Raw genomic sequence first — 110,751 nt, 5'->3', positions numbered from 1 at the left:
TGTGTGCTGAAGGTACACACACAAAGATGTGTGTACACACACAAAGAGAGTTTCAGGATTTTGTCCCAGTGATGCTGAAGCAACATTAATATATTCCCAAATCAGTGTGTAGCTTGGATGAAAATTGGGAGGTGATGATGTTCCCATGTGACGACTGCCCTTGTCCTTCTAGGAAGTGGATGTCCCGGGTTTGGGAGGTGCTGTCGAAGAACTCTTGGCAAGATGTTGCAATGCCCCCCAAATGTTCTGGTGAGGCTCTGCTGAAGTGAGGGTGGGGAGGTGAGCGGTAGCAGAAACTCACAGGATTCTCTTTGATGACAGGTATACAGCAGGTGTACTGCACTTGCGAGGCACCCAGTAGCATCCAGAGAGGAAAATCAGCCCTGTATGCTGTGGGTGAGTAAGTTTCGTAGCCACTACATCGGATTAGATCATATGAGAAATAACACAACAGCTGGATGTGTTCTGGCTTCACGACTGTTTACAATTAAACGATACTTTGAAAAAAAATCAACTTTGGAGTGAGAAAAATAGCAACAAGACACCCATCTATCAGTGTCAGCTTAAACCAGCTGCAAATCAAATTGATTCAAATCAATATTGTGACTGTAATTTGTACTTTCCGCCTCAGTGCATAATACAGTGTGTAGGTAAGAATGCAGGCCTACACATTCTGACACATGTAATACTTAAAGGAGAATTTACATATACACATTCCAGGAGGACCAGGTTCAGCTTGCCTCAGGCTGAGTTTGGTCTCTTAGGAATGGAAGTGTCAACAAACACAATAACTTACATTTAGATAGTGCCGTTGATGTCGCAAGGCAGTACATGTCACACAAGAAATATTAGGACAGTGATCATTAGCTTGGTTCAAGAAGTAGGTTTTAAGGAGCATCTTAAAAAAGAGGAGCTGGGTGGAGAGGCAGAGAGCTTTAGGGAGGGTGTTTCAGATCTCAGTGTCCAGGCAACTGAAAGCACGGCCACCAATGGTGGAGCAGTGAAAATCAGAGATGGATAAGATGGAGTTCTTATCAGGTTGTAGAGCCGGAGGAGGTTACAGAGATGGGAGGGGGCGAGGCAATGGAGAGATTTGAGAACAGGGATGAGAATTTAAAACTTTGCAGTGCTGCTGCACTTGTAAAGAGATAGATTAGATTCAACCATCTGACTTTGCTGCAAGTAGACTCAACACTGTGATGTGTGCAATCCAAAGAGACCATTTTTTTTTTACAGAGTTGAATGATTCCTTCTAGCAAATTTAACAATCTTTGTACACAGCACAGGAACACAGGAACAGGAATAGGCCATTCAGCCTCTCGCGCTTGATCCTTCATTTAGTTAAATCACGGCGGATCTGTATCTTAATTTCATCTACCCACCTTGGTTCCACAATCCTTAATACCCTTGCCTGACAAAAATGAAGCAGTTCTGATGAAGAGTCACCGATCTGAAACGTTAACTCTGCTTCTCTGTCCACAGATGCTGCCAAACCCACGGAATATTGCCGACATTTTCTGTTTTTATTTCGGGTTTCCAGCAACTGCAGTACTTTGATCTTGCAAACATTAATCGGTCTCCGGTTTAAATTTTCAACTGAACCCCAGGCTCAGCAGCTTTTTTGGGGAAGGGATTTCCAGATTTCCACTTGTACTTTATGCCAGCACTCACCAGAGTTAGCTGAAACCTAAGGAGGTTATTTTCTTTCAGCCAGTGTTGGGTTCTGCAGTGATAACGGCGATAAAGAACAAAATATTTTCCCCATTTTTGTCACCTAGAGATCGGCATCAAGAACTCAGATCAGATACAGCATGGCTAGATGGTTAGGATGAGGCTGCCTCAACTCAGACCCCAACCTATACAGGGTACCTCCCACTGCACCAACGAGAGATTTCCAATTAAGTGGCAAGTTCTACAACTGTTTTATGAGTCCAATGGTGCAGGGACAGTGCTAAGACATTTCTTGGAAGATAATCACAGCAAGAAAAGACGACTTTGACCACATTAATCGGAGCCTCATTTCAATAGCATGTCAGATTTGAAATGAATAAGGAAAGACTTGCATTTATATAGCGCCTTTCACAACCTTACAACATCCCAGAGTGCTTTACAGCCAATGAAGTACTTTTTGAAGTGTTGTCAGTGTTGTAATGTAGGAAAACGCAGCAGCCAATTTAAGCACAGCAAGCTCCCACACACAGCAACGTGATAATGACCAGATCATCTGTTTTTAGAGATGTTGTTACGATCAAGGTGGGAGGAGTGCACTGTTAATTCAGTCCCACTTCTCCACAAGTCACAACATATTCTTTAAAGCTTTCTCACTTGCTGGAACAGTTAATCAGATATACTATTTCCCCCCAGAATAGAACACACTAAACCAGGTTTCTTTACTGCATAACAAAATTATTAGAAAACAACTCTTAACTATTAATGAAGTAAAACAATAGCACATAGGTCACATTTTTAAATATCCAACATTAAATTTTAAAAAGTCCTCTTTTCTACCTTAACCAATTTTTAAAGTCCCTATTTACCTTAGTCCCTTCACACTCACACTCACACGCGCATATGTATATATTCCTTTACATAAATCAGTTAACCAGAAAAAATGAAAAAGGATTTTTAGATCAGAGCTCTGTTACAAACAAAAAGAGCTTGGGTAGATTAATTGCTCATTTTTGAAGTAAATAGCAGATGAGATATGTTGTTCCAAACTGGCATACAGTCCAACCTTCTGAGCACACAAATCTTTAGGATCTTTAGAATCTTCCAGAAATTAGTTCTCTTCAGGTGGCATTGAAAGTAATTTAGCAGGCCTTCTTGAAATACAGGAAACAAGATGAATTCACAGTGAACTTCATAGGATCCTTCAGAGATTTTGGAAAACAAAGCTGGCTTGTGGTGTTCTGTTCTTTCTTGACTTCTCCAGGTTTGACGCACGCACTGACTGACAACCAAACAGCTTGGCAGGTTTGCCCACCCAGATGTTCTATGCCTGCTACTGGGCTTGTCCAATCAAAGAAGAGGTATCAATTCTCTGTCCCTGTTACCATGGCTTCTGCCCTAAGCCTAGCCCGAGCCAGATGACAAACAGTAACACTGTTGTCAATCCAGCCCTCATTGGCCTCTTGATTTAAAAATGTTTATTTAGCTTAATTATAAATTCCTTCAAAAAAAATTATTTTCAACAAAACAGAATCACTTTCATAACAAGTTGATTGAAATGTAGCATTCAAAGTGAAGACCATGGATGTACAAGTGCTGTTTGTGACCCCACGATGTGGAACTTTAGGCATTACCGACAGGAATTAACCTCCTAGAAGTTAGGCTCAAGCTATGATTTACAAATGGATTTTCCAATGATTCCAATCATACTGTGTCACCCTTTTGCATGAATGTTTGTGCTATTCTACGCGAGATTGTTTATGGGTCAGTGTCATTACTGACAGCAAAACTAGAACCAAATTCAATGACTAAATGATATCTGCTTCGGCTTAACGTTTGTCGCCATTATCAAAACAAAATGGGGCTTCAAACTAATATACATATCGAAAATTAATTAAAACTGGATTCAGAAATAAATTGTCATTATTGATCTCTCAAGGACTTTGGCTAAGGTCCTGACGAATAGTTTAATAGTGACAATACCACCATAACATCACAAGATAGACATCTATGGCGATAATACATTGCACCCATTTTAGTTCCGCCATTCACTCCCTTCATTGTGGCATCCATCTTTTAATTAGATAATTGCAGGGTGTTTGCCTCTGCTATATTACCTGGAACTCCATTCTATGCGTTGTTTATTTTGTACGAAGGACATCCTAATGCCAGTCCTGAATTTGCCTTTTACTAGGTTGAATCCATATCCCTTTGGTGTCCTCTAACAGTTTGAAGTAATTTTCCAGATTTACCATTTCGATAAAGTATCTCTCAGTCATCGCCTTTTAATGTGACATACCAAAGTTTCTCCAGTCTTTTCTCATCTCTCAGGTCTCTGACATTAAGGATTAACCGTGCCTCTGAATTTCTTTCAGTGCTTGGATGTCTCCTTTGTGTCTCTGGGCTCAGAACTCAAGGTGTGCTCTGACCAGAGAACTATAGGCTGGAATTTTCCTCATGGCGGACGGGAGCCGTCCACCGACTGAAAAGTCAGTGATGATCCTACCTCTGCCGGGCCTGGGGATCCAGACTGGATTTTACAATCCTCAGGCCCTTAATTGGTTATAGGCGAGATTTCCACCTCATTGAGGCAGGAAGTCCCACCTAATGGAGCTGCTGGCCAATCAGTGGGCTGCCAGCTCTTAGTCCCAGCAGTGCGACTGGGAGCTTCCACATGAAGAGGAACGATGGTTCTGGAAAAAGGTAGGTTTTTGGGTCCTCGCCGGGAGTGATTGGTCAGGCCCCAGTAAGGCAAGGGAGGGTTATTGGGCAGGTGGGGGGCATGCTGGGTGTTGGAGGTGGTTGGGGCATCAGGCGCAGCCCTCCGGGTGCCCGATCAGGAGGCACCCCCCCCCCCCCCCCCCCCCAGGCCGTCAGAAACCCGCCTACTTTTGTCAGGCAGCTTTTCTCAGGGCTGGGCCACCCGCCTGCCAATGGTAAAGTCCCCGTGGCAGTGGGCAGAGGCCCTTAAGTGGCAGTTAATTGGCCACTTAGGGGCCTTGATTGGCCTGGGTGGGTGGGCCATTTCCTGCCACTGCCGCCTCACGTAAAATGGCGGTGGAGGCGGGAGTGGGTCAGAAAGGGTACCCCGGGCCTCCCACTCCATTTTATGTCTCCCCCCCTCACCACACCACCAGCGTAAAATCCCGACCATAAAGTTTCAGTATGACTTTCTCTGACATGCATTCCACTCACTTAGCCCAGAACCATTAGGCATGTGGCTGCTGTGTTAGCCTCTAATATTTGAAAGACAGTCACAAACTCCCTCTCTGCCAGATCTTGGGTGGGCTTTGGCCAAGGTCAATTTATTTTGCATTTATTGCTGTTAAATCATTTTAAATTGAGCATATTTACCCTGGCATATTAACTGGCTAATGGGATGTTGGCCTTCATCTTAATGGGGTTGGTATTCAAAAGTGAGGAAGTAATGCTTCAAATTGTACAAAGCCTTGGTCAGAACCCATCTGGAGTATTGTGTTCAATTTTGAGTGTTGTGGGACAACCTTAAGAGCAGACCACCTCAAGAAGCTGTAAGTGAATTTCACAGGAGGAAGTAATGTCATGTCACACATGACCAGGGAGTTGTGGGTGTAGGCCGATAGAGTGAGATGTGTTTAGATGTGGCTTATGCAGTAACTGTTTGTATATATATATATATATATGTTCGAAGTAAAGTATAATAAAAACCCACGTTTTCTTTGGCTACTATTTGTTGTTCTTTGGATCTTACAATACACCAAAGGAACAAGTAATATTACATTGGGCACAGCACCACAAGAAGGATATATTGAATTTAGAAAGGGTACAGGGCAGACTCACCATAATGGTGCCTGGGCTTAAAGGGTTGAATTATGAGGACAGGTTGCATAAACTTGGCTTTGTGTTCCTTTGAGCCTGGAACATTGAGGGATGCTCTGATCAAATGATTAAGGGATTCAGTAGGGGAGTTACAGAGAAATTATTTCCTTTGGTTGGAAATCCAGAAAACGGAGACATAGCCTTACAATTAGAGCTAGGCCATTTATGAGCAAGTGCTTTTTCACACAAAGTGCAGTGGAAGTCTGCAACACATCACCCCCGCACCCCCCAAAATGCTGTGCCTGCTCGGTCATTTGAATTTTTTAAGACTTAGGTAAGGGTATCAGGTGAGTTGGAGCAAAGGTGAGTAAATGGAGTTGAGATACAGATTCAGCCATGATCTAATTGAATGGGCTGAATGGCCTGTTCCAGTTTATATGGCAAATGTTTTCCATAAATCGGCAAGGAGAGGAAGGTGGGACCAGAAGTGGATGGCGTTCCTGCTCCTATTCCCGATCTCACCAGAATCTCGCGCCAACCAGGCAATTAATGGCCAGCAGGCGGTGGGCGGTGGGGGGGGGAGGAGAGGGGGGAGTCGTGGTGAGGGTGGGAGGAAGACGGGGGGGTGGGGCGGGCGGTGTGCAGACCATTCACTGGCCAGAGGCAGGGACTGAGGCAGTGGCCGCGTCATCAGCTGACTAGGTCAGATATGCTAGTGGCATCTTTAAAAGGCCGCCAGCATCGGAACGCTGCTTTAGACTTCCTGATCCACCTGCCACAGACCTGCTTCAGACCTTCCCCTTCAAGACCTCCAGCTAGGAATGGATCCCTGCCACTGGGAGAAGGGGAAGAGGTCAACGAGGCAGCATAATGAGGGCCTGAGTGGACGATGCCCATGGCACTTGGGCACTGCCAGTCTGAAGGGCCACTCTGCCAGTTACTTCCTCAACACACCCCACCCCACTGCCCTCTCATCCCCCTCTCAATGGACCCACGTGCCAGCAGCTGGATGGCACATGAACTCCCCATCCTTGACACAAATCCCTCTGGCCATGCTGCACCAGCCTTTTTGTGAGGGCAAACTGCCTGACCCCATGGCTGCCAAATGCAGCAATAAGCTCAGCTGCCACCCCGTTTCCGCCCTTAAATACCTGCCGGGACTCTGATGCCCCGTGGTTCCCGTGCACTCTCTGTAAAATTCGAATCGGCATGTAAAGTACACTTAACTGGATGTTTAATCACCTTATCTAGCTCTCAATTGCGGGTTTTCCAGAAGTGGACAGCATTCGCACTTCACTTGCTAAACCGCCGCTGGTGAAGTATGGGCTCCATTCTGTTGCCACCCCACGTGATTTTACGCCTCCCCACCACCTCCAAGGCCATCTGCAATAGGACCCAGAAACATGTTTCTGTAACATCACGTAAGCACAAATGCAACACAGAAATGTAAGCATAATCCATAAATTATTAAAAATCTGGTGAACGGTGCACAGATCCTGTTCTAAAACGTTATTCCCATTGTCCTGATTTTTGGTTAAGATTTTTCTATCATCATTATCCATTGTCAGTTGCTATGTCAACATTTCCCAAGTGTCACAATGTAGTTGCAGGGTCTAGCCACTAGGGCATTCTGTGCACATATATAAACTCATCAGCTGACCACGAATGCTTTACTAGCGATGGTAATAGATGGCTCATTTTATCAGCAGGGAACATTCCAAACATTTTTCAACGTTGTTGTTTCTACTCAAAAAAGACCTCGGAAACTAAACAACATCACATCAACTCATTTGTGTTTGTAAAATGATCAGGAACAGCTGCATGGGGCCAGACAGGAATGGTGTGGGGACCATTGATTTACTGACTTGTGAGATGTGAAAATGCAGAAGTGAAAATGGCCAATGTTCAAGGGGTGTAAATGGGAAAAGCAAATATGTGTCTGGCTTCTCTCACACTTCCTTGGGGGAAGGGTATGTGTGAGAAGAGCTGTTAACAGCTGACGTAGGGGACGTTTTTGAACACTCCTAATTGATAATCAAACTGTTCCAAACTGAAGCGATCTTCGTAAATAGTCTCAGTAGGTTTGCTCCACTGTCACTGAAAACTAAGAATAAATCTCTCCAATTAGGGAAGGACTGTTCATGCTGGCTGCCATTCCCCTTGTGCATGAAACTAAACACTTTCCATAAATAAATATTGATTGATCATGTCATTGCAAATGGCTCTCCCACTAAATACAGAGCAAGGATAACATTAAAGTCAGGCCATTCAGGGGTGATGTCAGGAAGCATCAGAAAGCATTTCTTCACACAAAGTGTAGTGAAAAACTGAAACTCTCTTCCCCAAAAGCTGTTGAGGCTGGGGGTCAATTGAAAATATGAAAACTGAGATTGATAGATTGCTGTTAGGTAAGGGTATTAATGAATATGGAACTGAGGTGGGTAAATGGAGTTAAGATACAGATCAGCCACAATCTAATTGAGCTCGAAGGGCTCCTGTTCCTATCGTCATAGAATCATAGAAAGTTTAAGGCACAGAAAGAGGCCACTTGGCCCATCATGTCTGTACCAGCCGAGAAACGATCCACCTATTCTAATCCCATCTTCCAGCATTTGGTCCGTAGCCCTGCCGACTATGGCACTTGAGGTGCATATCCAGACTCCTTTTGAATGAGTTGAGGGTCTCTGCTTCAACTACCCTTTCAGGCAGTGAGTTCTAGACCCCCACCACCCTCTGGATGAAAAGGTTTTTCCTCATCTCCCCTCTAATTTTTCTACCAATCACTTTAAATCTATGCCTCCTCATCACTGACCTTTCTGCTAAGATGAATAGAACTCTTCACTTCCACTCTATCCAGGCCCCTCAAAATTTTGTACATCTCAATCAAATCTCCCCTCAGCCTTCTCTGTTCCAAGGAGAACAACCCCAGCCTATCCAATCTTTCCTCACAGCTACATTTTTCCAATCCTGGCAACATCCTCGCAAATCTCCTCTGTACCCTCTCTAGTGCAATTACATCCTTTCTGTAATGAGGTGACCAGAACTGCACACACTACTCAAGTTGTGGCCTAACGAATGAGTTATACAGTTCCAGCATAACCTCCCTGCTCTTGTATTTTATACCTCGACTAATAAAGGAAAGAATTCCATATGCCTTCTTAACCACCTTACCTACCTGTCCTACTACACTTCTCAGTATTTTCCCATTAATCATGTATTCCTTTGCCTTGCTTGACCTCCCCAAATGCATCACCTCACACTTCTCCAGGTTGAATTCCATTTGCCACTTTTTTGCCCATCTGACCAGACCATCAATCGCTGCCTGCATCCTACAGCTATTCTCCTCATTATCTACCACATGGCCAATCTTTGTGTCGTCTGCAAACTTCTTGATAATGCTCCCTACGTTTACATCCAAATTGTTAATATATACCACAAAAAGCAGGGGACCCAGTACTGAGCCCTGCTGAATGCCACTGGAAACAGCTCTCTAGTCGGTAATACACCTGTCAACAATTACCCTTTGTTTCATGTCACTGCGACAATTTTGTATCCATCTTGCTGCATTTCCCTGGATCCCATGGGATTTTATCTTTTTAACCAGTCTGCCACATGGGACCTTGTCAAAAGCCTTGCTAAAATCCATGTAGACCACATCAGCTGCACTACCCTCATCTATCTTCTTTGTTATTTCTTCAAAAATTCGATGAAGTTGGTCAAACAAGATCTTCCCTTAACAAATCCATGCTGACTATACTTGATTAACCTATGCCTTTCTAAGCGACAGTTTATCCTGGCTCTCAGAATTGATTCCAATAATTTGCCCACTACTGAGGTTAGACTGACTGGCCTGTAATTATTCGGTCTATCCTTCACTCCCTTTTTAAACAAAAGTACAATGTTAGCAGTTCTCCAATCCTCCGGCTCCACACCTGTATCCAGTGAGGACTGGAAAATGATGGTCAGACCCTCTGCGATTTCCTCTCTTGCTTCTTTTAACAGCCTAGGGTACATTTCATCTGGCCCTGGTGATTTATCAACTTTCAAGGATGCTAGTCCCATTAATACTTCTTCTCTCCCTATGTTTATCACATTAAATACTTCACACTCCTCTTTAATTACAATATCAGCATCGTTCCTATCATATTGACAAAGGCAAAGTCTCTCCCCTTTGCAAACAGTACTGTTAATGGGAGATTATCTTCATCAGCAAAAAAAAGCAATGTCAGATCTTTCTTTACAGTTTATTGTTCTTTGTTCAAAGTTGCTTGACACAAATGGATCATTACAATTTTTTAGTGGAAAGCATAGCTTTGAATGATCAGGGATAGACTGTACTCTCTTTGTAAACACATGATGACGTGAATTCTTATGTCATTTGTGTTTGACCTCAGCATTGATGAAATGGTGTAATGCCTCTTCTTAATCCGACCTCCCACCCAAACCCCAACCAGGCTTGCAAAGGAAAAAGTACAGAACTGTAAATGCTGACAATACTCAGCAGATCCACCTCCAGAGGGAAAAAAATGACAAGTTAATGTTTTTGGGAATGTGCTTTTCCTCTGACTCAGCCTCTTGTGCAACCCATTCCCTTCACTCCACCATTTGCAGCTGTCTTTCAGCCTCCAAAGCTTCACTCCAAAGCCTCCCTAAACCTCTCTGCCTCCCCATCTCCCTCTCCTTCCCTAAACCTCTCTGCCTCTCCATCTCCCTCTCCTCCCTAAACCTCTCTGCCTCCCCATCTCTCACTCCTCCCTAAACCTCTCTAAACCTCTCTGCCTCCCCATCTCCCTCTCCTCCCTAAACCTCTCTGCCTCCCCATCCCTCTCTGCCTCCCCATCTCCCTCTCCTCCCTAAACCTCTCGGCCTCCCCATCTCCCTCTCCTCCCTAAACCTCTCTAAACCTCTCTGCCTCCCCATCTCCCTCACCTTCCCTAAACCTCTCTGCCTCCCCGACTCCCTCATCTCCCTAAACCTCTCTGCCTCCCCATCTCCCTCTCCTTCCCTAAACCTCTGCCTCCCCATCTCCCATTCCTCCCTAAACCTCTCTAAACCTCTCTGCCTCCCCATCTCCCTCTCCTCCCTAAACCTCTCTGCCTCCCCATCTCCCTCTCCTTCCCTAAACCTCTCTGCCTCCCCATCTCCCTCTCCTCCCTAAACCTCTCTGCCTCCCCATCTCCCTCTCCTCCCTAAACCTCTCTGCCTCCCCATCCCTCTCTGCCTCCCCATCTCCCTCTCCTCCCGAAACCTCTCTGCCTCCCCATCTCCCTCTCCTCCCTAAACCTCTCTAAACCTCTCTGCCTCCCCATCTCCCTCTCCTTCCCTAAACCTCTCTGCCTCTCCATCTCCCTCTCCTCCCTAAACCTATCTGCCTCCCCATCTCCCTCTCCTCCCTAAACCTCTCTGCCTCCCCATCTCCCTCTCCTCCCTAAACCTCTCTAAACCTCTCTGACTCCCCATCTCCCTCTCCTCCCTAAACCTCTCTGCCTCCCCATCTCCCTCTCCTTCCCTAAACCTCTCTGCCTCCACATCTCCCTCTCCTCCCTAAACCTCTCTGCCTCCCCATCTCCCTCTCCTCCCGAAACGTCTCTAAACCTCTCTGCCTCCCCATCTCCCTCTCCTCCCTAAACCTCTCTACCTCCCCATCTCCCTCTCCTCCCTAAACCTCTCTAAACCTCTCTGCCTCCCCATCTCCCTCCCCTCCCTAAACCTCTCTGCCTCCCCATCTCCCTCTCCTTCCCAGAACCTCTCTGCCTCCCCATCTCCCTCTCCTCCCTAAACCTCTCTGCCTCCCCATCTCCCTCTCCTCCCTAAACCTCTCTGCCTCCCCATCTCCCTCTCCTACCCTAAACCTCTCTGCCTCCCCATCTCCCTCTCCTTCCCTAAACCTCTCTGCCTCCCCATCTCCCTCTCCTCCCTAAACCTCTCTAAACCTCTCTGCCTCCCCATCTCCCTCTCCTCCCTAAACCTCTCTGCCTCCCCATCTCCCTCTCCTTCCCTGAACCTCTCTGCCTCCCCATCTCCCTCTCCTCCCTAAACCTCTCTGCCTCCCCATCTCCCTCTCCTCCCTAAACCTCTCTGCCTCCCCATCTCCCTCTCCTCTGTCTCCTCCCTAAACCTCTCTGCCTCCCCGACTCTCTCTCCTCGCTAAACCTCTCTGCCTCCCCATCTCCCTCTCCTCCCTAAACCTCTGCCTCCCCATCCCCCTCTCCTCCCTAAACCTCTCTGCCTCCCCATCCTCCTCTCCTCCCTAAACCTCTCTGCCTCCCCATCTCCCTCTCCTCCCTAAACCTCTCTGCCTCCCCATATCCCTCTCCTCCCTAAACATCTCTGCCTCCCCATCTCCCTCTCCTTCCCTAAACCTCTCTGCCTCCCCGACTCCCTCTTCTCCCTAAACCTCTCTGCCTCCCCATCTCCCTCTCCTCCCTAAACCTCTCTGCCTCCCCATCTCCCTCTCCTCCCTAAACCTCTCTGCCTCCCCATCTCCCTCTCCTCCCTAAACCTCTCTGCCTCCCCATCTCCCTCTCCTCCCTAAACCTCTCTGACTCCCCATCCCCCTCTCCTCCCTAAACCTCTCTGCCTCCCCATCCTCCTCTCCTCCCTAAACCTCTGCCTCTCCATCCCCCTCTCCACCCTAAACGTCTCTGCCTCCCCATCCTCCTCTCCTCCCTAAACCTCTCTGCCTCCCCATCTCCCTCTCCTCCCTAAACCTCTCTGCCTCCCCATCTCCCTCTCCTCCCTAAACCTCTCTGCCTCCCCATCTCCCTCTCCTTCCCTAAACCTCTCTGCCTCCCCATCTCCCTCTCCTCCCTAAACCTCTCTAAATCTCTCTGCCTCCCCATCTCCCTCTCCACCCAAAACCTCTCTGCCTCCCCATCTCCCTCTCCTCCCTAAACCTCTCTAAACCTCTCTGCCTCCCCATCTCCCTCTCCTTCCCTAAACCTCTCTGCCTCTCCATCTCCCTCTCCTCCCTAAACCTATCTGCCTCCCCATCTCCCTCTCCTCCCTAAACCTCTCTGCCTCCCCATCTCCCTCTCCTCCCTAAACCTCTCTAAACCTCTCTGCCTCCCCATCTCCCTCTCCTTCCCTGAACCTCTCTGCCTCCCCATCTCCCTCTCCTCCCTAAACCTCTCTGCCTCCCCATCTACCTCTCCTCCCTGAACCTCTCTGCCTCCCCATCTCCCTCTCCTCTGTCTCCTCCCTAAACCTCTCTGCCTCCCCGACTCTCTCTCCTCCCTAAACCTCTGCCTCCCCATCCCCCTCTCCTCCCTAAACCTCTCTGCCTCCCGATCTCCCTCTCCCCCCTAAACCTCTCTGCCTCCCCATCTCCCTCTCCTACCCTAAACCTCTCTGCCTCCCCATCTCCCTCTCCTTCCCTAAACCTCTCTGCCTCCCCATCTCCCTCTCCTCCCTAAACCTCACTGCCTCCCCATCTCCCTCTCCTTCCCTGAACCTCTCTGCCTCCCCATCTCCCTCTCCTCCCTAAACCTCTCTGCCTCCCCATCTCCCTCTCCTCCCTAAACCTCTCTGCCTCCCCATCTCCCTCTCCTCTGTCTCCTCCCTAAACCTCTCTGCCTCCCCGACTCTCTCTCCTCCCTAAACCTCTCTGCCTCCCCATCTCCCTCTCCTCCCTAAACCTCTGCCTCCCCATCCCCCTCTCCTCCCTGAACCTCTCTGCCTCCCCATCCTCCTCTCCTCCCTAAACCTCTCTGCCTCCCCATATCCCTCTCCTCCCTAAACATCTCTGCCTCCCCATCCCCCTCTCCACCCTAAACGTCTCTGCCTCCCCATCCTCCTCTCCTCCCTAAACCTCTCTGCCTCCCCATCTCCCTCTCCTCCCTAAACCTCTCTGCCTCCCCATCTCCCTCTCCTCCCGAAACCTCTCTGCCTCCCCATCTCCCTCTCCTTCCCTAAACCTCTCTGCCTCCCCATCTCCCTCTCCTCCCTAAACCTCTCTAAATCTCTCTGCCTCCCCATCTCCCTCTCCACCCAAAACCTCTCTGCCTCCCCATCTCCCTCTCCTCCCTAAACCTCTCTAAACCTCTCTGCCTCCCCATCTCCCTCTCCTTCCCTAAACCTCTCTGCCTCTCCATCTCCCTCTCCTCCCTAAACCTATCTGCCTCCCCATCTCCCTCTCCTCCCTAAACCTCTCTGCCTCCCCATCTCCCTCTCCTCCCTAAACCTCTCTAAACCTCTCTGCCTCCCCATCTCCCTCTCCTTCCCTGAACCTCTCTGCCTCCCCATCTCCCTCTCCTCCCTAAACCTCTCTGCCTCCCCATCTACCTCTCCTCCCTGAACCTCTCTGCCTCCCCATCTCCCTCTCCTCTGTCTCCTCCCTAAACCTCTCTGCCTCCCCGACTCTCTCTCCTCCCTAAACCTCTGCCTCCCCATCCCCCTCTCCTCCCTAAACCTCTCTGCCTCCCGATCTCCCTCTCCCCCCTAAACCTCTCTGCCTCCCCATCTCCCTCTCCTACCCTAAACCTCTCTGCCTCCCCATCTCCCTCTCCTTCCCTAAACCTCTCTGCCTCCCCATCTCCCTCTCCTCCCTAAACCTCACTGCCTCCCCATCTCCCTCTCCTTCCCTGAACCTCTCTGCCTCCCCATCTCCCTCTCCTCCCTAAACCTCTCTGCCTCCCCATCTCCCTCTCCTCTGTCTCCTCCCTAAACCTCTCTGCCTCCCCGACTCTCTCTCCTCCCTAAACCTCTCTGCCTCCCCATCTCCCTCTCCTCCCTAAACCTCTGCCTCCCCATCCCCCTCTCCTCCCTGAACCTCTCTGCCTCCCCATCCTCCTCTCCTCCCTAAACCTCTCTGCCTCCCCATATCCCTCTCCTCCCTAAACATCTCTGCCTCCCCATCTCCCTATCCTTCCCTAAACCTCTCTGCCTCCCCGACTCCCTCTTCTCCCTAAACCTCTCTGCCTCCCCATCTCCCTCTCCTCCCTAAACCTCTCTGCCTCCCCATCCTCCACTCCTCCCTAAACCTCTCTGCCTCCCCATCTCCCTCTCCTCCCTAAACCTCTCTGCCTCCCCATCTCCCTCTCCTCCCTAAACCTCTCTGCCTCCCCATCTCCCTCTCCTCCCTAAACCTCTCTGCCTCCCCATCTCCCACTCCTCCCTAAACCTCTCTGCCTCCCCATCTCCCTCTCCTCCCTAAACCTCTCTGCCTCCCCATCCCCCTCTCCTCCCTAAACCTCTCTGCCTCCCCATCCTCCTCTCCTCCCTAAACCTCTGCCTCTCCATCCCCCTCTCCACCCTAAACCTCTCTGCCTCCCCATCCTCCACTCCTCCCTAAACCTCTCTGCCTCCCCATCTCCCTCTCCTCCCTAAACCTCTCTGCCTCCCCATCTCCCTCTCCTCCCTAAACCTCTCTGCCTCCCCATCTCCCTCTCCTTCCCTAAACCTCTCTGCCTCCCCATCCCCCTCTCCTCCCTAAACCTCTCTGCGTCCCCATCTCCCTCTCCTCCCTAAACCTCTCTGCCTCCCCATCTCCCTCTCCTCCCTAAACCTCTCTGCCTCCCCATCTCCGTCTCCTCCCTAAACCTCTCTGCCTCCCCATCTCCCTCTCCTCCCTAAACCTCTCTGCCTCCCCATCTCCCTCTCCTCCCTAAACCTCTCTGCTTCCCCATCTCCCTCTCCTCCCTAAACCTCTCTGCCTCCCCATCCCTCTCTGCCTCCCCATCTCCCTCTCCTTCCCTAAACCTCTCTGCCTCTCCATCTCCCTCTCCTCCCTAAACCTCTGCCTCCCCATCTCCCTCTCCTCCCTAAACCTCTCTAAACCTCTGCCTCCCCATCTCCCTCTCCTTCCCTAAACCTCTCTGCCTCTCCATCTCCCTCTACTCCCTAAACCTGTCTGCCTCCCCATCTCCCTCTCCTCCCTAAACCTCTCTGCCTCCCCATCTCCCTCTCCTCCCTAAACCTCTCTGCCTCCCCATCTCCCTCTCCTCCCTAAACCTCTCTGCCTCCCCATCCCCCTCTCCTCCCTAAACCTCTCTGCCTCCCCATCCTCCTCTCCTCCCTAAACCTCTGCCTCTCCATCCCCCTCTCCACCCTAAACCTCTCTGCCTCCCCATGCTCCTCTCCTCCCTAAACCTCTCTGCCTCCCCATCTCCCTCTCCTCCCTAAACCTCTCTGCCTCCCCATCTCCCTCTCCTCCCTAAACCTCTCTGCCTCCCCATCTCCCTCTCCTTCCCTAAACCTCTCTGCCTCCCCATCTCCCTCTCCTCCCTAAACCTCTCTAAATCTCTCTGCCTCCCCAGCTCCCTCTCCACCCTAAACCTCTCTGCCTCCCCATCTCCCTCTCCTTCCCTAAACCTCTCTGCCTCTCCATCTCCCTCTCCTCCCTAAACCTCTCTGCCTCCCCATCTCCCACTCCTCCCTAAACCTCTCTAAACCTCTCTGCCTCCCCATCTCCCTCTCCTCCCTAAACCTCTCTGCCTCCCCATCCCTCTCTGCCTCCCCATCTCCCTCTCCTCCCTAAACCTCTCTGCCTCCCCATCTCCCTCTCCTCCCTAAACCTCTCTAAACCTCTCTGCCTCCCCATCTCCCTCTCCTCCCTAAACCTCTCTGCCTCCCCATCTCCCTCTCCTTCCCTAAACCTCTCTGCCTCCACATCTCCCTCTCCTACCTAAACCTCTCTGCCTCCCCATCTCCCTCTCCTCCCGAAACGTCTCTAAACCTCTCTGCCTCCCCATCTCCCTCTCCTCCCTAGCCTCTCTGCCTCCCCATCTCCCTCTCCTCCCTAAACCTCTCTAAACCTCTCTGCCTCCCCATCTCCCTCTCCTCCCTAAACCTCTCTGCCTCCCCATCTCCCTCTCCTTCCCTGAAACTCTCTGCCTCCCCATCTCCCTCTCCTCCCTCAACCTCTCTGCCTCCCCATCTCCCTCTCCTCCCTAAACCTCTCTGCCTCCCCATCTCCCTCACCTCTGTCTCCTCCCTAAACCTCTCTGCCTCCCCGACTCTCTCTCCTCCCTAAACCTCTCTGCCTCCCCATCTCCCTCTCCTCCCTAAACCTCTCTGCCTCCCCATCTCACTCTCCTCCCTAAACCTCTCTGCCTCCCCATCTCCCTCTCCTTCCCTAAACCTCTCTGCCTCCCCATCTCCCTCTCCTCCCTAAACCTCTCTTAACCTCTCTGCCTCCCCATCTCCCTCTCCTCCCTAAACCTCTCTGCCTCCCCATCTCCCTCTCCTTCCCTGAACCTCTCTGCCTCCCCATCTCCCTCTCCTCCCTAAACCTCTCTGCCTCCCCTTCTCCCTCTCCTCCCTAAACCTCTCTGCCTCCCCATCTCCCTCTCCTCTCTCTCCTCCCTAAACCTCTCTGCCTCCCCGACTCTCTCTCCTCCCTAAACCTCTGCCTCCCCATCCCCCTCTCCTCCCTAAACCTCTCTGCCTCCCCATCTCCCTCTCCTCCCTAAACCTCTCTGCCTCCCCATCTCCCTCTCCTCCCTAAACCTCTCTGCCTCCCCATCTCCGTCTCCTCCCTAAACCTCTGCCTCCCCATCTCCCTCTCCTCCCTAAACCTCTCTGCCTCCCCATCTCCCTCTCCTCCCTAAACCTCTCTGCTTCCCCATCTCCCTCTCCTCCCTAAACCTCTCTGCCTCCCCATCCCTCTCTGCCTCCCCATCTCCCTCTCCTTCCCTAAACCTCTCTGCCTCCCCATCTCCCTCTCCTCCCTAAACCTCTGCCTCCCCATCTCCCTCTCCTCCCTAAACCTCTCTAAACCTCTGCCTCCCCATCTCCCTCTCCTTCCCTAAACCTCTCTGCCTCTCCATCTCCCTCTCCTCCCTAAACCTGTCTGCCTCCCCATCTCCCTCTCCTCCCTAAACCTCTCTGCCTCCCCATCTCCCTCTCCTCCCTAAACCTCTCTGCCTCCCCATCTCCCTCTCCTCCCTAAACCTCTCTGCCTCCCCATCCCCCTCTCCTCCCTAAACCTCTCTGCCTCCCCATCCTCCTCTCCTCCCTAAACCTCTGCCTCTCCATCCCCCTCTCCACCCTAAACCTCTCTGCCTCCCCATGCTCCTCTCCTCCCTAAACCTCTCTGCCTCCCCATCTCCCTCTCCTCCCGAAACCTCTCTGCCTCCCCATCTCCCTCTCCTCCCTAAACCTCTCTGCCTCCCCATCTCCCTCTCCTTCCCTAAACCTCTCTGCCTCCCCATCTCCCTCTCCTCCCTAAACCTCTCTAAATCTCTCTGCCTCCCCATCTCCCTCTCCACCCTAAACCTCTCTGCCTCTCCATCTCCCTCTCCTCCCTAAACCTCTCTGCCTCCCCATCTCCCACTCCTCCCTAAACCTCTCTAAACCTCTCTGCCTCCCCATCTCCCTCTCCTCCCTAAACCTCTCTGCCTCCCCATCCCTCTCTGCCTCCCCATCTCCCTCTCCTCCCTAAACCTCTCTGCCTCCCCATCTCCCTCTCCTCCCTAAACCTCTCTAAACCTCTCTGCCTCCCCATCTCCCTCTCCTCCCTAAACCTCTCTGCCTCCCCATCTCCCTCTCCTTCCCTAAACCTCTCTGCCTCCACATCTCCCTCTCCTCCCTAAACCTCTCTGCCTCCCGATCTCCCTCTCCTCCCGAAACGTCTCTAAACCTCTCTGCCTCCCCATCTCCCTCTCCTCCCTAAACCTCTCTGCCTCCCCATCTCCCTCTCCTCCCTAAACCTCTCTGCCTCCCCATCTCCCTCTCCTTCCCTAAACCTCTCTGCCTCCCCATCTCCCTCTCCTCCCTAAACCTCTCTAAATCTCTCTGCCTCCCCATCTCCCTCTCCACACTAAACCTCTCTGCCTCCCCATCTCCCTCTCCTTCCCTAAACCACTCTGCCTCTCCATCTCCCTCTCCTCCCTAAACCTCTCTGCCTCCCCATCTCCCACTCCTCCCTAAACCTCTCTAAACCTCTCTGCCTCCCCATCTCCCTCTCCTCCCTAAACCTCTCTGCCTCCCCATCCCTCTCTGCCTCCCCATCTCCCTCTCCTCCCTAAACCTCTCTAAACCTCTCTGCCTCCCCATCTCCCTCTCCTCCCTAAACCTCTCTGCCTCCCCATCCCTCTCTGCCTCCCTTTCTCCCTCTCCTCCCTAAACCTCTCTAAACCTCTCTGCCTCCCCATCTCCCTCTCCTCCCTAAACCTCTCTGCCTCCCCATCTCCCTCTCCTTCCCTAAACCTCTCTGCCTCCACATCTCCCTCTCCTACCTAAACCTCTCTGCCTCCCCATCTCCCTCTCCTCCCGAAACGTCTCTAAACCTCTCTGCCTCCCCATCTCCCTTTCCTCCCTAGCGTCTCTGCCTCCCCATCTCCCTCTCCTTCCCTGAACCTCTCTGCCTCCCCATCTCCCTCTCCTCCCTCAACCTCTCTGCCTCCCCATCTCCCTCTCCTCCCTAAACCTCTCTGCCTCCCCATCTCCCTCACCTCTGTCTCCTCCCTAAACCTCTCTGCCTCCCCGACTCTCTCTCCTCCCTAAACCTCTGCCTCCCCATCCCCCTCTCCTCCCTAAACCTCTCTGCCTCCCCATCTCCCTCTCCCCACTAAACCTCTCTGCCTCCCCATCTCCCTCTCCTACCCTAAACCTCTCTGCCTCCCCATCCCCCTCTCCTCCCTAAACCTCTCTGCCTCCCCACCTCCGTCTCCTCCCTAAACCTCTCTGCCTCCCCATCTCCCTCTCCTCCCTAAACCTCTCTGCCTCCCCATCTCCCTCTCCTCCCTAAACCTCTCTGCCTCCCCATCTCACTCTCCTCCCTAAACCTCTCTGCCTCCCCATCTCCCTCTCCTTCCCTAAACCTCTCTGCCTCCCCATCTCCCTCTCCTCCCTAAACCTCTCTAAACCTCTCTGCCTCCCCATCTCCCTCTCCTCCCTAAACCTCTCTGCCTCCCCATCTCCCTCTCCTTCCCTGAACCTCTCTGCCTCCCCATCTCCCTCTCCTCCCTAAACCTCTCTGCCTCCCCTTCTCCCTCTCCTCCCTAAACCTCTCTGCCTCCCCATCTCCCTCTCCTCTCTCTCCTCCCTAAACCTCTCTGCCTCCCCGACTCTCTCTCCTCCCTAAACCTCTGCCTCCCCATCTCCCTCTCCTTCCCTAAACCTCTCTGCCTCCCCATCTCCCTCTCCTCCCTAAACCTCTCTAAACCTCTCTGCCTCCCCATCTCCCTCTCCTCCCTAAACCTCTCTGCCTCCCCATCTCCCTCTCCTTCCCTGAACCTCTCTGCCTCCCCATCTCCCTCTCCTCCCTAAACCTCTCTGCCTCCCCTTCTCCCTCTCCTCCCTAAACCTCTCTGCCTCCCCATCTCCCTCTCCTCTCTCTCCTCCCTAAACCTCTCTGCCTCCCCGACTCTCTCTCCTCCCTAAACCTCTGCCTCCCCATCTCCCTCTCCTCCCTAAACCTCTCTGCTTCCCCATCTCCCTCTCCTCCCTAAACCTCTCTGCCTCCCCATCCCTCTCTGCCTCCCCATCTCCCTCTCCTTCCCTAAACCTCTCTGCCTCCCCATCTCCCTCTCCTCCCTAAACCTCTGCCTCCCCATCTCCCTCTCCTCCCTAAACCTCTCTAAACCTCTGCCTCCCCATCTCCCTCTCCTTCCCTAAACCTCTCTGCCTCTCCATCTCCCTCTCCTCCCTAAACCTGTCTGCCTCCCCATCTCCCTCTCCTCCCTAAACCTCTCTGCCTCCCCATCTCCCTCTCCTCCCTAAACCTCTCTGCCTCCCCATCTCCCTCTCCTCCCTAAACCTCTCTGCCTCCCCATCTCCCACTCCTCCCTAAACCTCTCTAAACCTCTCTGCCTCCCCATCTCCCTCTCCTCCCTAAACCTCTCTGCCTCCCCATCCCTCTCTGCCTCCCCATCTCCCTCTCCTCCCTAAACCTCTCTAAACCTCTCTGCCTCCCCATCTCCCTCTCCTCCCTAAACCTCTCTGCCTCCCCATCCCTCTCTGCCTCCCTTTCTCCCTCTCCTCCCTAAACCTCTCTAAACCTCTCTGCCTCCCCATCTCCCTCTCCTCCCTAAACCTCTCTGCCTCCCCATCTCCCTCTCCTTCCCTAAACCTCTCTGCCTCCACATCTCCCTCTCCTACCTAAACCTCTCTGCCTCCCCATCTCCCTCTCCTCCCGAAACGTCTCTAAACCTCTCTGCCTCCCCATCTCCCTTTCCTCCCTAGCGTCTCTGCCTCCCCATCTCCCTCTCCTTCCCTGAACCTCTCTGCCTCCCCATCTCCCTCTCCTCCCTCAACCTCTCTGCCTCCCCATCTCCCTCTCCTCCCTAAACCTCTCTGCCTCCCCATCTCCCTCACCTCTGTCTCCTCCCTAAACCTCTCTGCCTCCCCGACTCTCTCTCCTCCCTAAACCTCTGCCTCCCCATCCCCCTCTCCTCCCTAAACCTCTCTGCCTCCCCATCTCCCTCTCCCCACTAAACCTCTCTGCCTCCCCATCTCCCTCTCCTACCCTAAACCTCTCTGCCTCCCCATCCCCCTCTCCTCCCTAAACCTCTCTGCCTCCCCACCTCCGTCTCCTCCCTAAACCTCTCTGCCTCCCCATCTCCCTCTCCTCCCTAAACCTCTCTGCCTCCCCATCTCCCTCTCCTCCCTAAACCTCTCTGCCTCCCCATCTCACTCTCCTCCCTAAACCTCTCTGCCTCCCCATCTCCCTCTCCTTCCCTAAACCTCTCTGCCTCCCCATCTCCCTCTCCTCCCTAAACCTCTCTAAACCTCTCTGCCTCCCCATCTCCCTCTCCTCCCTAAACCTCTCTGCCTCCCCATCTCCCTCTCCTTCCCTGAACCTCTCTGCCTCCCCATCTCCCTCTCCTCCCTAAACCTCTCTGCCTCCCCTTCTCCCTCTCCTCCCTAAACCTCTCTGCCTCCCCATCTCCCTCTCCTCTCTCTCCTCCCTAAACCTCTCTGCCTCCCCGACTCTCTCTCCTCCCTAAACCTCTGCCTCCCCATCTCCCTCTCCTTCCCTAAACCTCTCTGCCTCCCCAGCTCCCTCTCCTCCCTAAACCTCTCTAAACCTCTCTGCCTCCCCATCTCCCTCTCCTCCCTAAACCTCTCTGCCTCCCCATCTCCCTCTCCTTCCCTGAACCTCTCTGCCTCCCCATCTCCCTCTCCTCCCTAAACCTCTCTGCCTCCCCTTCTCCCTCTCCTCCCTAAACCTCTCTGCCTCCCCATCTCCCTCTCCTCTCTCTCCTCCCTAAACCTCTCTGCCTCCCCGACTCTCTCTCCTCCCTAAACCTCTGCCTCCCCATCTCCCTCTCCTCCCTAAACCTCTCTGCTTCCCCATCTCCCTCTCCTCCCTAAACCTCTCTGCCTCCCCATCCCTCTCTGCCTCCCCATCTCCCTCTCCTTCCCTAAACCTCTCTGCCTCCCCATCTCCCTCTCCTCCCTAAACCTCTGCCTCCCCATCTCCCTCTCCTCCCTAAACCTCTCTAAACCTCTGCCTCCCCATCTCCCTCTCCTTCCCTAAACCTCTCTGCCTCTCCATCTCCCTCTCCTCCCTAAACCTGTCTGCCTCCCCATCTCCCTCTCCTCCCTAAACCTCTCTGCCTCCCCATCTCCCTCTCCTCCCTAAACCTCTCTGCCTCCCCATCTCCCTCTCCTCCCTAAACCTCTCTGCCTCCCCATCCCCCTCTTCTCCCTAAACCTCTCTGCCTCCCCATCCTCCTCTCCTCCCTAAACCTCTGCCTCTCCATCCCCCTCTCCACCCTAAACCTCTCTGCCTCCCCATGCTCCTCTCCTCCCTAAACCTCTCTGCCTCCCCATCTCCCTCTCCTCCCGAAACCTCTCTGCCTCCCCATCTCCCTCTCCTCCCTAAACCTCTCTGCCTCCCCATCTCCCTCTCCTTCCCTAAACCTCTCTGCCTCCCCATCTCCCTCTCCTCCCTAAACCTCTCTAAATCTCTCTGCCTCCCCATCTCCCTCTCCACCCTAAACCTCTCTGCCTCTCCATCTCCCTCTCCTCCCTAAACCTCTCTGCCTCCCCATCTCCCACTCCTCCCTAAACCTCTCTAAACCTCTCTGCCTCCCCATCTCCCTCTCCTCCCTAAACCTCTCTGCCTTCCCATCCCTCTCTGCCTCCCCATCTCCCTCTCCTCCCTAAACCTCTCTGCCTCCCCATCTCCCTCTCCTCCCTAAACCTCTCTAAACCTCTCTGCCTCCCCATCTCCCTCTCCTCCCTAAACCTCTCTGCCTCCCCATCTCCCTCTCCTTCCCTAAACCTCTCTGCCTCCACATCTCCCTCTCCTCCCTAAACCTCTCTGCCTCCCGATCTCCCTCTCCTCCCGAAACGTCTCTAAACCTCTCTGCCTCCCCATCTCCCTCTCCTCCCTAAACCTCTCTGCCTCCCCATCTCCCTCTCCTCCCTAAACCTCTCTGCCTCCCCATCTCCCTCTCCTTCCCTAAACCTCTCTGCCTCCCCATCTCCCTCTCCTCCCTAAACCTCTCTAAATCTCTCTGCCTCCCCATCTCCCTCTCCACCCTAAACCTCTCTGCCTCCCCATCTCCCTCTCCTTCCCTAAACCTCTCTGCCTCTCCATCTCCCTCTCCTCCCTAAACCTCTCTGCCTCCCCATCTCCCACTCCTCCCTAAACCTCTCTAAACCTCGCTGCCTCCCCATCTCCCTCTCCTCCCTAAACCTCTCTGCCTCCCCATCCCTCTCTGCCTCCCCATCTCCCTCTCCTCCCTAAACCTCTCTAAACCTCTCTGCCTCCCCATCTCCCTCTCCTCCCTAAACCTCTCTGCCTCCCCATCCCTCTCTGCCTCCCTTTCTCCCTCTCCTCCCTAAACCTCTCTAAACCTCTCTGCCTCCCCATCTCCCTCTCCTCCCTAAACCTCTCTGCCTCCCCATCTCCCTCTCCTTCCCTAAACCTCTCTGCCTCCACATCTCCCTCTCCTACCTAAACCTCTCTGCCTCCCCATCTCCCTCTCCTCCCGAAACGTCTCTAAACCTCTCTGCCTCCCCATCTCCCTCTCCTCCCTAGCCTCTCTGCCTCCCCATCTCCCTCTCCTTCCCTGAACCTCTCTGCCTCCCCATCTCCCTCTCCTCCCTCAACCTCTCTGCCTCCCCATCTCCCTCTCCTCCCTAAACCTCTCTGCCTCCCCATCTCGCTCACCTCTGTCTCCTCCCTAAACCTCTCTGCCTCCCCGACTCTCTCTCCTCCCTAAACCTCTGCCTCCCCATCCCCCTCTCCTCCCTAAACCTCTCTGCCTCCCCATCTCCCTCTCCCCACTAAACCTCTCTGCCTCCCCATCTCCCTCTCCTACCCTAAACCTCTCTGCCTCCCCATCCCCCTCTCCTCCCTAAACCTCTCTGCCTCCCCATCTCCGTCTCCTCCCTAAACCTCTCTGCCTCCCCATCTCCCTCTCCTCCCTAAACCTCTCTGCCTCCCCATCTCCCTCTCCTCCCTAAACCTCTCTGCCTCCCCATCTCACTCTCCTCCCTAAACCTCTCTGCCTCCCCATCTCCCTCTCCTTCCCTAAACCTCTCTGCCTCCCCATCTCCCTCTCCTCCCTAAACCTCTCTAAACCTCTCTGCCTCCCCATCTCCCTCTCCTCCCTAAACCTCTCTGCCTCCCCATCTCCCTCTCCTTCCCTGAACCTCTCTGCCTCCCCATCTCCCTCTCCTCCCTAAACCTCTCTGCCTCCCCTTCTCCCTCTCCTCCCTAAACCTCTCTGCCTCCCCATCTCCCTCTCCTCTCTCTCCTCCCTAAACCTCTCTGCCTCCCCGACTCTCTCTCCTCCCTAAACCTCTGCCTCCCCATCCCCCTCTCCTCCCTAAACCTCTCTGCCTCCCCATCTCCCTCTCCTCCCTAAACCTCTCTGCCTCCCCATCTCCCTCTCCTCCCTAAACCTCTCTGCCTCCCCATCTCCGTCTCATCCCTAAACCTCTGCCTCCCCATCTCCCTCTCCTCCCTAAACCTCTCTGCCTCCCCATCTCCCTCTCCTCCCTAAACCTCTCTGCTTCCCCATCTCCCTCTCCTCCCTAAACCTCTTTGCCTCCCCGACTCCCTCTCCTTCCCTAAACCTCTCTGCCTCCCCATCTCCCTCTCCTCCCTAAACCTCTCTGCCTCTCCATCTCCCTCTCCTCCCTAAACCTCTCTGCCTCCCCATCTCCCTCTCCTCCCTAAACCTCTCGGCCTCTCCATCTCCCTCTCCTCCCTAAACCTCTCTGCCTCTCCATCTCCCTCTCCTCCCTAAACCTCTCTGCCTCTCCATCTCCCTCTCCTCCCTAAACCTCTCTGCCTCCCCATCTCCCTCTGCTCCCTAAACCTCTCTGCCTCTCCATCTCCCTCTCCTCCCTAAACCTGTCTGCCTCCCCATCTCCCTCTCCTCCCTAAACCTCTCTGCCTCCCCATCCCTCTCTGCCTCCCCATCTCCCTCTCCTTCCCTAAACCTCTCTGCCTCCCCATCTCCCTCTCCTCCCTAAACCTCTGCCTCCCCATCTCCCTCTCCTCCCTAAACCTCTCTAAACCTCTGCCTCCCCATCTCCCTCTCCTTCCCTAAACCTCTCTGCCTCTCCATCTCCCTCTCCTCCCTAAACCTGTCTGCCTCCCCATCTCCCTCTCCTCCCTAAACCTCTCTGCCTCCCCATCTCCCTCTCCTCCCTAAACCTCTGCCTCCCCATCTCCCTCTCCTCCCTAAACCTCTCTGCCTCCCCATCCCCCTCTCCTCCCTAAACCTCTCTGCCTCCCCATCCTCCTCTCCTCCCTAAACCTCTGCCTCTCCATCCCCCTCTCCACCCTAAACCTCTCTGCCTCCCCATGCTCCTCTCCTCCCTAAACCTCTCTGCCTCCCCATCTCCCTCTCCTCCCTAAACCTCTCTGCCTCCCCATCTCCCTCTCCTCCCTAAACCTCTCTGCCTCCCCATCTCCCTCTCCTCCCTAAACCTCTCTAAATCTCTCTGCCTCCCCATCTCCCTCTCCACCCTAAACCTCTCTGCCTCCCCATCTCCCTCTCCTTCCCTAAACCTCTCTGCCTCTCCATCTCCCTCTCCTCCCTAAACCTCTCTGCCTCCCCATCTCCCACTCCTCCCTAAACCTCTCTAAACCTCTCTGCCTCCCCATCTCCCTCTCCTCCCTAAACCTCTCTGCCTCCCCATCCCTCTCTGCCTCCCCATCTCCCTCTCCTCCCTAAACCTCTCTGCCTCCCCATCTCCCTCTCCTCCCTAAACCTCTCTAAACCTCTCTGCCTCCCCATCTCCCTCTCCTCCCTAAACCTCTCTGCCTCCCCATCTCCCTCTCCTTCCCTAAACCTCTCTGCCTCCACATCTCCCTCTCCTCCCTAAACCTCTCTGCCTCCCCATCTCCCTCTCCTCCCGAAACGTCTCTAAACCTCTCTGCCTCCCCATCTCCCTCTCCTCCCTAAACCTCTCTGCCTCCCCATCTCCCTCTCCTCCCTAAACCTCTCTAAACCTCTCTGCCTCCCCATCTCCCTCTCCTCCCTAAACCTCTCTGCCTCCCCATCTCCCTCTCCTTCCCTGAACCTCTCTGCCTCCCCATCTCCCTCTCCTCCCTAAACCTCTCTGCCTCCCCATCTCCCTCTCCTCCCTAAACCTCTCTGCCTCCCCATCTCCCTCTCCTCTGTCTCCTCCCTAAACCTCTCTGCCTCCCCGACTCTCTCTCCTCCCTAAACCTCTGCCTCCCCATCCCCCTCTCCTCCCTAAACCTCTCTGCCTCCCCATCTCCCTCTCCCCACTAAACCTCTCTGCCTCCCCATCTCCCTCTCCTACCCTAAACCTCTCTGCCTCCCCATCCCCCTCTCCTCCCTAAACCTCTCTGCCTCCCCATCTCCGTCTCCTCCCTAAACCTCTCTGCCTCCCCATCTCCCTCTCCTCCCTAAACCTCTCTGCCTCCCCATCTCCCTCTCCTCCCTAAACCTCTCTGCCTCCCCATCTCACTCTCCTCCCTAAACCTCTCTGCCTCCCCATCTCCCTCTCCTTCCCTAAACCTCTCTGCCTCCCCATCTCCCTCTCCTCCCTAAACCTCTCTAAACCTCTCTGCCTCCCCATCTCCCTCTCCTCCCTAAACCTCTCTGCCTCCCCATCTCCCTCTCCTTCCCTGAACCTCTCTGCCTCCCCATCTCCCTCTCCTCCCTAAACCTCTCTGCCTCCCCTTCTCCCTCTCCTCCCTAAACCTCTCTGCCTCCCCATCTCCCTCTCCTCTCTCTCCTCCCTAAACCTCTCTGCCTCCCCGACTCTCTCTCCTCCCTAAACCTCTGCCTCCCCATCCCCCTCTCCTCCCTAAACCTCTCTGCCTCCCCATCTCCCTCTCCTCCCTAAACCTCTCTGCCTCCCCATCTCCGTCTCCTCCCTAAACCTCTCTGCCTCCCCATCTCCCTCTCCTCCCTAAACCTCTCTGCCTCCCCATCTCCCTCTCCTCCCTAAACCTCTCTGCTTCCCCATCTCCCTCTCCTCCCTAAACCTCTCTGCCTCCCCATCCCTCTCTGCCTCCCCATCTCCCTCTCCTTCCCTAAACCTCTCTGCCTCCCCATCTCCCTCTCCTCCCTAAGCCTCTGCCTCCCCATCTCCCTCTCCTCCCTAAACCTCTCTAAACCTCTGCCTCCCCATCTCCCTCTCCTTCCCTAAACCTCTCTGCCTCCCCATCTCCCTCTCCTCCCTAAACCTCTCTGCCTCCCCATCTCACACTCCTCCCTAAACCTCTCTGCCTCCCCATCTCCCTCTCCTTCCCTAAACCTCTCTGCCTCCCCATCTCCCTCTCCTCCCTAAACCTCTCTAAACCTCTCTGCCTCCCCATCTCCCTCTCCTCCCTAAACCTCTCTGCCTCCCCATCTCCCTCTCCTTCCCTGAACCTCTCTGCCTCCCCATCTCCCTCTCCTCCCTAAACCTCTCTGCCTCCCCTTCTCCCTCTCCTCCCTAAACCTCTCTGCCTCCCCATCTCCCTCTCCTCTCTCTCCTCCCTAAACCTCTCTGCCTCCCCGACTCTCTCTCCTCCCTAAACCTCTGCCTCCCCATCCCCCTCTCCTCCCTAAACCTCTCTGCCTCCCCATCTCCCTCTCCTCCCTAAACCTCTCTGCCTCCCCATCTCCCTCTCCTCCCTAAACCTCTCTGCCTCCCCATCTCCGTCTCCTCCCTAAACCTCTCTGCCTCCCCATCTCCCTCTCCTCCCTAAACCTCTGCCTCCCCATCTCCCTCTCCTCCCTAAACCTCTCTAAACCTCTGCCTCCCCATCTCCCTCTCCTTCCCTAAACCTCTCTGCCTCTCCATCTCCCTCTCCTCCCTAAACCTGTCTGCCTCCCCATCTCCCTCTCCTCCCTAAACCTCTCTGCCTCCCCATCTCCCTCTCCTCCCTAAACCTCTCTGCCTCCCCATCTCCCTCTCCTCCCTAAACCTCTCTGCCTCCCCATCCCCCTCTCCTCCCTAAACCTCTCTGCCTCCCCATCCTCCTCTCCTCCCTAAACCTCTGCCTCTCCATCCCCCTCTCCACCCTAAACCTCTCTGCCTCCCCGACTCTCTCTCCTCCCTAAACCTCTGCCTCCCCATCCCCCTCTCCTCCCTAAACCTCTCTGCCTCCCCATCTCCCTCTCCTCCCTAAACCTCTCTGCCTCCCCATCTCCCTCTCCTCCCTAAACCTCTCTGCCTCCCCATCTCCGTCTCCTCCCTAAACCTCTCTGCCTCCCCATCTCCCTCTCCTCCCTAAACCTCTCTGCCTCCCCATCTCCCTCTCCTCCCTAAACCTCTCTGCTTCTCCATCTCCCTCTCCTCCCTAAACCTCTCTGCCTCCCCATCCCTCTCTGCCTCCCCATCTCCCTCTCCTTCCCTAAACCTCTGTGCCTCCCCATCTCCCTCCCCTCCCTAAACCTCTGCCTCCCCATCTCCCTCTCCTCCCTAAACCTCTCTAAACCTCTGCCTCCCCATCTCCCTCTCCTTCCCTAAACCTCTCTGCCTCTCCATCTCCCTCTCCTCCCTAAACCTGTCTGCCTCCCCATCTCCCTCTCCTCCCTAAACCTCTCTGCCTCCCCATCTCCCTCTCCTCCCTAAACCTCTCTGCCTCCCCATCTCCCTCTCCTCCCTAAACCTCTCTGCCTCCCCATCCCCCTCTCCTCCCTAAACCTCTCTGCCTCCCCATCCTCCTCTCCTCCCTAAACCTCTGCCTCTCCATCCCCCTCTCCACCCTAAACCTCTCTGCCTCCCCATGCTCCTCTCCTCCCTAAACCTCTCTGCCTCCCCATCTCCCTCTCCTCCCTAAACCTCTCTGCCTCCCCATCTCCCTCTCCTCCCTAAACCTCTCTGCCTCCCCATCTCCCTCTCCTTCCCTAAACCTCTCTGCCTCCCCATCTCCCTCTCCTCCCTAAACCTCTCTAAATCTCTCTGCCTCCCCATCTCCCTCTCCACCCTAAACCTCTCTGCCTCCCCATCTCCCTCTCCTTCCCTAAACCTCTCTGCCTCTCCATCTCCCTCTCCTCCCTAAACCTCTCTGCCTCCCCATCTCCCACTCCTCCCTAAACCTCTCTAAACCTCTCTGCCTTCCCATCTCCCTCTCCTCCCTAAACCTCTCTGCCTCCCCATCTCCCTCTCCTCCCTAAACCTCTCTGCCTCCCCATCTCCCTCTCCTCCCTAAACCTCTCTGCCTCCCCATCTCCCTCTCCTCCCTAAACCTCTCTAAACCTCTCTGCCTCCCCATCTCCCTCACCTTCCCTAAACCTCTCTGCCTCCCCGACTCCCTCTTCTCCCTAAACCTCTCTGCCTCCCCATCTCCCTCTCCTTCCCTAAACCTCTCTGCCTCCCCATCTCCCTCTCCTCCCTAAACCTCTCTAAACCTCTCTGCCTCCCCATCTCCCTCTCCTCCCTAAACCTCTCTGCCTCCCCATCTCCCTCTCCTTCCCTAAACCTCTCTGCCTCCCCCTCTCCCTCTCCTCCCTAAACCTCTCTGCCTCCCCATCTCCCTCTCCTCCCTAAACCTCTCTGCCTCCCCATCCCTCTCTGCCTCCCCATCTCCCTCTCCTCCCTAAACCTCTCTGCCTCCCCATCTCCCTCTCCTCCCTAAACCTCTCCAAACCTCTCTGCCTCCCCATCTCCCTCTCCTTCCCTAAACCTCTCTGCCTCTCCATCTCCCTCTCCTCCCTAAACCTCTCTGCCTCCCCATCTCCCTCTCCTCCCTAAACCTCTCTGACTCCCCATCTCCCTCTCCTCCCTAAGCCTCTCTAAACCTCTCTGCCTCCCCATCTCCCTCTCCTCCCTAAACCTCTCTAAACCTCTCTGCCTCCCCATCTCCCTCTCCTTCCCTAAACCTCTCTGCCTCCACATCTCCCTCTCCTCCCTAAACCTCTCTGCCTCCCCATCTCCCTCTTCTCCCTAAACCTCTCTAAACCTCTCTGCCTCCCCATCTCCCTCTCCTCCCTAAACCTCTCTGCCTCCCCATCTCCCTCTCCTCCCTAAACCTCTGCTTCCCCATCTCCCTCTCCTCCCTAAACCTCTCTGCCTCCCCATCCCTCTCTGCCTCCCCATCTCCCTCTCCTTCCCTGAACCTCTCTGCCTCCCCATCTCCCTCTCCTCCCTAAACCTCTCTGCCTCCCCATCCTCCTCTCCTCCCTAAACCTCTCTGCCTCCCCATCTCCCTCTCCTTCCCTAAACCTCTCTGCCTCCCCGACTCCCTCTCCTCCCTAAACCTCTCTAAATCTCTCTGCTCCCCCATCTCTCTCTCCTTCCCTAAACCTCTCTGCCTCTCCATCTCCCTCTTCTCCCTAAACCTCTCTGCCTCCCCATCTCCCTCTCCTCCCTAAACCTCTCTGCCTCCCCATCTCCTTCTCCTTCCCTAAACCACTCTGCCTCCCCATCTCCCTCTCCTTCCCTAAACCTCTCTGCCTCCCCGACTCCCTCTCCTCCCTAAACCTTTCTAAATCTCTCTGCTCCCCCATCTCCCTCTCCTTCCCTAAACCTCTCTGCCTCTCCATCTCCCTCTCCTTCCCTAAACCTCTGCCTCCCCATCTCCCTCTCCTCCCTAAACCTCTCTGCCTCCCCATCTCCCTCTCCTTCCCTAAACCTCTCTGCCTCCCCATCTGCCTCTCCTCCCTAAACCTCTCTGCCTCCCCATCTCCCTCTCCTCCCTAAACCTCTCTGCCTCCCCATCTCCCTCTCCTACCCTAAACCTCTCTAAACCTCTCTGCCTCCCCATCTCCCTCTCCTCCCTAAACCTCTCTGCCTCCCCGACTCCCTCTCCTCTCTATACCTCTGCCTCCCCGACTCCCTCTCCTCTCTAAACCTCTCTAAATCTCTCTGCTCCCCCATCTCCCTCTCCTTCCCTAAACCTCTCTGCCTCTCCATCTCCCTCTCCTCCCTAAACCTCTCTGCCTCCCCATCTCCCTCTCCTCCCTAAACCTCTCTGCCTCCCCATCTCCCTCTCCTTCCCATACCTCTCTGCCTCCCCATCTCCCTCTCCTCCCTAAACCTCTGCCTCCCCATCTCCCTCTCCTACCCTAAACCTCTCTAAACCTCTCTGCCTCCCCATCTCCCTCTCCTCCCTAAACCTCTCTGCCTCCCCGACTCCCTCTCCTCTCTAAACCTCTGCCTCCCCGACTCCCTCTCCTCTCTAAACCTCTGCCTCCCCATCCCCCTCTCCTCCCTCAACCTCTCTGCCTCCCCATCTCCCTCTCCTTCGCTAAGACACTCCTTAACGAGCACCCAACCTTCTCTTATATCTTCTTATTTGGTTTGACAACCACTAATTTTAAATATGCCTCTGTGACGCATTTTTGGACATATTTCTGTATTAAATGTGCTGTGTAAATGTACGTTGTTAGTTCTAATGAAGAGGCTTTTGGGTAATTTTTCAACTTTATGCTCCAGACAGGAAAAGCATGCCCTCTGTTCGGTGCAATATTGGAATGTCACTTGTATAATCTATTCCCTGACTCCCCCACCATAGGAAATAGCTTTCTCTCAATCTACCCGATCAAATCCTTTAATCATCGTAAATACGTCCATGAAATCACTCCTTAAACTTCTATACTCGAAGGAATGTAAGCCTCGTCTAAGCAATCTCACCTCATAATTTAATTCTATTAGCTCCGCTATTATCCTGGTGAATCTACACTCCATCCCCTTCAAGGCCAGTACATCCTTCCCAAGGTGCAGTACCCAGAACTTAACCCAGTACTCCAGATGTAGTCTAACCAAAGCTTAATATAACGGTAGCATAACCCCTTTGTATTCCAACCCCCTTGAGATGAAGTCCAACATTCCATCAGCCTCTTTAATTTTTTTTTTGTGCCTGTCCACTGGTTTTAAGTAATTTCTGCACTTGGGTCCCTAAATCTGACTGCTGCTGCACAGTTCTTAGATTCTCTCCTTTAGAAATACTCTGATCGATTTTCTTCATTCCAAAGTGGGCGATCTCATACTTCCCGACTTTAAACTCCATCTGTCACAGTGTTTCCCACTCACTTAATCTATCAATGTCCCTTTGCAACTGTCTGCTCCCATCTACACCCCTTATTTTGCCACCTAACTTACTGTCATTAGCAAGCTTGGATATGTGGCTCTCTGTTCCTTCCTTAAAGTCATTTATAAATATAATACAAAGCTGAGGTCCCAGTACAGATCCTTGAGGGACATCACTAGTTACAAAATGCCAATTGGAGTGCAAACCCATTGGGCAGGATTTTCCAGGCCCCGGGCAAGGGCTGGGAGATGGAGGGTGCCGGGAAAATAGCGGGAAGCCGTGTTGGGATGGCGCCCAGCTTTGTGCAGGTGGCCTCCTTGTGGCTGTCCAGACGGTGGGGGAGGGGCCATTGGCGCTGGAGGCTACATATGCCAAAGAGAGGGCCACGGGCAAGGAAGGTTGACCCTGTGGCCGCAGTGGGCCATCCGGGGGAGTCTGCCTGCTTGGCCCCTGTTATTTTCGTTTTGTTTTACTTACCGCTGCACCCTCATGTTCTCCTAGCTGCCTCAGCAACGCCCCCCTCTCCTAGTGAGGCTGCCGAGGCTTTAGAGCTGCCAAGCCTCTGATTGGGCTAACAGCATCGGGAGCCCGCCTTGACTTATTTTTTATTTCTTTTTTTTGGGGTGTGGAGAAGGCCACGTTTATTGCCAATCTCTAGTGGTGCTAATGGGGGTGCTGGGTCTTCTTGAGCTGCGATAGTCCCAGGTATCAGTTGTGGCTCAATGGTGGAATATTTGTCTCAGAATCATGAAGGTTGTTGGTTTAAGACCCACTCCAGAGATTTTGGTACAAAATCCCAGTTAACAGTCAAGTGCATTACCGAGGGAGTGCTCCACTGTTGAAGGTGATGCCTTTCAGGTGAGGCATTAAACTGAGATTCCCCTGCAGGTTAATGTAAAAGATCCCCTGGGTACTGTTTTGAAGAATAGCAGGGGAGTTCTCCCTCGTGTTCAGACCAATATTTATTCCTCAACCAATGTCACTGAAAAATATTATCTAGCTATTATATCTAGCTAGATAATAGCTATTATCTCACTGCTGTTTGTGGGAGCTTGCTGTGCACAAATTGGCTGCCATATTTCCTACATTACAACAGTGACTACATTTCCAAAGCACTTCGCTGGCTATAAAGCACTTTAGGACATCCTAAGATTGTGAAAGGTGCTATATAAATGCAAGTCTTTCCTGATAAAAAGGATTTGCCAAACAGCTTTTCACAAAGACTGCTGTCCCTTTAACTGCCAGTTGTGGTTCACTACTGATGATTAGGGTAAATGGACAATTTCGTCAGTCTGTATTAAATGATGTTTTGCAGAGGCGGGAAGCAATGCTCTTTTTAGGCTATGAACTTTAAATGTTTGAATACAGAATTGCATTGAAATGATCTCAACAGAGCAAAACATTTACACATGACATTTAATGCTAAATTTTCCCAGTCTGTTAAGTGATGGTCTAGCCAGAGTGTAATAAAAAGGACATTGTGCTTTGTGGATGCACTACTTGAATGTTTTAAATTACAACTGGGGTAAACTGATCCCAAATTAAACTGTCTTCTTAATGAAAACCACATTTTGTTAGTCAAAAGCATCCATGTTTCACTCCAAGCCCAGTTCCTTTGCAACACACACACTCTGAGCTGGGTCTGTCATCTCTGGAGTGAAAGCCATCAATCATAGTCAGGGTGTTTGATGATAAATGTCAAAGTTCGCAGGGACCTCGGCTGCAGATTGAAATGTTAGATAAAAGGGTGAAGCTGCTGGGTTTTGTCTGCATGGGGTGAAAGTTCACCGTGATGTTTCCTGTCACAGTGTTTCTAAAAAAAAAATGTATTTCAGTGCTGCAGCTAAAAAGGGCTGGGTAGATAAAGGTCAAGCGGGATTAATTTCTGGGGTCAAAGGTCAACTTTCAATTTTGTTTAAAGCAAAGCTTGTCAGAAAGGCTAGAAGTTTCTGAAACGGAGTAGGAAATTTCGACTCGGTTGTTATTTCTGGGAGAGGTTGCTATTTCTAGGATTATTTGCAGACATCAATTTGTTTGTGTTTGCAGATAAAGCCTCAGCCTTGATTCAGCAGTAACGTTCTTCTCTTTAGGTCAGAGCGAGTGCTTTTAGCCCAAGCGGCTGGACTGGGCAGACAGACAGAGTTTGGATCGGACAACCATTTGAAATTTCGTCCAAATACTTTGCATTAAAGATAAAGGTATATACAGACTGTCTCCAGCTTCCCCCCCCCTGGCAGTTTAAGTTAAAATCAGGGTGGGGAGGTTGTGGGGTTTAGGCTAACACAGGGTAATTCAGGTGAATCTGTGCTGCAACGCTTCAAGGTCAAGATAACTTTCCTGAGGTTTAAAAACTGAGTGCAGTACACCAGCATCTGACCAGGGCACTATAAAATTGAAGAATCACTGCCTCAGTTCGGCACTCCAAACCCCTTGAGATAACGACCAATATTCCATTAGCTTTCCTGATTGCTTTTATACTTGCACACTTTGTACATGGACACCTAAATCCCTTTGCACCTTCTGAGCTCCTAGTCTCTCAACATTAAAAGAAATATATTGCGATTTGTCTTTCTCACATCCAAAGTGGATACCTCACACTTCCACAAATTGAACTCTATCTGCTATGCTTTTTCTCACTCATTTAGTCTGTCCATGCCACTCTGTAGCTTTCTGCTCCTTTCTACATAACTTACTGTGCCTCCTAATTTAGTACAAACTTTTCCTTCCTCCAAGTCATTAATGTATTCTGTGAAAAACTGATGACCTATGTAAATCTTTGGAGATCACCACTTGTCACATCCCAACAATTAGGGTATGTTCCCTTTGTCCCAACTCCTGTCTCTTATCTCCCAAGCAATTATCAACCCAAGCCATAGGATTATCTTCAATTCCATGCACTTTCATTCTTGCTAATAATCTCTTGTGTGAAATCTTATAAAATGCTTCTGGAGTCCATATTGACAACATCAATACATTACCCTATCCATCATTCCAGTGAATACCTTAAAAATTCAACTAAGTTACTCAGACATTATTTATCCTTCACTAATCCATGCTGACTGATCAATTTGTGCTTGTCCAAGTGCTCAGCCACTTTGTCCCTGATGATAGATTCCAGTAACTTCCGCAGAACTGGTGTTAAGTAATTACCTGGTTTCTCCATCTTAAACAATTTTAAATTTTCCAACTGATAGACACAATACCTGAATCTAGGGAACTTTGGAAAATTATGACTAACACATGTACAATTTCTTCCCTTATTTCTTTTAATATCTCAGGTGGAAACCATCAGGCCCTGGAGATTTTCCTATCTTAAGTCCCATTATTTTCTCCATTATCTTTTATACTTATATTAAATCAGTCAGTTCCTCCCCCTGACATTTTTAGGTTCCCTTCTGTTGCTAGCATTTTTTGTCTCTTTTTCCTGTAAAAACGAATACAAAGCATTCATTTAACAAGTCTGCAAGTTTCTTATCGTCCAGTTTAGTCCTGTCTAGCACAAGAAAAATGGAGAAAACACTTGGACCAAAATTAATCTTTTCCATGATTTCAGATGTCTCAATCATATCCACTTAACATTTACTGAGGTGCTATCTTTCCAATGAGACGTTATACAGAGGTGCAATCTCCCCTCTCCAGTGGATGTGCAAAAGATACCACTATTTCAAAGAAGAGCAGAGGAGTTCTCCCTGGTGTCCTGGACAAAATTAATCACTCTTCCAACATCAGCAAAACAGTTGATGTGGCCGTTTTCACACTGCTTTTGTGGGAGTTTGCTGTGCACAAATTGACTGCTGCGTTTCCTAGAGCACAAAAGTGACTGCACTTCAAAAAAGGAGTTCATTGGCTGTAAAGAGATTTGGGACATGCTGAAGTCATGAAAGACGCTATATAAATGCAAGACTTCTTGTATCTTTCTTGAGTAACTGAAAATTCCCACTTAAGAATTAAAAAAAAGATTTGAAAGCAATAACAACTTTGACTCCAGTTCGGAGCAACCTTCTTCAGAGTTTCCTTAAGGATTCCTACACTTTTTGAGCCATTCAGTGCAGTTACTAAAAACCTACTCATTTCTCATGCACACAGAGATCTGCAGGAAATCAACCGCAGATTATTTCTTGATAGATTTATGGTTATCAAGATGCAGGCTTTAATTGTCAAATATGAATGTCCTCCTCAGATCGAGCACTGGGAGCACACTGACAATTGGCAGGCTATACTAAGTGCCGCTGAGTGCAGATCAGACCTCAAACCAAATAAAATCCCAAAGGAAATTAAAACCGTATATTTTATCATTTTAAAAATACAAGGAGTGATTTAGCTTGTAATCCAATCTTGTCGCTTCAGGTGACATTTATAAATCACTTGAAATGATGCCACATAAACCCCTCAAAATTAAGTTACTGCCCACACATCCATTGTTCTTTACTTGAATCTCATTCCATTTATTATCCGGTTGTAAAGTTTCAGTTACTCAATGCCTTGTACAGAGTCGTCTTATCAGACCACCATTGTTAGAGAAAATACTTTGAAGATAAAGCAATAAAAATTTGGCCACTTGTGCAAAGTTTCTGCAAGAGCTTCTCTCTTTTCTTTAATAACAATAGCTTGTATTTATATAGCCCATTTAACGTACCAAAACAACCCAAGGTGCTTCACAACAAAATCATTGACACCGAACCACCTAAGAAGATATTAAGACAGGCCAGATTTTCAATGCTTAGGGCCCTGGCAGCTGAATGGTGGTGCGATTAAAATTGGGGACGCTCAAGAGACTGGAATTAGATGAGCGCAGCTATCTGGTAGGGTTGTGAGACTGGGGAAGGTTACAGAGATAGGGAGGATCGAGGCCATGGAGGGATTTGAAAACAAGGATAAGAGTTTTAAAATCGAGGCATTGCTCAAGCAGGAGCTAATGTAGGTCAGCGAGTACAGGGGTGATGGGTGGACCGGACTTGGTGCGTGTTAGGACACAGGCAGCAGAGTTTTGAATGACCAAGTTTATGGAGGGTAGAATGTGGGAGACCAACCAGGAGTGTGTTGGAATAGTCAAATCTAGAGGTAACAAAGATGTAGATGAAGATTTCAGCACACATGAGCTGAGGCAGGGGAGAAGTTATGGAGGTGGCAGTCGGCAGTCTTCGTGATGGTGCAGGTATGTGGTCAAAAGCTTGTCTTGGGATCACATATGGCACCAAGGTTGTGAACAATCTAGCCTCTGATAGTGTGTGGGAGAGAGATGTCGTTGGTGGCTTAAAATACAATGATGTCTTCTGTATGATGACATGTCATACCATTGTTCAAACAAAAAACAAGGTCTATTATTCATCTGCGATTGGACAGCCCAATTTTTTGAGACGCTATAGGACAAGTTGCAAGTTGAGTGACTTACTTCCATTATTCCAATACATAAATCAGGCTGCCAAAACTCCTGTTTTTAAGACAGATGGCCTGTTTTCTAAGATCATTTCTGTCTGATTGCAGTTTATGTCATTTTGGGAATGTCCGGCTATCATGGTGTCACCCAGGAGACAGCTGAAAGTTTCACCTGATATGTGATGCCCTCTATAATCAACATTTGCACATTTGGAATTTGCGAGCTTTTAAACAATTCTTGTCGGCATCCAGTTATAGTCAGTGTCATTTATGGCACGGAACGAGGCCATTCGGCCCATCGACTCCTAACCAGTTCTCTGTCGAGAAATCCAGTCATTTCCCCGCTTTACCCCCGTTGCTCTGTAAGTTTCTTTCCCTCAAGTGCCCATTCAACTTCCTTCTGAAATCATTCATCGTCTCCACTTCCACCACCCTCACAGGCAGTGAGTTCTGGGTCATCACCACTCGCTGCACAAAAAGATTATCCCTCACATTCCCCCTGCATCTCTAGCCCAAAACCATAAGTCTGCATTCCCTAGTCCTTGTACGATCAGCCAATGGGAACAGTTTTGCTTTGTTTACCTTATCTAAACCCATCATAATCTTGTAAACTTCTATCAAATCTCCCCTCAGTCTCCTTTGCTCCAAGGAGAACAACCCCAGCTTTTCCAACCTAACCTTGTAGCTAAATTAAAAGTCCAGTATCTGCTGGGGCACCCCAATAACACAGTGTCGCAGAACATTATAGCATAGATACAGTAAAGTTGAAGCTAGATAAACGCATGAGGGAGAAAGGAATAGAAGGATATGTTGATAGGATTAGATGAAGTAGGATGGGGGAAGGCTCCTGTGGACCATTGACATTCTATGTAATTCTATACAAGGCAAAAACAATATGACATCATTCCCTCAGCCGAAACAGACAAACCTAGGAAAATGCCAGGCAGGAAAAGATGAGCTGGTCCATTAAGCATGCCCATTTGATAGAAAATCATGACAAGGCATTTCTAAAAAAAAAAGGAGAAAAACCAAGGCCAGTAAGGCAAAAAAATACTCTGGCAAATTCGTCTCAGGCAATCGAAACCAGGCCAGGAGATCACATGGGCAAAGCGTACCTGTAAAACCACTTCCTTTCTATATGATGCGATCTCTGCCCCAGTGAAGAATCCATCAAGTGCCCTCAAGGAATACATGCAGCCAGCTCTTACCACATCAACAGGCAATGTATTCTAGAGGCTTGCCACTTTCTGGGAAAAGGAGAACCATCCAGCAGTCAGTTTATTCCTAAGGACCCCGCCCCCCCACTTGGTCCTCCCCAATCTACCAAATTGTAATGATCTATCAATTGGCACACAATCCAGCCCTTTCATTATTTTAATAACCTCTAAGACTACAGTGCTCTAAAGCAAATGGTACAAACAGTGAGCATTCCCCCTTTAAAAAAAAAACTCCCTGGTTCAAATTCAAAATACTGCATCTTCTGATCCCGGCACCACATTGGCTCCTAATTGGTGCAAATCGTTTCTATGGAGGATCTTTCCAAAGGGTTTGTTCAATATGAAGCATTTTAAATCTGCCGCTGGACCACATCCTTGCTGGGAATTTTCTGCCCTCTCTCTGCCAATATTTTGGCAAAGCTAGGGTGAGCGGGGTTGGGAACTGCTTTGGGGGTACATTCCAAAGCATCCCTGCCTATTGTTATATTTGTGTCATTTTTCCATCAGCATAGAAGGCCATTCAACCCATCTAACCTGCTCTGCTATTCAATTAGATCATGGCTGATCTGTACCTCAACCTCATACAGATCATATCCCTTGATACCCTTAAGTAACCCTCTAAGCCCGGTATCATTCTGGTGAATCTGCGGCCAACATACCCTTCCAGTGCCCAGAACTGAACGCAGTATGGGATCTGACCAAGGCTGTGTACAACTAAAGCATCAGCTGGAATTTTATGCTCTCCCCTGCGGCAGGTTTGGAGGTGGGGAGAGCACAAAATCAGGTGGGATGGTGGCGGGTGGAGGCTCTACCACCATCCCGCCTCCGCCGAAATTTAGTTCGGGGCGGGAAGGCCTGTGAACGGCCTACCCGTCCCACTGCCAATTGAAGCCTTTAACTGGGTAATTAACCCCTATTTAAGGGCCTCTTCCCGCCATACCTGCAATGAGCCCACATGCAGGCAGCCCTGTCACCTCACGGGAAGCATGGCATTTAGTGCCTGATTGAGGGACCCGGCATTAGAGGAGGGATGGGCCTGCCGAGGGCCACCCTCCCGCCCTTGCTGCCGACCACCCCCCCCACCCCCCGCGATCCCCACCCCACGAGACCCTGCCCGCCCTGACCTACCTGAGGCCTAGCTCCAGCGACACTCGTCAGCCTCCAGTAGGTGCAGCTACAGCAATAGTCATGCCGATGGCAGGGTCCTAGGTTGTACGGAAGGCCCGCCACTGTCCAGTTAAGTGCCTGATTGGCGCTAAATCTGGTGGGCCTTCCCTACAAGAAGCGACGTGGGGATCTTGGTGTTGGTTTCCCCCGACGTTGAGACCCCTGCCATCAGCACAAAATGCCAACCATCATTTCCTCCCCTTTGTATTCCAGGCCACTGATACATTCCATTAGCCATTTTGATTGCTTTTTGTACCTGTCAAGGTAGGTTTAAATCCTTAACAATGTGACGTAGAATATTCTCGCCCGTATATGGTAATGATATTCAAATAATGGAAATAAGTCACCCAATGTATATTCTGTAATTTGCACCATAGCAACACCTGATGCCAAGGCAGGTCCAGCCATTCCTTTGTTGGTGGAGGGGTAGGTTATTTAAATTTTAAAATCCAGAACACCCTTGAAAACAATTGCTCAAGCTATTGTGCCAAGTTTGAAAATCTGAACATTTATTTCTGAACTTTTACAGAGACAGAGATCTCCAGTTGCTCCCAGGTCACAACCTCGGACCTACTTCAAAGGCAGACCTTCCCCAGTAGAGGCAGGGAACCTACAACAACAATACCTTGCAGTTATATAGCGCCTTTAACTTAGTAAAACATCCCAAAATGTTTCACAAGAGCATTGTCAGACAAAATCTGACGCTGAGCCAACATCAGGAGATGTTAAGACAAGTTATCAAAAGTTCGGTCAAAGAGGCAGGTTTTAAGGAGCAAGGAGAGAGAGGTAGATGTGGAGAGAGTGGTGGGAATCCCAAAGCTTAGGGTCGAGACAGCTGAAGACATGGCCACCAAAGTGGAGCAAAGGAAATTGGAGATCGACAAGACACCAGAGTTAGAGGAGTGCAGAGGGCTGTAGAGCTCGAGGAGGTTACAGAGATAGTGAGATCTGAAAACAAGGATGTAAATTTTAATATTGAGGCTTTGCCAGAGCCGGGGTCAACGTAGGTCAGTGAGCACTGGGGGTGACAGGTGAACGGGGTGATTTAGGACATAGGCAGCAGAGTTTTAGATGAGCTCAAGTTTATAGAAGGTGAAAGATGGGAGGCCTGCTGGGGAGCATTGGAATAGTCAAGTGTAGAACTAACAAAGACATGGATGAAGGTTGCAGCAGCAGATGGACTAAGGCAGGGGAGGGGAAAAGATGGCCAATGCTACTGAATGATATAAACAGACAAATCATACAAATAATTGAAAAATCAGCACAGGTTGGAGCCATATCAAGGCATCTCAATTCTAAAATAGCAGAAAGGGCGGGCCACATGTTCTTGAGAACAATTTATTCACTCTGCTCATTTTCGAACAGTAGGATGAAGCAAACATTTGTTTATTTGCTTTCCAGTCTTTAAGATGCTTTGTATTGAGTTCAGTGTATTTATCTGCACTAATTTGCATTTCCTGTATAAACAAGAGCTTGGAGACAGAACTTGCTATTAGACTTCAAAAGGTGCCACACATGACCATTTAGCGTCAATCTGTTTAACCTTCATTAACTGGGTAAGACTCATATTCATAAAGCAAGGCTTCTTAAATTTAATTAATTCATCTTTTATTTTGATGTGCCAAGCTATATCAAAACTTCCAAAAAAAAGAATTTATATCTGTCCTTTCAAAGTGACTTTATCTCCTCCCTCCCTATCTCTGTAAGCTCCTTCAGCCCTACAATCCTCGGAAATCTCTGCATTAGTTCTCTGTCTCCTGCTTCCTAACAGCATCTCATTATTGAGCTTAAAATGGAATTTGTCTAGAATGAAGTTGTCACTATTGGATTGTATCATTCATATATTCAAATGCTTCAAGATTCAAAAAACATTTAAGAACATAAGAAATAGGAGCAGGAGTAACCCAATCAGCCCTTCGAGCCTGCCCCGCCACTCAATGCGAACATGGCTGATCTTCTATTTCAAGACCATTTTCCTGCACTATCCCCGTATCCCTTGATGTTTTTAACATGTAGAAATCTATCGATCTCAGTCTTGAACATACTCAACGACTGAGCCTCCACAGCCCTCTGGGGCAGAGAATTCCAAAGATTCACCACCCTCTGAGTGAAGAAATTCCCCCTCATCTCAGTCCTAAATGGCCTGCCCCTTATTCTGAGACTGTGTCCCCTGGTTCTAGACTCTTCAGCCAGGGGAAACATCCTTCCTGCATCGACCCTGTCGAGCCCTGTAAGAGTTTTGTATGTTTGAATCTCACTCTTCTAAACTCCAGAGAATAAAGGCCCAGTCTATTGAATCTTTCCTCACAGGACAATCCCTCCATCCCAGGAATTAATTTGGTGAACCTTCATTGCACTCCCTCTATGACAAGTATATCATTCCTTGGGTAAGGAGACCAAAACTGCACACAATACTCCAGGTTTTCCACAGTATTACAAAAAGGGAAAGCTGGCAATTCAACTTCCAGCTCATCCCATAATTAGTATCAAATATTGACGTGGAACACTTTTTGTAAAGTGCCTGTTGAACGTGAGTTTACCTTAAGTGGTTTGACCTCGGAGCTCTTGAGTAAGCTGAGATCCTGAGAACATCATCGGGCCTGATCTGCATATTTGGAACAGGACTCCACTTCATTCCTGCAAGTATCCCGCTCACCTGCTCAAATGAGCGGGATCATACGGGGACATGGTGTGAAGGAAGTGGGATCAGAGGGATTAGCGACACACGTTATTTTATCTCCACATCCCCCCCCCCCCCTCCGATCCCACGCCCGTTTACCGCCAGGTGTGGGGTGGGGGGGGGGGGGGGGCGGGGGAAGTTAAAATCGGGACAATTAATTGTTCATATCGGAACGGAATTCCTAATTCTTCCCCTGGAACATTTTAACGGTAGGATATGTTTTCATTGCTTATACTTCCACTGCATTTTACTTTACCTCCAGTGGGAAAGCATTTCCCTCACAAAAGCCTGGGATTTGGGCCAAATTTACAGACAATTGTCTTTTAATGTCACCTCATAGATTCTGAGTTTAGTGACCGAAAGCGGGAGAAAATAAAATCTAACTGTGCTTTTGTTGAAAGTAGATTGATGAGTTAATATTAGTGAGCAGGGAGGTATTGGAGTCAGAATGGAATGTGCGCTTCTCTTCCCCCAGATATCTAATGTGAAGTTTCAACCATGTAGCTCCTTGGCATGAGCATCCGGAAAGTCCAAACTCTAAGCAACAACAAAATACTGAATAAAAACTTCAGTTTAATACCTTGCCGCACAATGAGGCGCAAATGCCCCCTTGACCTTTTCCCGACAAAATACAGCACAGATATTAATGACTTGTGCAGTGAAGGTGGTCGCGGGAGAGTTCTTCTGAATACCACACACTGAGCTTAAAGCAATGCAGGACTCATCAAAGCTTGGCAACGTTGCATAGTAACCAGCCACAGACTTTGCTCACATGACCTGACATCATCTGGTATGCCCGCCCCTCTGAAATCCAGAACTGGAAATGACTGTTAAACTGGTGGAATGTATCTCTGGATCTAATTGGCACGTTGCTGATCGGTTCTGAATTTCAAGCTCACACACCCATACAAGCAAAGAACATTAGTGTTTAAAACAAAGTTTGAGGTTAAAAAAATCTTTGGATTAGTGCACGAATAATTGTGCATCCCTGATTTTAATTGCTTCACCATTAGTGGCCGTGCCTTCAGCTGCCGGCTCCCGCAAACTCTGGAATTCCCTCCCTGAACCTCTCCGCCTCTCTACTTCGCTCTCTTCCTCGAAGGCACCCCTTAAAACCTAGTTCTCTGACCAAGCTTTTGGCCGCCTGCCCTAATATCTTCTTATGTGGCTGAGTGTCAAATTTTGTTTTACAATGCCAGCTCTCGCACCTTGCGACGTTTTATTACGCTAAAGGCGCTATATAAGTTGTTCTTGTTGAGGCTCACTTGCTGGCTTCGTAGATGTTCAGGAGGATGTAAAAATAAATCCCTTGACATGATTTGAAGAAGGACCCTCAGCAAGGGGCAACAGCTTCAGCAGCTAAGGGGAGGGAAGAAAATTGGAGAAACAATTTTATGTTGTCAGGTGGAAATGGCAAGAAATTGGTTCCTTTCGAAAAAAAAACTTGCTTGCGATTATATCCTCAGGACAGCCCAAAGACAGATGCACACCCAATGAATTATATTTTTTGAAGCATAACAGCAACCAAACTTATAATACATCTTTAACAGAGTAAAACATTCCAAGGTACTTTGCGGGAGTGTTATCAAACAAAATTTGACACTGGGCCACATAAGGTGATATTAGGATAGATGACCAAAAGCTTGGTCAAAGAAGTAGGTTTTAAGAATAGTCTTAAAAGAGGAAAGAGAGTTAAAAAGACATCCACTTATATATAGCACGATTTACAACCACAGGACGTCCCAAAGCGCTTCAAAGCCAATGAAATACTTTTGAAGTGTAGTTACCGTTGTACTGCAGGAAACTCGGCAGCCAATTTGCACACAGTAAGCTCCCACAAACAGCAATGTCATAATAACCAGATAATCTGTTTTGTGATTTTGATTGAGGGGTAAATATTGAGCAGGACACTGGGAATAATTCTCCTGTTATTCTTTGAAATAGTGCCATGGGATCTTTTTTGTCCACCTAAAAGGACAGATGGAGCCTTGGTTGAACGTCTCATCTGAAAGACAGCACCTCCCTCAGTACTGCACTGGAGTGCCAGCCTTGATTTGTTTTGCTCAAGTCCTGGAGTGGAACAGCGACCCACAACCTTCTGACTCAGGGGAGCCGGGGAGGTTTAGGGAGGGAATTCCAGAGATTAGGGCTTCGACAGCTGAAGGCACGGCCACCAATGCTGAAGCGATTAAAATCAGGGATGCGCAGGAAGCCAGAGTAAGAGGAGTGCAGTTATCCAGGAGGGTTGTGGGGCTGGAGGAGGTGACAGAGATAGGGGAGGGGCGAGGCCCTGGAGGGATTTGCAAACAAGGATGAGAATTTTAAAATCGTTGCCGAACGGGAAATCAGTGTAAGTCAGCAAGTACAGGGGCGATGGGGGAGCAGGACTTGGTGCGACTAAGGGTATGGGCAACAGAATTTTGGATGACCTTAAGTTTATGGAGCGCATCAGATGGGAGGTTGGCTAGGAGTACGTTGGAATAGACAAGTCTAGAGGCAAAAAGGAAATCATTCCAGGTTAGCTTAACGAAAATCTCATAAAAAATATAAAATGATCAGCCACATCACACGGTTTACGACCAAGGACTAGAACATTCTTTTTCCCAGATTAACAGTCTTAACCTGAAAATCTATCACTGAGCAGTGCCTCCACTCGCTAACCACTAACCTTTCTAGTTTCCTCAGCAACAGATTGCAGCCCCCTGTGCATTGAAAGTTTATGAGTTTAACAAAGAATGTTCCTGGTGTTACAGATAAAGCAGGCATATATCTTGCTCTTTGGGGTAGATATTTGCTCTTCCGACTTTCAGATGAGACGCTAAACCAATGTCCTGTCTGCCTTCTCGGGTGGATGTAAAAAACTCCGTGGCACTATTTTGAAGAAGAGCAGGGGAGTTCTGGCTGGTGTCTTGGCCAATGTTTCTCTTCAGTCAACATCACAAAACAGATTATCTGGTCATCATCAGTGGTTAGCACCGGAGCCTCACAGCTCCAGCGACCCGGGTTCAGTTCTGGGTACTGCCTGTGCGGAGTTTGCAAGTTCTCCCTGTGTCTGCGTGGGTTTCCTCCGGGTGCTCCGGTTTCCTCCCACAGCCAAAGACTTGCAGGTTGATAGGTAAATTGGCCATTGTAAATTGCCCCTAGTGTAGGTAGGTGGTAGGAGAATGGTGGGGATGTGGTAGAGAATATGGGATTAATGTAGGATTAGTGTAAATGGGTGGTTGATGGTCAGCACAGACTCGGTGGGCCGAAGGGCCTGTTTCAGTGCTGTATCTCTAAATAAAATAAATAAATCACATTGCTGTTTATGGGAGCTTGCTGTGTGCAAATTGGCTGTTGTGTCTTCTACATTAGAACAATGACAACACTGTCATTGGATGTAAAGCATTTCGGGATATCCTGAGGTTGTGAAAGACCCTATTATAAGTCTTCTGTTCTTTGATTTGCATCCAGTGAAGCACCCTGAAAAGGTGCAAATGATCAGCTTGACTTTCGGCAGAGTGGAATTCGCCTCAAGGTGGCTCCACTCTACCAGGCTGGCAAACATGGCCTCATCTTCTTCCCTTATTGCATTGATGTGGATTTGCTTTGCGCAAACAGCACACAGTGCACTTAATGCACACATGGGATATAGAATAAAACACATGCATAAATAATAGTAACAAAATTAGACACGTTCCTAATTCCAGAAGACAGCTGGCTCGTACTTGGGCCATTTGACCGTGATGGAACCTGACAGTTTGTGCAAAGTAACCGCACATATTTCATCAGGCATCTTAATTAGACAACCTTGTTCGAAAGGGAGGCTAAGAGTCAGCAAGCAGTGTTTCAGCTCCAGTGAGCAGGAATGTTTTTGAGTTGGAGAGGGCACTCAGTACCAGTCAGCACTCCATTAAAGTTGGGCGGTCATGCAATAAATATTGGAATGTTTAAATAATAATCAACCCCGAAAACATTTAATGATTAATTTTTGCTTGGATTGTCTGTGTCTGCATTTTGCTGCCCCTACACTGGTGTCTTTTAAACTATTGCCCTAGTGGTTTCGCATAAACATCCGAAATGGATAACAACCAGCTCCCTTTAAAAGTCGGCTTTTGGCAAGATTTATTTTTAAAGCTCGTGGCTCCTCATTAAGGATCATCTGTCAAGAAGGGTGACCATCCTGTGTAAGATTTTACTCAAAACTGCATTTGTGTTCGGGTTCAATGTCAGGTCTTCACAGAAGTGTCATTGAGTTGATATTGCCACAGGTGGAATTGTTCATGCTGTTGTGTAATTTATAATATATTAAATATCTTACCTGTTTGTGCAATTCCTGTTCACTTTCACCAATACAAATGTCTATTCTCACATTTATAATGAGAACTGGCTATGTAAACTTTCCATATTGCAATTACACCGTTTCCCCTAGTGGAGGCACTGCAGTTTATACAGGAATAGGACATAGGAATTCACAAGATAAATTTAAAAATAAGGACAGAATGCACGATTTTAAAGTGTCAACTAAATTACACCTGCGCCACTTAGTCCAAATATCCCTCTGTTTCAAACTCCTTGGCACCTGAAGATTATGTTTGATCTTGAATCCTTTTGTCTAATGCCATGGGTGATTGTCTAGTTTAATAGACAATTGAAGCAGACTTGGGTTCAGATATTATGCTGTATAAGGCACCTTTTACAGGGGTTATGTGGCCCATTAAGACCCCAAAATGGTGGGCACGGGGTGTGCACACACTTCCGGTGTGCTGACCACCATATTGGATCAGAGGTCTCCTATACCATGCATGAAATTGTGGTTGGGCTCTTTGCATATGCAAATAAGGAGACTAACAACTGTTGAGTTCCCCTCTTCAAGATTAGTTGGCTCTGAGGCAGCCAGGACCATCGGTGATTACACTCAGGGAAGCCAGCGAGCTCTAGGGATCTCCTGCAACAAAATAGGTAAGTAAGAGGGTAAGTACGCAAAGCCCCCCCTGACCGCTGGTCTCCGTCCTTGGCCTGACCCACGGCCCTGACCCCTGAGCCCCGACCCCTGATTCCTGACCTGACCTGCAGCCCTGACCCCCAAACTGACCAGCAGCCCTGCAAATTCGACCCCACCCACTCACCCATCCCTAATCTGACCCACTTACCTGAGTCTGATTTTTCTTTTCATTCCATTTAGCCATCCTTGGTTGGCATTTGTGGCATGATGCTTCTATTACAATCAGGTCCAAGATCCAATATCTTGGGGACCTTGAACCACATCATTCTGGCACAGGGTGTTTACCGTCTTGCCCCTCCTCCACAGTGAGTGCTCAAAAAATGGCCTCTCCTAAATTTCTAGGCCTTGATCTCTCCACTCTAAACACCAGTCAACACTAGAGAATCTACTAGCAAGTTTACATTCCTGATGTCTGTGAGTAAGTGTTTCTCATTTATTCATTAAATATTAGCAACTCCAGATATCCCTGGAAAAGGTCAAAAGCTTACTTACAATGGGCGCATGCCTGAGGGTGGCCTAACCGACACAACATTGTCCAGATTCAAAGTCAGATCGACATGTTACTGCATTTGACATTTGTGATGCTTTAGCTCAATGCTCCTGTTATTTTGCAATAACGTTTAATCTTTTGCTTAAAGTCTGTGAGGGCAGGCACTGATTGCACATTAACAGGGAATGGATTCAGCACATTCTAATATACCACTATAAAACTCTTCTTACTAGTTCTTTAACAACACGAATACTTAAACAAAAAGAAACTTGTTTCTTTTATCAGAAAGTTGCTCTCCACCAAAATCAACTGGCTGCTTAATTTACTCTTGCAAGGTGCTTTTAAGTAATTGGTAAAAGACAACGTATTGTTCCACACAATAAATGAAATGCTATCTGATCGACTTCAAATTAAACGTTAAACTGGTGAATTAATCTGGCACACAGTAATTGGCTTTTTTAAGAACAAGTTCTCGAACAATTTGGATTCCTTTGTAGCATGTGACTGCTGCTTGTTCCTTGGTGATTAGGGTGGAGCAAGTTAACAGGCGAAAATAGTCAGCTAGGTCACCTTTAAATCACATGTGTGTGCTTGAGCTGAAATTAAGAAGGAAAGGCATTTTAGTCTCAACAAACACAGCCATGCAATCAGGAAGATACATGCCAGAATTAAACTTGCTCTTAAAGGGACTTTGGGCCCTTCAATTTATTTTATCCTCCCCTTAGATTGAACAGGAAGATGAATTTGGCAGAGCACCCACAGACTGAAATTCAATCCAGTGTGTGTAAGATGGTTCAAATTTCTAAAGGTTGGCACTGTGCCTACACAAGTTAAGTACAGCTCGCATGGACCTTTCCCCGACACAGGTACTATTGTTACCCTCAGTTTCTGTAAATAGGCAGATGACAGACGAGTGATATGAATGGTATACCACTCATTCCAAACCCTCTACTAGGGGTCTGCGGAATGTCAACCACATCATGCCTCTCGATTGTGAACTCGAAGCACTGGCCACGGGCACCCCTATTTTGGGATATCCTTCCTTATCCTCTACCAGGTTAACACTGGTGTCTGTTTCATTTTGCATATCACATTGCAAATATGCTGTCGTTTATAAAATATCCCATTGTGATCTCACAGTGGAATGTCTCTTTAGATTACAATGAGCTACACAAAGTACGCTTGGGAGTGGATGCTTGTCTATTAGGTTGCATAAAAACATATTTACATCTAATTCAACCAGTAGAAAGATTAATTAGGGAATGTGATTTCGTCCTGCTCTATTTCCCATCGTCAGGTGTCTCGGGTTACTTTCCATTTCATCGCCCAGTTGGTAGCAGGAAGGACCCAGTTCCAGACAGCTTTCGGTGCCACTGTTGAGTTTCCCAACTGAGGATGGTTTAGACACAACCTGAGATAATTCACCAGCCAATCTTCCTCTCCTCTATCTGGAGAGGTATTTCCACCCGTTTCCTGAGATCAGGAATGCACCAGGACACACATCATTGCACTTTGCTGTGGTAGCATAGTGGTTATGTTAGTAGACTAGTAATCCAATAGGCCTGGCCTACTGATCAGGTGATTATAAGTTCATAATCCCACCACCACAGTAGCTGGGGAACCTAAATTCAATTCATTCAATAAAGCTGGCGTAGAAAGTGAGTATCAGTGAGCTGGTGACAGCTATGAAACGACCAGATGGTTGTAAAAACCCAATCTGCTTCACTAATGACCTTTCGGGAAGGAAATCTGCCCTCCTTACCTGGTCTGGCCTACATGTGATTTCAGACCCACAGCAATGTGGTTGGCTCTTAACTGCCCTCTGAAATGGCCTAGCAAGCCACTCAGTATACGAGAAGGCTGCTCACTGCCATCACCTTCTGGAGGGCAATTAGGGATGGGGAATAAATGCTGGCCTTGCTAGTGATCTTGTGAATGAATAAAAAGACACTCTAACACATAACACAAGCACATTCTGTTTCTATTTTTGTAAAGTCAAAACTGAAGTGAAGGCTGAAAATTGACAAGAGCTGGTTATGGACTGAGCATAGTTCCATGGTCACCATCACTGACAGTAGCTTTAAAAAAGTATAGCTTTATTTAAACAATTGAATTGTTAAACTCTTCAGCCACCATGGTGGGATTTGAACTCATGTCACTAGTCCAGGCCTCTGGATTACTAGTCTGGTAACATAATCACTGTAATACCATGCCCTATGTTGAAGGGCAGCGAATGATCTCCGATGGGTGGGATGTAACACGTGGTGTTCCCCAGGAATCTTTACTGGGGCCTTGGTTTTTAATCATATATCTCAAATACTTGGTAAGGAATGGAGAGATGTATATCTGAGTTTGCACATGACACCAAGTAGGAGGCAACAATAAGTTGTCGAGATGGGGGCAGGAAGTTTCAAAGGGACAATAGCAGATTAAATGAGTGGGCAAAATGGTAGCAGATGTTATTCCATGTTGGAAAGAAAATTGTAATATTTTCTATTTGGCAAGAGAATAGGAGATGTGGAGAAGCAAAGGGATTTGGGTGTCCATGTACACAAATCACTAAAAGCTAGCACACTGGGACAAAATATGTTCAAAAAGGCTCGTGAGATGTTGCTCATTATCTCAAGGGGACTGGAATAGCAAAGGGGAGGAATTGCTGCTTCAGGTTGTACAGAATTTTTATCAGACCCCATCTGGAGTGTTGCATTCAGTCTGGTCATCGCACCTCAGTGAGGATGTATTGGTCTTGGAAGGTGTACATTAGTGATACTGCGGCTTCAAGAGTTAATTTATGGGGATAAATTGAATAAACAAGAGTTTGAGTTTGGAAGGTTGTGGGGTGATCTAATTGTGATGCTTAAACGAATGAAGGGATTCTGGAGGGTAGATACAGAGGGGGGAATTTTATGCTCTCCCCCACGGCAGGTTTGGTGGCAGGGAGAGCATATAATTGGGTGGGATGGTTCCCGTCTCCACCCAAATTAAGTCCAGGGCGGGAATGCCTGTGAACAGTCTTCCCACCCTGCTGCCAATTGAGGTCCTTAAGTGGCCAATAACGCTCAGTTAAGGGCCTCATCCTGCCAGCACTGCAATTAGCCCAGGGGAAAGGGGGTGGGGGGCTTCATTAAAAGGCACTTAGTGCCTGAATGAGGGACCCGGTATTGGGAAGGGTGGCATGCTGAGACCCAGCCCCCTGCCCTTGCGTCCAACCTCCCTGCACCCCCTTCCTCTGCGACCCCACCCCACAGAGCCCCTCCTGCTGTGGCCTGGTTCCCGGGCCTTGGGTGAATGCTCTACCAGCAGCAGCCACTGCCTCCAGCCTCTGATTGGCCGTCAGCTCTCAGCAGGCGGGACTTTGGTGAGTGGGGTCCTTGATCCCGAGGAAGGCCTGCCGTTGCCCACTTAAGTGTCTAATTGGCACTTGTTATGGCGGACCTTTCCCAGAGGAAGCGACACAGAGCTCTTGCTGGAGCTTTCGCCAGTGGTCAAGACCCCCATCGACAAGACAAAATGGCGGCCAGAGAAAATATTTCCTCTGGTGGGGAAGTTTTTCCCACAAAGTGTAGTGGAAATTATTAATTCTCTTTGCCAAAAGGCTACGGATTCTGGGATTCAATTGAAATTTTCAAGACCGAGAGCATTAGCTTTTTGATGGGTAAGGTTATTAAGGGATTTGGAGCAAAGACGCGTAAATGGAGTTGAGGTAGCTTTGATGTGATTGAGTGGTAGAACAGGTTCGAGGAGCTGAACGGTCCTACTCCTATTCTAATGCAGATAATGTTACCTTTTGAAAGGTTGTACTGAGATTATAAAACAGACGGCAGTATCAAAGAATCTTTCATGAGTCATAGAAGCTTTTAGATCTCTCGTTCCTAATCAAGTACAATTTGGAATCATGGAAGCATAGAAAAAATAGCACATGACACCATTTGACCCATTGCAGCTGTAGCGATGGCTTGTTGGTAATTGCTTGTAAGACCCAACGTTGAGTAGATTATAGAATTCCTTAACTCAGAATAAGTTATCTTCAGTAGAGGTCAATGAGTGTCCACTAACCACAATAAATTTATTTAATTTGTAAAGTTCAATGCACATTTGAATTCCAGTTGTTTTCTTTCTCTAGATCACTAGGATAGGGGCATCCCATTATGACGCGTCAGTTCTCTCAATAATGCGTTTGTTTTTCAGGACCCTATGGGTTGAATTTTATCAGCCCCCGTGATATTACGCACGGGGGCTCATTTGAATGGAGGGGGTGGAGCTGCCGCCCCCAATGACGTAGAGGGGGCGGCCGCCGTACCCCTGGCAACGGCATCCGGCACCACCTCACCATTTCTAGAGGGCTTCAAGCCCTTCAGGATATATTAACATATTTAAAGGTGCTGGTGTGATTCAAAAAATTAATAAACATTTAATTTAACATCGAATCCCACTCCCCCCATCCCACCACCCCCCCCCCCCCCCCACTGAGTCCTCAACACATAAATTGACCTATTCCCCCAAAAATACATCGAGTCATAGAGTTATACAGCACAGAAACAGGCTCGTCTGTCCATTTTGAAATTCTGAACTCCCCCCCCCCAAACTTCAGCATCTTTGACCCTCTACCCCTTCCCACCATCCCCACAACCAATAGGAACAGTTTTCCCCGCTCCCCCCCCCCCACACCAATAATTTTATTCCTCGCCCCCTCCCCACCAGTGTCTCGCCTCGGAACTGAGTTCCGAAGGCACACGAGTTGCGGCTGGTTGGCCGTAAAATCGGCATGGGATGGCCGCCGCCGGCAGGTACGGTAGTTTGCATTTTAATTATCCTCATTTTAATATTTTAATGAAGGCTGTGCCACCAAGCGGCGGGGGTGATGGAGCACACTGAGGCCTTGCCACAGCTGCAAAGATCCGGCGGGGTCATCTCGGCGTAGTGGGTCACGGAGGGCCACTCCTGTTAGCATTTTACAGGTGTCCCCGCCACGACCCATGGCATCGAGGGGCTGGTAAAATTCAGCCCTAATGTTCCTGGAAGATAATTTCCTTTATTAACGAAAACGAACAGCAGGACTTCTGTTGCAATGGCTTTATATACAAGCTCTAACTCCGTGTACAAATCTCTTGGTCGACCCTAACTCACCTCTGCAGTCTCCTACCAATTTCTCTGCCTAATTGGACATCAATAGACTGAAGCCTGGTGGGCGGTGCAGATGGAACCGGCTTGCCTCCAACAACGACTTGCATTTATATAGCGCCATTAACACTCTGAAATGTTCCAAGGCGCTTCACAGGTTACAATTTGGAGTTGAGCCAAAGAAGGAGACATTAGGATAGGTGAGGAGATAGGCTCTAAGCAGCCTCTTAAAAGGAGGAGAGAGAGGTGGAGAGGTTGGGAGAGGGAATTCCAGAGCCTAGGGCTGAGACGGTTGAAAGGCACAGCCGCCAATAATGAGACAAAGGAAGTGGGCGATGCACAAGAGGCTAGAATTGGAGAGAATGTAGAGTTCTCGGAGGGGTGTAGAGCTGGATGAGGTTACAGTGATAGGAAGAGGTGAGGAGGGAGTTTCCATAGAAGAGAGGGCAGTTCATAACCTTAAGTCACATTGCAGTTAGAGAAGGACAAACTTGCTACATATTTATCGTTTGTCATTAACAGACAACAAGGCTAATCTTTGATGCAGTCAAAATGGACCAGTTAAAGTCATATGAAGTGAATATCCCCAGGCAGAACAGTGCCGGGAGAACTTGCACCTTGCTGTAGATCTGTGGACTGATGTTATAGGACTGTTTCCGTCAGCACTGGATAGTTCAGAAGGCAGTATTGCAAATTCTGGTGCTGATCCTTTCAAATCATAGAATCATAGATGAGATAACAGTGTTGGGGGTAATACATTGATAAAATGCCCCCCTGTTAGGCAGCTTTCTCAGCAATAGCTTAGGCTTTATTAATGGCAGCTTCAACCTATTACGTAATTGTTGTGACCTCTTCTCAAGGAGTAATCCTTCATGAATATGTAGACAGTGGCCTATAAATCATGTGAGCCATGTAGTTTTGTGAACATGAACCAGCCAACTAAACTCTCAATAAGATGGGTAGCAAGTGCGTGCGTAGTCGGAAGTGTGCGGCTCGCTATATAGATGTCTGCATCCCACGCCTGAAACAGCCGTTAAGATCTTTGTGTATGGAAAGAAGGTGAGGAAAGGGTCTAACCCCAATACAAGATTGGATTGCCCTGAGGGAGTTTGCACCAGTGTACTGGCTACACTTGGTAAAACCAGGCCTAGGGATCAACTGCAAAGGTCAATTTTGAAATTTACTCACCTGAACGTCAAACCAGATGATAGTGCTCCTGACCCCACGTTGAAAGTACGCAGATTGTCACTTTCCCTCCCAACCAGCGCCACTCCCCGATTCTCCCAGGCCTCCAAAGCTCTTTGCTCCCGGGCCTCCAATCCTCCTGACCTCCAGATTCACTGGCTGAACTTGATTTCCTCTTCACACTACACAATGAGGCCTGAGGCCCATTATCGGCAGCACCTCGGGCGTCAACATTCAGGCACAGGGAATGGACCCTGCATCCACCACCCCCCTATCATGTGCCCAAAAATGGGCATGCATTAGTTTTTACCCCATGTCTCTTCCACTGATTGATGGTTTAATTTGCCATGCTCCAAACTAGTTAGTTCATGCCCAAGGCCCAATCGACCCTCCAGTCTGACGTGTGTGTTGTCTGCAACAATACTGTTCAACCAGAACAATAAAGAATACTTCAAAAGCAGTCATTGTATCTGTGCTGTAATTATTCACCTGAATAATTCCTTAAACCTTCTCAATCTAGCCAATAGGTGAGCAAAGCATGTTTTGGTGCAGCATGCAATTTTAAAACATTTGCGTCCAGATTTTAAAAAGTAATTTATAGCACTACAAGGAAGTCATGGGTATTGGGTTTGTATCAGCGAATTTTATTATTGGCACTGTATTTACATACAATACAGTAAAGGAGAGAGCAGGGACCTCAATTCACACCAGCTTAATTCAACCCACTAGAAAAACAATTCATCATAGGCCCAATAGTCCTTATCTAGTGGATTAATTGGTATTAAGTAAAGAATTGCATTTATATAGTGCCCAAAGTGGTTTACAATGAATGAAATGCTTTTTTAAGTACAGTCATTGTCGGAATCGTGGAAGCTTTTAAAAAATTCATTCATGGGATTTGGGCATCGCTGGCTAGGCCAGCATTTATTGCCCATCCCTAATTGCCCTTGAGAAGGTGGTGGTGAGCTGCCTTCTTATGTGGGGTAGGTACACCCACAATGCTGTTAGGAAGGGAGTTCCAGGATTTTGACCCAGCAACAGTTGAGGAACGGTGATATAGTTCAAAGTCAGGATGGTGTGTGGCCTGGATGGGAACTTGCAGCTGGTGGTGTTCCCATGCTGTCACTGCCCTTGTCCTTCTAGGTGGTCGAGGTTGCGGGTTTGGAGGGTGCTGTATAAGGAGCCTTGGTGCATTGCTGCAGTGCATCTTGTAGATGGTACACACTGCTGCCACTGTGCGTTGGTGGTGGAGGGAGTGAATGTTTGTGGATGGTGTGCCAATCAAGCGGACTGTTTTGTCCAGGATGGTGTCAAGTTTCTTGAGTGTTGTTGGAGCTGCACCCATCCAGGCAAGTGGAGAGTATTCCATCACACTCCTGACTTGTGCCTTGTAGATGGTGGACAGGATTTGGGGAGTCAGAAGGTGAGTTATTCACCCCAGGATTCCCAGCTTCTGACCTGCTCTTGTAGCCATGGTATTTATATGGCTACTCCAGTTCAGTTTCTGGTCAATGGTAATGCCCAGGATGTTGACAGTGGGGAATTCAGTGATCGTAATGCCATTGAATGTCAAGGGGAGATGGTTAGATTCTCTCTTGTTGGAGATGGTCATTGCCTGGCACTTGTGTGGCACAAATGTTACTGGCACTTAGCAGCCCAAGTTTAGATATTGTCCAGGTCTTCCTGCATTTCTACACGGACTGCTTCAGTATCTGAGGAGTTGCGAATGGTGCTGAACATTTTGCAATCATTGGCGAATATCCCCACTTCTGACCTTATGATTCAAGGAAAGTTATTGATGAAGCAGCTGAAGGTGGTTGGGCCTAGGACACTACCCTGAGGAATGCCTGCAGTGATGTCATAGAGCTGAGATGATTGACCTCCAACAACCACAACCATCTTCCTTTGCTAGGTATGACTCCAATCAGCAGAGAGTTTTCCCCCTGATTCCCATTGACTCCAGTTTTGCTAGGACTCCTTGCTCCACACTCGGTAAAATGCTGCCTTGATGTCAAGGGCAGTCACTCCCACCTCACCTCTTGAGTTCAGCTCTTTTGTTCATGTTTGAACCAAGGCTGTAATGAGGTCAGGATCTGAGTGGCCCTGGCGGAACCCAAATTGAGCGTCACTAAGCAAGTTATTGCTAAGCAAGTGCCGCTTGATGGCACTGTCGATGACACCTTCCATCACTTTACTGATGATCGGGAGTAGACTGATGGGGCGGTAATTGGCCGGGTTGGACTTGTCCTGCTTTTTGTGTACAGAACATATCTGGGCAATTTTCCACATTGCCAGGTAGACGCCTGTGTTGTAGCTGTACTGGAACAACTTGGCTAGGGGCTTAGCAAGTTCTGGAGCACAGGTCTTCAGCACTATTGCTGGAATATTGTCACGGCCCATAGCCTTTGCAGTATCCAGTGCCTTCAGCTGTTTCTTGATATCACGCAGAGTGAATCGAATTGGCTGAAGACTGGCATCTGTGATGCTGGGGACTTCAGGAGGAGGCCGAGATGAATCATCAACTCGGCACTTCTGGCTGAAGAGGTCAACCTTTTGCCATCCATCAATCTTGACCTGTCACTTCTTCGTAAACAACTTCTCCAGGTGTCCAAATTTCTCTGTTGTTTATTGAGCTGGAAGTCAGGTGGTTTCCCTGAAAGGTTTGTTTTGCTGCTGCTGGAAGTCAGGTGATTTCCCGGAAAGGCTTGTTTTCCTCCTAAGACCTCTCAGTGCCCCTTTTAAAAAACATTTCCAGGGACTGTTTTTCAAAGTCAAGTGGCCTTTACATGACCCCCCCTTTGAAAACCCCAAAGTTTAACATTTCTTCATTCTTTCAAAAGTGAATCCTCAAAAAATATAGTTAACAAAACACTGAGGCACTTTTGTAATAAAATGCTAATCTTTCCTGGATCAGCTGTGTTTTTTTAAAAAAAAGACAGTAATCTTAAATCATTCGTTACAGCTTAACAATCCTGAAAATGAAATGAATTGGAATTCTGTCTTTTCCTTTTCATGACAATGGCAACCCATAGGATCTCTTACATGTTATCAGGATAATGGCAAACATATAACTGTAACTGTAATTAATCATGACTTGGGAATCAGGATCTCTCAAGACTTCCTGGAAGGAATAATGGATAAATTTGTAGTTCTTTATCACCAACATCAAAACTGAATCCAGAGCACTTTCTATCTCTGTCTCCAAGGGGGTTATTGTAACTTATAAATCTGGCAAGTATGTGCTTTTGCTGCTGCATTCTAGATCTGGAATTGCTTCCAGACTGTGTAAATACAGTAGCATCCTGCCCTTGAGGCTCAGAGTGTAAATTCACCGAGCCATGCAGAGCAGGTTTAGAGGGCAGCTAGAGTACTGCATTCAGCACTGCATTTCAGGAAGGTATATTGTCCTTGATGATTCACCAGAATGATACTGGGGCTAAAAGGGCTAATTTGGAGGATGGAGATTGCTTGTATTTCCACAAGTAGAAATGATTGAGGGGTGATTTAATTGAGGTTTTAAAGATTATTAAAGAATTGGATAAGGTAGATAGAGAGAGAAACTATTTTTTCTGCTGGGAGAGTCCAGAACAAGGGGGCCCGACATTAAATTTTGAGTTAGGCTGTTCAGGGGTGCACCTTTTCACCCAAAAGGTAGTTCAAATCTGGAACTCGCTTTCCCAAAAAGCTGTTGAGGCTGGGGGCCAACTGAAAATTTCAAACCTGAGATCGATAGATTGTTGCTGGATAAGGGTATCATGGGATACGAAGCAAAGGCGGGTAATTAGAGCTGGAATTCAGATCAGCCTTGATGGAATAGGCTCAAGGGGATGAATGGCCTCCTGCTGTGATCCTAGGTTTGCTGTGCTGTTGCCGAGCTCAGTTAAGATAGACCGGTAAAGGAGTTTCTGCGATTGGCTTCAGTAATCCTGGCTCAAGAAGAGAAAAATCAACCAGTGTTCAATCGCCCGAGGACCCTTTCTGTCAGATGATAGGATGAGGAGAGAGTCAAACCCAATTAGGACAGCTCCTCTGGAAAGGATATCTTGTCACCACTCGCTGTCTTGGGTTGCATCCAAAGAATGGTTATTTGGGTTCGGTGCTAGAGGGCTGTTGGTATAAAGGAAGCACAGAAGATTAGGAGTGGATGAATCCCTCACTCAAATTTGTTTTAACCATTTGCCAAGCAAGCTGAAGCTGGCCATGACTGCTTCATGGAGTTTGGACTCCACCGCAGGTCACAATATTGGACTGGCAATTCTGAAGGAAGAATAGAGGGAAAAGGTTTTTTTTTGTTCTCTTTTCAAGAGGGAAGTATAAATCACTGGAATTAACCACAACGTTAAAAATAAGCCCCTATAATCCATTTGGGAACTAGTTGGTCCATAAGATGGCAACAGTTCCTATGATGATGAGTGGGACATGATCCCATTTCCTGGGTTGAGTCAGAATTCAACATTCACTGGGATATTAATGCTCAGAATGAAATCTACCATCACTTTTGGGCAGGATGATTCCATGTCAATAAAACGAGCATTAAAAGGACAAAAAACATTATCCTTTTATATATTTTTTTAAAATGTCTGGCTTTAGCTCATTTTAAGAGGATTATTTTGTGGACAGCAGTTACTGAGAATTGTTAATGATTTGGGTTAGGTTCTCTTTTCAGTGAAATTCTTCATTGAGCCATAACCCACCCACTGGTAAATGAGAACTTGAATGGTGTGTCTGTTGGGAATCAGGCTACAACACCACTCCCTGTTCTTCAATCCTTCCTCCCTTTGAGTATGGGATCAGTGAAACTGGTCCTATCGAGGAAAGTAAGCCAGAGGTACACTAGATACTAACTGGAAGGGACAGGGGAAAGCCCAGACCATTACTCTGAATGGAGCCAGGAAATTAGGAGCAGCAGATTCAATTTCCAATCAGTGAGAAAAGAGTAGGACAGATTGAACTTGCATTTATATAGCACCTTTCACAACCTCAGGATGTCCCAAAGTGCTTTACAGTCAATGAAGTGCTTTTAAAGTGCGGTCACTGTTGTAATGTAGAAATGAGGCAGCCAAACTGCACACAACCAGCTCCCACACACAGCAATGTGATAATGAACAGATCATCTGTTTTAGTGACTTTGCTCGGGGGATAAATATTTACCAGGACCCTAGGGAGAGCTCCCTTGAGAATTTTTTTTAATACTGAAAGATTAATCTTTGGAATAATCTACTAGACAGAATTCTTTTGGGCCTCCTTATCTCGAGAGACAATGGATACGCGCCTGGAGGTGGTCAGTGGTTTGTGAAGCAGCGCCTGGAGTGGCTATAAAGGCCAATTCTGGAGTGACAGGCTCTTCCACAGGTGCTGCAGAGAAATTTGTTTGTTGGGGCTGTTGCACAGTTGGCTCTCCCCTTGCGCCTCTGTCTTTTTTCCTGCCAACTACTAAGTCTCTTCGACTCGCCACAATTTAGCCCTGTCTTTATGGCTGCCCGCCAGCTCTGGCGAATGCTGGCAACTGACTCCCACGACTTGTGATCAATGTCACACGATTTCATGTCGCGTTTGCAGACGTCTTTATAACGGAGACATGGACGGCCGGTGGGTCTGATACCAGTGGCGAGCTCGCTGTACAATGTGTCTTTGGGGATCCTGCCATCTTCCATGCGGCTCACATGGCCAAGCCATCTCAAGCGCCGCTGACTCAGTAGTGTGTATAAGCTGGGGATGTTGGCCGCTTCAAGGACTTCTGTGTTGGAGATATAGTCCTGCCACCTGATGCCAAGTATTCTCCGAAGGCAGCGAAGATGGAATGAATTGAGACGTCGCTCTTGGCTGGCATACGTTGTCCAGGCCTAGACAGAATAACAGGAAGAAAAGGTAGAGAGATGTTGAAGGTAAGGCTGAGGTACTGAAAGGATGAACTTTTATGGGTGAAACAGCCTTTTCTAATCACGGTGCTCCTTCTCGGTTCAGGTCAGTTTTGCTAACCATCCTTATTTAGTTGCTTATTATGGTCTGCTGGTCTGCAAATTCACAGTATACAAAGGAACACTGGCTCCGTTAAGACTTCAATATCGCCTAAGTATTTGTGGTGCCTTTTGTAACCTTATTAAACTGGGAAATGTCAGTGCAGGGAACACTTTTCTATTCACTTTCGACATTCCTTGGTTAGGTATCTCATGAGTTAGATATTGGTAGATCTATCTCAACAATGTGGGCTCTGTATGAAGCTGCCAATTCAGTATTGAATTAGTGCAGGTAATTTTGTACTATGGACTCATACCCACTGGAAGCAAATTGACATTGCTGCAAATTCCTTTCTTAGATTTGTGCAGTTATTGGAGAGAGGAGAGTTTCTTTCCCTTAGTTTGTGTTGGATTCAAACCAAGTCCTGAGAGATGAAAGGACAGTGGTAAAAATGTACAGCAATTCCAATTCACTCTCGCTGTCATAAAGTGAAATGAAAAGGCCTTAACTTTTTTTTGCAAGCATGGAAATTGACTTGGAAACACAAAATGTACTGTTAACCCCTCTCAACCCAACTCCTGAGCAATACTTTTCGGCGGCCATTTCTCACTGACACTAGCAGCTTTTTACTGATAGTGCTCTCTGTTCTAAATAGGCTGCCAGTCCAGCAATGTCTTGATTTTAAAATTCTCACCCTCGGCCCTCCCTATCTCTGTAACCTCCTCCCACCTTACAACCCTCCAAGATCTCAGGGCTGAACCAGTTCTACTGTCTTGCTCACCACGATTTTAATTGCTCCACCCTTGTCAGCCTCACCTTCTTCCACCTGAGCTCTAATGGCATTCCCTCCATAAAATTCTCTGTTTCTCTACCTCCCTTCTCCTTTAAGACGCTCTTTGTCCAGTCCTTTGGTCACTTGTCCTACTATCTCCTTATCGATTTTTGTAATGCTGCTGTGGAGCGCCTTGGGGCATTTTACTATGTTAAAGGTGCTACACAAAATGCAAGTTGTTGTTGTATCAGTGGATTTCCTTCTGCAGCAAGATTCAAAAGAGTTATCATATTGCTCCTTAAAAAGCATACCCTGGATCTCGCCATCCTCACCAACAGTGCCAACTCTCACACCATCCTTTCCTCTCTCAGGTATGTAAATGTGTAATTGACGCCTATCTTCATGGTCACTTCGTCCACTGCTCTCCGTTTGAAACCCTTTGGCCTGGTTTGCACCCTGTCCACAGGACCAAGGTCTCCACCGCCATTCTCTGTGTTGCATCTGTTGTGTGTTATGTCCCTTTGACCTCTGGACATGCTCAACGTCCATTCCTGCTCTCTCCCCTGCATGCATGGTCACTCTTCTCACATAGTTCCAATCCTCCCAATTCGTGCAACAGCCTCCTCCCACTCCCACCTTAGGAGTGCCGAGTTGCATCCCTTGCCTCTTCCTTTTTGTCTGCCCCGTTTGCGATATCACTTGGAGGTCGGCTTACACGCTTACGTTAACGAAACCCAAATCTACCTCTCCTGCACAGTCCCCAGTTCCACAACCACAAGAGTGCTGGCTAACTGCCGCGGGAGATCATTATCCTGAGGGACTTGATTGCCTCTAAGCAACACCAGGCACAGGGCAAGAGAAAATTCATCCTGATAATTCTAATGTACAATAAGGATGTGCATCCATCATACAAAAGGCCTGTTGAACTTGTTGTAAACCTTCCCAAGATATCAAGCCAAAAGTGAGCCCTCCTTATCTTTCTGTGCTTCCAAAGCTGCAATAGACAACCCTCAGATCTTGTTAAGACTTTGATGTTTCCCTTGGGTCGTCAGACACGGAAGTGCGCCTTTGATGTTCCTATGTGTCTCCAGGCAACAAAGGATGCTTGTCTGGTGATTAGAAGTGGTTGTTCTATTGTCATTTTACTTTGCTGGCATGATGGGATTCAGCAGGACTGTAAAGCAATGGTTTTGGATTCAGTTCAATGCTGTTATAGACATTGGGGTAGAGGAAGGCCAAATACAGGGAACAAATGTGTTTAAAACCATAAGCAGATTTCATAGGGTAGATAGAGAGGTGGGCAAGTGAATCTGAAGTGCAGGTTAGCAATGATATAATTAAATGGGGGAATAGGTTTGAAGGACTGTTCCTATGTTCCTGGAATTCTGTGGCAGTGATATTAAACACTCTAATGCTTGACGTATCCAACCATTGATAGCTAGTCTATTCAACCAGCAGTACTCCCAGATTGTAGGACTAAGAGGTTTGCATCCAAGACCAATTACTATACTGCATGGACTGAGTTATGATTCTTGCTTTTTTGCTGATGTACTTTACTGTGCTTCTTTGACAGCACCTCCCAAATCCGTGACCTTTACCATCTAGAAAGACATGGGCAGAAGATCCATGGGAATACCATCACCTCCAAGTTCCCCTCCTGACTTGGATACATATCGCTGTTCCTTCATTGGTGCTGGGTCAAAATCCAGGTACTCCCTACCTAACAGCACCGTGGGAGCACCTTCACCACACAGACTGCAGTGGTTCAAGAAGAAGACCCACCACCACCTTCTCATGGTCAACTAGGGATGGGCAAAAACGCCAGCTTTGCTAACGATGCCCACATCCCAAAAAATAACAGTGGATGACTGCTTCAGGCCAGTGTGCTTGTATTCATGCTGTGTTATCTATCTTTAAAAAGATCTGCAGTCATTCTGGAGTTCATTGTAAACCTTACTATCTGTGTGAACGAGGCCTTCAGTTCCTTGTAGTGCCCACCAGTGGTGGAAGTCCCCAGGTATGCTGGCGGGCACAGCATGTTTGCTCTGCAAGGTCACCTGGGCACGGAGTAAACCCGCAAAAGAGACAGATGGCTGGAGTGACTCTACTCGTGAGTTGAGCCCATCCTGAACATGTGAGTGATCATCTTCCGCAGTCCCAGAAGCAGACACAGGATAAGGTGCTCTGACTTGACTGCCCTTTCCCCTGCCCCACCCCTGCCCAACTCCAAACCTGGTGGCCAAAGATCAAAACGTGTTGGGCTAAAATACAACCAAAGGAAATATGCTACAATTACAAAACACTATTTAAAGGGGCACTATCTTTGCTGGAACGTATTTGGCAATTATGTTTTTTTTTGGCAAATGCTACAATTCTTATCAAACAACCTTGCAAAACTGCCTCAAGTCCACGATTGATCTTGGTGATATTCGTAGACGTAGACTTACAATATTTCTTTGTCTTCTATTTGAACAGATATTATTGACTGCTTTCAAGACAGAGGACTTCCCCATTTATATAGCAACATCAACACAGGACAACATCTCAAGGCCCGTCGCAAGTGTTACGATTTGAGACCGAGCCACGTAAGGAGATGTTAGGGTAGATGACCGAAAGCTTGGTCAAAGAAGTAAATTTTAAGAGGTGTCTTAAAGGAGGAGAGAGAGAAAGGTATAGAGGCGGAGAGCGTTAGGGAGGGAATTCTTTAGCTTAAGGCCGAGACGACTGAAGGCAGAGGCGCCAATGGTTGGCGAAGGAAACCACGGATGCACAACAGGCTAGAATTGGAGGAATGCAGAGTTTGCAACGGGTTGTAGGCAATGCTCCCACAAAGCTGCATGCATGCGTGGTCACACGTAGGCCTTATTATTCCGGGTTAACTACCCGGGACTGCGTGGCCACACAAAAAAAATTTAAAGGCAACATGCATTGAAAAACTGGCTGCCTGCAACAACAAAATTCTACAAGTAACATTGGCTGTAAGGCTGGCAGAGATTACAGAGATAGGGAGGGACGAGGCCCTGGAGAGATTTGCAGACAAAACACAACAACAGTCATTTGTCAGCTATTATGCCAGCTGGGCTTGACTTCATTATGACAAAAATTAGGTTCTTCCAACTTCTCTCCCTCTTCATGATACATCACTTTAATTTAGTGTTGCCAGAAAGACTGGGCTGCAGGCAAGAAATTTCTTCTCGACATTGAGAAAATTCATAGATGGCAGCAACACAGAGCGGGCTGCAGAGTAACATCAATGATTGTTTTGGACAGATCGAGTGCACGACAACGCTCTTGATGGATAGTTCAATAGCAGGTATTGATATGGATGTTTTCTGACTGATCATGCTGCTGGAATACTTGCAACATTACGTCAGCCCCATTCTATCTGCTACTAGGCTGATGTTCATAAATCGACAAAACCTACTGATCTTAATTTCCTGCTTGGAAGTAAGATTTTCTTCTGACAAATCTCATACTTTGAAGGCATATGTTTGTATTATGCGCTTGTATTAAGCCTCGTGAAAGCCAAGTTTTAAATAGGGAAAGAGAAGGCAGAGTACAGACTGCTGTCCTGATGGCTGAATCTGGGGACTCGACTAGACAAAACATACAGGAGGCTGATGCTCTTCCGGCCATTTCATCTTGAAAGACTACCTCCAGTCGGGGTTGCCAACTCTAGTCAGATGTATTCCTGGAGATGCTGTCACATGACCTCCTGCCTGCAACTGCCCCGCCCCCACGCTTCCACCATTGTTTTCCCAACATGCTCGCACTTGTTGTGCTTCGCCTGCTCCACAGCCAACTGGAAAGCAAACAGACTCTTAGGGCAGGATTTTGCCCTTTGGGTCAGGATCCCGGCGTCAGGGTCAAATGGGGGTCACAATACAGAACTTTGTAGAAACAATCACCTGGCAGTGATTTTCCCTGAATTGGTCAGTTAGAGACCAGAGGTCATGCTCGCCATCCAATTAAGGACACCGAGCGGGGCTCTCAAAGCTGGAGGGCCAATAGGAGGCCTTACATCTCAGAAGCAGATGCAGCCTGCAGTTCAGGTAAGAGATTGAGAAAGAGTGTCTCCATTTCGAGCTGCCCTCTCTGCACATTTTAAAACTTCTAACTCAAAAAATGGACTCAGCAGCCAGGCTACAATTATGGAGGGAGAAGTCTTTCAGAGGGCGGCCTGCGGCTCCAGTTGTGTCCAGGCAGGTGGGGAAGGCCTCAAAGCCCCCCTGGAGTGCTGCTCCCCACCCCCACCCCCCCCCCCCCTCCACTCCAGTCTGCCACCAGGAGGCCGCCTCCAGGCTTCTGGCCTAGTTCCCAACACTAGGGGAGGCCCGCAGGCTGATGGACAATTCTTCTATTAATTGGCACCAATTGGCCATTTATTTACCTTGATTGGCCACCCACTGCTTGTAGGTGGGTAGCCCTTTCGCCCCTGATTCCACTTCCGGGGAAAATAGCCTGGGGGCAGGATGGTGCCAGCAAACTGGCACACCAGCCGGTGGGCATGAATTTTCGTGCTGGCCCACCTCCATGTTCACCCCATATGGGGGCAAAAGTCCAGCTCTTCGTTACCCGATTGGATGAGTTTTGACTGTCAGTCAAATAGCCTTTATTTTCCACTGTTTGATATTTTTATAATTAATCAAGTACAGTGTCTGTCCTGCTTAGGATTCTTCTGAGGCCCATGCAGTTGCCAACAAAATATAAGTCATTTAGTTTTTAAAAATGGACATTGTTGCCAGTGGGACAGGAGTGCAGGTGTGCTCTCCCGACAGCCCAGCACGCACAATTTATTATCCCTCCTATCTTCCTCACCATTCCACTTCCTCCTGGGAGTAGGATCAGGATGGAGCAAGGGGGAGTCCAGGGAGGAAAATCATGTCAACAGATGGGTTTCACTTCCCAGCCACCTACTCCCAGTTAGAGTGAACCAAACAGCAAAGGAGCCCTACCCAAGGCATATGGCACTGTTGGACTGTCATCGAGAGGAACATCTGGGTCTTAAAGGCATGATTTCACTGCCTGGACAAGTCAGGAGGGGCTCTGCAGTACGTGTGTCATGCATAGTTACTGCCTGCAGCACTTTGCTGTTCTAAAAGAGCTGGACTTTGACATTGCTGACAAGGAGGCCCTGGCTCCGTTGGGACCACAACCAAATGGAGGAAAGCGTCATGATGACCTGCACTCAGATCCCTTCCTTTCCCAATCGCCACCACTGTCACCACCCGCCCCCCCACCCTGGACTTACCTGCGGTCAATCGTGCAGTCCAAAAGTGGGTAGACTCTGACACACATGTTGCATCAGGGCTCCTCATTGGGTCCCGCAGCTCACCTGAATTATCACGGTGAGGCCCAGGAACTAACTTAGAACAGGCCTTGGGCCTGTCAGAAATGTCTGGCAAAAGGTCATTGACCTGAAACGTTAATTCTGCTTCTCTTTCCAAAGATGCTTCCAGTCCTGCTGAGTATTTCTAGCATTTTCTACTTTTATTTCAGATTTGCGGCTTCCACAGTATTTTGCATTTTTGTTATATTAACAGCCCCTAGTTTTGGATTCCCTCACATTTGGAAACATCCATTCTACAAACACCCTCATAACCAGAAAGACCTTTATTAGGTCACCCCTCAGCTTTAAGAGCCACAGCCTGTTCAGTCTTTCCTGATTGGATACAGTTGCTTGTAAACCTTTCTTGCATATTCCACAGTGCCTTTATATCGTTCGAATAATATGGAGACCCAGGGGCTTGATTTTCAATTTGGGATCGGGAACCCGATGCCTGGGTAATTTCCGGGTCCTGACCCCATGCCGCATCTCTGTCGCTCACGCGACGCAACCCTCAAATGTAAATGCTCTAATTGGGCTAGAGGCGAGCTCGGTGCCCAATCAATGACACCGAGCGTTACTAGGAGGCGGGAGCTGTCTGCAGAGCGTGAACGGCAAAGGCAGATGGCAGCCATGATGGGGCCTGCTACTACCGCACAGAAGAGAGGAGGCCGCACAGCAGGGGGGCCAGCAGCCTCACCGGGCACGAAGGTGGGCAAAAGGCCAACTGAAAGGCGCTGTGTCCAATCCGAAGCAGGATTCCCCCAGCTCCCAAAAGTTTAAGGAATAGAGAAAAGTCCTTCGTTTCTGCCCGCAATGAACCTGTCAGATGTGCACTAACGTGCACCAGACTGCTGGGCTTCGGCGATTTACAAATAGAAAAACCACCTTCTCGCCTTCCCCCGCCCGTTGACAACCTTCTCAAATAGCTTAACATGCTGTTAATTGTGGCAAGGGGGTTCCTGATTTACCTCCGCCCCTCTGTGCTCTCACTTTGAAAATTGGAGCATTGGAACTGACACACCATCCGCCAGCGCTTCTTTCAAAGCACGCCCACTCCCATTCCTGCACCCGTTGATGATTGAAAATGCCAGTCTATAACTGTGCACAGCTCTCAAGTGTGGTCTAACCAAGGTTCTATAAAGGACAATTTCTCTACTTTTCAATTCTATTCCTCTAGAAATGAATTACATTTTCGTGGCCTTATTAACCTGCTACTTTTAATCTGTGATCTGTGATCTAGATTCCTTTGCTCCTAAGTATGTGCTTCCTTATTCCTCCTACCAAAATGTATTACCTCACAGTTCCTTATCCTGTGACAGCGAGACATTAGTTATCAAGGTTATTAATATTTTCAATTAATTTTCAGCTTCAGCTCATAAGAAGTCATTTGGAATATTTTTTTTAATTGGTGCAGTTCATGTACAAATGTAACACGCGCATATTACATTCCCCTCTATCATTATGTCTCTGTATTAGAACTATCTTGTTTGCTAATTTTGTACTTATGACTGATAGCAACAACTCATAATGATCTCGTGCCTTTAACCAGTAGAAATAGAGGCATAGATTGCAAAAGCAATGAAGTTATTATGAACTTTTATAAAACACTGGTTCAGCCTCAACTACAGTGCTGCGTCCAATTCTGGGCACCACACTTTAGGAAGGATGTGAAGGCTTTAGAGAGGGGGCAGAAAAAAATTATGAAAATGGTTCCAGGGATGTGGGACTTCTGTTACTTGGATAGATTGGAGAAGCTGGGATAGTTCTCTTTAGAGAAGGTTGAGAAAAGGTTTGGTAGAGGTGTTGAAAATCATGTGGGGTCTGGACAGATAGGGAGAAGCTGTTCCCATTGGGAGAGGATCGAGAACCAGAGGACACTGATTTAAGGTGAATGGCAAAAGAACCAAAGGCGGCATGAGGAATTTTTTTTTTAACACAGCGAGTGGTTAGGATCTGGAATGCACTGTCTGACCTTGTGGTGGAGGCAGATTCAATCAGGGCTTTCAAAATGGAATTAAATTTGTGCTTGAAGGAAAGAAAATTGTAGGGCTATGGGAAAAATGCAGGGGCGTGGGACTAGCTGGATTGTTCTTGCAGCGAGCTAGTATGGACTCAGTAGGCTGAAGGGTCTCCTGTTCTGAAACCATTCTATGAATTATGGCCTGAATCTTCCGTCCCTGCCGCTGATGTTGGTAGCAGGTGAAAGAAATGGCGGCCCGCGCGTGTCGCGGAGCCGCCGCAATCTTCCCGTTTAGCGGCACATTTAAATAGCCAGGGTAGGCTGCCACCCCTGGCTCCCGCCCAATCACGTGGAGAGGGCAGGCTGTCCGTCCCCGGCAATGACACCATTTTTAAAGGGCTTTCAGCCCAACCGGGAAATTTAAATATTTAAAGGTGTCGTGAATCAAAAGAAATATAGGCACCACTTCTGCCCCTCTCCCACACCCCAAATAACAATAAAATTAATTATTTGCTCTCCCCCCCACCCCCAAAAAACACTTAACTTGTCCATCTGACCTGCAACCCCCCCAAAACTGCACAAACCGTAACCTCCAACCCTCCCCACCATCCCCGACACCCATGATGTTACTTTGACCCTGTTCCTCCCCTACCTCCCACACTGATAAACTTACCTCCTCCCCCCACTCCCCACCAGTATGGCACCTCGTTTCCCTGGACGGGGATCCGAAGGTGCGGGAGTGCCAGCCTCCCGGCTGAAGATCGCAGTGGGACATCAGGTGCCCACATAAGTATCATTAATTCATTCTCATGCAGTATAAGTTGTTGTTTTCCCTTACATTGGTTATTCTTGCGATTGTCCTGATGAGTGCAAGATGAAAAGCTTCGACGACATGTTTCTATTTTCAGCAATACTCACTCATTTAAATTAATTTAAATATTCAAATGGGGGGGTCAGGTCACCGAACGGCGGGGGAGTGCCACAAGGCCTCGCCGCTGCCAGTAATATCGAGCCGGGCCCTCCTGACGTCGGGGTACATTGCGGCCCTATCCTGGAGGCATCTTCATGCACCCCCCTCCCCACCCCGCCGTGAAACCCGATGCCTGGGGGAGAATAAAATCCACCCCTATGATTCTGAAGATCCCAAGGCGCCTCACAAACAATGGTAAGGAAAATGATGGCAAACTGGAGAGTGCTAGATTAGGAGAGGTCACAAAGATGGGTGTCAAGGGGTTTTTGAATGCGGAGAGGGAGGGAGGGAGGTTTGGGGGTAAGTTTCTTATAACCGGGCCCAAGATGGCTGAAGGTTGTGCAAACAACAATGAGGTGAAGAGGATGGGGGAGACGCATAGAGGGCCAAAGAACAGATTTTTAAGGGAGGTGGGGAGGCATATTGGGCACTAACAGTTTGCAGGGATAGGATAGGGCAAGGCTATGGGTGGTTTACACATTCGGAAAGTTATTTGAAATGAATTGGGGGGGGGGGTGCGGTAATGTAAACCTTTGTGCAATAGTGCAAAATGAGTGATAGTCATTCAGCAGCCAGTTTTACATCGCTCCCACTTTTTATTTCCACAGAAATGCACTGTCAATTCCATTGTCACCTAATTGCTATTCCTTAATTCCGTAGAATGATATAGCACAGAGGGAGGCCGTTCAACCCATCATGTCTGTGCTGGCTCTTTGAAAGAGCTATCCAATTAGCCCCACTCTCCTGGGACCTCCCCTTTTCTCCTAATCCTTTCAACCTTGTTGGGAGTCCTATGGTTCAGTACTTGGTTCGTCAGCTGAGGTTCCACAAACAAACAAAAACACCACATAGTTGTGACATAAACCACATCTGTCAAATGGAAGCATATTAATTTCAGCATATGGAACACTATTTGAACGTTTACTGGACATTGAACATAACTTGTTTAAAAGGACCACAGAGCAGTGGTTGAAAACATGGCTGCACATTTGCATTCTGAGAGACAGTTGCATAGAGAGACAATGGAAGTGCCCCTGATTCAATTAGCCAGATGGGTTTTGCCAATAGTGATGAACAAAAGATATTGAGAGTATTGTCTGCGAAAGTGCCAGCATTCCACACCCCACCCTCCTCCACCAACTGAGTGTGTCTAGTAAACTTTGAAGAATCAACAATCCTCACAGGCGATGCTGTGCCAAACAAAGAGCTGGTCACATGACTAACCTGTTGGCCGACTTGGGAATTGTTTGGATTGAGGATCACGGAAAAGTTTTGAGACAGACTGCAATTTTGAAGACCAAAGAGAAGCAAGGTCTCTCTCTCTCTCTGTCTCTCTCTCACACAAAGTTCCAGGGACCCACGGAGGTAACTTAAGCCTCAATACAGAAGACCCCTGCAGCTTTCTGGTGCCAGCGAAACAAGTTTGAAAGTGTGCACTGGGCCCCAACGAGAACTGCAAGACTTAACTTCAATCAAAGGCTTCACAGAAAAACTAAAAAACAGTAAATGAATTCCATCTACTACTTCAAACCTTCCCCCTTTAATTCTTTCTCCTCCTCTGTATCTATTTGTGTGTGCGTTTATCGCATATGCACGCCAGCATGGTTGCGTCGCGCATTTTTAGTAGTTTTAACTGAGTTTGAGTGTTAAGGTTCATAAACAAACACCTTGCTTGCTTAAACCTGAGAAAGCCTGTCTGATTGATTCCCTTACAATTACAATTAGAGAGCAGTGAACAAGGACTCACTGAGGGGAAACTAAAAACAGTGTTTTTAAAAGTTAAACCCTGTTACGGCCAAACCAGGAAAGGGGCCAGAGGGGAGCCCGAGACCCTTTCCTCAACTGGTCGTAACATAGTATTTACAGTACAGAAACAGAAGCATTCGGCCCAATAGATCTCTGCCAGTGTTTATGCCTCACATGAGCCCCTTCTCACACTAAGCTTCTACAGCACTGTCATTTGATGCAAACTGTTCTGTGATACTGAGTCAGTTTTAACTGCTCCGTAAACCAGGTAATGAATAGAAAAGATTATGAGAAACAGGTAATGGATTTCCAGGGTAGCAAGCGAACATTGTGCTGCTTGGTACCTTGCACGAAGAGGTGGATAAACATCTGGCTAGGAATAAGATTGAGGATAATTACAGTAAATACAGGTTAAGAGGATTGACAATCATATAGAACATGATGGTTCCTTAGCTACTGGAGGTGTAGAAATATGATATAAAGGAAGCAAACAATCCAAGAGGAATGGTATAGAACAGGTAAGATAACTAGATATTCTAGAGCTTTGTGTTCTTGAGGCACAAGGAAGAAACCTTGCAAAACCTTTCCTTAGGAGTCACTTGAAATTTCCAAGACTACCTGCACTATATTTTTAACGGGCGAAGGAGTCACCGGCATCAAAAATGAGTAAATGGAGTTGAGGTACAGTCCTCCCATGATCTAATTAAATGGCAGAACAGACTTGATGGGCTGAATGTCCCATCACCTTTCCTATGCTCAACAACAACTTGCATTTATATAGCACCTTTAATGTAGTAAAATGCCCCTAGGCACTACACTGCAATGTCATCAGACACAATTTGACAACCGAGCCACATAAGGAGATATAGGGCAGGAGATGGTATTCTGGCTGGCTTCTTTGATATTGCAGGATAAACAATGTTGACCCCAGAAAGAGGAGGAATACGCTGGATGGTCTATTATTCCCTCATTGTGTTCCCTCTGACTGCTGAGTCTACTATGAAGTAAACTGATGATAACAACACTATGATTTGCATTGTTTGCATCAAGCTCAATAAGTTCCAGATCAAACAGACTGCCAAAACACTCTATGATATTGATATAGCTAAAGCCAGTTCTCTTATTAGGCTTGACAGTGAGAAGAAAGCTTATGTCCTTCCAGCCCCAGACTATGATGCATTGGCTGTTGCTAATAAGATTGGCACCATTTAAAGTGGCTTTAGGAAGAACTGTATAAATATTGCACATCAAAGGCTACAAACACCGTCACACTATGTTTTCATTAAGTGCTTCTGCAGCCGTGTGAGAGAGGGGGAGGGTGTGCCTAGGAAGATGTAGCAAATGACTTATGGTCCAGTTGGGCATTTTTTTTTCATTCATGGGATGTTCAAGGGAGTTCCAGAATTTTGACCCAGCGATTGTGAATGAACGGCGATATAGTTCCAAGTCAGGATGGTGTGTGGCTTGGAGGGGAATTACTATGAAGTAAATTGACGATCACAACACTATGATTTGCATTGTTTGCAAGGGTGGTGTTCTCATGCATCTGCTGCCCTTGCCCTTCTCGGTGGTAGAGGTCGCAGGTTTGGAAGGTGCTGTCTGAGGAGCCTTGGTGAGTTTCTGCAATGCATCTTGTAGATGGTACACACTGCTGCCACTGTGCATCAGTGGTAGAGGGAGTGAATGTTTGTGAATGGGGTGCCAGCCAAGCGGGCTGCTTTGTCCTGGATGGTGTCGAGCTTCTTGAGTGTTTTGGAGCTGTACCCATCCAGGCAAGTGGAGAGTGTTCCATCACACTCCTGACTTGTGCTTTGTAGATGGTGGACAGGATTTGGGGAGTCAGGAGGTGAGTTATTCACTGCAGGATTCCTAGCCTCTGACCTGCTCTTGTAGCCACGGTATTTATATGGCTACTCCAGTTCAGTTTCTGGTCAATGGTAATGCCCAGGATGTTGACAGTGGGGAATTCAGTGATCGTAATGCCATTGAATGTCAAGGGGAGATGGTTAGATTCTCTCTTGTTTGAGATGGTCATTGCCTGGCACTTGTCTTGCGTGAATGTTATTTACCACTTATCAGCCCAAACCTGGATATTGTCCAGGTCTTGCTGCATTTCCACATGGACTGCTTCAGTATCTGACAAGTCGCGAATGGTGCTGAACATTTTGCAATCATCAGCGAATTTCTGTATCTAAAGATTAACTAAGTACTGCAAGTGCACTGAACACAGCTGTAATCACTCACAAAATGCACCTAACCCTGATTTTGCTGTGAGCTTTGATGGATATATTTTCTTGTTGAATTGAAATTGTGATAAATAAAGACACAAGCCAGGCCCTGACCCCAGACCTGCCAAAAACAGGGCCTGTAGGATGGGGATGGGAGTTAAAATATCATCAACCGAGCCTAGCTGAACGTACACCCAGTGCCATTTTAACAGGCGCGGTTTGGATCCCATGCGAGATAGGTGGGGGCCTCATTGACATTCAGAAGTCGGGGTCCAAAGCTATCATTTCATCGCCAGGGAAATTAAAGATCAGCAGTCCCAGGAGAGGGCTGAGAAGGTAAAGTTATTTTATTCTTTAAAGGTTTCCTTGGGGCTGTAATCTTTTTATGTTGTCTGATGCAACATAAATGAAATGCGTGGAGTTCAGTTGATTGAAGATCTCAAACAGGTTTATTAACAGCTCTTTACAAGTATATACAGTGCAGAGCTACCTATTTACAGGACTTGCCTCTTGGTGTTACAGTTACAGAGTGAGCCTAGCATGTAGTCACATGACTGCATACTGGTACTCAGCATACTAGGATCTTAAAGGGATATCACTCTTGAAGGCAATCACACATCTGGGGTCAAGAGGAATTCCTATGATTTCCTGGGATATCATCCCCCGCCACACTCGCCAACGCTCCTCACACGAACCGCAGTTGCCAGGAACCATTCCCGCAAGTACCAGGCTGCAGCCTCCTGCTACGCTCGCCCATCTCCCACCAGTGGATCTGACATCCTTACTTTGGGATCAGGCGGGAGTCGGACCTTGTCTGCTTAAATGAGGCCTATGTGTTAAAATTGCTTGGACGTCACGCTAGCAAGCCGGGGCAAGAGTAGGGTTGTCAATTATGGTTGCACAGATTCCTGGAGGTATCATTTCATAACTCCTACCTCCAACTACCCCAAGTCACTCGACTAGCCCCTCCCCCACCCCCCCCCCGCCCCTCCCCTTCCCACCCCACCCCCCACCTCCCCCATCTATTTTATGACAAAGAAATGGAGCTGTTGAAAGAAATTGAAAAAAGAACACACACTTTTTGAAAAAAATTGCCGGAAAGGTTGGCAACATTAGGTGAGCGTCAAGCTCCTTCCCGCAGCCCCACACTTTCCCCAGGCACCACAACCACTCCCTCCCCCCAACCCCGCCCCCCCTCCCCCAACCAGTTAAAATCGGGGCTTCAGTTTCTCTCTTGCCGAAATTTTAGTTTACCCTATTTCCTGCTTTTGAGATTTTGTTCAATGTGGTGAGCTGCATTACTTCCAATGGCACTGCTGTAATTCGGGGAGACCTCGTTCAATCCGTGAATGCTTATCTTTAGAGGCTTAATGAATCAACTGATGAGACATCTGAGATCAGGAGGTCCTTGTTTGTAAGATGCTCGCAGCCTTCTTCCCTTCTTCGTATTCATACCAGGGACCTCTGTCTACAAATAAGCTCAATACTGCAACATAAACAGAGGCTTAAGACTTGCCAAGCTTGGTTTCTTTTACCTTAAAGTTTGCGGTGGTCTGCAGACATAGATTGATCACTGGCTTCCACCATTTACTTAGCCTCTTAGTACAGGAGACCATGGTAAATGATTCAGTGAGTGAGAGACTGGCCGAGACAAGATAATGTTTGAATCAGGCTTAGTGAATGCTCTCCCGCAGCACATTGCCATGGTGACTAACCTTTAAAGCAAGTGAGTTTTAAAGGTTAGTCACACTTTAAAACAAACCTCAATTTTGAAATTTTTAACCTCGTGTTCAAATCCCTCCACAGTCTCACCGCTCCACCTCTGTAACCTTCTCCAGCCCTACAACCCTCTGAGATCTCCGCATTCCTTTGCTAATGATTCAAAGCTAGGTGGGAATGTGAACTGTCACAAAGAGGCTGCAAATAGACACTGACGGGTTAAGTGAGTGGACAACAGGTGGCAGATGGAGTATATTGTGGGGAAGTGGGTTATTCACTTTGAGTCGTAAGAACAGAAAAGCAGAATATTTTTTAAAAGGCATGAAACTTCTAAATGTTGTTGTTCGGAGAGACTTGGCGATACTCGTACAAGGAATACAGAAAGTTATCTTGTAGGTACTGCAAAAAATTAGGAAGACAAATGGCATGTTGGCTTTAATTGAACGGGTACTGAAGTACAACAATAAGGAAGTCTTGCTACAATTGTATAGGGCTTTGGTGAGACTGCATCTGGAGTACTGTGTGCAGTTTTTGGTCTCCATATTTAAGGAAGGATATACTTGCCTTGGAGGTAGTACAGAGAAGGTTCACTAGATTGGTGCCTGGGATGAGAGGGTTGTCCTATGATGAGAGGATGATTAAGTTGGGCCTATACTCTCTGGAGTTTACAGGAATGAGAGATGATCTCATTGAAACATATGAGATTCTGAAGGGGATTGACAAGGCAGACAGTGAGAGGTTGTTTCCCCTGGCTGGGGAATCTAGAACACAGGGACACAGTCTCCAAATAAGGGGCCGATCGTTTAGGACTGAGATGAGAAGAAATTTTTTCACTGAAAGGATTGTGAATCTTTGGATTGCTCATCCCCAGAGGGTTGTGAATGTTCCATTGTTGAATATACTTAAGGGTGAGATAGATAGATTTTTGATCTTGCAGGGAATCAAGGGATATGGGGAGTAGGGCGGGAAAGTGGAATTGAGGCAGAGGATCAGCCATGATTGTATTGAATGACGCAGCAGGCTTGAGGAACCGTATGATCTACTCCTGCTCCTATTTCTTATGTTATTAGGTTAACTCTGGCCTCTTGTGTATCCCCAACGTCCTTTGCCCCTGTTATTGGCAGCCTTCAGCGTCTAGGCCCAAAGCTATGCAATTCCCTCCCTAACCCTCTTTGGTTCTCTGTCTCTACTCTTTCAAACTTACCTTTGTGATCAAACTTTTGGTCATCTGTCCTAATGTCTCCTTCATTGGCTCGATGCCAATTCTCATCTGCTAACACTCCTGTGAAGCACTCTGGGATGCTTTACTATGTTAACGGCGCTATATAAATACAAAAACAAAAGCAAAATACTGCAGATGCTGGAAATCTGAAACAAAAACGAAAAGTGCTGGAAATACTCAGCAGGTCTGGCAGCATCTGTGGAGAGAGAAGCAAAGTTAACGTTTCAGGTCTGTGACCTTTCATCGGTTCTGAAATGTTAACTTTGCTTCTCTTTTCACAGATGCTGCCAGACCTGTTGAGTATTTCCAGCACTTCTTGTTTTTGTGTTGTATATAAATACAAGCTGTTCACGTTGGGATGTCAGAATGTTTAGCCTGTGCTTTTTCTCAAAGGAGGCATGAAATATTGATCAGGATCCGTAGCATTAATAAAACAGGACACTGTTCAGATGCAGGCAGTGTACAAGGTTAATTAAGAACATTTCTTGGCAATGCAGCCTGTGATATCAAGTTGTCATTCTTAAAAGGCAGCATTCTGCCATTCCATGCATTTAGTGGGGAAAGCAGGGAGCTGCACGGGAGCATCAAGTCACTCCAAGTCACACACCAACATTCTTCTTTTGGGCCTCCTTATCTCGAGAGACAATGGATACGCGCCTGGAGGTGGTCAGTGGTTTGTGAAGCAGCGCCTGGAGTGGCTATAAAGGCCAATTCTGGAGTGACAGGCTCTTCCACAGGTGCTGCAGAGAAATTTGTTTGTTGGGGCTGTTGCACAGTTGGCTCTCCCCTTGCGCCTCTGTCTTTTTTCCTGCCAACTACTAAGTCTCTTCGACTCGCCACAATTTAGCCCTGTCTTTATGGCTGCCCGCCAGCTCTGGCGAATGCTGGCAACTGACTCCCACGACTTGTGATCAATGTCACACGATTTCATGTCGCGTTTGCAGACGTCTTTATAACGGAGACATGGACGGCCGGTGGGTCTGATACCAGTGGCGAGCTCGCTGTACAATGTGTCTTTGGGGATCCTGCCATCTTCCATGCGGCTCACATGACCAAGCCATCTCAAGCGCCGCTGACTCAGTAGTGTGTATAAGCTGGGGATGTTGGCCGCTTCAAGGACTTCTGTGTTGGAGATATAGTCCTGCCACCTGATGCCAAGTATTCTCCGAAGGCAGCGAAGATGGAATGAATTGAGACGTCGCTCTTGGCTGGCATACGTTGTCCAGGCCTCGCTGCCGTAGAGCAAGGTACTGAGGACACAGGCCTGATACACTCGGACTTTTGTGTTCCGTGTCAGTGCGCCATTTTCCCACACTCTCTTGGCCAGTCTGAACATAGCAGTGGAAGCCTTACCCATGCGCTTGTTGATTTCTGCATCTAGAGACAGGTTACTGGTGATAGTTGAGCCTAGGTAGGTGAACTCTTGAACCACTTCCAGAGCGTGGTCGCCAATATTGATGGATGGAGCATTTCTGACATCCTGCCCCATGATGTTCGTTTTCTTGAGGCTGATGGTTAGGCCAAATTCATTGCAGGCAGACGCAAACCTGTCGATGAGACTCTGCAGGCATTCTTCAGTGTGAGATGTTAAAGCAGCATCGTCAGCAAAGAGGAGTTCTCTGATGAGGACTTTCCGTACTTTGGACTTCGCTCTTAGACGGGCAAGGTTGAACAACCTGCCCCCTGATCTTGTGTGGAGGAAAATTCCTTCTTCAGAGGATTTGAACGCATGTGAAAGCAGCAGGGAGAAGAAAAGTGCTGGAAATACTCAGCAGGTCTGGCAGCATCTGTGGAGAGAGAAGCAAAGTTAACGTTTCAGGTCTGTGACCTTTCATCGGTTCTGAAATGTTAACTTTGCTTCTCTTTTCACAGATGCTGCCAGACCTGTTGAGTATTTCCAGCACTTCTTGTTTTTGTGTTGTATATAAATACAAGCTGTTCACGTTGGGATGTCAGAATGTTTAGCCTGTGCTTTTTCTCAAAGGAGGCATGAAATATTGATCAGGATCCGTAGCATTAATAAAACAGGACACTGTTCAGATGCAGGCAGTGTACAAGGTTAATTAAGAACATTTCTTGGCAATGCAGCCTGTGATATCAAGTTGTCATTCTTAAAAGGCAGCATTCTGCCATTCCATGCATTTAGTGGGGAAAGCAGGGAGCTGCACGGGAGCATCAAGTCACTCCAAGTCACACACCAACATTACATGGACATATATCAACCATTCTTGTATTATCACTGGGTCAAAATCCTGGCACTCCCTAACAGCACTGCGGGTGTACCTACACCACACTGACTGCAGCAGTTCATGAAGGCAGTCCAGCACCACCTTCTCAAGGGCAACTAGAGATGAAAATGCCAGCCTTGCCAATGTTGCCCACAGCATGAGAATTTAATTTTGTAAAAGAGTAGATCAGAGGTAGGGCTGCCCTGCTTCTCGGATCCATGCTCCCTGTGATCGCGGATGCATGCTGGCAGTGCGGGATTGAGACATCACGTGGGAAGTCTTTTAAACAAGACAAATTTTCTGGCGGTAATTCATGAGGACTGGGGCACCCTTTCACTTCCTGCTGCTGACAGTGCAGCTGTAAATGCATTCCTCATATGCGTGTTTATGATTCTCACTACAAATAGTGAACAGAGGAATTCCCCCTCCTGAAGGTTCACAGTTCAATGCTACAAGGGTCTGTGCGCTGAGTAACTCTCTGCAGTGAGATAAATATTGATGCCAGACTCTATTCACATGAAGCTGCACAAGCAACAGTTTACTGGATTATGTGATTCAGGACAGAAGATGGTTCATTAGTAACAACAGCATATATTTGTATAGAACATCTAACATGGTAAAATGTTCGAAGGCACTTCGCAGAAGCGATTACTGTATTTACTTGTGTAAAAGTCAATTTCGTGTATAAGTTGACCCATGACTTTAGGCCAAAAAATCTTGAATTTTTCCTATATCTCATGTAAAGGTTAAGCTTAACTTTCAGAGCGCAGACAGAACATTCTAATCACGCACTGATATAGATACCTGATTGTTCAGCGGGGACCCCCACATTTTTTCAATATGGCACCAAGGAAGAACAACAAATGCACAGCGCAGTTTAAACTAAAAGTCGTTGCGCGGGCAGAGAAGGTGAATAAGTGTGCGGCAGCAAGAGAATTCAAAGTATCAGAGAAGAGTGTCAGAGATTGGAGAAAGCTTTGTACACAGCTCACGAAGATGCCAGAGCATAAAAATGCCATTGGGGGAAAGCCTAGCAAGTGGTTGCAATGAGGTGGTGAAGTTGCAGAGTGGATCAGTGAACCTCACCAGAACAGAAACATAGTTTCCTGCACATCCATCCGACTCTCCCTGTCTCCATGGTGGCTATTAATGTGTTAATAAAGGTTTGAAAATATGACTCGTGTAAAAGTCAACTCCCCCAAATTTTAGCCTCAAAACATTGGTCTCAAAAATTCAGCTTTTACTCGGCCATCAAAATTTGACCGTACCTTTACCATCAAAGAATGATTGAAATCATAGTTCAGATTTATTGACAAATATGCAGTCATTAGGTGAAGACTTTAGTTGTAGTGAAAGATGGAAGTGGTGGAGATTGATTCTTGCGGCAGGGTCAAGCGATTTGCTCTGCGCTGGATGGTGTTGAGTTTCTTGAGTGCTGTTTTTTTTTGATGCACATCCATCCGTAAGAGTGGAAAGTATTCCATCAAACTTCTAATTCGAGCCTTGTTAACACTGGAGCAGCTTTGAGGGGCCAGGATGTGGTTCAGTCATCGCAGAGTATCCAGCATCTGCCGTACGCTTACCCCCACAGTGTTGACATGACGGGTCCAGTTAGGTTTTTGGTTATTTGTAACTCCCAAGATATTGATGGTGGCGACTCAGCAAGGAGGGTGATTTGAAGGGGCTGAGCTTCCTCCTGTTTGAGATGGTGTTTGTAACTGGAATTTCAGTCAAATGTACAAAGCAAGTCCTGGCTGATACTTACCCCGCAATCAATATCACTAAAACTATCTGGTCATTTGCTGTTTGTGGGAGATTGCTGTGTGCAAACTGGCTGCAAAATTTCTCGACATTACAACAGTGACTGCACTTCAAAAATAATTCATTGGTTGTAAATAGCAATGTGCAGCCTGAGATTGCGAAAGGCGCTAGCCAAATGTGGCTTTGTTTGTTACTATTTTATTTATTTGGAGAGACGATGGTGTAATGGTAATGTTGCTGAACTAGGAATCCAGAGGCCCAGGCTAATCCCCCGGGAACATGGGTTCAAACGCCACCATGGCAGCTGGGGGAATGTAAATTCAATTAATTCATAAAGATCTGGCATTGAAAGCTAGTCTCAGTAATGGTGCCATGAAACTATCATCAATTGTTGTAAAAAACCCATCTGGTTCACTAATGTCCTTTAGGGAAGGAAATCTGCCCTCCTTACCTGGTCTGGCCTACATACGACTCCAGACCCACAGCAATGCGATTGATTCTTAACTCCCCTCTAAAATGGCCGAGCAAGCCACTCAGTTGTCAAGGGCAATCAGGGATGGTCAATTTGCCAGCGACGCCCACATCTCATGAAATGAATATAAAAAAAGTTTCTTTCTTTCTCATTCACGCCTCATGCTACCCGCCACTCGTCCACTGAGCCTATTGTGGACTGGCACAGTCTAATTCATTATCGATGGAGCTCAACATGGACTCAACACTGAACAGGCCTCCTCTTGATGTTATGATGGAGGGAAGGTTACTGATGAACTAGCTGAAGGCGGTTAGGTCAAGGATGCTTCCCAAGGAACACCTGCAGCAACACTTTGAGGCAAAAAGCCTCTAACAAACACAACCACCTCCCTTTGTGTCGTGTATGACTCCATCCACTGGAACATTCCCTCATCAACTTTTCCCCACTGACACCAGCTTTGTAAGGACTCCATAGTCAAATGCTGCCCTGATGTCAAAGGCAGCTACACTCATTGCTCTTTTAGCATTTGGCTCTTGGGTCTATGTCTGAATCGACATAGAGCAACATATTATCAAAGCACATTGCAAGAAGGGACGTAATGGGTAGAATTTGCTGGAGCAGGATATCTCACAGTGTACTTAGACACTTTTCTGCACCTTTCAGCGTAGCATGCAAGAAGTAAGCTGTTCACAGCAGGCTGAGGGAAATGAGCATTTAGAACCTCAGCGAATGACCCAACCAACATTCTATCTCCCAAACCAATGAGATTCAAGGACTGAGAGATAACAAGAGGAAGGAGGGTGAATTGGAGTCAAATCGGGTACAGAGAGCGAAATAAAGAGAGGGAAAAATGATTGGAGACAGAGAGAAAAAAGAGACGGAAAGGAAAAATAAAATATTTGTGAAGATTCACAATACATGGAGTATCTCTTCCCTGCCATAAGATGCTGCCACATAATGACATGCGTCATTCACATGCTGTTATTTTAGCAGAACATTCTGCCCAATATTACTAATAATCCAAGCCATAGTGGAGCAAAAGCAGTGTTGTAATGTGTCCTGGTTCACAGACAGCACTTGGCAAAGCATTTGTTTATGAGTAAGTTATTAAAAGTGACAAACACAGCAAGGAATGAAGGTCTGTTAAAGGCGACATAAACAATCATTCATGTGACAAACTAATTTAGTCATTTACCATACAGAAATTTAAATTCTACCTAAAAAGAAATTACTTCATGCAATGCTCTTGTTGCTTATTATCTACTGACCTTATGGACAACATATAGTTTGGTCCATGACAAGGTCAGGAGTTAAGCAATTCACTGGTGATTCCACACAGAAATCTCTGCGCTCCTCCAATTCCGGCCTCTTGTGCATCCCTGACTTTTCATCGCTCCACCATTGGCGGCTGTGCCTTCAGTGACCTGGACCCTAAGCCCTGGAATTCTCTCCCTCAACCTCTCAGCCTTTTTACTTCTCTCTCCTCCTTTAAGGTGAGCCGAGGTGTCCTAATACCTCCATTTGCAGCTCGGTGTCAAATGTTGTTTGATAACTCTCCTGTGACCCGTCTTGGGACACTTAAAATTGTTAAAGGGCGCTATATAAATTCGAGTTGTTGTTGTTACTTAACTCCATTCACAACTCCTCTGATAATTAAACAGCCATGAGACCTTGAGACTTCATTAAGCGTGGTCAATGAGTGGCTCAAAATGGAATGTGTTGGTAGAATGTGGTTATTTATCCATGACCTTTTAATCAAGGATACAGCCATCTGATCCTGGGCTACACTGTCCAGTTTTTGAGTGGGTTTTTATTGAAAGTGTGAACCAGGCACTAAAGGTCTGGTTTTGTTTTAAATAAAAGTCTGTCTTTTCACCTTATGAAATAGAGACATGGGTTATCAAGGCTATTAATGATTTTAATCGAACTTCGCCAGCAGAAAATATAAGATTGGTTTGTATAATTCTTTTCTTTGCTCTTTGGGATGCAGGGAACATTGGCGAGGCTGCATTTCTTGTCCATTTCTAGTTCCCCAGGCAAGGTGGTTGTGGACTGCCTCCATCAACCGCTGCAGTGCTCATCATCATATCACTCCCACAGTACCAATAGCGAGGGAGTTCTGAGATTTTGACTCAGTGACGATAAAGGAACGGGGATACACCTTAAAGATACAGCATCCGCGACAGTGGGCGATTAATTGCCTGCTCGCCATGGAATGGCTTTGGCAGTCTGATGGAGGGTCAGAGCAGGGTCTTCAGAATAAAATGTGACCCACAGAGTCATTATGAGACAGAAGGAGGCCATTCAGCCCCTCAGATCCTTGCAGCTCTCTGTAGAGCAATCCAGTCAGCCCCATTCCCCCGCTCTATCCCAGTAGCCCTGTAAGTTTATTTCCCTCAACGGCTCATACAATTTCCTGCTGAAATCATTCATCATTTATGCAATGCAAACTTTGAACGCCAATTCCCTAGTTGGGCCGGAGGCGAGCTCGGCGCCTAACTAAAGGCCGAGTGCCTCCAAGAGGTGGGAGCTGCCGGCCTGGTGCCAGCGGCTGCTGCGTTGTCGAGGAGAGCAGTCAGCTCGTGAAAGGGCCAGGTCACTAACGACGGTGGAATGTGGCCATGGATGCCAAGTGGAGGTACAGCGCTCAACCTACCCTAGTTGGCGCTTTAAATTTAATCTCACGGCACATAGAAACAAACCTGCTTTTGCCCCATGGTGACCCCGGCAGCTGTGCCCGTCATTGCCCTTACCCAGGTGTAATGAGCCCATTTCTCCTGCAGTGCCAAAAGAAAGTGAGATAAGGTGCTGCTGTCTACGCCCAATGGCATCGGCCCTTATCCATTTGAAGTTGCGTACCTCAGTGTGGGCAGGTAGTCAGCAGCACTATGGCTCTGAGCCATTCTGAGGGGTGACTGCATGGCTTGGGCACAGACTCCACCCATGTTGAGGAGCAACATGTGCCCTGAGGATCTTCCACTGGAGGGTACAAGCCCTGAGACCTGACCTGAGGGCCGTGTAGCACTCACCTTGCCTGAGTGTATCAGGTTGTTGACCATCTTACAGAGCTGGAGCCACATTCTTCTATTAATGCTGACAGCAATCTCTACCCAGGCCGGTTTTGTGTGGGTGGGTGGCTCCTCCTGACACCGCCCGGGAAAATGACCTCCCTCCTCTCCCTCATGGTCTCAAGCATCACCTCCAGGTCATTATATGAATACAGAGGGGAGCTTCCCTGCCTCAGGTGCCAGATCTCCGGCTGTCCAATGCCATGTTTCCACATTTCAGCTCGATCCAATCCTCTCACATTGTCTCCTCCCTCCTCCCTTCAGATTGAAATGGTATCCATGGTAATGGTTGCCGTGGGGATTTAAATCAGGCCCGCACTTTACCTGGCCGCCTCTGTTCCCGCCCCCACGGCCTATAATTGGCCACCAAACCTAACTCCAATCCAATGAGGGGAGGGGGGCGGGGGGGGGTGGGGAGGGGGTTCCCCCACGATAATCATGACTTTATTCTACTGCCCTTTGGAGGAGGGTTCGGGACTTGGAAGCAGTTCCAACCCATTTCCTGCTTCTGTTGTGAAAATTTACCCAAGGGCAAAAAAAAAAACGGCCAGTAGCTGTGCTGCGGTGAGACTGGCAAAGGAGCAGGAAGTGCAGAGTGTCTATCGACACCAATGAGTTGGAGACAAGGCACCATTTATCACAGGTCTCACAGCAAACAGAATCTATTCAGTCAGCAAATTGAATCTATTTAAACAGCGCACCACAGCAAAAAGTCTACAGAGTCCACTTAAAAAAGAGTCTACGAACTACAGCAAATAGAACTCATGACTGGAACTGTAGCAATGTTTCCTAATAAGAATGGAATTTCTCCAGCAATGTGCAATGAATGGAGGATAATTACATAAAAAATTATATGCAGGAAATTAATCCCAGTCACTTACAGAACTGCGGTCTCCAGGTTTGATTGAAATGGGAATTACCCAATCATGTCCAATCTGACTGGGAATAGTGGAGTCACTATATGCAGCCTATGGAATGAACTGACCCTTCCATATAAGATAGAGCTGGCCAGATTCAGACAAAGGACAGGCCGGAGCAAGGAAATACATGGCCATTTACAAGAACTGTGTAATAGGTTTTGTTATTTTCCAAACTAGGCAGGAGTTCATTGCAATTAAGTTGCAGTGAGATGAGATTTTCTAATACTCTATATTAAACAGTGACTTACTTGACAATAAAATAGAGATACTCCAGACCATTTACATCTGGTTTTCCTCACGAAGGTGCTAATCAATCCACCTTTCTGAAGATTGGAGAAGCCCTCATGGTTTTATGTGCAAGATTAAGATGTTCAGTTCATATAACATGGGGCTTTCAATGTTCTGGCCTCTAGGTCATGCTATGACTAACGATTGGATAGTAAAGATAAACTCCTAATCGAAGGGAATGCAGGGTTTGTTTATAGAAGAGACCAGTAATGCTAAATCCAAGAATAAATCTGGAGCAGACCTGAAATGTGTAGCAATGTTCATCGTGAGCTGAAGTGGGTAGCACTACACAGGAGGGGAGCAGCATGCGAAGGTGGCAGAGGAATAGGCAGGAACCTAGCATACGAGGCTACGGGCCAAGTGCTGGAACATGGGATTTGAATAGATAGGCTTGATGGCTGGCACGGACACGATGGGCCGATGGGCCTATTTCTGTGCTGTATAACTCTTTGACTCTATAACCTAAGGATCAGTTGGGAAATGGCTGCCAGGAACAACACATCTGCTGTGGGAAATACAGGGAATAGTGGATAGATATCGCAAGCATGTAGTCACTACTCTGTTGACCATGTGACTGATGTATCGGTCATCTGCTCATTTTGGTATGGGCAGCACATTGGCCGATACTGCATTTGATCTCTGTGCTATTCTGGAAAGAAGAAGGGGTAGAAAAGACACGATCTGGTCACTTACCACATTGCTGTGTGTGGGGGCTTGCTGTGTGAAAATTTGCTGCTGTGTTTCCTACATTATAACAATGACAGCTCTTCAAAAGTACTTCATTGGTTGTAAAGCACTTTGGGATGTCCTGATGTGTTGAAAGGTGCTATATAAATGCAAGCCCTTTCCCACTCCTTTATTATTAATATGGATTAATAAGACATACCTGTGGTTAAATGGATAATTATGAAACGTCTGTCAGCTATAAACTGATGAATCATCACCCATCGATCAAACCTGGCACCTGATCAATGATTTAGGTACATCTTGCCCTTGACTACATCAGCCCTCTGTGGCTGTCATTTAAGATGCAGCTGAAACTAGGCAGCATTGTTCCGTGAGCTCACTGGTAACACTTTTAATTTTGATTGAGTCCTAATTTGTGAAGGGTTCCGCATTAATGAAGGGGTAGGATAATTATGATGTGATGAAGGATAAAGAGAAGTTACAACAGAACAGCTGGCCCCATCTCCAGTATAGAAAAAGGTGAATCTGAATGAATGTGCATTTCCCTTTGGGATGCAGAGAAGGGCATCAGATCCTGGTGCGAAAGGACAACACACAAGGTCATAGTGTTGGAGCAGCTCTCTTATGCTGCTGTTTGTAATTCTATGAAGTTACTGTAAGGTGAAACATCTTTCATACTATTATTTCTCAGAAGCAGAGAAATTACCATTTCTGACTTTAGCAGATGGGCACTGCAGCTCTCCAATAATACAGCACAGAAGGAGCCCAGCGTGTCTGTGTCAGCGCTCTGAAAGACTTACCCAATTAGCCCTGCTCCCCTGCTCATTCCCCATAGCCCCGCAAATTTTTCCTTTTTAATTATTTATTTATCCAATTTTCTTTCAAACATTACTGTTGAATTGCTTCTATCACCCTTTCGGGGAGTACGTTCCAGATTATGACATCTCTGAGCAAAAACAGTTCTCCTCATCTCCCCCCATGGCTTTTTTGCCAATTACCTTAAATCTGCGCCTACCGATTACCAACCGTCCAGCCCGGTGGAAACAATTCCTCCTTATTTAACTCAGCCAAAACCCTTCCTAATTTTGAACATCACCCCTTAGTTGCTTTGCTCTAAGGAGAACAATTAATTCTGCTACAGTCTCCCTCAACCCTAATTGTATAACTTCTTTGTCCACTAAGCTTTACAATAAATTGATTAACTCCTGCGTGAAAACAGCAAAGGAATGTCAAACAAAATGCATTAAACATTCTAGATTGAACATCAAACATATTATAAAGAGGATATAGAGGCACAGGAGAGGGGGTAAAATGATTTACAAGGAGGATACCAGTACTATGAGGTACCTATTCAGGAAAGGATGAACAGGTTGGGTCTCCTTTCTCTTGAAAAGAGAAGGCAGAGGGGCGACCTAATAGAGGTCTTTAAAATTGGGAAAGGCAGGCACAGAAAGTGTGCTTCCAACTGTGGGGAAGAGCAAAACTAGAGTCCCTAAATATCAAATAGAGAATGCAGAAGAAACTTCTTTCCCCAGAGAGTGACAGAATGTGGAACTCGGTACCACAGCGAGTGGTTCAGGCGAATAGCGCCGATGCATTTAAGGGAAAGATAGATAGGTATATTAGGGAGAAGGGGATAAAGCGTAATGCTGATAGGATTAGATGAGAAAGGATGGGAGGAGGCTCCAGCATGGACGAGGTGGGCCAAGTGGCCTGTTTCTGTGCTGTATATTCTAACTAAAACAGAAATAGAAATATATGATATGACAAAGAGGCTCAAAAATGTTTAGTGCAAGAAGCAACTTGAAATGAGAGCCAAGAAGCAAGTGTTCATATTTTGGAAGGAAAAGCCTGTCCCAATACACATAATGCAGCTCTATAGTTATTCCTCCCAGCTTAGACACCCAGAATATATTTAGAAATTAATACATGGGGCAAAATATACCAAATGGCTGGTAAAATTTAAAATGTTGTAATGGTTATGTCACCAGACCCACCAGGAACATAAATGTATAATGCACACAACACACACATTTTAAAATTATTGCTCTGTCAACTGTCACAACTTTATCTATGGTGGTGTTGAGATTGTGTTACTGAACTAATCCAGAGAACATGGGTTCAAATCCTGCCATGGCAGTTTGGGAATTTCAATTCAGTTTTTTTAATTTTCAGGTGTTTGGAAAAAGAACCAGAGGTAACATGAATCTTTTTTTAGGCAGCATCAGAGTTGTTATGGTCTGGAATGCATTGCCTGCAAGTGCGGTGGAAGCAGATTCAATAATAACTCTCAAAGGGAGAATTGGATAAATACTTGAAGGAGAAAAAATTGCAGGGCTATGGGGAAGAGCAGGAGAGCGGGACTAATTGGATAGATCTTTCAATGAGCTAGCATAGGCATGGGGCTGAATGGCCTCTTTCTTCCTTCTCTGCTGCATCATTCAATGATTCCAACTCCCTACTGGCGCTGAAAAACTGGAGTTAATTCATCGATGCCTACAGTGACCAGATTTCAGAAGTACTTCATTGTCTGTAAAGAGCTTTGGGATGTCTTGAGGTTATGAAAGGTGCTATATAAATGAAAGATTTTGTTTTCTTTTTTAATATGGCAGGCAACATAATTCCCTCAAAACTTAACCCACACAGACACTGATTTATACTTTGTAATAAAAATCCACCAAATATTGGCGAAATCATATGGCAAATTATTATCCCATAAGCAGATAATGTTAGGCAATAAAATTATATCTAATTCTGTTGAACATTTTGACCATTTAGAGTCCTCTTAATGTTTGGCTTTCACATAGCATTTCCTTGGAAACATCAGTTCTTTGAGGAGCTGCTTTAGTGTATTCATAGTCTAGATTAAACCTGTTGAGGGTTGTGGTCATTCCTCTTGCTTTATGTCATCAGCAGCTGCTTAGAGATCTGTTTGGTTTTCTTATTTAATTAACTAGACTGTAAAAACCTTATTTCAACTGTAGTCATATAGCTGGCTTGTGCTACTGACTATGGCTGAGGAGAGAAAACACATCACAGTAGGGTAGCCAGCTATAAGGGAAGTGGTGGCATCGTGGTAATGTTACTGGACTAGTAATGCAGATTGTTAGCCTAGCCATCTGGAATACTAGTCCAGTGACATGGGTTTGAAACCCACCATGGTAGCTGGTGGAATTTAAATTCAATTAATTCATAAAGATCTGGAATTGAAAGCTAGTCTCAGTAATGATGCTGTGAAACAATCATAAAAACCCATTTGATTCTCTAATGTCCTTTAGGGAAGGAAATCTGCTGTCCTTACATAGCCTGGCCTACATGTGACTCGAGACCCACAGCAGTGTTGTTGACTCTTAACTTCCCTCTGAAGTGGCCTAGCAAGTCACTCAGTTGCCAAGGGCAATTAGGGATAGGCAACAAATGCTGGCATTGCCAGTGACACCCGCATCCCATGAAAGAATAAAAAAAAAACTTTGCTTGGATGTTTTCTGGGAGGTTTCATCATATTGTTACAAGTGCTTCCATTTTTCAGTTAAATTTTGATGATTTGTGGTTTAAAACTGAAAAGCAGTCCATGATGTTTTTTTTTCAAGGGTGACTGAAAGGTCTGAACTGTAAACAGTTATTGGAAGGCAACTGTCTTCAAATAATTACCCAGCAGGGATTGTTTTTGACTTGGGAAGATATTTACAGAGAAGTGACAGGTCAAGATTTATAGAGGTCAGAAGGCTTGACTTCTGGAATGTTTTTGGTTTCACTTGGATTGTTACAAAAGGCAGCTGGGGATGAACAGTGGTTTGAAAAAGGAGTTGGAGAAAACTTTCCAAGAAGAACAACCCACCCCAAAACAGTCTGTTCCAGCAGTTTGAAAAAGACTGCTAGTTTTCCACCTCTCGAGAAGCTGCAAAACAAATGTAAGAAGCAGACTGAAACTGTTGCCACTTTTCTGCTGTAAGACCTGTCTGAAACCTATGTTGCTGCATTTCCTGGAAAGCCTGCTCAAACTGATCTTCAACATCACCTTAAAAGAACTGTGCTAGGAAGATCCCAATGACAGCCATCTAAACGCATTTGGGACACTAACCAAAACAAAGGACATCTTTCCATAGTTCTCTTTTTTCTTCAAGAATGAGCAAGTATTCAGGCCAAGTGTTTCTTTTCTGGGTTATTTTTGTAATAGAGCTCTAAAACAAAAATCCCTTTATTTTTCCAGTTAACCAGTGTATGTGTGTATGTAAGGGGCTAAGGTAAAAAGGGAACTTTAATATTTTCATCTGTGTGTTTATGCTTTGCTACGTTACTGTTTAAGATTTGATTTATAATAAACTGACAATTTTGTTGTTTATTAAAGAAACCTAGTTGGTGTGTTTTATTCTGGGATAAAAATAGATTATATCATTGTATCAGTAAGTGGGAAAAATTTAAATATATGTTGTGGCCTGTGGAGAAGTGGAACTAAAATAAACAGTGCACTCCTCCCACTTCAGTCGTATCAATATGACCTCTAACCTCCAACCACCGCGCCCCACACTCCTGCGATTGGTCACTCAACATGTCCATCCTTGCGGCACAGCGCCTCTCCAGGCCAATTGGAAAGTGAAGAGAGTCATTGGCTGATTCGTGGCTCCCAGTCAAACAGCCTTTCTTGCGTCCTTCTTCAATATTATTAAAACTACTAAACAATAATCAAAGAAAATGAAAAAAAAATACACATTTTTAATGATCCTTTGATTTTTCTCCTGCTGAGATTAATCTTAATTTTTGGAGGCTCCAGGACAGTCATGGAGGGTTGGCAACTCTACATCAGGGATTGATCTGTTGAAGCAATGTAAGATCCTTCAGGTGCTCATGAAGTTTATCAAAGTAATTTATTCCTTAGATTCTTGATAAATCTTGGTATTATGGACAGGTGATAAATGGTGTGGGTGACTTCTACTTCTCACTACCCAACTGACTGCAATAGTGTTTTGATAAAAGTGGTGTGTTCATCTCTGAGTGTTTTAGGATCAAATAAACAGGCAAACAACAGGTTTTCTCATAGGTTTAAAAAACACATTTTAACAGCAAAACGCGAATTGTTCGCAACCTTCACCCCCTCTTGCATTCACACACACATGCATACACAAGAATAGATAGATAGAGAGAAAAAGGGTAGGATGCAATTAAAGTCCAAAGTGATGTAAGAGCTCATGGTTTACTGAAACCTGTTGAATCTTCTCAGGAGGAAAATTCTTTTCAAAGGTGCAGGCCTGGATGTTTGCAGTCGTGGAGTTGCTGAGGTGTTGTAGATTTCAGGTGGTCAAAACGTCATCCCAGAGGCGGTGGTCACTTTAAGTTCTCTGCTGCAGCAAGCTGAAGTTTAGAATCAGCAGCAGGGATTCTTCCTTGTGCTGGAATGGTCTCACAGCCTTTGGTCTGGAACTGGCTTTCAATGATCTTTTCTTGATCTCTCCTCTCTCTCCAGATGGCTACTTTTTTAAGGTAGAAATCCATCACATTTGAGTCTCTATCAGGTGACACAGGGCCCTCTCCCCTGGTATGAACACACATTGGTCCAGGATATTGCTATCTTGGCATCTGTATGGGGATCATTCTGTTACAGTGGTGCTACTTCACACTGCATTTATCTGGATTTGGGCTGTGGAGTCAGTCTGTCTTACAGAACTTTTGTTAGTCCCATTCCTGTGGGTAGGAGTCATTAACATGTAATGGGTTCCTTTCAATTTCAATGGGTTTCCCCAGAGCTAATTCAGGCAGAGTTAATAAGTTTCATCTTTGAAGATAGGCTTGTTGATTGCCAGCACAGGAGGGGGTCACCTGATGTCTATTCCATTTTGTCTGTGGTACAGATGTGCCCATTTTCTTGTGGTTCAGTATACCAGTTGACTTTTTATTGTCATAACTCCTCCACTTCATTGTTTATTTCATTACAGCTTCTTCCAAGTATGACAATAGTTTTTCAAAATAAACACATTTTCCACCGTTTATTGATTTTAGACATGAGTGTTGGCTTGCTTTCTCATTATATATTTGCATCTACTTAAGTTAAGATGAAAAAGCAACACGAGACAGATTGTTAGTTTTAGGTTTTAATGGATGTGACCATCTCTGTCCTACCCATCACATTCAGATCAATCTGTGATATGGATATTCGGTTTTATTCTCTTTTTTCCCCCCAATCTGAAGCAGAAATGTGAGGGATCGTTTTTGCTTTCTTTGGCTACAAACCCAGCACAAAGTGATGTAAATTGTATCAAAATGCAGCATTGGCCACTTCAAAATAACATCCTCGTGACCAAAAGGTTTCTTCACTCTCTTCAACGTAAACAGAGGGTTGCCACCTTTTTCATGAACCGGGTGCCCTTTTAATGTTGCATGTGTGAGTGTGTTTCTGTGCATGCAATGGGCGTGTATTTCTACTTGTGCCCAGCGTGTTTGTGCGTGTTAATGTCTAATGTGTAAGCATGATTCTGTGAGTACAAAGTATTACAATGTATTTACAGCACAAAAATAGGCCACTCGGCCGAACAGATCCATGCCGGTGTTTATGCTCCACACCAACCTCCTCCCACCTTTCTTTATCTAACCCGATGAACACATCCTTCCATTCCTTTCTCCCTCATGTACTTATCTGACTTCCTCTAGAATACATCTATGCTATTCGCCTCAACTTCTCCCTGTGGTAATCTATGCTTGTGCCTATGCGTTTGTAATGTGTGCATGTGTGCGTGCATGATCCAACGCTTTCTGTTTTCTTGTACGGAATCCAAAAAGAAGGGCAGATTGAAGTTGGATCTTCAAAAGGTGGCGATGGTTAGGGAGATGAAATGGTTAAATTTATAGCATCGAACACTGAGGGTTCAGCTCTCAGTTGTAATCCAAATTCAGACCCTGAGCCAACCACACTAAACACCATTTATTTATTTTGCCTCTAGCTTGGTTAGCCAGAAGGTAATTGTTAATTGATGCTTAAAGTCACTAAATTTCACCAAAGACAACATCTTCTGTTGGGAAAACTCCCGCTAGCCACTTTGGAGGGCTCCCTGTCAGGGTGGGATACAAGTCCTGTTGCAGTCTTGCAGGCTTATCTCAGTCAGTTTAAACAAACACCTGCAGATTTATGCATCTATGGTCTTCTATTCATGGCTATTCTCCTTATCTGTCTTATTCGTTTGTAATAAAGTTCTGTCAGACATGACTTGTCATTGTTTTGCTCTTACTTAGAGCAGTCATTTATAGGGTAATTTTCAGAGTTTCAACAATGGGACTCACTTTAACCCAGACATTCGTAAGCGATCTGTCTCTCTTCCTTGTTAGCCTTTCTCAAGGTTCCTTTAATTGAATTTATAGCTTTTTCTATGTTAATTAGTTTATTTTCTCCCAGGTTGTTTCTGCAACTTTTCCATCTCAGATATGCCAGTTTTCATGGATTCGCGTCTGGCAGTAGAAAGGTACAGCTGATATGCTTTGGAAGGTAAGAGTGAGTCACTCCATTACAAATGATCGAACACAAGCGTACAAGCATTTGTTCCTGCAGTTTGCAACTAGCATTACATTGCATGGTACAATTATATTAAGCAAATACAGAAAACTTAAGGCGATGAGCAAATATGGTCTAAAATATAATTATGCATCACAACAAGTACTGTTGAAGTACATTTGAAAGAACAACTTGCATTTGGCATCTTTCATGAACTCAGGACATTCCAAACAGATTTATAGCCAATGAAATACTTTTGAAGTGTAGTCACTGTTGTAATGTAGGAAACCTCTAAGTTCTGGTATCATACTTGTAAATCTTTTCTGCACCTTCTCCAGTGCCTTTATATCCTTTTTGTAATATGGTGACCAGAACAGTGCACAGTACTTCAGGTGTAGTCTAACCCAGGTTTGATAAAAGTTTATGATAACTTTTCTGTTGTTCAATTCTATCTCTCTAGAAATGAACCCCAATGCTTTGTTTGAATTTTTATTGTCTCATTAACCTCCAGAGCATCCAGTGAGATGAGTACTTCTGTCTACATAAATGGATGTAGGCCTCGCTGGTGGGACAGAGGCCTGGTCTAGACCATCTGAAGAAAACATTAATCGAAAATACATTTTAAGATCAGTCCTCTGGTTGGAGGGGTCAGCAGGAATGTGACCAGGGTTGAGAAGGGCCCTTGGCAATCCTGCCAAGTGTCACGCTGATGCCGGTGTTTCTAGAGGTGCCCATAGTGTGGCACTTGCATCCACCCACTCGTCCCATGCTAAAGGGGTGCCTTCCCACTGATTCTGTAACTCCAACCTGAGAAATGTGAACTCTTAATGTGAAGAAATGTCCCGAGAAACATCACAAGGGTGTGAGGGGTATGGGTGCTGAGCCAAAGAAGGAAAGGTTAGGAGGCGTGAAAAAAAACCTTGTCAAAGAAGTAAGTTCTGAAGACAGTCTTAAAGGTGAAGAGGGAGGTGCAGAAGTGGAGGGGCTTAGAGAGGGAATTCCTGACAGGAAATCTAGAGAAGGAATGGGCAGAAGCACGGCAGCACAGAGTCAGAGAAATGGAGAGGTTGCGGGGGTAAGTTGTAGGAGGATACGGAAGTAGGGAGGAATGAGGCCAGGAATGAATTTAAAGGGCAAGAATTTTAAATACGGATCTTTGGAGGACCACAAGCCAGCGTAGATTGGTGATGGGTGAGTGGGACTTAGTGCAAGAGGGAATGTGGGAAGAAGAGATTTGAACGAGCTTGAGTGGAAGTTGAGAGGCTGGGCAGCAATGCATTGGATAGTTGAGTGTGGAAATAGCGAGTGCACATTTTAGCAGTGGATGTGCTGAGGTGGGGAAGGAGGAGGTGATGATGTGGAGGTAGTAGTCGGCCTTTTATATGATGGATAGGATGTGGAGTTAGAAGCTCAGCTCAGGGTCACACAAGGCACTTAGGGTTCAGAATAGCCTGGCTCAGCGTTAGACAGTGACTAGGGAGCAGGGCACAGTCAGTGAGAAAGAAGTTTGTAGCAGGGACCTCCACCTGGAGAAAATTAAGACTCATTCAACACTGGATGTTGGACAAGCATTCTGACCGCATAGAAACAATGGAAGGGCTGAGAGAGGCCAGGGAGAGGTGAAGCGGTGATCATTGGTATGAAAATTGACCCCGTGTGGTCGGATGGTATCCATTTGTTCCTCCTACCCGATGAACCTATAATGCATCTATCCCTCCCACTCTACCTAAAGTGTGTTCATTCCCTCGACTCACAGTAGACCTTACCTACAAGATACACTCCAAGAAAGAAGAAAGAACATAGTCACTTATGGTGCACTTGCTATGCTCCACCTTAATTCCTAACCTAACAAGTCACAATCATAAAATATTACAGGAGAATAAATCAGGGCTATTTGCTGACAATTTTGCATCTCCATTCATTCATGCTCCTAGGGGAAAGAATCTTGTTTGAATGAAAGCATTTCTCCGTGAGTATATTGCAGCTCTGTTGAATTTATATCCCATTGCAATAAAAACTCAATGGCATGTGCAACAATATTTATGTATGGATTTCCCTCCCTTCCTTCCTTTTGCTCCATAATTTATGAACCCCAGCCGGGAAGCTCTTGTGTTGCTAAGTACTTCTTACTTAAAAAAATATATAAATTACATTGACAAGGACCACACACATATCAAAACGTCCTTCTTTGCTAACGTGACCCTTCGATTGAGCAACGATGGTGGCAGCTGGTGGCTTGTGAAATAAAGCTAGGTTTTAAAAATGAGTGCCTGATCCCTCTATTTGCACCATTTATAATGAATTGGATGTAGGACATCACAGTAGAGTTTTACCACTATAGTAAACATGAGCAGTTAAAGTCATTAGCTACTTGGCCTTCATATCTCCTGAAAGGACGTTGATTGATAAATAAGGTCTCATCAGTTAGCTCCAATTTTAGTCCAGTTGTGATGGGACAGAACTGACTTTTCACCATTGTTTCTGTGCTGCAAATAATCCCGTATTCACCCTTCAATATGCCAAACAATGCCAACATCAACTTGCATTTGTATAGCGCCTTTAATGTAGTAAAATGTCCCAGGGTCCCAGGCGGTGGAAGCAGAGTCTTTGAATATTTTTAAGGCAGAGGTAGATAGATTCTTGATAAGCAAGGGGGTGGAAGGTTATCGGGGGTAGATGGAAATGTGGAGTAATCAGTTCAGCCATGAACTTATTGAATGGCGGAGCAGGCTCGAAGGGCCGAGTGGCCTACTCCTGCTCCTAATTCGTATGTTCGTGTGCTCACAGGAGTGTTATCAAATAAAATTTGACACTGAGCCACATAAGGAGATATTAGGGCAGGAGATCAAAAGTTTCGTCGAAGAGGTGGATTTTAAGGAGCATCTTAAAGGAGGAGAGGTAGAGGGGCAGAGGGCCTTAGGGAGGGAATTCCAGAGCGTCAGGGATTTGGCAGCTGAAGACATGGCCACTAATGGTGGAGTGATAAAAAATGGGAATGCTGAAGAGGCCAGAATTAAAGGAGAACAGAATTCTCAGAGGGTTATCCTATACAGCCGTGACAAAGGTAAACTATCCCTGTTTTTCCTTCTCGACTCGACTGCAACCTTTGACGTGGCTGATCACGCCATCCTCCTCCAATGTCTCCCCACTGTTGTCCAGCTGGGTGGAACTGCTTTACTGGCCCTTCAGTCCTGGCAGTCTAACTCACAAAGCTCAGGCAACTCAGTCTGTGCTTATGCGCCGTACACTGGCTTATCTAGCTTGAATTTCACGGACGTGGAGTTTTGAAAGGTTATTTCTTACACTCTTTCCTCATTGATGAAAGATCTGTTAGTATCGGCAATTTGAGATGTATGCAAATTAACTTACACCTCTCCACCTCACTTTCTTTACGATGTTCCATAAAACTTAACTCTTGGACCAAGTCGTTTATCACCTGCCCTAATATCTCCTTTGCTCCAATACCAATTTTTGTCCTAGAATGCTTTTGCGGAGTGCCTTGGGACATTTTCCTTTGTTAAAGGCGCTATATAAATGCAACTTGCTTGTACAGGAATTATGGATTAAAAGTGAACACCCATGAACATGCTGCTGCCCTCAAGGGTGAGCGGACTGAGCTGGTTTCACTCAATGGTGCTTTATTTTTCTGAAAACCACTGATTTCTGTTATGTGTTTTTATTGGATTTCACAGTGACAAAATTTATTGCTATTTATTACTATTTATGTAAGAGAGGGATAATTCATGTAAAACATCTTCGCACATAGCATTTCCTGCCAGTCCAATACTTCCTTCCTGTCGTGCGTTTTAGTCATATTTTCAGTCATCCTTCTGCCACTCTTAATAGTTCACTTTATTATAAACTGCCAAGGTTTCTTGTACCACACTGGATTTGTTTATTCTCATCCCATGACTGAATTCCAGCCCTATTTCTCCCAGTCCTCACTTCCCCTTTCACAACTATTGCCGCAGAGCATGGAGAAGTACATTAAGCAAAGGGAAAAGAATTTCAGTCTATGTACTAGTAAAGGAAAATTGAGACTTTTAAAAGCACGCAACAAACTCAATCCTCTTCATCACAAGATACAAAGCCTCCTCAAAATACACTACAGCAAGAAGTTAAAAAGAACAAGAAAGGCTAGCATTTAAACAGTGCCACAGGACACTCCTAAGTGCTTTGGAGACAATGAAGTACTTTTGAAATGTAGTCATTGCTGCAATGTAGGAAACATGGCAACCAATTTACACACAGCAAGCTCCCATAGGCAGCAACATGATAATGACCAGATCATCTGTTTTTGTGATGTTGATTGAGGGATACATATTGGCCAAGACACTGGGGAGAACTCCCCTGCTTTTATTCAAAATACTGCCCGATGAGATTTTCTACGCTTACCTGAGAGGGCAGATGGGACCCCAGTTTAGTTAATGTCTTGTCTAAAAGATGGCACCTCCATGAGTACAGCACTCCCTGTTCTGGAGTATCAGCTTTGATTTTTGTATTCAGGTCCAGGAGGTGGCACAGTGGCGCAGTGGTTAGCACTGCAGCCTCACAGCTGCAGTGACCCGGGTTCAGTTCTGGGTACTGCCTGTGCGGAGTTTGCAAGTTCTCCCTGTGACTGTGTGGGGTTTCCGCTGGGTGCTCTGGTTTCCTCCCACAGCCAAAGACTTGCAGGTTGATAGGTAAATTGCCCCTAGTGTCGGTAGGGTGGTAGGAGAATGGTGTGGATGTAGTAGGGAACATGGGATTAATGAAGGATTGGTATAAATGGGTGGCTGTTGGTCAGCACAGACTTGGTGGGCCGAAAGGCCTGTTTCAGTGCTGTATCTCTAAATAAATAAAATAAAAAGGAGTGGAACTTGAGTTCACAACCTTCTAATGCAGAGGCAAGGGAGCTATCAGCTGAGTCACAGCTGACCTTCAGCTAGCTCTAATGTAAAGAGAGATTGGTCTACGAATGGCAGAGCAGTGGGAAGGGAACTGTGCAGTAGATCAGGGTTGAGATGTAGAACTATAGGAGCCTGCATGTGTAGAATGAGACAAGGCCATGGAGAGATCTGAAGGTGAACATGAGGGTTTAGAACTGAAACTGAGGGCCAGGAACTCAGTGGCGATCAGCAAGGGTATTTGAATTACTGTGGAAACTCAGGCGGGCTCTTTTCTAATCATAATTTTTCGATATTCATTGTACCCAGGCCTTCTAGTGCATGTGGACATAGAACTGAGAAAATCCCACTGAAATTCTTTTTCCTAATATGTGATTGGACGCTGCTTGCAAATTTACGGAGCCTTATCAGAAAATGGGACTTAACGCCATCTCTGAACCAATCAGAAAGGTTTCAGACATGGGCCAATCACTTCACACAAATATTGTCACGTGGATAGTGAGAAAAGTGGCAAAGATTTACTAATATAACTGGTGTGAAATATTGACGAAAGGAGGATGATTTACGGGGTCAAGCTACTGGGTTTGAACGTACGTGGATCACATAGAGCACAATTGTGAGAGTCTAGAGAGTCCAAATTTTGTAAACAATTACCACAAAATGGAGCGTACAGGATTTAGAAAGGAATGTTAGCCCATCTGTCTCTGAAAAAGCACTTTACACAGCTCACTGCATGTATGCCTGAAATGAACAAACCAAAATTCTGTCTATGTGTGTGGTTGCATATAATTTACGGCCCCAGGGTTATGTTTTTACTCTCTGATTCTGACTGAGATTTGGGCCATAACTTTCTTTCGTGTATTTCTGGGCTGCAAAGACAGGTTGGAAATGGCCTCTTTACCCTTCTTGCTTTGTCTGAGGCCATTTCCTTCTCAGCCTGGTGACATGATCTCAAGGTGCCAGTGAGAAAGTGAACTAGAAGCAGCTTTCAGTACGGTCAGCAATATTAATTGGCCAGCACTCTGCTTTGTGCCCATACTTTGTAACATCTCACGCAGATTGAACCTAGCTGCCCCAGAAACATATTCAGTTCAATTTTGACTCAAAACAGTTAACTATTCCTCCCAGCCGTTCTGGGTTACATTGCAGACTAATTGGCTGAGATTACACTGTGGCCCCAGGAACTGTTTGTTATGTTTCAGCTTCCATAGTGATGATATCATCAGAGAAAAACAAATTGCTCATGGCTCTGATATCTGTTTATCTGCTGTTTATAGGTTAATGAGGCTTTGTCTGACAATGGTATGATAATTACCATCTGGTACTTGAAAGCTGCCTTCAATTCCTTACATTTCGTTTACACTACATTCCAGAGTCTCTCAGCTGTGCAACAAAGCACTGCCGTGTAGCGTACTGGGGTCCACTTAAGATTCTGTAAAAGTTGCCATCTTTAGTACCCCAGGATCAATTTGAGCGAGCCTTTGGTTTAGTGGGTAGCATTCCCACCTCTGAGTCAGAAGGAGCAAGGTTTACACCCCACTTCAGACAGTTCCCAGCAAATGGAGACCGGAGGTCCGTTCTCTGAATTCTGGGTTGGCATTCAATGGGATACTCATGCCCCTTGGGTGTGGGTACACCCCGCCTGAGCTCATTTCGTGGATGGTATAGGACTGGTATAACAATGGTTTCGGCCGTGGAAGGAGCATTCACATCATGGCCTGTCAGACTCTTAATGGCCCGTGAATCATAGAGCACAAAAGGAGGCCATTCGACCCATTGTGCCTGTGCCGTCTCTTTGACCAATGCAACACGCCCCACACCCCTACTCTTTCTCCGTGTCGCAGCAAATTTCTCCTTTGTGTTGCTTTTCAAGAATAGGAAGATATAATAAACAGATTTCTTCAAGATGAGGATTTATAACAAAGGAACTCCCTTGCTTTAAGTGTTCTATTTGGGCCTCAGCTACAAAGTTTTAGTTCCACAACTGGGAGGATGGGGGGGGGGGGGGTGGGGGCGGCGGGGTCAATATGAGGTTATATCTGGCTTGTGCATGTATAACCCCTAACCTTTAAACTTTGTTCCTCACTTTCAATTCAATCACGGAGCCAGGGGCCTCACAAAACCAAAAGCCTTGATGTTAACCTGGAGTTGGAATTGGACAGGGGTTGGATTGGGTGGTGAGTGAGGTTCGCGCCAAAGCCCTCAATCTCAGCAGCATGAGGCCTGGGCGATTTTAACTTCCAGCTCGTCTGCATGGCCCTTGATGGACTGCCCACTCAAAATGGGCAAGAGGCAACAGCAGGGCGATTGGACGGGAGTGGAATTTTGGGCAGTGGGAGGTCACCAGCACTCAGGTAAGCCGCTGGGAGATGGGGGTTTCGGAAGGGTCTGTCATTCAGGAAGTTTTGGCAACCTGGGATAAGATAGGCCTAAACCTTTCTTCAGGGCCCGGAGAAGCAGTAATAAAAACCTGTCTGTTTGGGCCTCTTCTGGTCCTAGATCCCCTTCCTGCTCCCTTCACCCAGTTGCAAAGTCACAATGACTTCCCTGCTCAGACCAGCAGTTAAAATTGCAGTGTGATGACGTAATTGGGCTCTGATCAATATTTGAAGAGCAGGTTAAAATTCAAGATCGGCGTGGGACACTGCTGTAATGAGTTCTTTATGTTGTCTGATGCAACATGATGAGATGTATGGAGTCTAGTTCGTTGAAAAGCTCAAACAGGTTTATTAACAGCTAAACTATTATATATAGTACAGAGCAAACTATTTACAGAACCTTTGTCTGGGTGTTACAGTTGCAGAGTGACTATGGCTTGTAGTCACATGACTATATCCTGGTACTTAGCTCATTAGCATACTGAGTTCTTAAAAGGACATTACTCTTAAGGCAATTGTACAACAACTGCTGGGTAGGGTCACATGACCAAAATGGCCCCCTAGAGTGGGCAGTCCAAACATTTTACAGACTTTGTTTGATAAACTTCGTCAAATAGTAGAATTCATGCCAGATCCACATTGGCAATAACCTGACAGCAGGAATAGAAACTTGGTCAATGTGTTGTGGACCGTTTTCAAAGTGTGCTGAAGACATTTGCTAAATATAATGGATCCTGTACCAAGGTTTTGTCTCCCTCAAAGCCAATCTCTATAGGAATTATTGGCAGTTAATGGCTACACTTTGAGGATGAATCATTAAAATTAAGTAAGAGACACTGAGATTTCCTTTTCTAAGGACCACCATAACTTGCTCTGTACTTTCAGATCACAATCTGGTGGACGGAAACTTGGACATTTTCATTGTTCGCCACTGCACTGGTCTAAATGTCCATGTGTAATGCTTATTCCTTCTGTAAATTTTAAACTTGTCAGTCTGTCAAAGGACTGAGAAAGGTAGAGGACAGGATTTTCCCTTCAGGTTTCTGAAACCCTGAAATGGGGGTTAGAAGCCCATGGGAAACAGTCACTCACCTGTGATTTTCCCCAGAGTGGCCAATTAATGGCCAGAAGCTGGGCTTGCTGTCTAAGGATTAAGGATGGCGGGTGGGTTCTCGAAGCTGGAGGGCCAATCAGAGGCTCTGCAGCTTGAAAACAGTGTCAGGACACCATGGCAGGTGGGCGCCCCAAAATGGAGGCACCCTCTCTTCACTTTTTCAAAACTAAAGTAAAAGATAGATTCAGTAGGCTGGCCACTATTGTGGGTGGGGGAGGGGGTCCCGATCATAGGGCAGTCTGCGGCTGCTGCTGAACCCAGGCAGCGGGGAGGGCTTCTATGTCTGCATGGAGCATTGACCTCCGCGTCTGCTGCTGGGAGGCTCCCTCCAGGCAGCTAAACTATAGGGCGGCACAGTGGCGCAGTGGTTAGCACCGCAGCCTCATAGCTCCAGGGACCCGGGTTCGATTCCGGGTACTGCCTGTGTGGAGTTTGCAAGTTCTCCCTGTGTCTGCGTGGGTTTTCTCCAGGTGCTCCGGTTTCCTCCCACAAGCCAAAAGACTTGCAGGTTGATAGGTAAATTGGCCATTATAAATTGTCACTAGTATAGGTAGGTGGTAGGGAAATATAGGGATAGGTGGGGATGTTTGGTAGGAATATGGGATTAGTGTAGGATTAGTATAAATGGGTGGTTGATGTTCGGCACAGACTCGGTGGGCCGAAGGGCCTGTTTCAGTGCTGTATCTCTAATCTAATCTATACCCACGAAGCCTGAGGGGACCCGAAGGCCAACTGGAAATTCCCAGCTGGCCTCCAACAATTGTGGCAATTAATGAGCTGAATTGGCTACCAGCCGCATGCCAGCAGGTGGGGCTATTTTTAGTACCCGTCTGCCTCGATTCCCGGACACAGCAGGACCTAAAAGTCCTCCCCAGGGTGTCTGATACTCCAGGCTAGCAGTAAAGTAACATTTTATTATTTCACTATAAATAATTATAACAAGTCAAAATGTCAACAAGAACACAAGAAATAGGAGCAGAAGTAGACCATATGACCCATCGAGCCTGCTCTGCCATTCAATACGATCATGGCTGATCTTGAGTTTCAATTCCTCTTTCCTGCCCACTCCCCATATCTCTTGATTCCCTGCGAGACCAAAAATCTATCAATCCCAGCCTTAAATGTATTCAATGATGGAGCACCCACAACCCTTTGGGGTAGAGAATTCCAAAGATTCACAACCCTTTGAGTGAAGCTATTTCTCCTCATCTCAGTCCTGAATGACCCCTTATCCTCGTGTCCCCGTGCTCTAGATTCCCCGACCTGTGAGAACAATTAAAAAAAAATTTTTTTTATTCATTCATGGGATGTGGGCATTGCTGGCTAGGCCAGCATTTATTGCCCATCCCTAATTGCCCTTGAGAAGGTGGTGGTGAGCTGCCTTCTTGAACTGCTGCAGTCCATGTGGGTTAGGTACACTCTCAGCTTCTACCCTATCAAGCCCTTTCAGAATCCTGTATGTCTCAATTAGATCACCTCTCATTCTTCTAAACTCCAATTTACTCAGCCTCTCATCATAAGAAAACCCCCTCATCCTCGGGACCAATTTAGTAAATCTTCGCTGCACTTCCTCCAGTGCAAGTATATCCTTTCTTAAATGTGGAGACCAAAACTGCACACAGTATTCCAGGTTTGGTCTCACCAAAGCCCTGTACAGTTTCAGTAAGACTTCTTTATTCCTGTACTCCAATCCCTTGCAATAAAGGCCAACATGCTATTTACCTTCCTAATAGCCTACTGCACCTGTATGTTAACTTTGTGCATTCCTTGTAGGAGTACCCAGAAGTCTCTCTGAACATCAACATTTAATAATTTCACACCTTTTAAATAATATTCTGCTTTTCTATTTTTATGACCAAAATGAATAACTTCACATACCCCTACATTATACTCTATTTGCCATCTTTTTGCCCACTCACTTAACCTGCCTATATCTCTTTGTAGCCTCTCTACATCCTCCTTGCAGCTTACCTTTCCACCGAGCTTTGTATCATTAGCAAACTTAGATACATTACTCTCTGTCTCTTCATCCAATTCATTAATATAGAGTGTAAATAGCTGAGGCCCCAGCACTGATCCTTGCGGCACCCCACTATTCACTGCCTGCCAACTTGAAAATGCCCCACTTATACTCACTATCTGCTTCCTGTCTCTTAACCAGTCCTCTATCCACACTAGTATATTACCCGAACACCATGAGCCCTTATCTTGCCTATTAATCTTTTGTGTGGCACCTTAACGAATGCCTTTTGGAAATCCAGGTATATTACATCTACTGGTTCCCCTTTATCTACCCTTCCAGCTACATCCTCAAAAAACTGTAAGAAATTTTTTCAAACTGGATGTCCCTTTAGTAAAACCATGCTGACTTGTTCGATTCATACTATGCTTTTCCAAGTGCAATGTTAAGATTTCTTTAATTATAGTTCCCAGCATCTTCCCAATGACTGATGTCACGCTAACTGGCCTATAGATCCCTGTTTTCTCTCTACCTCCTTTCTTGAAAAGCGGCGTAACATTTGCCAACTTCCAATCTGATGGGACCATTCCTAAATCTAAGGAATTCTGGAAAATCATAGCCAGTGCATCCACTATCTCTGCAACTATCTCTTTTAGAACCCTAGGATGTAGGCCATCTGGTTCTGGGGACTTGTCAGATTTTAGTCCCTTAAGTTTCTCCAATACTCGACTGATATCAATATCCTTAATTTCCTCACTCTTTTTAGCCCCTAGGTTACTCCCTATTTCTGGTATGGACCTTATGTCTTCTACTGTGAAGACAGACACAAAATATTTGTTCAATGCCTCTGCCATTTCCTCATTCCCCATGATGATTTCTCCTGTCTCTGCCTCTAAGGGACCAACGTTTACTTTGGCTACTCTCTTCCTTTTTATTTACTTAGAAAAGCTCTTACAATCTGTTTATATATTGCTGGCTAGTTTACTCTCATATTCTATTTTTTCCCTTTTTATCAACTGTTTGGTGGCCCTTTGCTGGTTTCTAAAATACTCCCAATCCTCAGACTTGCTATTATTTTTTGCAAAATTGTAAGCTTCTTCTTTTAGTCTAGTACTCCCCTTAACTTCCAGTGTGAGCCATGGATGAGTATTTCTGGGCGAGTTTTTGTTTTTGAACAGAATGTACATTTGATGAACCCTTTGAATTGATTCTTTAAATGTTTCCCACTGTTCATTTACTGCCATACCTTCCAGTCTATTTACCCAATTAACCTTAGCATGTTCTCCCCTCATACCTTCGTAATTGGCTTTGTTTAAGTTTAAGATTCTCGTGTGTGATTGAAATGTGTCACTTTCAAACTTAACATGAAATCCAATGGTATTATGATCACTATTTCCCAGTGGATCTTTTACTATGACATTGCTTATAAACACTGCTTCATTACACAATACGAGATCTAAGATAGATTTATCCCTGGTTAGTTCTACAGCTCATTGCTCCAAGAACTGTCACGAAAGCATTCTTCAAATTTATCTTCTAGAACATTGTTGACAATTTGATTGTCTCAGTCTATATGCAGATTAAAGTCCCCCACAATTAATACATTAACTTTTTTGCAGGTTCCATGTCATATAATAGTGACAGAATTTATGACATAAAAGTGAAAACTGAATTACCTCTGCATGCCCTGGACCCAATTATCACCTTCCCACTGCTTCACTTGGAGACTACACTTAGGCCTACCAGCCAATAAGTCAGGAGCGATCCCGCCTCCGCCGGGCCTGGGGAGCCACGCCAGGATGTTACGCGTCTCAGCCGTTAATTGGCTTTGGGCGGACTTTCACCTCTCTGAGGCAGGAGGTCCTGCCTAATGGAGCTGCCGACCAATAAACGGGGCAGTAGCGCCACCAGGAATGGTGGCCACTTCTAGGACTACACCCAGCCAACAGCAGGATTGTAGACATCGGCCCCGGAAGAGAGATAAATTTTGGGACCTCACCGGGGTCAATTGGCTGGGCCCCGGCGAGGCAAGGGGGGATGGTTGGGGTGGGGGGGTGGGTGGGGGGACTTTATTTCAGTGGGGCAGTTGGGGCTTTGCGGGGGGTGGGGGGCGGCCTCCGTGGTGCACAGGGTGCCTGATTAGGAGGGAAGCCCCACCCCCCACAGCTGGCAAGGAGGCCGCCAGGTTTTACTTGGTGACCTCCTGGGGGATCTGGGCGGGCTGTTTCTCGCTGCCGCCACCCCTGGTAAAATCGCAGCGGGGACGGGAAGGCATCGGGACTGGCAACCCCTGCACCACCCACCCCTCCCCCCAACCCACCTCTGTGGGGAGGTGTAAAGTTCTGGCCTTGGTCCTGATGTTTCCTCCCCAGAACATTTTGCATTTATATAGCACCTTTAGTGTAGTAAAATGTCCCAAGTTGTTTCACAGGAGCCAAATCAGACAAAATATGACACCGAGCCACATAAGGAGATAATAGACAGGTGACCAAAAAGATTGATCAAAGTGGTAGGTTTTAAGGAGGAACTTGAAGGTGGAAAGAGAGGTAGAGAGAGAATGGAACCATCCTTAAGACCACTTACTTCCACCTCCATAATATCGCCTGACTTCTGCCCCTGTCTCAGTTCATCTGCTGCTGAAACCCTCATTCATGCCTCTCTTACCTCTAGACTTGACTGTTCCAATGCACTCTTGCCTGGTCTCCCACATTGTGCCCTCCGTAAACTTGAGGTCATCCAAAACTCTGCTGCCCGTGTTTTAACTCGCACCATGTTCTGTTCACCCATCACTCCTGTGCTCACTGACCCACATTGGCTCCTGGTTAAGCAACATTTCGATTTTAAAATTCCCATGCTTGTTTTACAATCCCTCCATGGCCTCACTCCTCCCTATTTCTGTAATCTCCTCCAGCCCCACAATCCTCCAAGATACCTGTGCTCATCTAATTCTGGACTCTTGAGCATCCCGGATTTTGGTTGCCCCTCCTTTGATGGCATGCCTTCAGTTGCCTGGGCCCGAAGCTCTGGAATTCCCTCCCTACACCTCCCTGCCTCTCTACCTCACTTTCCTTCTTTAAATCACTCCTTAAAATCTACCTCTTTGATGACATTTTTGACCACCTGCCTTAATATCACCACAATGTAGCTCAGTGTTAAATTTTGCTTTATAACCCTCCAGTGATACCTGTTAAAGGTGCTATATAAATGCAAGCTGTTGTTGAGAAATGGAAAGATTTAGGGAGAGAATTCCAGCGCTTTGGAACTAGGCAGCTGAGAACACCAATGGCAGGGCGAAGACAATAGGAGATGTGCGAGAACATAGTGGAAGGTTGATTAGTGTTAGTACAGGAAATGCAGAGAATGGGGAGCACACATGTAACTGGAGGTGCCTTAATTGCAAAGGGTTAAGTGGCGTGGGAATGCTCAGCTTGTAAGCCAATGATCAGATGTAGCGCAGGATAAACTTCAGCTCACTAATTGGGTCGAACCAGGGTGAACATCAAAGTTGGGTTAGTTGAGGTTTTTTTTTCCATCTTAATTATTATCTTCCAACAGGCCGTACAGTGCCATTTGGCACATATACAAACAAGAGCAATTAGGGTTTATAACGAACACACGGCAATTTTCCACAACAGATTACAGTAGCAGCCACTCCTGGGAAGCTGCTGCAAAATGCTTCATGTATTTCGGTATGAGTAAGGGGTTTGTGAAAGTGATAGATAAATCTATTTTTCACTATCTCTTGTGGGCTACAGCTCATCTGAAGCTTATCATCAAGAAGTTACCTCTTAAATTCTCATTCCAATTACAGATAGGATTTTTATATTTAAATGGTCACTGCCATCACATCAATAAAAATATCATGCATTTCTGTGGTACTATTAATGTCGTAAAATGTTCCAAGATACTTCACAGCAGTGTTATCAGACAAAATCTGACTCTGAGTCACCTGGCCTCGATTTTAACTCAGGGACAGTTTTGAGCAGTGGGTAGTGGGATGAGTGCAAAACGCACCCGCTGCCCCAGCGAGAAAAGGCCTGGGCTATTTTTTAACAACTAGGTCTCATCAGAATCTCACCTGAGGGGTTGGTCACAGCATTTGATGATCACTGGGAAACCTGTCCACTTCCAGAGAGCGTGACTTCTGGCAAGCCCCCAGATTATCCTGAACTTGACCACTCACCTGCCCTGTTGCTGTCGGGTGGCCAGGGTTAAAATTGGGCTAGGACGGGTGAAGAGCTAGGTTCAAAGGAGCATCTTAAAGGAAGAGAGCTCGGTGGAGAGGCAGAGAGGTTTAGAGAGGGAATGCCAGAGCTTGGGACCTTGGCAGCTGAAGGCACGGCGCCAATGACAGAGTGAAGGAAGATACACAAACTGCAAACTCTCGTCAGGTTCACTGATAGGCCAAAGACCCCAATTATACAGTCACTGTGTCAATGATAGAAGAAGATGGTCATCATGGTCGGAGATCCAGAAAGAAACTCAAAGTTCCTGATAACAGTGCGCCTTTATTGAGAAGACAGTTCATCAACATCTTCTCAAGGGCAACTAGCGGTGGGTGATAAATGCTGGCCTTACCAGCAACGCCCACATCCCGAGAGTGAATTTAAAAAAAATGAATCAATAAATGCAAGGTTTAAAAAATAAACCATGGAAAAGATTCTCATTTACCCTGTGTTTGAAATGCACTTCAACTCGCTGCAGAAAACATTGGCTGTTCGATAAAAATCAATGGTGAGACCATTATTGTACATAGCATCTTGGTATATTATAAGCTTCACAGCATGAAGCACAATCTCTCCGTTCTTTCAGATTAGGACCAACAAGTTGCTCCATTGAGGTTTCAGTTGACAGCGTAAGCTGCTCTTATAACTAAGGGTTTTATTCTCAGGTGACCCTGTCTTTCACTTGCTCCTTTCAGCCATTGCCAGCGAACTCTCCTGGAAAATTCTTGACGTGTTTCTCGGCCTACTTTCCCTGCAGCTTTCCGAAACTGATGTATTTGACCCTGTTCTTAGTCAGGGGATAGAGAGGAATTAAAAACGTTTGGAGATGTTGCTCGACACAAAAGGAAAATATAAGGGAGTTGTTGAGATGGAAAATAAATTAAAATATATATATATATTTAAATATCCTTTCTGGCTTTTACAACTTGATATGAGTTCTACCTAAGCTGAAGTTGACAAATAATGTGTGGACCTACTGAATGCACATGGTTCAGTCTTTTCTTCTCATTTGATGGATGATTAATATTAGGCACTGGAACACTTTCCCCCTTTATAGCATCAAGTGGCATTATCGATAACTCCCTGATTCCTGCCATATCCAACTCTCCATTTAAAGTGACAGCTGGGGCTCGGCAGGTACTGCTCTCGTCTCTGAAGGTTGTGGGTTCAAGCCCCATTCTAGGGACTTGAGCACCTAACTCCTTGGCCCTAGGCCATATCCAGCTCTTCATTTACCGTATTACCACTGCAGCTTCTGCTGACTGAGGTCGTCAACATAATGCCAATCAAAGTCAATTGTGTAAGAGAAATTGTGAATGTGTGTGTGTGCAGAACTAGGCTGAAATCCATCTTATTGAGAACCTTCAAGCTTTCCACTTTCAAAAAATGACTGTTATCCTTTGTTCATTGCAAATCTAGGTCCCTGGTCCAGCGCTGTGGCTCAGTTGGTAGCACTCTCAGCTCTGCATTTGAAGGTTGGTGGTTCTAGACCCATTGCAGAGGCTTGAGCACATAAATCTAGGTTGACTTTCCAGTATAGTATTGGGGAGAGCCACACTGTATAGAGGCTCCTACTTTCAGATAAAACATTAAGCCAAGGCCTCTGCTTGGCATCGCATCTGAAAGACAGCACCTTTGACAGTGCAGCACTCCCTCAGTCCTGCACTAGGAGTGTCAGCTCGGATTAAAGTCTCAAGTCACTACAGTGGGGCTTGAACCCACTGCCTCCTGACTCGGAGGCAAGACTACTACCTGCTGAGACAAGGCAGACACCCTAACTGCAGCCCTGACTCGCACTGCTGAATTAAAAATCAGAGGCCTCCTTGGCAGGGGCGATGTTTGCACGTGTAAACAGAGATTGCACGGAACATGACAGAGGAGTGGAAAGCAGAAAGAAATTCGTCTCCATTCTATTTGGCATTTCAGTCATCATAAAAAAGGGGGGAAAAAATCAGCAGCGGCAAATAAACAGGGAACGGTGAATAGTAGAAAAAAACAAAGGAAAATTAATTGGACAATGTTACATTCAGAATCATTATGGTTTGGATATCTAAGAAGGAAGTCTGTTTCATATTTTATGTGTCATTCGAAATTTGGTCACATATTTACAGCCAATGCTTCCTGCAGTCGGAAGATAACATTCACTCTCATTGACAAATGCAATCAGACAAGGGTGTAATTGTCCTTTTATGAGGCATTTCATGTAGAAGAAATGTAGCTGGCCTGCATAAATTGGCTGGGCCTGTTAGGAATCTTTGACCCTTGGGGGTTGGATTGTGAAGGAGTACCTTTGCTACTCGCTGGAAGACAAGGTCAAAGAGGACAGGAGCAAGGAAGTTGTTTACAATCTGCATGTAAACTTTATGGAACCGTACTTGCGAGCAAGTCGTTCAGTTAAAAAGTGCTCTTGCAGCTGAGATTAATACCACGTTGGTGAGAAAGAATTTCATCATTTCTGTTGGCTCTGTTGTGCAAATTGTGCTGCTCAATCAAAGTATTGCATCTTATTGAGAACCTTCGGCCATTCGGCCCATCGTGTCTGTGCCAGCTCTTTGAAAGAGCCACTGCCCCTGCTCTTTCTCCATGTTATAGATTTATCTGTTTAGGAAATGACTAATTTTGATAGCTTATTCACAAGCAATACCCTGTGCTTCTGCATTGTGGGTACGTCCAGTTTGCATCATTGTGATTGGTCGCTGCCAGGATGTCGACTAATGTGTTCCTTTCCCACCATGCATTGTGGGTAGAATGAAGTTTGTACCAGAATAATGGATTTTCTTTTGACTCGGATGTATACATTTGCCAGTCGGGGTAACTGAATAGCTGATAGGAGGATAGTACTCATGCAAATGGCGAAGTGGAGGAGATCCGGCCACACCTGGATGGTTACAGCATGCCTCCGGGGCACTGGTTCTGTCCAGCAACAGGGGAAGGGATTTCAGGGAAAACACCAGAGAAATCACTCCCAAAGACTTTGGTCAATTTTGCAGAGGTAAATGTTATATGTTGTTTTCATCCCATCTTATTTATATACCTCTGACCTGGAACTCGCTGCCCACGAGGTGGAAGCAGAAACAATCAATGATTTCAGAAGGAACATGGATGGGCGCTTGAAGGAAATAAACTTGCAGGGCAATGGGGATCGAGCGGGGGAGTGGGACGAACTGGATTGCTCTGCATGGACTCGATGGATCGAATGGCCTCCTGCTGTGCTGTAAATGACTCTATGACTCTCTCGCTGGCAATAGTTTGACTAAATGGGAATTTGTACAACCAATTTTCCAGTTCAAAGCCCCTGTTATTAGAACCCATTTAATGTCATTATGCAGTAAGACTCCTCTGATAC

The 110,751-nt window shown here is 47.0% G+C and overlaps 1 long non-coding RNA gene across 2 annotated transcripts; it reads right to left on the bottom strand.

The window, feature by feature from the left end:
* Window positions 1–6,712: 6,712 nt before the first annotated feature.
* Window positions 6,713–81,863, bottom strand: LOC137350483 (uncharacterized). 2 transcript variants are annotated; one of them, XR_010969439.1, is made up of 3 exons: window positions 81,670–81,863; window positions 47,733–48,326; window positions 6,713–6,849 (listed from the first exon to the last, which is right to left on the bottom strand). It is a non-coding gene; the product is annotated as an uncharacterized lncRNA (long non-coding RNA). The 2 variants fall into 2 exon arrangements; XR_010969440.1 differs by lacking the exon at window positions 81,670–81,863 and adding an exon at window positions 54,040–54,228.
* Between the last annotated feature and the right edge of the window lie 28,888 nt (window positions 81,864–110,751).

This window comes from Heterodontus francisci, chromosome 35 (assembly GCF_036365525.1).
Source record: "Heterodontus francisci isolate sHetFra1 chromosome 35, sHetFra1.hap1, whole genome shotgun sequence".
Taxonomy (NCBI): Eukaryota; Metazoa; Chordata; class Chondrichthyes; order Heterodontiformes; family Heterodontidae; genus Heterodontus; species Heterodontus francisci.
The sequence above is the reverse complement of the archived record's forward strand: the minus strand, read 5'-3'. Positions and strand labels throughout refer to the sequence as shown.